This window comes from Stomoxys calcitrans, chromosome 2 (assembly GCF_963082655.1).
Source record: "Stomoxys calcitrans chromosome 2, idStoCalc2.1, whole genome shotgun sequence".
In the NCBI taxonomy this organism is placed as follows: Eukaryota; Metazoa; Arthropoda; class Insecta; order Diptera; family Muscidae; genus Stomoxys; species Stomoxys calcitrans.
The window spans coordinates 123334789-123437813 of NC_081553.1; the positions used below are offsets into that span (position 1 = coordinate 123334789).

General features: G+C 38.3%; 4 protein-coding genes across 4 annotated transcripts; 2 read left to right on the forward strand and 2 right to left on the reverse strand.

Annotated features, from left to right (window-relative positions):
* The first annotated feature begins 8298 nt into the window (after window positions 1–8298).
* LOC106087054 (serine protease easter) lies at window positions 8299–32942 on the forward strand. The gene is made up of 5 exons (XM_013251939.2): window positions 8299–8802; window positions 27672–27868; window positions 27929–28118; window positions 31994–32594; window positions 32658–32942. The coding sequence occupies exons 1-5, from the start codon at window positions 8721–8723 to the stop codon at window positions 32788–32790; spliced, it is 1203 nt and encodes a 400-aa protein (XP_013107393.1). The 5' UTR covers window positions 8299–8720; the 3' UTR covers window positions 32791–32942.
* A 747-nt stretch (window positions 32943–33689) lies between these two features.
* LOC106091542 (synaptotagmin-14) lies at window positions 33690–82618 on the forward strand. Its single transcript, XM_059362246.1, has 9 exons — window positions 33690–33757; window positions 48919–48966; window positions 69039–69200; window positions 69260–69601; window positions 69663–69889; window positions 69955–70101; window positions 76081–76395; window positions 79425–79730; window positions 81608–82618. Exons 1-9 carry the CDS (start codon window positions 33715–33717, stop codon window positions 81806–81808), a joined length of 1791 nt encoding a protein of 596 aa, XP_059218229.1. The 5' UTR covers window positions 33690–33714; the 3' UTR covers window positions 81809–82618.
* On the reverse strand, window positions 35714–36742 carry LOC106087039 (large ribosomal subunit protein bL9m). The gene is made up of 3 exons (XM_013251917.2): window positions 36591–36742; window positions 36204–36530; window positions 35714–36137 (listed from the first exon to the last, which is right to left on the reverse strand). Exons 1-3 carry the CDS (start codon window positions 36660–36662, stop codon window positions 35781–35783), a joined length of 756 nt encoding a protein of 251 aa, XP_013107371.2. The 5' UTR covers window positions 36663–36742; the 3' UTR covers window positions 35714–35780.
* Window positions 40776–42688, reverse strand: LOC106087037 (39 kDa FK506-binding nuclear protein). The gene is made up of 2 exons (XM_013251915.2): window positions 42461–42688; window positions 40776–42318 (listed from the first exon to the last, which is right to left on the reverse strand). Exons 1-2 carry the CDS (start codon window positions 42468–42470, stop codon window positions 41177–41179), a joined length of 1152 nt encoding a protein of 383 aa, XP_013107369.2. The 5' UTR covers window positions 42471–42688; the 3' UTR covers window positions 40776–41176.
* Window positions 82619–103025: the final 20407 nt, after the last annotated feature.

Sequence of the window (103025 nt, forward strand, 5' to 3'; positions counted from 1 at the left end):
GCAAATGTTGACCGAGACTGCTCTTTAAATGGTCCATCCGCTTAGTCCAATGTTGGCATACTCTTTTCAACATATCGGCCGGTATCTTACGAATAAATGCTTCAATGTTCTCTTCAAATGCGTTAATTGAAGCGGGCTTGTCTGTATAGACAAGAGCTTTAACATAGCCCCACACAAAACAGTCTAAAGGCGTTAAATTACACGATCTAGGCGGCCAATTGACCGGTCCCGAACGTAAAATAAAATGTTCACCGAACTTGCCTCTCAACAAGTCCATTGTTACGCGTACTGTGTGACTTGTGGCACCGTCTTGTTGAAACCACATGTCATGCAAGTCAAGCTCTTGCATTTTGGGTAAAAAAAAGTTGAATATCATCTAACGGTAGCACTAACCATTCACAGTAATGTTACGATTTGCAGCATCTTTGAAGAAGTAGGGTTCAATGATGCCACCAACTCATAAACCGCACCAAACTGTGACGTTTTCTGAATGCATTGGTAGCTCTTGCAACGCCTCTGGCTGATCTTCATTCCAAACTCGACAATTCTGCTTATCGACGTACCCATTGAGCCAAAAATGAGATTCGTCGTAAAATGGAAGAAGCGCGCTATGGACTTTCTTAACAGAACACGCATTTTGATAATAAAATTCAACTTGTTCGTTTGTAAGACGATTCATGGTTCAATAATAGACCAAAGTGAAAACGTTTGACATTGAAACAAAACACGAAACGTGCGTGAGCTGTTCAAACCAGTGTTGCCAAAAAGATAATATCTACAAATCACCCCTTACATAGTTCCCAAATATGACCCACCCGACTTTGAACTATAAGTGCATAGTCATCACACTCTCATACGAATTTGCATGTTATTTGCTATGGATTATTTCATAACCCATCTGAACACCTCCGACGAATTCGATAAAAATCGGTTCAAATTAAAATATAGTGTGCATATAATGATATTGCTCAATTTACACTAAGTGTGTATTATAAAGTCAGCACCGCTTACTTGGCCTTCCCTTTCTTGTCTGGTATAAATATACGAAAAAATCGCTGAACTATGTACAATATACTGGGCAACAGTTTTGAGGAATAGATAAAATATTTCATAACTAGTAAATGCATGCTAAGTTCAGCCGAGCCGAATCTTATATACCCTTTACCACGGATTGCATTTGTCGAATTCTTTGCCCGGTATCTCTTTATAGGCAAACAAAGGATAACGGATAAGAATTGCAATGCTTTTGGAACTATATAAGGTTATGAACTGATTCGGGCCATACCTGGATTTGATTTTGGAGACCAAAGTAGATGCTATTGTTCAAAACTTCAACCAAATCCGCCAAGAAATGGACACTCTAGGGGCTCAAGAAGATCAAGTTGTGGGAGACACCTCGAAACTTGGTGTCAGAGATTTTAGAATGAGCGCAGAAGATCGAGGCGCTTGGAACGCTATTCTACGTTCGGCTAGTGGAAGAAATATTCTGTCATAGCCAATTAAAGTAAAGTAAGGGGCTCAAGAAGAATAATCAGCAGATCGGTTTTTATGGGAGCTATATCAGGTTTTAGACAGATTCGAACCATTCTTCTGTTAAATGTCATAAAAAAACGTCATAGTACAAAATATCAGCCAAATTTAATAAAAATTGCGCTCTCTAGTGGCTCAAGAAGTACCCCACACTAATAGGAACTGTGCAAAATTTCAAGCGCCTAGCATAGACCAATGTTTCGTTATGTTACAAACGGAATGACGATGTTAGTATACCCCATCCTATGGCGGAGAATATAAAAAGTATAGGTTTTAAAAAAGTAGAGAACGAATTTGATATCCATATTGAAGGCTATATGTCTGAAGGCCAAAAGGAACTCCTCATTAGCCTAATGTTCAAAAAGGCCAGATCTCGAAAAGTAGGGGTGCGATTAAAGCCAACATTTTTTTCAATTTTGTAGTAGGTTAGGTTAGGTTGAAAGTAGGGTGCGAATATTTATCTGCCCCATGCCACTATAGACATACCTAAGCCAGTAATCGGCTTGTTGTGAGTTCTAAATACAAAAAAAAAGTTTACTCGAAAAAGAAAATCTAAGTTAGGAATTCCGTGCCACCTAAATGCCGGCAATGACATAGGAAATGCTCCAACGTCTCATCATCTTCCTCGCATGCCCTACACATGGTACCACTTGCAGCACCTATTTATATAAGTGAGCTCGTAGTCCAATGTGTCCCCATATGATTCCTTTCAGTTATAGCCTCGTCTTCTCACGACCTGGATCTCCCCATAGGATTTTCGCCGTCCTACCGACCGTTTCGCTGTTCCACATGTTTACATGCACGCTCGTCGCCCATGCCCTCAACTCAGACTGCGTCGACCCGAAAAGCTCCGGGTTAACCAAATTTATTGGTTTTATAGTAACCTAAAAACAAAAAATTGGTATCCATTGTTTTGGTGAGGTGTTTAGGCTCCCCAACCTCCAAAAACCGCCAAAAGGATATATAGATTAATCTCGACAAAATGGGATTCAAATGAAAAATATAAGAGTAAACAAGTAAAATGGCATTAAGTTCACCCGGGCCGAACTTTGGATAGCCACCACCTCGGGTATATAAGTTAACCACCTTTCGTCATAATCTGGTGAGGAATGCATCATTTATGAGTCCATATCAGCTATATCTATTGGTCTTTATGGCAGATATATATGTATATATATATACACCGATCTACACCATATATGGCACACATATCGAAAAGTCTAACATAGGTCACTATGGCGAATTCCTGCGAAAACGGATAATAAATGTACCTTTTATGGACTCAAGGCTTTAATTCTGGAGATCGGTCTCTATAGCAGCTATATCTGATATGGACCGATTAAGGCGATTTTTAACGTGGTTGTCAAAGAACCTATCATAGCTCACTGTGCAACATTTCGGCGAAATCGGGTAATAAGGGCTGTTTTTATGGGCCTAAGGACAATAATCGGTAGATCGGTATATATGGCAGCTATATCCAAATATAAACCGATCGGAACCATATAGAGCACGGATATCGGGAAGCCTAACATAGGTGACTGTGCCAAATTTCATCGGGACATCGAAATCGGATAACTTATGCGCAGTTTATGGATCCCAAGACCTTTAATGGGGAGATCGGTCAATGTGGCAGCCAGGGACCTATCCAGGGGGTGCCGTTTAAGATCGAGCCCTCCAAAGCCATTTTTTGGGTTTAACTTTTTATTTTTTTCTCTCCTAAAATTAGCACAAATTAAGACTTACAAAGACAAGATGATAAATATGGGCATCCATAAAAAAAAGGATTTCGGTCGATTTCGTCATTTAAGAAGAAGGAGGCCACTGTAGAGTAGATGTTAGCATGTCCGTCTACTACACTGAAGGCCTGGGTTCGAATCCTGGCGAGAATATCGAAAAAAATATATTCTGCGGTGGCTATCACCTCCTAATGCTAGCAACTTTTGTGAGGTTATTTGCCACGTAGAAACTTCTCCCCAAAGAGGTGTCGCTCTATAGCAAGCCGTTCGGATTCGGTCAAAATTTATTTTCTTAAAATATCTATGGATAGCATTAGCTTAATGTTTGCGTAGTATTTTGTCGAAATAATTAGCATTTAAAACCGATTGTCGAAATCGGGAAAATATACTGCTGAAATCATATAACCATTTTGAGACAAATTAAAATTAGCTCAAAGTGTAAGTTTTTGCATAAGTACGGGGTCCGCCAGAAAAACTTACTTATTTGAAAAAAAAAAACTCCTGGGCCGTGAGTTGGGTCGAGAGGGGTCGCATCTGGAGTGAGTGTCAGTTGTGCGTTCTCCCAGACGATCGGCTTACAAACATATAGCTGCTAAGGGAATTTCTGACACCACTGTTCGGCGAATTCTCCTTCAAGGCCTTTATTTGCATCCATTGCTTCTATAAATTGGCTGTTGTGCAAGAAGTAACTGAACGCGATTTTTTTGCTCTTCAAAATATATGCGAAGTGCTGACTGAGAACCTGCCCGAAGACGCGGTAGTTTTTTCCATTCTTTTCATTTCTCCATTTCACAGTTTCAGAAGGTTTTGAGAATTTTTCGAATTTGAAATACAAAATCGAATACAAATATGGCCCGATTTCGACCATAATCGGTACGAATATCGAGGAACATAACGCAAAAAATTGTGCCAAATTCCAGCAAAATCGAATAATAAGTGTGGCTTTAATGGGCCTAAGATCTTAAATTGGTAGATCGGTCTATACGGGAGCTATATCAAGATATAGTCCAATATAGCCCATCTTCGAACTTAACCTTCCTATGGACAAAAAAAGAATCAGTGCAAAGTTTCAGCTTAATATCTCTATTTTTAAAGACTGTAGCCTGATTTCAACAGACAGGCAGACGGACGGACATGGCTTAATTTACCTCTATCCTGCGGTGGTGGGTATAAAAACGAATCTGATAATATTCGATGGTCTTCAAAATCTCAAATAGATTTGTATTGTATTCCCATTAGAAGCTGTATCAAGTTGCGGACAAAATTAGGGCAAACATGGCACAAATGTTAAGTCATAAAAATTGGGTTAAAAAATGAGTCCTCTATGTCACGCCAATTTGGCCGTACCGATTTTTGCATACCCTCCACCATGGATAAATCTATTATCCTATTGTTTCCATACGGGCCGATTTGGATCACATATGACTTAGGTGCTCAGAAATCTTGTACAAGCCCTAGTGGTTATTTTTATGGGCTTTAGACCCTAAATTGACAGATTGGTCTATATGACAGCTATATCTAAATAGAGTCCGATCTGAGCCATATTCGGTTCGGATATCTGAAGGCTCAATACAACTCACTGTTTCAAATTTCTGGCAATACGGGTAATAAATGCGCTTCTTATTGATTTAGGACCCTATATCAGGAGATCGGTCTGTATGGAAACTATATCTAAATAGGAGTAAAGTCCGATCGGGACCATATTTGACTAGTATTTAAGCGGTTTAGAAGAAGTCACCGTTTGGTAATTTCAGCAAAATCGGATAATAAATGCGCCTTTAACTGGCTCAAGAACCTAAATCGGGACATCGGTCTACATTTATCCAAATATGATAGGATTTTTTCCCAGTTCCAGACTTAACCTATGTATGAAAAAATGTGGATTTGTGCCAAATTTCAGTTCAATATTTTAATTCTTAAAGGCAGACAGACACACTTACATCGTGAAATTGTTTTAGAATTTTACGACTATTATAAATATATCAATTGCTACGGTCGGCTATTGATAGTTCGATGTGTTGCAAATCTAATGATGATAAAAATTCATCTATATACACTTCATTTCAATAATTCAATGCACTTTCATTATTCTGTTAGTATACCCCCTAATTTTGGTGGACATTCCAAGCAAAAAAAAATCTATTGCAAAAACGTTTAATCAAAGCCATTGCTTAGTGGACTTTACACGTCAGAAATCGAATATTCATAATAAAATCAGTAAAGAGGGGCAAAAGTGGGGCGGAGCCGACTATATAACAAAAAAAAATCTATTGCAAAAACGTTTAATCAAAGCCATTGCTTAGTGGACTTTACACGTCAGAAATCGAATATTCATAATAAAATCAGTAAAGAGGGGCAAAAGTGGGGCGGAGCCGACTATATAATACCATACACCTACTCTACAATTATAAATTCGGCCAATATATAAATATATATGTATATAAGAGCTATATCTAAATCTGAACCGACTTTTAGATAGATCGTTTGAAAATGTTACTAAGGCCGTATAAATTTGAGAAATTTGAACCGATTTTGATGAAATTTCGCAGATGTGTTAAGATTAGTAAAAAAAGCAATCCTTGCTAAATTTTGTGCAGATCGGTTACAAATTGTGTTTATTACAGCCTTATAAGTGTAAATCGGGCGATACATATATATGGGAGCTATATCCAAATCTGAACCGATTTTGGCGAAATCTCGCAAATGTGTTAAGATCAGTAGCAAAAAAATTGTAGCTACTACGGCCATTTAAGTGCAAATCGGGCGATACATATATATGGGAGCAATATCTAAATCTGAACCGCTTTTGATGAATCTTGTAGATATGTTAAGATCAGTAACAAAACAATCCGTGCCAAATTTTGTGAAGATCGGTTCAAAATTGTAGCTACTACGGCCATTTAAGTGCAAATCGGGCGATACATATATATGGGAGCTATATCTAAATCTGAACCGATTTATATGAAATCTTGCATATATGTTAAGATCAGCAACAATAAAGTCCGTGCCAAATTTTGTGCAGATCGGTTGAAAATGTCAGCTACTGCGGCCAATTTAGTCAAAATCGGGCGATACATATATATGGGAGCTATATCTTAATCTGAACTGATTTCAATGAAATATTGCACACATATTGGTACGTCAAAAAAAAAAAATAAACACTTTGTGCCAAATTTTGTAAGGATCGGACCAAAATTGTGGCTTCTACAGCTTTAAAAAGGCACATCGGATGAAAGATGTATATGGGAGCTATATGTATCTAAATCTGGACCGATTTCAATGGCGTTCGTCATTGGGCCAGAAAAGAGACTTATGCAAAATTTTGTGAAAATCGTACAACAAATGCGACCTGTACCTTGATTACAAGAATACATGGACAGACAGACAGACGGACATAGCTAAATCGAATCAGGAAGTAATTCTAAGTCGATCCGTATACTTATCGATCGGGTCTAACTCTTCTCCTTCTTAGCGTTGCAAACAAATGCACAAATCTATAATACCCTGTATACCTTGGTGTAGGGTATATAAAGTCGCAAACCCTTTTTTTCTGTAAAAAATCAAATTTTTCTGTAAAAAATCTATTTGTTCTGCAAAAGATTCGATTTTTTGATCATTAAAAAATGGCGAAAAGTAGTGTTTATTAAAATCAAAAAAAGTCGTAAAATCAAAATTATTGTAAAAAGTCCACTTTTCAATTTCACTTGAGATCCCTTCTTTGCCATGATGAAAATGTCGAATTTACTGAATAAATTGACGGTGATTGTTCGATGATTAGTGTAACAGTGCGTTCACAAATAAGATTCAAAGTTGTCAAGTCCCTATTGGAAAACCCTTTATAACGAACGATTGTCCTATAAAGCCTTAAGTCCCGACATAGCCTCCAAATAGATGCATATACATATTATATTTACAATTTGATAACTAGTTTTAATCGATTAAAATTTTTAATCGGCTATTTTTATCCGATTACATTTTTGTTTTTCTTCAGAAACAAATAAATGAATGCAAAGAGATTGCCTTCTCTTTAACAAATACAGAGAAAAATCCCCCCTCCGAAGTATAGCCCAAACAAAAGAGCAAAATTGTATTGAATACTCTTCGAATAACTCAGCTGACACCACACTCAAAAAAAAGTGTCCCAATGGTTGAGTTAAAATAACCTACTTTCGAATAAAGTTGAACTTCATATAGCGCTAAAGACAATTTTATGTGAACAAATCGATGGGGTAAATGCCAAACACAACAAATTGGAGGACGTTGTAGAATCTAAACATGATAAAGGGTGATTTTTTTGAGGTTAGGATTTTCATGCATTAGTATTTGACAGATCACGTGGGATTTCAGACATGGTGTCAAAGAGAAAGATGCTCAGTATGCTTTGACATTTCATCATGAATAGACTTACTAACGAGCAACGCTTGCAAATCATTGAATTTTATTACCAAAATCAGTGTTCGGTTCGAAATGTGTTCAAATTTTGACAAATTTTGTTCAGCGATGAGGCTCATTTCTGGTTGAATGGCTACGTAAATAAGCAAAATTGCCGCATTTGGAGTGAAGAGCAACCAGAAGCCGTTCAAGAACTGCCCATGCATCCCGAAAAATGCACTGTTTGGTGTGGTTTGTACGCTGGTGGAATCATTGGACCGTATTTTTTCAAAGATGCTGTTGGACGCAACGTTACGGTGAATGAGCACATTTCGAACCGAACACTGATTTTGGTAATAAAATTCAATGATTTGCAAGCGTTGCTCGTTAGTAAGTCTATTCATGATGAAATGTCAAAGCATACTGAGCATCTTTCTCTTTGACACCATGTCTGAAATCCCACGTGATCTGTCAAATACTAATGCATGAAAATCCTAACCTCAAAAAAATCACCCTTTATTTTTTATAAATACATGTTAATAACTTAGCTAACTTATTTGGAATAAGTATTTTACATTATTTTATGCGCACCATTTTTCTGAGTGCAAGCGATGTCAAAAAGTAAACAAATCAGTTTAACGCCGCTCAGTTTGCAAACTAAGCTTCAACGGTTAAAACGTTCATGCCGGTTTACGGAGAACACTCGACCAAGTGGTGTAAAGAAAAAACACAAAACAAAATTAAAAAACTAAAACGGGATATTTATTAAAATCGTGTTCTAGTCATCATACTAAGAAAGATAGTGACGACAACAACAATCAATAACAAACAAAGAGAGAAAAGCAGCAAAAATTATTTAAAAAAATCCAATTTCTATAAATTTCAAGCGAATTAATAAAACTAACAAATTAATTGCGGAATCAATAAACATAATTTGTACCTGTCCTGCAACTCTTCTCGGGAACGATACCAATGAGTAGTATTTTAATGGCCTGTTCTTGCTGTGCCTTGTTCTTGTGAAGTAATCTTACCTGTGAACTGAATACTAAATTAACTTATCTACCATCCGCCAGCAGTAGCAGTATGGCAATCCCGCATTTAATTAATAGTACTTCTATGATTCTAATGCTATTTGTATTTTTACAAATATCTACAACATTAGCACGTAAGTATATGTGTAGTGCAATGTGGGAATAGAGTAAGAATCACTCCCAGTTATTGGCACTCTGTTAGTTAACATTTCTTAAGAACTCATTGATAGTGCATTTAAAACCCGTGTAAATGCCATGATTATTACATGATTCGAATGGATGAAGCAGACAGATTAAGTATAATGAAATGACGAATATAGTTTTGTTTCAATAAACACTTTTATAAAGAGGTGTGAAAACGGAAGTTAAAATCAAATAAACACAGCCATTTTTACCGCATTTTGGCAAAATAGAACCAATAAAAAATTATTGTCCGAAGAATTCTAATATTTGAAGCGCAGGCCCCTTACACTAATTTTCAAAAATTCCCAGAGCTCGGAGATGGATGGGGCGATTTAAATGATTTTTTATATGAATCCTTTCTGTTATCCGAAAACACAAATGTGACAAACACAATTGGTCCCGCCCCAAAAACACCCCAAACGGATGTAACAGCACAATATGGGTGTCAAATTAAAGGTATTACTAATCTGTGAGTACCTATCTGATAGAGTACCAATCTGATAGAGTACCAATCTGATATCCTCTTTGGGTGTTAAGTGTTTGGGGGGGTCGCCCCACCCTCAAACATATTGTTCAACTATGCCAATATGGGAGGGTATTGGGAAATAGCGATCGAAACAGATATCTAATTTCCCGCCGTTCTTCCTCCAAATGGATAAATTTTCCGACCACAGCTATATGAGGTTCAAATGAAGAATATTTGGGAGTAGACCACGAATCTTTTTATACAAGGGAAAATTTAGTTCGTTATATTGTAAAAGAAGGCACAGCGGAACGGCTCCGGTTTAGCTATCCCAATTTATATAAAAGGGCCTCGTGAGTGACCTATTGAGACACGCCCAGCCCAAACGGCCAAAGATAGAAACATGAAATTTGGTACGAATTTTGGCCTTTACCCACAAGCACGAGATTTAGTAATAATTCGAACGTTTAGGTAATAAAAAGTACCAAAAGGTACAAAATGGTGAATGTTTGCCCAAAGTGAACGGAAAGGGCTAGAATTGCAATTGGGCTTAAAAAAAGGATCGCCTTGAAAAATATATTTGGAGAAAAAAATTTTGCAAATTCATGCCGGAAGTCCAAAAAGTATTACGATTAGTACCGCAAATGGTACTATTTGGCACTTTCTTTGTAAATTGAGGTAGAGCTATGAATTTCATAACTTAGCTACACTATAGCAACCTAAATTGGGTGAGTAAATGAGTTTTTTGGCTTTTGAACATTTAGGTAGTAAAAAGTACCAACAATGTACACAATAGGCGAACTTTGCAAGGGCAAACTGGTCGAGGGAGTACTTCGAAATTTGGCGTAAATGATACTGTTGTGTAAAAATTAGAGTGGAAGGAAAAATTTTGGAATTTTAGAATTTCAGCAAAATATAGAGTGACTAGAAGGTTTTTCTGAAATTTTTATATTAAGGTACTCAAATGAGTTCTGATATTTGGGAAACGGGATAACCTTGATAGTATATATTGGTCGATTAGAAGATTTTTTTGAAATTTTTACATATAGGTACCCAAAATTCCAGTACAGTTAAACGATGTAGTTTTCAAAACATTGCTTTTGAAACTTGTAGACTTAGACCATTACAAAACAACCAAGGGGATATCCTAGTTAATCTATAAAAATTAAAATGTGTTTGTTTGCGTGCCGTATATAGTAATAAAAAATGGCTGCAACGATTTTCTTGAAATTTTCACAGTTGGTGCTGAATGGTGCAGTGGGTATTTTTTTGTCCACGCCAGAAATGGTTAAAAAATTCACAAAATGGATTTGGATGACCGTCGATTAGAAGTTCGTGGAATAGCTGAGGTCACAGGCATTTCAAACAGCTGTACATCGGAGGCCACCGTAGCGCAGAGGTTAGCATGTCCGCCTATGACGCGGAAGGCCTGGGTTCAAATCCTGCCGAGACAAGCATAAAATTTTCAGCGGTGGTTATCCTCATAATGCTGGCGACATTTGTGAGACTTCTCAAAAGAGGAGAAAAAGGAGGTCCCTTATCATTGAGCTTAAACTTGACATGTGAGAAGTTTGCGCCTGTACTTTAATGGAATGCTCATGGGCAAATTTGCATTTGGATTGCATTGTACATCGCATATTGATGAAAAAATTGATGATGAGAAAGCCGTGCTCAAGATGGATGCTGTGTTTGCTCTCCCTGTTTTGGTTCATTAATACGACCACTGCCTAGCCGTTAATATTAAAACCGTTTCGAGAGATTTTAATGCAAGAATATGGAATGAAATATCTATGGTTCAATAGTCCGAAAATTTTGTCTACGAAAGGAAACTTCCGATAATGGATTGAGACAAATAAACTTCGCCGCTACAAAGAACATGGCAACACCAGATTCCAACATTGAAGGATTCAGAGGGTCACATGGCTATAGCCCGATCAAAACACGAGAAGGAAGGCATTCAACCAGCGTGTTAGACATGCTGTCGATTCGAGGAATGAACATTGATTCGGATCGTAGCGATAAACGTACGATCTGACACTCCATGGAAATCCGTTCTTGGTTAGGTGATGAAGAGGGAAAGAGAAGAGAAGAAGGAAATGGAAAAACGTGAGGGTGAGGGAATAGAGATGTTCAGAACCCAGAATGAAGTTCGAAAATTCTACCAAAAAGTTAAACATCAAACGCATGGTTTTGAAACAGGCACATCTTTCTGGAGAGACAAAGAAGCAAATGTGGTACCAGATATAGATAGTGTGCTAAGGATATGGAAAGAATACTTTTCCCTTAATGGTGTAGAATGTCTAGTCATGAGGAGAACCGTGTAGCAAAAACCAGGGTGAAAAACAATAAGGCAGCAGGCGGTAATGGATTACCAACTGAATTATTTAATACCAGAGTGATCACCCTGATAAGGCATATGCATCAGCTCGTCTGCGATATATAGCTAGAAGAATGCATAACCGACGATTGGAACAACCACATACTAAGTTATTCCTCTGTAGTATGTGCAAAATATAGAGGAATAAGTCTCCTCCCGATCGTATACAATGTACTATCGAGCATACTGTGTGAAAGATTTATATCTAAAATCAACGAAGGACAAATGAACACCTGCCCATCTATTCGTCGACAGCCGCTTTCGACAACGCTATACGTTCAAAGGTTTTCCAAGCCATGTTTGAGTTTGACATACCTGCTAAATTGATAAGACTTTACAGATGGACGTTCACCAATTAAAATAGTACCAAACGTATTTTGGGACAGGGAGACAACATATTGTGTGATCTTTTTAATATTCTGCTGGAGAAGATTATACCGAGATGGAGTTTTGAATAGGCATGGCAAATGTTTCGGACAGGGAGACAACATATCGTGTGATCTCTTTAATATTCTGCTGGAAAAAATTATACCAAGATGCAGGTGTGAATAGACATGGCAAATGCAAATTTGAACATTCCATTAAGGAACAGTGGCAAACTTCTCACCTATCAATGAGTGCTTTCCGATTCAAGTTTAAACTCAATGATACGAGTAAGGGGCCTCCTTGCTATAGCTGAGACCGAAAGGTGTGCCGAAGTACCGCACAAATATCGCCAGTATAAGGAGGGGATAGCTACACTGAAAAAAAGTTTCAGGTGTTCTCTTCGAACTCAGGCGTTCAGCGTCATAGGTGGACATGATAACCTCTGCGCTACGGTGCACAGTGTTCCGTCTTCATACATTCTTTGGACAAAAATCATGGTTGGTGTGGTGTATCTTCTGTGGCTTTCATTTTTCCATTTTATCGACTTTTGATCACTAACCTCATATCGAAAAAAAATTAACACAAAAATATTTACAGTTTACTTAGAGCTCTAAAATTTTGCACATATGTATATTTGAATATATTACATAAAAAAGTGTAATATGGTCCAATTCAGTCTACATATATCCTGATAAAGCAACGATCTCCCAATTTGACTTTGCATGGTGATCTCTGTTATGAGTATCAACAGCTACCATAAGTATGGTCCAATTCGGTCTATAACTTAATATAGCTCCCATATAAACCGATCTCCGAGGAGGTCACCGTAGCGCAGAGGTTAGTATGTCCACCTATAACGCTGAACGCCTGGGTTCGAATTCTGGCTTTACGCTCCTAATGCTGGCAACATTTGTGAGGTGTAGCACTGCAGCATGCCGTTCGGACTCGGCTATAAAAATGAGGCCCTTGTCATTGAGCTTAAACTTGAATCGGACTGCACTCATTGATAGGTGAGAAGTTTGCCTCTGTTCCTTAGTGGAATGTTCATGGGCAAAATTTGTAATTTGCATAAACCGATCTCCCAATTTAACATCTTGAGCCTCCAGAGGGTGATATTATTGGCGGATTTGGCTGAAATTTTGCACAATGACTTCTGCGAATCGGTATATAACCTGATATAGCTTCGATATAAATCAATCTCTTGATTTGAGTTCTTAAGGGGTTTCTCGCCGATTCTCTGGAAACTAGTGATAAACAATATCCTGTAGGATCTCAACAGTGATGGCGTAAAATTATCGCATATGTGGACAAAATTGTCACATATGATACGAGACAAATTTCTGTCGACGATCAGCTTTATGGAAAGGTCGAAGACGAGATGGGCTACGAAATATGGATTGAGAAAGAAACCGGGAAAGATAGAGCTGGTCCTGTTCAATCGTAGATACAAGTTGCAGGTGTTTATACTCCCGTCTTCGGACGATCTTCGCAGATGGCTCCAAGATGGAGTCAGGAAATGGATTGGGGGTTTACTCCGAGGCACACAACATCGGTATGTCGGTGAGCCTGCCATGTGGGTGTACATTTTTCCATGCAAAAGTCTATGTCATAACCATAGCCGCAATAAAATGCTGGGAAAAGATTTGCAGTCTGCGAAACTGAGGATTTATGTGGACAGTTGCCGACCCTTGAGACCTTAGGACAGACTCCCCTGTAATTTCTTCTTTTTTCACATACATATTTTTCACCTTTCCTTTAGGTTCACACTTTTTTTCTCACTATGGACCAGACTTGGCTCCGAGTGAACTCACCTTTTCATGGTGAACAATCCATTCAACCTAAACCTAAACCATTAACAATAAATTGCAACAAATTTCACATAGAAATCATAGAAGAGGACAAGCAGTTTTCTAAATACACATTTTTGGATTTTAAATTTGTTCAAACTTCAAATTTTACCAACTGACACGAAAACGGAACGTAAAACTTTACTGTATTCTTTTCGGTCACTGTCAACAGACATTCGGTAATCGTTTCCATGATAAAACAAAACAGCTGACATGTTTCCTATATTTACGGTATGTTTACGAAACCAGGGCTTAAGTTTTGGGTTTTGTTGTATTCAGGTGACTATAGCCAAACCGCCAAACATTTTTATAGAATATTTGGCGATCCCAGAATCCCATTTTAAAGAAGTTTTTAACCCTCTCTCTAAAAGGGACCGAAGAAGACATTTTTTCAAAATGCATAATCCAAATACAAATGGTGCAAGTTCGTGCAACTGAAATTAAGATTTTTTTATTTAGCACATTTCACTGAAGAACACTGAAAAAGAATCAGTGTGGCCCAAGACAGACTTTTTTAGATCTACTCTGTTAAAAATGTCAATTTTGACAATTATTACTTAATTTTGCCTCTTACTTAGAAGTAACGGTACTGTTACGGTACGGTTAACGGCACCTGTCCATGTCTATGACACTTTACGTTGATAAAAGTGCTTATATGTCCTCTTTGAGGACATTTTTCTAGTTTGATACCACAATAAAGAAACCCATTTTGTTATATGCACCACCGAAGGATGGAGGTATATTCATTTTGTCATTCCGTTTGCAGCACATGGAAATATCCATTTCTGACCCTATAAAGTATATATATTCTTGGCAGGGTAAAAATCTCAGACGACTAGACATGTCTGTCCGTCTGTCTGTTGAAATTACGCTCCAGCCTTTAAGATAGAGAAATTGAACTGAAACTTTGCACAGATTCTCTTTTTGTCCATGAGCATGTTAAGTTCGAAGATGGGCTATATCGGACTAATACTTGATATAGTCCCCTTATAGAGCGATCCACCGATTTAGGGTCTCAGGCCCATAAAAGCTACATTTATTATCCGATTTTGATGAAATTTGGAACAGTGAGTTGTGTTTGGCCACCCCACATTCTTCTTCAATTTGGCCCAGATCGCACCAGATTTGGATATAGCTGCCATATAGAGCGATCTCTCGATTTAAGGCTTTGAGCCCATAAAAGGTGCATTTATTGTCCGATGTCGCCAAAATTTGGTGTGTTAAGTTGAGCCCCTCGACATACTTCACAGATCGGTATAGATTTGGATATATCTTCCATATAGACCGACCTCTCGATTTAAGGTTTTGAGCCCATAAAAGGCGCATTTTTTTGCCCGATTTAACCAAAATTTGGGACAGTGAGTTGTGTTGGGTCCTTCGACATTCTTCTTCAATTTGGCTTAGATCGGGCCAGATTTAGATATAGCTGCCATATAGACCGATCTCTCGATTTAAGGCTTTGAGCCCATAAATGGCGCATTTATTGTCCGATGTAGCTAAAATTTGGTACAATGTGTTAAGTTAAGCCCCTCGACATACTTCTCAGATCGGTCTAGATTTGGATATAGCTGCCATATAGACCGACCTTTCGATTTAAGGTTTTGAGCCCATAAAAACGCATTTATTGTCCGATATCGCCGAAATTTGACACAGTGAGTTGTGTTGGGTCCTTTGACATTCTTCTTTAATTTGGCTTGGATCGAGCCAGATTTGGATATAGCTGCCATATAGACCGATCTCTCGATTTACGGCTTTGGGGCCATAAAAGGCGCAAATCGGATAATAGACTTCGCCGAAATTTGGGACAGTGAGTTGTGTTAGGCTCTTCGACTTGGCCCAAATCGGTCCGGATTTGGATATAGCTTATAGACCGATATTTCCATTTAAAGTCTTGGCCCCATAAAAAGCGCATTTATAATCCGATTTCACTGAAATTTGACACAGTGACTTATGTTGGCTTTTCGACATCCGTGTCGTATAGAGTTCAGATCGGTTTATTTTTAGATATAGCTACTAAAGAGATCAATATTTTGTTATACACAATTGATATAGCTGCTATGGGGCATAAGGTATGCATTTTTCTGCCGGATTTTGACGAAAGGTGGTTTAAATATATACCCGAGGTGGTGGGTATCCAAAGTTCGACCCGGCCGTATACTTATGGTGCCATACCTTAAAGTAATTGCGGATTTTCCACATAGTCGGCGTTGACAAATTTTTTCACAGCTTTTGACTCTGTTATTACATTCTTTCTTCTGTCAGTTATCAGCTGTTACTTTTAGCTTGCTTTAGAAAAAAAGTGTAAATATGTATATTTGATTAAAGTTCATTCTAAGCTTTATTAAAAATGCATTTACTTTCTTTTAAAAAATCCGCAATTACTTTTTGGGCAACCCAATATATGTTAACCTATCCTTATGATATTTTGCACGAAGGTTTTTCTTATTCTTATATAGATATTGCTTCCATATACGTGTATTTGCATTGGCCGATTTTTAATTTGGGAATCTTTACAAGGGTATTTGTCTTGTCTTTGGTCTTCTCAAAATTTTGCACAATTCCCACAATATGTAGAGATTTTTGGTTGAAATTCTTCATTGAAAGGGAATTAACTTTTCCATTTAAGTTAAAGCAAATATTAATTTCTGTGACTTTGTCTGTATATACAAAGTGATTTAAAGTGGTTTTGCCTGACTTTAGCCCATTCTTAATTTTTTTGGACTAAATAGGTTTAAAAGGTGGCGTCACACACAATAAATGACAGAGTGCTTAAGGTACTTTCCCCTAACATGTTTTAAACGACTTTAAAGCTTAGCTTTAACAGCATAACCAAAATTTGTGTGCTTATATGCGATTCGATTGATAGCATTTGGGTTTTTTTTTTGATCAAGATTCTTGGATACCATATTAATTTATTAAAAACAATAAAATTACTCAACTTAATGAAATAAACCATATCCACGTTATTTACAATGAATTTTCAAAGAACAACATGCACTCTACTAGGAATACCCCTCGAGCAGATTCTTAAAGGGGTTCATCGACCCTCTCTTGGCAAATGACACGTAATTGGAAAAATTTATGTACAAATATTTAAAAAATACGGTGCTAGTAGCACTCATTCTCCAACGTGGAATTGAGAAAAATAACACTGCTCTTGCATGCAGCCTAAAAATAAATATTACTGTATCTTTGTGTTATTTCTTTATTATCAATTCATGACAAGGTTATCTTTGTCAATTTCATAACAAAAATTTTAAACTCGTTTTATCGTCTTCGATTTAGTCAACAAAGTAACTAAATAGCAAAACAAGTAAAGCACCAAAGTGTCTTTTATAATGCAGAAATTAATCGTTGTGCTCACATATATGTTGGTAGGTAGGTATTCAACAAATCAAATAATATTAAAATCATTGCTCCATAAACATAGTGAAAGATTTGCTATGACACCATTTACATCTTTTTGTCATCTCTCATAAGACCCTCAAGTCATTAATCCAACTACTTTGGTCAGATAATTATGGGAAAGACTGTAAATAGCCTTTGATCAAGTGCATTGTTTGGAAACGCCGCACAGTGGGAGAAAATCGAAAACATCTTTTTCATCTGTTTGGCTTTTAACAGCCGGTCATGCGAGTCAATTTTTGTTTCATTGTTTTTCAAGTCGAGCTTAATGACAAAGCGAATGCAACATCAAGCTCGACTCGAAAAACAATGAAACACATGGAACAAATTTTAAAAAACAGGACGTGTGAAAACGGGTTGAGATATCTGTTTGAAATTTGGAATGGTTAGAGCCGAGGTGTTAACGAGATGGTGTGCAATAACCCTATGTGGTCCGGTCACCTCTTGGCAGGGTCCTATAGTTGGCCACCTCGGCATTTCGAAAAATTGTTCGGGCTGTCAAATCTTCATTTGTGGTCCGGTTTCCAAAAATCCTTACAACAAGTAAAAAGGCATTAAGTTCTGCCGGGCCGAACTTTGGATACCCACCACCTCGGATAACCACCTTTCGTCAAAATCCGATGAATAATGCATACCTTATGCCCCATAGCAGCTATATCGAAATATGTTCCAATTTGGACCAAATACTAATAAGTACATGTCATGGTTCAATTGTGTATAACAAAATATTGATCTTTTTAGTAGCTATATCTAAAAATAAACCGATCTGGACCATATACGACACGGATGTGGAAAGCCTAACGTAAGTCACTGTGTCGAATTTCACTGAAATCGGATTATAAATGTGCCTTTTATGGGGCCAAGACTTTAAATCGAGATATCGGTCTATATGGCGGCTATATCCAAATCTGGACCGATTTGGGCCAAGTTGCAGAAAAATGTTGAAGAGTCTAACACAACTCACTGTCCCAATAAATGCGCCTTTTATGGCCTCAAAACCTTAAATCGAGATACCGGTCTATATGACAGCTATATCCACTGCCCCAAATTTTAGCAAAATCGGTTAATAAATGTGGCTTTTATGGGCCTAAGACCCTAAATCGGCGGATCGGTCTATATGGGGGCTATATTAAGATATAGTCCGATACAGTCCATCTTCGAACTTAACCAGCTTATGGATAAAAAATAATCTCTGAAAAGTTTTAGCTCAATATCTCTATTTTTCAAGACTGTAGCGTGATTTCAATAGACAAACAGACGGACGGACAGACAGGCAGACGGACATTGCTAGATCGTCTTCGATTTTTACGCAAATCAAGAACATATATACTTTATAGGGTCGGAAATGGATATTACGATGGTTGCAAACGGTATGACAAAATGAATATACCCTCATCCTTCGGTGGTGGGTATAAAAAGTCAGTTTGAGGTCTACAATATCTCGTCTTGTTTCGCAGATATTCGACATTAATTTTTTTTTTTGCAATTTTGCTTTGTATTTTGTTATTTACGAAGGCTTTTGTGGTTCGATTTTCATTTTATTTATTATTTTTATGCATAGCTCGGAATGGTGACAAAATATAAAACCTCTTTGCTGCAAAAAATGTCCCCATCTGATTATTCAGTTAAAAGTTGTACAGTTTGGAAGTCAAAAAATGTAAAAAAGTATATTTTTGCATTTACAAAGGTATATTTTTGCGTTTCATTGCCCAAAAGGGGTATTTTGGGGATTTTTGTAAAAAAATTAGGGCTGAATTATTTTTGGTTTTTTAAGAACACTTTTTCTTGCAAAACTCAAAAAGAGGTATTAATATATCTTTATTCGTTTTTTTCTTTGAATTTTTGTTTTCAGAAAAATAAATTTTTCCTATTTTTCAGAGGCACGAGTGTGGAAAAGGAATATGTGCAAAAACAACAAATACTGGAAAACTGCAATTTTCTGACGCAGATTGAACAATGTATAAGAAAAAAAAACAATAAAGATATCTTAACACTCTTTCTCTACCCGTTCTCACACGGCATATTGGAACGGTGGAACAGGATCAAAATGTTTCAATGGTAGTACACTTTTTTTAGTTCTGCGAAAGTGGAGGAGACTGAGCCTTTCTTTTGAGTCGTATACAGTTTAATTTGTCAGAATCGTCCTTATTTTGAAAAAAAATCTAAAAATCGACCGCTCTTCGTGTTATTTTTTCTTCCATCTTTATGCATTAGCTAGCTTGCGAGCTTACGCAGTGTGCTTGTTACACTCTAAAACGGTCTGAAAAAGTATTTCTCTTTAATGTAATGAAGCTCGTGCCACAGTATCCAGACTTTCAGGATCATCCGTACTTCTCGGAAATAGTATTATTTATTGTGTTTGTCATGTACTTTCAAATATATGTCTTATTTAACCATATCCGATAAAATATCTTTTAAGTCCCAATGGTCCATTCTGAACCAATCTATTCGCATTCAAAGTCTCTTCTCAATTGGAGTCTATATTGTTCCGATCGGCCTGCATGTTTTTATAAGGGGTTTTTGGTTTTTCGTTTACAAGCCACCAAAAACATTTGCTTCCGAGTTTATTTTAAAAGAAAAGTTAATCGTGATAGAGTTCACGCGTAATAGTGTGATTTTTTTATATTTGGCTATTGTTTGCGATCTCAAACACCTCAAAGTAAACAGAATGTTTATATATATTGTAGCATCATAAATCGTTACGATGCTGGTAGTCAAATTATATGATGGTGTTTTAAACAAAACACAACAACATCTCAAATGGTTCGGCGAGTGAAGTATCGAATTCGGCAAAATCCACGCCGTAGTTTCAATCAAAAGTCTAAAGATCTGAGAATATTCTGCGAAAGGATGCAACATATTTGAAAAACGAGCTTAAGGTAAAATCTTACAAGTTCCTTACAAGTTCCAAAAACAAACAAATGGGTGGTTTTATTTACCAATCTAGCGGATTCGTTATCTTATGGAAAAATAAAACGCTCTTCTCGCTAAAAGCTTGGTATCCAAACGTTGGCAAGTTTTTTTAATTCTAAATAAATGTTTCTCGGAGTTCATAAATGTGATTTTATTAAAATCCTAATTGTACCATGCGCTATATGTTTTAATAAACGGCGATAATGGGTAAATAGATTAGGTTAGGTTCGAAACAGAGTGCGGATGTTAATCCGCGCCATGCCACTATGGACATAAACCTAAGCCAGTAATCGTCTTGTTGTGCGCTCTAAATACTAAAAAAAAGTTATCTCCCACCTAAGTACCGACGTCTGTAGGTATGTATGTATAATGGGTAAACAATACTAAAATTTTCTTTAAACTAGCGTTGCACAGTGGTCGGACTTGTATGGAAAGAGCGGCAAAAAATACATAATAGGAGAATTTATTACTCGATTTCGAGGAAATTTGAAACAATGAATTGTAATATGCATACCAATGTCCGAGCCGAATATGATCCAAATCGGACTATATTTCGAAATTGCTGCCATATAGGCCGATCGGTCTGTTTTGAGTCTTAGGCATATAATTACCGCATTTATTACCCGATTTTGCTGAAATTTGGAGCGGCGAGTTGCATGAGGCTCCCCAATATCTGAGTTGAAAATGGTTCATATCGGACCATATTTAAATTTGACCTTTTGAGCACCTGGAGGTCGCAATTTTTATACGATTCGGCTGCATCTTTGTATATAGAGTTTTGTTATGAGCTCAGACGTACATGGGAAGTGTGACCCAACATCTTCTCTATTTTCGACGTATTCTTTAAGAGTACGGTAAAAATTAATTATTCACACACTCAACCAAATTTGTTATTCAAATCAGCAAAAATGTTTGCTCAAACAGCAGTTTTTGTCTACTGAAAATGGGAAAGCAGACATTACTGCTGTTTCAACAAATATAGGGCTGCTGTATTAGCAAACATTTCTTACTGCCATTTCAACTAATAAAATCAGCGTACACAAGTCTGCTGAAAAAAATGTGTATGCTACTTTTTATGATTGCCTATTACTTGTTTTAATTACTTTGGACATTTTTTTAGAAATTTTGTTGGAAGAGATGTTTTTAATTAGTGAAACACATTACTGTAAAGATGCTACCTGATCAACAGATTCCTAGTACACATGACATTGCATCTATTGGTATACATTTCGAAATGTGGCTGACCTCGCTCGAAATGTGGCTGATCCTTTTGTTTCTAAATGTAAAGAAAAAATATTATGGAAATTATACATTTACATTTGCATTTTAATTTTTCTTCTAACGTCCCCTTCATAATTAAGCAGCAGACATTTTCAGCAAACAACAGACTTTTCAACAGTCAGCCTGGTACTCCGAAATCGCAGAACTACTGTTATAACAGCAGCAAAATTAAATACCAATATTCAGCAGACAGTGTTTGCTGTGTTTCAGCAAACTTTTTTCTATGAGTGTAGATTAATCGAATCAGAAGGTGATTCTGGGTCGATCGTTATACTTAGCAATGGGTCTATCTCTCTTGCTTCTGGGTGTTACAAACAAATGCACTAAGTTACAATGCCCTGTACCATAGTGGTGGTTTGCATGGAATGTAAACAGCCACTGAGGTACACATCATCATTTGCATACTGGCAAAAACTTCCATAAATCTGGCTGTGCCAATCTTTTTTTGGTCTACCTACGTATGTGTGCAATGCATGAGAAGTATTGTCCCTTCTTGCTATCCGCTTCTGCGAGGAAACCTATTTGTTTGGTTTTTTGATATTTTGCTTTATCCATTACTCGTGAGTAGTAAAGTAGAACAGCAACAGTGTAAACGAATTTTAAACAGGGAAATGCCGCATAAGTGCTTCATACCTAAATACTTGATGACGCATGTGTGCTGTGTATTGCTAACAATAACGATGATCCTTTTTACTATGTCATAAAACGCATAATTTTACAAACAACAACAAAAGGTTATTCTTTTGTGTACAGAGTGAGGGTGTGACCGCAAACTTTTTTTCCTCATTTTCTTACCAAAAATCTTCTCATTCTTACCGAAATCTTCTCTTTCTCATAAACTAGAAAGCAGTTATTTTCAGCAAACAACAGACTTTTCAGCATTAAGCCAGCTGTTCTGAAATTGCAGAACTACTGCCGTAATATCAGAACTTCTGCTGCAATAGCAACAAAACTAATTACGAACAGTGTTTGCTATTTTCAGCCGTCTTTTTAAATGAGTTAAACTAAAGGGTGATTTTTTTGAGGTTAGGATTTTCATGCATTAGTATTTGACAGATCACGTGGGATTTCAGACATGGTGTCAAAGAGAAAGATGCTCAGTATGCTTTGACATTTCATCATGAATAGACTTACTAACGAGCAACGCTTGCAAATCATTGAATTTTATTACCAAAATCAGTGTTCGGTTCGAAATGTGTTCAAATTTTGACAAATTTTGTTCAGCGATGAGGCTCATTTCTGGTTGAATGGCTACGTAAATAAGCAAAATTGCCGCATTTGGAGTGAAGAGCAACCAGAAGCCGTTCAAGAACTGCCCATGCATCCCGAAAAATGCACTGTTTGGTGTGGTTTGTACGCTGGTGGAATCATTGGACCGTATTTTTTCAAAGATGCTGTTGGACGCAACGTTACGGTGAATGAACACATTTCAAACCGAACACTGATTTTGGTAATAAAATTCAATGATTTGCAAGCGTTGCTCGTTAGTAAGTCTATTCATGATGAAATGTCAAAGCATACTGAGCATCTTTCTCTTTGACACCATGTCTGAAATCCCACGTGATCTGTCAAATACTAATGCATGAAAATCCTAACCTTAAAAAAATCACCCTTTATTATGCCTAAAGTTGCACAAAACGTATGCTAATTTAAAACAAATGCTTCAAGAACCTTAAGGCAGCCAACAATATTGGAAACCGTTTTCTTCTAAACCTTACATATAAAATTGAATTTGTGTTTGTTTGTTTGTTTGTCGGTTTGTTTATTTGTTCCGTATAGACTCAAAACGGCTGAACCGATTACCTTGAAATTTTCACACATTGTGTAGGTTGCTCCGGAAAGAAACATAGGTTATATAATTTTTCGATATCGGAAGGGGAGCAGACCCTTCCCCTTAGAATATGGACCTCAAATGAAAGGTATTCAGGAGTAGAGTACGAATTTCATATTAAAAATTGGGTCCAACTAACTGGCGGGCCACCCCAACCCCAAAACACCCTAAAATCGGTTTTTGGACTATCATGACAATATGGGACTCAAATGAAAGGTATTCGGGAGTAGATTGCGAATATGGTCAGGAAGGAGAAATAGGCTTTATAATTTGTTGATTTCGGAAGGCGGCGGATTCTCACAAATATGGCATAAAAAATTAGGTTCAATTAATAGGAGGTCGCCCCACCCCCAAGTACCCCCAAATGGGCATCTTAGCCGACCATGTCTATGTGGGACTCAAATAAAAGGTATTTGGTAGTAGATTACGAATATGATATTAAAATTTGTTTTTTTTATGAGCTTAAGACCCTTAACTGGCATAACGGTCTATATGACAGCTATATCTAAAATCAGTCCTATTTTTACCATATTTGGGTCGGATGGCGGGTGGCCTAAAACTACTCACTGTTTCAAATTTCAGTGAAATTGGATAAAAAATAAAGCTTTTATGGGCTTCAGACCCTTTATCGCAGATCGGTCTATATGGCAGCTATATCTAAATATAGTCCGATCTGAACCAAATGTGGGTCAGATATTGGCAGGCCTAAAACTACTAACTGTTTTAAATTTCAGCGAAATCGGATAAAAAATAAAGCTTTTATGGGCTTCTGACCCTTTATCGGCAGATCGGTCTATTTGGCAGCTATATCTAAATATAGTTCGATCTGAACCATATTTAGGTTCGAAGTTGAGAGGCCGAAAACTACTCACTGTTTCAAATTTCAGCGAAATCGGTTGAAAAATAAAGCTTTTATGGGCTTCAGGCCCTTTATCGGCAGATCGGTCTATTTGGCAGCTATATCTAAATATAGTTCGATCTGAACCATATTTAGGTTCGAAGTTGAGAGGCCGAAAACTACTCACTGTTTCAAATTTCAGCGAAATCGGTTGAAAAATAAAGCTTTTATGGGCTTCAGGCCCTTTATCGGCAGATCGGTCTATATGGCAGCTATATCTAAATATGGTCCGACCTGAACCATATTTAGGTCAGATGTCGGGAGGCCTAAAACTACTCACTTTTTAAAATTTCAGCACAATCGGATGAAAAACTAAGTTTTTAATGAGCATTAGACCCTTTATCGGAAAATCGGTCTATATAGCAACTATATCCAAATATGGTCCAATTTGGTCCCTTCAAGAATTTAACCAGCGTGCATCAAAAAGACGCATTTGTGTCAAATTTCAGCTAAATATCTCAATTTTTGAAGCCTGTAGAGTTATTACAACAGACGGACAGACACACGGACATCGTTAAGTCGTCTAAGAATTTCACGACGATCCGAAATATATATACTTTGTAGGGTCGGAAATTGATTTTCGATGTGCTGCAAACTGAATGACTAAATGAATATACCCCTTATCCTACGGTGGTGGGTATAAAAACGAGTTTGATATTCAATTGAAAAGCCATGTGTTTAGGGAACTGCCCCACCCGAAAACACCTCCCTATTATATTGTATAAAAGCTATTTGATGTTTAAATTGATTGATTTTAGGGAAATTAATACTCATTTTCGGGACAAAGTCCCTGGGGTCCATCCCACCCTCAAACAGAACTTATTTACCGATCATGCCATTATGGGACTCATATAATTTTTTACATGATAATGAATGGCAAGTGTCGCCAGCATTAAGAGGGGGTCACCACCGCTTTAAATTTTGTCCGATGTTATCGCCAGGATTTGAACGCAGGTGTTCAGCTTTATAGGCGAATATAGGCTAAAGTGGCATGAATTCGGTATACACATTTAGGCGAAGTGTCCCAACCTTAAAAGATATTATGAGTTTAAGAAGGCGCAGCGGAGCGGGTCCGGTTCGGCTAGTTTTCAATAAATTTTAATGCCAGCCTACAGTGTTTGCTGATAACAGAAAATTTATTTCTCTGGCTGTAAGCACTTGCAACTTATTTATTATTATTCAGGGCAGGGTTGGGCCTAGTTAAATAATATGCTAGTAAGCATGGTCCAAACACTAATAAATTCATAATACCAATCTTATTAGGTAAGATCTATTATCAACTTTAGCCAAGTTTGACCCAGTTCAAAGAAAACACATAAAACCGGCATCAAATAAATGGTGGATTACTAACCTGTTTTATTCTAGAACATATTTGGAATATTTTATTTCTTTTAATATTTCATGTTTGATATATGCTTTATATGAGCTCATTCTGGGAACAGAATACTCGGTTAACTACAATAAAAACATTGAGACATTCTTAAAATATTGCAAACTATTGGAGCCATGTAAACTTTTCTGTTGAATAATTTTAAGACACTGACATGAACAAATCTTTCCCTAATTTGTAGGCAATCGAATATCTTTCTATTCACTACAATCTCTCATCGAGCTTTCTAATTAAGGGGGTTTTGGTATAAACATTTGTTCCCCATTAAAAATGTTAAATAATATTGGGTTGCCCAAAAAGTAATTGCGGATTTTTTAAAAGAAAGTAAATGCATTTTTAATAAAACTTAGAATGAACTTTAATCAAATATACTTTTTTTACACTTTTTTTTCTAAAGCAAGCTAAAAGTAACAGCTGATAACTGACAGAAGAAAGAATGTAATTACAGAGTCACAAGCTGTGAAAAAATTTGTCAACGCCGACTATATGAAAAATCCGCAATTACTTTTTGGGCAACCCAATTTAAAAATTTAAAATCTCTTTGCAGATAAATTTTTATTTTAAAATTTCTAATTAAAAATAAACACCCGAAGAAAAAAGTTTGATGTTATCAGCTAACACTGTCTGAAGATTTGACATTCATTTTAAATTAAATAAACGTCAGCCCTGAGATATCAACAATAATTAACGCAACGTGGGCACCAATGATATAAAAAAATCTTATTTATGAAATTTAGATCTTAATATATACTAAACCGATCAAGAAATAAGAACACTGTCTGCTGACATTCATTTTTTGTTTCTTTGCAAAAAAAAGTTTTTAAGTTTTGAGTGCTAAAAGGTTATAAAGACATTTGCCATATATTTGTAAGTGTTTACAATGGTTAAAAAATGCTCATATTGCAAATAAATTCAAAAAATATAATGCAATTTGCGCTTTTATGCAAAAAACGAGTTTAGATACAGAATTTATGAAATTTTAAGGCTACAATCTTGTTTTGCCATGTGCAACGCCATTAGAAAATGTTTGTTATTTTAGCAAAATTACTGTTATCACTATTCCGGCACATTTGTTTTACAAATGCATATTTTGCCCACGAACATTACACATTAAAGATCGGGGGCAAGCTTTTCACATTTCAATGAGTGATGTACGGTTCAAATGTACGAACGGCGTTCCGCAAGGCGACACCTCTTTGGGGTGGAATTTTTACATGGCTTTTATACTGAACCACCAGGCCACCGTAGCACAGAGGTTAACATGTCCGCCTATGACACTGAAAGCCTGGGTTCGAATCCTAGCGAGACCATCAGAAAGAATTTTAAGCGGTGGTTTTCCCATCCCAATGCTGGCAACATTTGTGAGGTACTAAGCCATGTAAAACTTCTCTCCAAAGAGGTGTCGCACTGCCGCACGCCGTTCGGACTCGACTATAAAAAGGAGGCCCCTTATCATTGAGCTTAAAAACTTGAATTGAACTACACTCATTAATATGTGACAAGTTTGCCACTGTTGCTTAGTGGAATGTTCATGGGCAAAATTTGCAATTTACAAATTTACACGCAACCAAATTTGTTATTCAAAACAAAAAAATTTTTGCTTAAACAGCAGTGCAGTGGGAAAGCAGACATCACTGCTGTTTCACCAAACATAGGGCTGCTGTATTAGCAAAAATTAAGTCACCTAAAACAGCAAACAAAGTACAAAGTATTGTTTTAAGTACAAAAATCGGCTTAAAAAGTGTCCATGTTATTATACCCTCCACTACAGGATGAGGGTATACTAATTTCGCCATTCTGTTTGTAACTCCTCGAAATATTTGTCTAAGACCCCATAAAGCATATATATTCTTGATCATCATGTCAATTTAAGTCGATCTAGCCATGTCCGTCCGTCCGACTGTCTGTCGAAAGCACGCTAACTTCCAAGGGGTAAAGCTAGACGCTTAAAATTTTGCACATAACTTCAATTCCCGAAGAAATTTTTAAGTTCAATATTTGTTGTGAAGTATAAATTTATTTTTAATTTTATTAAATTGTTTTTTTCAGAAATTAACTTCCCAAATGAACTGGCTGATGTGCCAAATTTTGGACGTTGCATAACACCGAATCGTGAAAGGGCACTTTGTATCATTTTAGAAGATTGTAAATATCTGTACAACGTGTTGGTGACGGCGCCCTTAAGAGATGCCGATCGTTTGTATTTAAGTAGAAGTCAATGTGGCTATCAAAATGGAAAAGTTTTGGTAAGTAAGAATGAGAAATTAAATTTATACACTGGGCTAATAATATGACTTATAATATAGATATGTTGCCCAGACCGTTACCGTCAGGTGCAACCGCCTACGCCACCACCAACACCTCCATCGGCGTATATTAGCACGCTTTTGCCTCAACCAGGACAATGTGGAAATGTTATATCCAATCGCATCTATGGTGGCTATAAAACAAAAATAGACGAATTCCCTTGGATGGCATTAATTGAGTATACAAAGGGTAAGAATTTCATAAATTTTGTTAGTTCAACATTTTTAGACGATTTAAACCGTGCTGGTCCATTAGCTCAATGTAAAGATATATGTAAGCTGAAACAGTAAAAATGTTTGCTGAAACAGCAAAATGTCTGCTAAAAATGGGTTAACGGCTATTTTTCGTTCAAATACACTACAACAACAGTTTTTGTCTTCTGAAAACGTGCAAAGGAGACATTACTGTTGATTCATCAAACATAGGATTGAAATATTAAAGACGTAACAGCAAAATGTCTGCTAAAAATGGGTTAACGGCTATTTTTCGTTCAAATACACTACAACAACAGTTTTTGTCTTCTGAAAACGTGCAAAGGAGACATTACTGTTGATTCATCAAACATAGGATTGAAATATTGCTGAACTGACAAACAACTTGCAAATGTTCACATCATATGCCATTCTAGGTCTGACAACTGCAGTATATACACAGTGCAAGATAATCGGTTCAAACTCCCAACTTTTGCCGATGGCTCTCTTGCAGGTGTTTAGGGCAAGAGTTGCATTTCTTGCCCTTTCCAAAATTTTTGTTTTGAAGTTCAATTTTCAGTTCAGCAAAACACCCAGGTATTTTGCGCTTTCAGTTAATGGAACATTCTCTCCTCCCAAGGTGATAGGTGCCACTGTAGGTAACTTGTATCTCCTGCTGAAAAAAAGAATCTCCGTCTAAGACGGATTTACTCCTAGACCACTTTTTGTAGCTCACTTCGCACGTAGAGCTTCCTTTATCTATCTCTAAGAGCGCTTGGAAACTTTCCGTAACCTCGATTGCCACGTAATCAGTATATTCTACCAATTTTACACCCAGAAAAATTAGTCTGCTGATATTAAAACTGAAATTTTGAACTTTTTAATAAATCAATTTAAAATTTTGGTACTTCTTAACATCAAATAAGGCATTTGCTATATAAAGGGTGATTTTTTAGCTATTATCTTTTTGGCAACACGGATTTAAACAGCTCAGTCACGTTTCGTGTTTTGTTTCACTGTTAAATTTAGTCTATAATTTAACCATGAATCGTCTTACAAACAAACAACGCTTGCAAATTATTGTAATTTGTTATCAAAATGCATGCTCTCTTAAGAAAGATTATCGCGTTGAAATTGTGTTCAGCGACGAAGCTCATTTTTGACTCATGGGTACGTAAATAAGCAGAAATGTTGGGAATTGTTGTTTGAAGTGAAGATCAGCCATAAGAATTGCAAGAGCTACCAATACATTCAGAAAAAGTCACAGTTTGGTGCGGTTTATGGGCTGGTGGCATCATAGGACCGTACTTCTTCAAAGATGATGCGAATCGTAACGTAACTTGGAGTGTAAGACGGAAATTAATGCATTTTCTGAGCATACCACCGTCCGCATCATTTGGGTGCCGGGCCATAGCGGAGTCAGGGCAATGAAAGGGAGGACGACATGGCCAGACAACTGCCAAACTTGTTGTATGCGAAGTAGTAGGAAGGAGGTTAGGGTGGCTTTCGGTATCATTACGGAACCCATGAGACTACGGGCGGACTTATGCAGACCATTTACATTTCTAGGTTCCCAAGAAGTCCATCGAACATACATTTACTTGGGAGCTATATCCTAATATGGACAAACCTATATTTTATAATCCTACAACCAAAGTTTAGAGGAAGAGAGATGTAAATAATTCTAAGAGCATAGATCAGAAAAGAAGGTAGCAAGTGCAAGAGTATCAAGATTACATACACTAGCGTAAATGAACGTTGCCGGGTGAACATTGGGTTCTAGCCATACACATCTTCTACCAATAGCTATACTGACCTCCTTCTTGCTTCCTATCAGTAATAGCCTCGTCTACTTACGATCTGGATCCCCCCATAGGATTTTTGCCGTCCTACTGACCGTTTCACTGTTACACAATGTTGCATGCGCATTCGTCGCCCACTCCCTTAACTCGGACTGCGTCGACCCGAAAGGCATCGGGTTAACAAAATTTATTGACGGCAGTCCTCTAGCCTTCGCCGCCAAAACGTCTGCCCTTTCATTTCCCCTTACTCAGTTATGGCCCGGCACCCAAACGATGCGGATTTGCCATCCTCAGAGAAGGCGTTAATCTCCTTTTTACACTGGAAGACTGTTCGTGACTTTACAGTCCTGGTTGTTATTGCCCTTGTGGCAATTTTACTGTCGGTAAAGATGTTCAGACTCGACGTCCTCGCGTTAGCACCACACCAATTCAAGCATTCTGTGATCGCCCGGATCTCCGCCTCCGGGATCGTATTATGGTCAGGCAGTCTAAAACAGATCTCAGTTCCTGGGTTCTCAATGTAAACCCCCAGGCCTACCCATCCTCTAACTTTGATCCATCCGTGTAACATGATCTTCCATATGGCAATACTAGGGTTCTGTCAATCCAAGACTGTGCCTCTGGCAGCAGTGCCTCGCACTCGACTTCCAGGTTCATCTCAGGTATCCGATCGGAATCCTCTTCCCCTCCTTCCAGGTTTCCTATCGTTGCCTCTATTATACCGCGATGGTATGAGCTGCTCCCATCCTCAATCGCATCGCCTAAGTCTAATAGCCGTAGAGGCTGTCTCACACTTAATCAGTATGTCAATGGGTCGGATATCTAGAATATTCTCCAGTGCCCTAGAGGGACATGTTCTACGAACCTGTTGTATGGTCCTTATGTTGCACTTTTTCTCCAGAGCAGTCCACCAAACTACTGAGGCGTAAGTTATTATTGGTTTAATCACGCTCCTGTAGAATCAGTGGACTATCCTAGGATTCAAGCCCCATTTCGACCCTACGGCCTACATAGCCCCCAACATCTGTGAGCCTTCTCAGTACGCTCCTGAATGTGACACTTCCAATTCAGTTTCCTGTCCAAGATCACACCTAAGTATTTGAACTTGTTAGATATCGAAATTGTCTTATTGAGGAAATGTGGTGCGTTAAATTGGCCCACCTTCGTCTTCCTCGTGAACAGGCATATTTCAGTATTCTCTGGGTTAACATTGAGACCTTTGGGTCTAGCCCAATCACATGCCGTATGCAAGACCCTTTCGGTCCTTCTGCATAGCTCGTTCGGATCCTTACCCCTTAAAAGTATTGTAACATCTTTTGCGTAGCAGACGGGTTCAAATCCCTCCTCAGTCAGCATCCGTAATAGGTCATTAATGGTGATCACCCATGGGAGTGGCGATAAAATGATCCATTTTTTCATCGAACTTAGACGGAATATAGTAGTTAAGAAAGGTGGTTGGTGTCGACCTATTTTGCTTAGGTTTTTTTCCAGGAGCCAGAATAGATGGTGTATTTACTAGGTCTGAGGCTACGTTGTTGAGGCCCACGTATCTCCGTGACATTAATCTCTCTCACAATACGTTTTTAAATATTAATAGGTAAAGGAGAGGCCACCGTGGCGCAGAGGTTAACCTATGATGCCGAACGCCTGGGTTCAAATCCCGTTGTGAGCATAAGAAAAAGTTTTTCAGCGGTGGTTATTCCCTTACAAATGCTGGCGATATTTGTAAGATATACAGCCATGTTAAAACTTCTCTAACAAGTGGTGTCGCTAAGCGTCACCCCGTTCGGACTCGACATAAAATAGAATGTCCCTTATTATTGAGCTAAACCTTGAATAGGACTAAGCTCTTTGATAGGAGATAAAGCCACCCTGTTCCTTAATGGAATGTTCATGGGAAAAATTGTATGTAAAGAAGAGTAATTCTTATATAGCGGATGCAGGATTCTTAATGCCTTCTTGTGCTCTGGGCACAGTATATTGAGTTTCGTATCATTCAACTTAAAATAAACATATAGCTTTTACTTTTACAATTTACCACACTCGCAATACATTCGTAAATTATTTTCAGCCAATAATGCCAAAGGACATCATTGCGGAGGATCGCTTATCAACAATCGTTACATTGTAACAGCATCGCATTGCGTCAATGGAAAAGCTATACCTTCTGACTGGCGCCTAACAGGTGTTCGTTTGGGCGAATGGGATCTTAGAACAAATCCCGATTGTGAAGTGGATGTGCGTGGTGAAAGAGATTGTGCACCTGCCCATATTGATGTACGAGTTGAACGTACTATACCACATCCACTGTACAATCCAAACTCGAAAAATCAAGCCAACGACATTGCACTCTTGCGTTTGGAACGCAATATTGTTTATACGGACTTTGTAAGACCCATTTGCCTGCCCATTAGTCCAAATTTGAGAGCAGCTACCTTTGATGGTATTGTCATGGATGTTGCAGGCTGGGGTAAGACGGAGAACTCATCTGTTTCGGATTTGAAGCTAAAGGCATCTGTTTCCGGCCATACTTTGTATGAATGTAGCTCCGTTTACATGCGTCAGAATATCAACTTGGAAGAGTCGCAAATATGCGCTGGTGGTCAAGAAGGAGTCGATTCATGTCGTGGTGACTCTGGTGGTCCTTTAATAAGTTTGGACACCACAAATAGGTACGTTATGTAGTTTGCAAGTGAATGGTTTAATAAACAACTAAATTCGATATATTTTTACAGAGTTCGAGCATATTATTTCTTAGCCGGTGTTGTATCCTTTGGACCCTCACCTTGCGGTCTAGAAGGATGGCCGGGCGTTTACACAAGAGTGGGAAGTTTCATTGATTGGATTACTCAAACTATTCAACCTTAAAGTGGTGTTCATGGTCGACGCATTGATCTTTAACTGTATGATTTTCTATGCATGTATTGTAAATAATGTGATTTATTTAATATGATAAATTTTGTTTTGAAAACACTTTGTTAAAAAAAATAAAATTTGGACATTCCTTTTATTCAAGGAAATTGATTTTTTGTTTATTTTTCTATCAGAGTAAAAATGTAAAAAATTTAAAATGTTAAAACTTGAGACATTTAAAGTTAGGGTGGATACATTATTCATATTTATTGGCACGTGGAATCGATTGTACATTCAATAATGGGTCTAGCAGTAAAGGGAGATAAGACGAAATGGATGGTTTCAACTCCCAAAACGCCTTATACAACCGAGAAGATAAAGAAAATGGAGAAAGTTGGGAACCCCAACTTTGAGATAGTCAGTAAATGTATCTACCTCGGCACCGCCGTAACCGAAACGAATGACACCAGTTTTGAGATAAAGCGAAGAATAATACTGGCAAACATATGCTACTTTGGACTAAGAAATCAGTTTAGAAACAAGGCCGCCTCTCGACAGACGAAGATGTCACTATACAAGACATTGACACTACCCGTGTTGTTATATGGTTCTGAAGCATGGGTACTTGTGAAAGTAGATGAGGCAGTGCTTGGAGTATTTGAGAGAAAGATTCTTCTTAAAGTATATGGACCAGTTTGCTTTAATGGAGAATATAGGTGACGTATGAACCACGAACTGTATGAGCTGTATGATGACGATAGCACAGTTACACGCATCAAAATACAACGGCAGCGTTGGCTAGGTCATGTTGTCAGAATGGATGAAGAAGCTCCAGCAAAGAAGTCTTTTGAAGGCAAACACAGTTTGAAGACAAACCAAAAGCCCGATGGGAACATCAAGTGGTGGGAGACACCTCGAAACTTGGTGTCAGATTTTAGAATGAGTGCAGAAATCGAGGCGCTTGGAATGCTTTCTACGTTCGGTTAGTGGAACAAATGCAAATTTGCCCATGAATATTACATTAAGGAACAGCGGCAAACTTCTCACATATCTATGAGTGCTGTTTAAGCTCAATGATAAGGGGACTCCTTTTTATAGTCGAGTTCGCAGTACCACACCTTTTTTGGGAGAAGTTTTTACATGGCCTAGAGTCCCACAAATAGCGGCAGCATTAAGAGGGAAAAACCACTGTTGAAAATTTTTTCTGATATTCTCGCCAGGACTCAAATGCTGGCGTTTAGCGTCATAGGCGAACATGGCAACCTCTGCGCTACGGTGGCCTCCTACTATTATAGGAGTAGTAGGTATACAATTTAATATCTTCTAAGATAATTCTGTAGTCTTTAAAATGTAGCTCCAGGAGCGTCATCTGTCCTCTATTCACTATTTAAGCGGTCTATAGTGAATCTACATATAATATGCATGTAGATAATTAGTGTTAAGGGGTCCTGTCCCTTCACGGAATAGCCGTGAGCACCAAACATGCTGGTACATTGAGGTCTAGGCGAGTTATTGGCGCCTTTAAATAACCAAAAGCCAACCTGTTCCCGCGGCGATCGGTTCTTTGGACCAGAACGAGCTTGGCGAGAATTGATAACTTCACATGGTCGTCATTCCGTTTGTAACAAGCTAAGCACACAAACTTCCGAAGGGATAAAACTAGGAGCTTGAAATTTTGCACGAATACTTCCTATTAGTGTGAGTCGGTTGGGATTGTTGTTGTAGCAGTGTGTTATACACAGAGGCGGCAGCCCTTGCCGATGAAGAACTCCATCGTGTCAATCCTGTATTGTACATACAGGATTGACCCGGCTTGGGATTGTAAATGGGCTAAAGCGGCCGATCCTGGATCTTGACTTATTGAACCGCTAGAGGGCGCAATTCTTATCCGTATTGCTGAGATTTTGCACCAATAGTTTTGTTTTGACTTCCAACAATTGTGCCAAGTATGGTCCAAATCGGTTCATAACCTGATATAGCTCCCATATAAAAGCATTTCGGCTCTTGACTTTTTGAGCCGCTAGAGGACACATTTATCATCCGTTTTGGATGACATTTTGCATGTTTTGCAAAATTGTGCCAAGTATGGTCTAAATCGGTTCACAACCTGCTATAGCTCCTATATAAACCGATTATTCCTTTTTGAGCCTCTAGAGGGAGCCACTCTTATACGATTTGAGGGGAATTTTGGAAATCGACTTCTTTTATGACCATTTACATTCTTGTTAAATATGGTCTGAATCGGGTTATAACGTGATATATATCTTCCATATAAACAGATCTCCCGATTTTATTTCTTGCCCCACCGATAGGGTGGGACCGATAGGGCGCTTTTCCTAACCGATTTAGATGAAATTTTGCACAATATAAAAATTTATCTGTTTGCACAATTCATCGATGCCCTAGCCAGATTGTCATAAGCATATGATATGATATTTAGGGAGATCAGAAATAATGACGTCTTTAAAGAGAGTGAGGTAGTGGACTTATCGAAAGCCTTTAACAGGTTAAGTGGCATAAAAACAGACCGTTTACAGGTTATTTTTCCATTCAAACCCGCAACGACACACCAGGAATTTGCCAGGTATAGCAGCCGCCACACACAAGTATGCGTTATGACTTTCTTTGCCTTCGGTTTCGCTATGTGAACACATATGGACATATCTGGCTTTAGATGCTTAGCCAGCATTTCATCTATTAGAGAACTGCAGATAAGGTGTTCAAGTTGCCGGCTGACTGAGAATCGTTTCTGGACTTTGCTAAGTAAAATACGAGCACAAAACTTTCTGTGGTACCGAAGTACAATTTAGCGAAATACCTATCTCCCCCAAGAAAAATTAACGAAATACCTATCTCCCCCTGCTAACAATTGCTGTCCGATCTATCCGAATTAATTCCAGAAATGTTATAGGGCTGACAATTCAAATAGCAAAACTGGTTTCAATTTAATTTTTTTTTATTTTAACGAGTCTTTCATTGTTCGTTATAAGACTCACACATTTTATTTATTTTTTAACTTCTTCGCTGCTAGGCTCCGCTGAACCAAACAAAGGCTCCGAAGGCAGTTTCCAATGCTCGAAAACATAAGGTAAACGCTCACTGGGATCTGTACTCCAGTGATGAATACGACACTTTACACGTGCCTTTTCCAAGTTATTAATTGTGACTGTGCAATAGAATTCTTTGCCTTCCTTATTTAGATCAGGTCCTTCGATAGGTTCTTTGGGAATAGTAATACATTCTTCCTTGCAAATGTAACCAGCTTTGCGCAGAGAAGCCTTGATATGCCAGGGCTCAATTACCCATGGATGATCTTTGTTCATAACCACAGCAAGATTAAGACGTTCCAGCATATTTACGGTCTATAAGCAAGACAAAAAAAAAATACACATATAGAATATTGTAGGAGAGCTGAGGACATCACTTACCCTTTGTGCAAATGGAGAACTATGTTCAACTTGGGATTTATCAGCTTCCGTTGGGGCATATTTGGCAATATTTTCTTCTGTCTTGTATACTGCCAAGCCGGGCAACAATAACTTGTTGTAGGCTAAATTTGGTTTCACCGAAATTACTTCGCCCTTCTTTCCCACACCCTCGACGAATGTTTTTAGGACAACCTCGATATTATTGGCTTTTGTTGTTGTTGTATCTTCAACCAGCTCATAGATGTGATGTCTACCCCTCAACTTCTCGGGTTTTTGATTTATTTTATGTAGAGGTGGTTCGTATTTACGCTTGAGGATGAATGTTGTCTGAACAGGAAATAGGGAACGTTATTTTTCCATATGTACATTTAACCCTGTATTACTTACTCGGACTTGTTGTTGTAAACTTGCACAAGTTTTCAAAAGGTTGATTTGTTGTTTACATAAATTTTTTAACATTTTTTTTATTGAAAAATTAACGTTTTAATAAAATTGCCGTACTCGTAACAACACAAATGAGGTTGAAAACATCTGTTTTTGACTTTTGATTATGCAAGACGTCAACGAGCTGCCTTGCCACCTAGTGATATCAAATAATGTGACGGGACGGGATAATTTAATCGCAGACATGGGAATAATGGATATCGTCTATTCCTTCAGAATAACGAACTATATTTGGAATTTTGAAATAGTGCATTTTTTGTTGGCGAAAACCACAATGTCACCCGAGGATTCTCACATCTATCAGCAAGACTGAGTAAGAAAAATACAATGATAAAATTTAGCAAGTCCGTGGAAGTTAAATTCGAGAACTGCAGGCGTCAAAATATTGGGTTGCCCAAAAAATAATTGCGGATTTTTTAAAAGAAGGTAAATGCATTTTTAATAAAACTTAGAATGAACTTTAATCAAATATACTTTTTTTACACTTTTTTTCTAAAGTGAGCTAAAATTAACAGCTGATAACTGACAGAAGAAAGAATGCAATTACAGAGTCACAAGCTGTGAAAAAATTTGTCAACGCCGACTATATGAAAAATCCGCAATTACTTTTTGGGCAACCCAATATCATAGCCTCTCCTATTACGGTAGGGTATAGGTATTTATAATTCAGATAATGTATGGACAATGCCTAGCGAGAAAACACTAGTACTACTCTTGGATACCGAAAAGTCTCTCATGAACAGCGTGGAGCCAGAGCCAAGCCTTGATACTGTATCACCGGTTGAATGGAGGCCACCGTGGTGGAGAGGTTAGCACGTCCGTCTATGAAGCCAAGCGCCTGGGTTCAAATCCCGGAGCAAAAATCAGAAAAGTTTTCAGCAGTGGTTATCCCCTTGCTTACGTTAGGTTAGGTAAGAGTGGCAGTCCTTTACAGACTCTCTTAGACAATTTTAAATCCACTGTGATACCACAGTAGCGACAGACCAAGGCTTCTGGCGGAAATCTAACCCACGACCCCTGCACTGGTAAACCAAGCATGCTACCTACTCGGCTATCGGGGCGCCTATCTCCTTACTTATGCTGGCTACATTTTTGAGGTATCCTGCCGTGTTAAAACTTCTCTACAAAGTCGTGTCGATATGCGGCAAGCCTTTGGGACTCGGTATAAAAAAGAAGGCCCCTTATCATTGAATTTAATCATTAATCGAACTGCTTTCATTGTTATAAGGAAGTATTCCTGTTCCTAATGGAATGTTCAAACGAAATTTAGTAGTTGAATAACAGCACGTTTACTAGGGCAATGGAGACTAGATATCTGGTCAATAGAGATACAAATTATGTATAAGACGCTGGGAGAACGGATAGAGGATATAAGCATGTCATACCATCCCGGAATATTCGAGGCGTTGAAAGGAAACATGGATGGAATGGGGGAGATATGGGATACCTGAGATGACATTTGAGGTAGAATGAGAAGCACTGCTGACAGCGCCAAGGTCATGGATTGAGGGAACTCTGGAATTGCCATCTGGAAATTCATGCTGCATGGATTGATCAAAGCTAGAAGACAAAGTGGGTCTAATTTGAACATCCAGGAACTCAAATCTGTTTCCTACTGCCTGATCATAATAAGGTCCTACAATCGGAGATGCGCGCTATCACGAAGTGCACGAGGTTGTATGGTCTTAACGCGAGGATGTCGAGAGTGAACATCTTTACGGAAAGTAAACTGACCATCAGGGCTATAACTGTCAGGACGGTAAGGTCACGAACAGTCTTGGAGTGTACGAAGGAGAACGCATTCTGGGGAAAGCACGATCCGCATCTGCAGAACGAAAGGTCAGACGAATTAGATGTAGGGGACAGAGCACTGCCATCACTAAATTTGGGGCGACGAAGTCTGAGTGGAAAAGTGAAATGGCCGGCAGGACGACCAAAACTCTATGGGTGGCTGTTACTGAAAGAAGTAAGTCTCGAAGGACTACGGGCGCACTAATGCAATAAGGGCACAGCAGGTGACAGCGAGTTTAGAATATGTGGGGAAGACGATAAGATGTTGGAACATTTCCTATGTCAATGCCTGGCTTTCGAAGCTAAAAGAATCCGGCAATTGTGTGCGGATACAATACCAGGCTTGAATCAGCTTAGGGGAATAGAATTAAAAACGAATAATGACTTTGTGAGCAGCATGGATTTCCAGACATAGAGACCTTCGAGGTTGTTTTCGGCTTGAGAGCACACAGCAAGCCGTTTACAAGCTTAGGTGTAAGTCCGTACTTGCAATGGGCGGATTGGTGTCCTCAATCTCTTTTTAAACTCACCCAACTTAATTCGATTTAAGCGGAGGCACCTATGGCCTAGGGAGAAAAGCAAAAAAAGCAAAAGCGGTCTTGTTGTTGTAGCAGTTTGTTGTGTTCAATGTGTTGTTGTTATAGCCGAATTTGCATGTAGAGGTGACTATTCTCGCCAAGCTTTTATTGACGAGCAAGCTCGTTCCGTTCTATGCGGCCAATCGCCGCGGGAATGTCATGGCCATTGGTTATTTAAAGGCGCCAATATCTGGCCTTTTTCGTATCGAGCATCATAGGCACTCAGTATTTAAGCAAGAGTCGGTACCACCCGGCCTCTCACTGAGACTCTTTACTCGATACCGTTGATTGTCAGCGACTGCAGCTACTCCGTATGGAGCATTCCACTATCCGCAACCTGTGACGCCAGGTAGCTCCCAGCTAAACTTTTTATGATAACAAAGAACACCACACAGATTGCAGCTCAAAGTTCATAGTTATCCCGTGCCGGGAGGCGACTTGGTCGTAAACGGTTGCTTCAGTGGACTTGCCCTTGCTACATATATGTATGCAGTTGCCGAGATAGGTGATCTCCAGGGATCTTTGCCCTAAGATTTCTATTAACCTTTCTACATTCTTCAGCATAAAGGATGATTGGACTGGAACTGGACTGGAAGAGAGGACGAAAATCGTTCGCCTTTGTGTGGTACGGTTTTCGGAATGAAAATGACCTTTGTATCCCTACATCCTACAGGTATGTACGACATGATAAAACAAGCAGAGTTTATCTCCCTAAGATAACGAGGCGGTCTATCGGACACAGTTTTAAATTAACCGGTGATACATCATCGAGGATAATGGAGCTCCTTTTGCCGCAAGGCGACATCTCATCTCTTTGGGGAGAAGTTTTTACATGGCTGCTATTATGTATACATTACAAATACCTCACAAATGGCACGAGCATTACGAGGCTGTTGTTGCACCATAGTCCATAGCCATTGGATATTTAAAGGCGCCAATAACTCACATTGTCACATCGAGAATCAAAGGCCCTTAGTATTTAAGCAAGAGCTGCCGCCACCCGATCTCTCACTAATAACGCTGATTGTCCGCGACTGCAGTTGCAGCTACTCCGTATATGGAGCATCCCACTATCCGCAATCTGTGGACGTGCCCGGTAGCTCTCGTAATGACGACAAGCATCACACAAATTGGAGCTGAGAGTTCCAACATGTATGGTGCTCATAGTCATCCCGTGCCGGGAGCATTTGGTCATAACCCCAGCTGAAACGTTTTCTGATGTTCTCGCCAGGATTCTGACCCAAACGTTTAGCGTCATCGGCGGACCTTCAAAAAATGCAGAAAGCCGTTCCAACACTGCAATATAAAAACAAATTGCAGTGAAGAGTTATGTATAAATAATCAGAATGTGATAAGAGTATACTTAAAAACAAAAATATAAATACACATCAATGATTTCCAAAAGTATGCTTGCATAATCCTTAAACATCTGTTTCTAAGAAGTAGATTTCCTAAATTGTTTGGCATATTGGTATACAATATGTACTATTTAGTTTTTCACAATTTTCCACTTCCAATCCTCTTAAAGTAGGTAGAAAATCTTTACCAAAGACATCTGCTCTGTAAATCTCTTTTACACACAAAGGTATTACAAATTATGATCCAATCCCATGGCAGCCGGTTGTACGTACCGGATTGACCCGATGAAGTCCTTCATAGGCAAGGGCTGCCGCCTCAGTGTACAACACACTGCTACAACAACAACAACAACAACAACAACAAATTATGATTAAATTTTTTTTTGTAAATCTAGAATTTATTTTTGAAAACGGGTTCATTTTTTGAAGAAATGAATAACTAAGATAACTCAGAATAGAACAAAAACAAAAATTATTTGCAGACGTAGTTAAGGAAAAATGTAACAAAATTATTATAAAAAAGAAAAAACGTGGCTTCTCTTTTGTTTGCATAAAATTGAGAGAAGAATTAAAGTTGTGAGAATTATTTTGGATTTTTTTAAATTAATGTTGGGCTTTTGAAGTTATGTTGGAAAATATTTCCTTTCTTTATAAAGACATGATTCTACTTAAAAATTGTAAAACATGTAAGTAGGATATAGCTGAACTGGATTGGTATTTAAGGCTACATTAAAAACTGCAATATATGTGTGTGTATGGTTGTGGTAAGATATAAAAAAGGTATATGGAATTACTTATAAAATTAATTAACGCCTCTAAGCTCGACTTCGAATACCAATGTGCTGTTAGGTGGTATGGTTGGTGGAGAACCGCGTGAACCATATGCCATATGTGGAGGACAAGTTATGCGACGTTTTCCACCGACATTCATGCCGACGACACCGACATCCAAGCCTTTGATAACTTCACCGCGCCCCAACCGGAATTTGAAGCCAGTGCCTTTTTTCACGCTATCGAATACCTTATTGTTGGAAAGCAAGCGACCTTCGTAGTAGACCTGAGGACTTTTACCGGGTTTAGCTTCTGGTCCATTGCCCACACGAATGTCTACAACTTTTACGCCGCCAGAAAGGGAGCGTTCACCACCAGCTTTTTGTTGCTTATCTTGTTTATTTTGCTGTTGCTGCTGCTGTTGTTGTTGCTCCTTTTGTTTCTGTTCTTTCTTTTCTTTTTTCGATTTCTTCTCAGTTGGGGGTTGCTCCTTTTGTTTGGCTACGCCGTTTTGTTGTTTCTCGGGCTTATCCAATTTAGGTTGTTTGGCTTTGGGTTGTTGTACCTCTTCATCCTCCGACTCATCTTCATCCTCCTCCTCGTCGTCGTCATCATCATCATCATCATCGTCGTCCTCATCTTCGTCGTCGTCCTCGTCATCATCCTCGGCGTCATCGTCTTCCGCTCCGGGATTTTCTGCATCAAAATCGCTGTCATCCTCGTCATCATCATCTTCTTCTTCATTTGCAGCTACTGCTTTAGGCTTTGCTTTCTCTGCCTTCTTGTTTTTCTGTGCTTTCTTGGCGTTCAAAGCCTGACGAAGATCCTGCTCAACTTCTTCATCATCGGAGTCAACTTCCTCATCTTCCTCTTCGTCGCCATTCATAAAATCATCACTCATATCGTCCTCAATGACGTAGCCAGACAACGCCACATTTCCATTGCCAATGCTTTGGAAACAAATCTCATTGCCGGCAGCGAAATTTAAATCAAGCATTACCTGTTCACATACTTCCTTGCGCAATGTGCATATAAGGAACCTTTGATTTTCGCTGCTGATCCATATTTGTGTGGGCCCCCCTTGCGAAGATTCAGAATCTAAAGCAGCTTGTGAAATGTGGAAGGATTTTTCAGTGGTTTGTGAGTATTTGCGATTTGGTTTTAAATTTAGACCTTGAAGTAAAGAAACATTAAATAATTTAGATATGCAATACATCAGATATATAGATTTCACAAGATATGTCTAACACGTGGTATTGGCATTCTCGCATTCCAAAAGAGGAAAACGACCAACATTTCACACAACCAAACTCACCCCAAAACATTATTATAACTTTGAATTATTCTCTGTTTCACAATAACACAAGTAAAGTCTTAATTTTTGTTATCCAGATAAGCAGAAAACTCCAAAAGCACTTCTCTCCTTACGTTGCAAAGTGATATAAAATGCCGGCACGTTAAGTTCTTCCCTGCATAAACGAGTGTACAACAAATAATGAGAAGTCCAAAGAAGAGAGAGACAAAAGATGAAACGGCGTGTTGACGGTTTGCATTCGCTTTTGACAGCGCGCACTACTGTACTGTGATAACGTATCAAGCAAACGAAAAAATAATGCTGCTATTGCACGATAGGACATGTCATATGAGTTGTTACTTTCTATATTCATAAAGACCTAAACCAGGAATCCAGGATTCACCAATAGAAGGTTAGGTCACATTCGAAAACATAAAGTGAATAGGCCCCATAACATCATTGAGGATGTCAAATGTGCCAATTGGAAATGTCATCAAATGTCAGTAGATTTTTGTTTTCTTTCATTCTCTCCTTCTTTCTCTGAAAAAAAACTATCTGTTTTGTTATTTGCTGTTTGTTAAACATTTTATGGCATATGAGTTTTCTGCTGACAAAGGCGTAGATGTATTCAATTCAAAAACATGTTTCTTGAAGCCGCAGTCTTGGAAAAGAAAAGTTCTAAATGGTCATGAATGTAAGAGGTCCTGTTTGTTAAACATTTTATGGCATATGATTTTTCTGCTGGCAAAGGCGTATACGTATTCAATTCAAAAACTATGTTTCTTGAAGCCGCAGTCTTGGAAAAGAAAAAGTTCTAAATGGTCATGAATGCAGGATTCACTAATAGAAGGTTAGGTCACATGCAAAAACACAAAGTGGATAGGCCCCATAAACATCATTAAGGATGTCAAATCTGACGATTGAAAATGTCATCATATAGGAGAAAACGTAAACAAAGAATGAATGTAAAAAGAGAACAAGTTGACATCCTCAATGCCAAGTACTGCCAAATATTACAAAAAAAGTATATCGGCTGATCGCTTGGCTTAACCTTATTCAGTGAATCCTGTCATGAATGTAAGAGGTCAGGATTCACTAATAGAAGGTTAGGTCACATGCAAAAACATAAAGTGGATAGGCCCCATAAACATCATTAAGGATGTCAAATCTGACGATTGAAAATGTCATCATATAGGAGAAAACGTAAACAAAGAATGAATGTAAAAAGAGAACAAGTTGACATCCTCAATGCCAAGTACTGTCAAATATTAAAAAAAAAGTATATCGGCTGATCGCTTGGCTTAACCTTATTCAGTGAATCCTGGTAAGAGGTCTTGTAACCAACACAAATATTCTTTTAATAAAACGCGAAATTTTTTGTAGTTTTTCAAATCTTTTATTTCGAAAATTTCAAACGTTTCAAAATTCAAATTTAAATAAATGACATATGCAAACCATCAACGAATGTGAGAATGTAAGCAAAGAGCAAGTTGACATCCTCAATGCCGACTACTGTCAAAAATTCAAAAAATTGTATGTCGGCTGATTGCTTGGCCTAACCTTATTCAGTGAATCCTGCCAGGAATCACTGATAGAAGGTTAGGTCACTTGCGAAAACATAAAGGATGAACATCATTAAGGATGTCAAATGTGCCGATTGAAAATATCATCAAAGCGCAAACAAAAAATATATGTAAAACGATGATATGAGCAGATTCCATCCTCAATCCATTTTCCCATCGCCTTAAGTCTTATAGCCGCGGTGGCTGCCTCACACTTATGGTGATTTCGATTCTGAAAAAAAATGTTACACTAATGTTGCACTTATACGGGACAACATTTTGGGAATGCTGCCTTATCCCTCTCATAGTTTTACACTTTTTACATTTTCAATCGAACATGTTAATATGCCCGTATATTGTAATTTCAACCAAATAATGCTGTAAAATGTAGCAATGCATCTAATATGCCGTTAGCTAAATAAAACGCGATTACTTTTTCCTTTTTTTATGTATTTATTTTTAATATTTTGCCAAACATTCTACAAATTGTTTTCTTCTTCTTCTTTTCAACCAAAATTTGCTTGAACGGTGGCATGCACATGAGATGATAGCAGCTGATTTAAAGTGCGGCATTCTCCATCCTAGCCTAGCCACGGTGTAGAAAATGCAGCATTTTTTCACTTTCAGTGGGCAACACCATTACAAACGAACATTTACCCGGTGGTGGGGTTACACTTTTTTGGAGAATCGAACACAAAATTTCGATCTCAGTGCAACATGTCGAAAAAATGCCGCACTTTTTTTCACAATCGAAATCACCATTAATCTGTATGTCAATGGGTCGGATATCTACAATAGAATAGTCTCCAGTGCCCTAGTGGGCGTGGTCCTCATCACTCCGCCTATGCCAAGACAACATGTTATCTGAACCTGTTGTATGGTCCTTATGTTGCACTTTTTCTCCATAGCAGTCCACCAAACTACTGAGGCGTAAGTAAGTATTGTTCTAATCACGCTCCTGTATAGCCAGTGGACTATCCTCGGATTCATTTCGAACCTACGGCCCGTCTATATAGTGTCCAACATCTGAGCCTTCTCAGCATGCTCCTGAATGTGACACTTCCAATTCAGTTTCTTGTCCAAGATCACACCTAAGTATTTGGCAATTCTGCATAGCTCGTTCGGATCTTTACCCCTTAGAAGTATTATAACATCGTCTTCGTAACAGAGCAGTTCGCTGGATGTCCTACTCTTTATCATTGTGTCCACAATACGTTCCATGGTTTTGAGGAGAAAGGACGTAAGGCTTTTGAGACTGTAGGCCTTTGGTGTCCCATCACTTGCCTTGTCGAGCTTAGGTATAAACACCACATACCTGCATAGCTCGTTCGGATCCTTACCCCTTAGAAGTATTATAACATCGTCTTCGTAACAGAGCAGTTCGCTGGATGTCCTACTCTTTATCGTTGTGTCCACATACGTTCCATGGTTTTGAGTAGAAAGGACGTAAGGCTTTTGAGTTTGTAGGCCTTTGGTGTCGCATCACTTGCCTTGTCGGGCTTAGGTATAAACACCACCCTTGCCTCCTGCCAGGCTTTCGGAGTATATGCAAGTCCAGCCACGCTGTGAAAATATTGGCCAGATAAGGCGCTAGAAAGTCTGCCTCTTTCTGTAGTAGCGTAGTAGAAATATTCCATCAGGTCCGGGTGACTTCAGGATTCACTATTAGTGAATCCTGGGGTGACTTAAATGGTTTGAAGCTCCTCAAGAATTCCTTCACCATAAATTCCGTAATAATAAACCTTCGATCAACATCATTATTCCAAGATTCCGGTGTCTCCGTGAGTCCCATCGTATCCTGTGGAAAATGGGTTTTCATCGAAAGCCTCAACATGTCCACCGTTGTCTCTGCTCTCACTCCCATTTCCCATAAAGAAGGCATACGTTAAACATATTTTTAATTATACGAATTAAATTGTTATTTCATAATACAAATTGTGAGTATCTATTTCTACGTTCTGTTGTGTCCTCTTTCACATATGCATACATATGTAATGCGAAGAAGTGCGAATGAGCCAAATATATGTATGTTTAATTTCTATCATATACAGACACTGGGTAAATAAAAAAACACCAAGAAAAATAGAAGATGTGGTTTTTTATCTCTTAATAAAATAAAATAATATCTCTTAATAAATCAAATAATAATTGTTAAGTAAAAAGAAAATATTTTAAAAAGTTTTAGGCTGAAATAGTGTGAAGCAGAAAATTGCATGTGAACAAATGAAAAAATACATTGCGAACGAAATAAAAAGGTAGACGCGGTATTTATTAATATTATTATACTCTCCATAGGATGGGGGCATATTAATTTCTTCATTCTGTTTGTAACTCCTCGAAATATTCGTCTTAGACCTCATTAAGTCGATCGTGACATTTTAAGTCGATCTAGCCATATTCGTCCGTCTGTCTGTCGAAAGCACGCTAGGTTTCGAAGGAGTAAACCTAGCCGCTTGAAATTTTGCACAAATACTTCTTATTAGTGTTCTATTAGGTCGGTTGGGATTGAAAATGGGCTATATCGGTCCATGCTGCCATATAAACTTATACTTATGGATCTTAACTTCCTTATCCACTAGAGGGCGCAATTCTTACCCGATTTGGCTGAAACCAAACGAATCGAACCTTCGAGAATTTAGCACGCTATTACTTGTCTTCTCGTATTGTTTTGACAGGTTGACAAATGACGTTACAACCTCATGGCAAACAAACAGACTTGCACTGGAAACTTTTTTTGCGTTTTATTTTTGCTCGCCATGGCTTATCTATCCCAAGGCGGATTTAATAAGGTGGTCTCACACGAGCTGCTGTTAATAGCCGGCCAGGTTTGACAGTATAAAGATGTCAGATTTTTGTTTGCATTCTCTTTGTTGTTATCTTCTCTCTTGCATCTTCTCTGCTCATGTACGCACACGTATACATACACGCACACAAATTTATTTGCGTGTGTTGGCAAAACGACGATCAGCTTGATGGCGGATTGCACCATATGAATTGTGGTTGTTGTATGACATAATTACCAGGCAGTGTACCGTAAACAGCTGAGTACAATTTTTTCTCGCTGAGTACACTATCTGTCAACGAGTTTTGGTTGTGTGTGTGTATTATAGTGAAGAACTATAATACAACAAACAACGACAGAATGGCGCAAACTACACAAAATCGGAGTTGCACTAATCACAGATAGTGCACTCAATATTTTGTTGTTGGGCAACTGCCACTACTTGTAAATGAATATATTTGGGTTGTTGTACAAATGAGACCACCTTTTATTGTTTCGCCATGTATCTATCCAGCCCTAAAATAAAACACAGCAAATATTAAAGTACAGTTTGGTTTTAGATTTATTGACAAACACGTATGTATTGCTTTTATTACCTAACTGATGGAGCCTGTAGTAACAAAGAGGGATTGGCTGAACAATTTAAACTTCACCTGTACTGGATGCCGGGAATTGTAGAGCAGACGAGCTTGCCAGACTAGCAACTAGGAAAACGACAGTTTGGTGTGGTTATTGTTTTTCAAAGAACCCCTACGAATAGAACCGGAGCCCCGGACAAAATTTGCACGAAGTTAATTTCAAAAAGTTTATGAGAAATATCAATTTTCGATTCCAATAAAGATGTTGAATATATGACTCAAATTAAAAAAAACAACGCCTTAAAAATCACCCATTTCATCTATGTACTCACTTTGCTCATTACATAAAAACAAAGTTTTTAAATGCGATTTTATTTTCTTTAATATTGCTGTGGCGGAATCCTTCCCTATTTACTTCCTTTGGAATGTTAACAAACTTTCACTTTCTGTAAAGGCAAACGCACTAACAGCAGGAGAGGGTGAGAGAGAGAGAACATATGGTTGTACCAGTGACTGAGAGAATTTCACTTTCGTTCCAATGATGTGTTTGCCCTCAACTACATTACAACAAAACAGCACCAACAACGGGGGCAAATCAACAGTTGGTCCATATGAATTGTGTCAATATTTGACATTACTTTCACACACAGAGACGACGACCAAGCTTTCTCGGTTGAGCTTTTTCATGATGAATAGAAAAGAACTAAAAGGATTCGAGTGCTAGTAATTGAGTCACACGTAGATACTTTATTCAAGTGAAAGGTTCGGAACAAGAAAAAAATTTGCTGATACACAAACGAAAGGGAAAATAAAACCTTTTTGACTAGTCCAAAATAGTTTTAGTGTAACCAAATAGTGTAAAATTTTTGTTTTAGTTCGTCAAGAGCATAGTTTTCCTTTCCTTTTCAAAAATATCACAAATGTTACGTGAAAAGTGTAAAAGTTTCAAGCATTTACAACCCGACTAAGTTGTATGTAATTGAAGAAGAAGTAGCAAGTTTTAACAGTGCCATCTCGAGGAAGAATACATGCATACAGATTTTCTCCAACAAGAAATTATGTAAATTTTCCAAACAAAGAAAATCAAAGTAAATCCGCGGTACCATTAGTTTCTCTTTTTTGCTTGTGTTTTGAATAAGAAAAAGCCTTTGAGTGAAGTGTGACAAGAAAAAGGTAAAAAAATATGAATTTTAAACAACATTAAATATTCCTCTTGAAAAATGTGTGAAAAATCGATTTTTTTCTCCTTTGTCCCCATACCATTCGTCCTCTTTGTCCTTTCTTGGGATTTCCCTTGCTTCATCAGAAAGTTTTTGAGAAAAGCTTATTTTGTAGTATATTTTGCTTTCACATCCGTGTTGTGATTTGTTTTGCTATGATTTTTTGTAAACACCGGTGGCATTACGCATTGTTGTTGTTGTTGTTCTTGCTGTTGCCTTCCATGTTAAGTTGTAATTTGGATTTTATTTTGAGTCTGTTTTTCTTTGCACACAAGAAATTGATCATTTGGAAAGTTTTCCATTGTTTTGTAATTCGTGATTAACGTTTCAATTTCAGATTCGGAAATGATAGTTACTTCGAATGTGGATAATTACGCATTAAATGGTGAGTAATTATTATGCTTAATAAAAGTAATGGGGAAAACCCCAACGGAATGAAAATAAAATCGTTGCTTTAAACTCTGGGATGATCAAATAAATTTTTAAACAAAACGATTCACTTATCGTATCACACTTAAAACAGAGCAAGTGAAACGCGCCGAGTTCCTTCTATTACCCACCATTACAGATTTTGGTATAAATGTACACAAAATAACCTAGCCCATGTCTGGGTTCTCTTTTTAAAGGAATAAACTTGGGAAATGAATGGGTCTTTGAGTGGCTCAATACGTCAATATGGGATACCGGTGTACTTTGAGTGTTACATACCAATTACACTGTGAAGCACAAATCTGGGCATGGGAAATTCCAAATGGGTAAGAAAGTTCTAGGTCAGATGAGCAATAGTCTTAAAGGGGTTCTAGTTCTCAGACCAAGCTTTTTTGAGCCTTTTAACATGGATGAAGCGTCCCTATCCTTTGCGGTATATCAAAGTTATATCAGAAATCGGTGGACCAATTATGCGAATTTTTGTCTTTACCTTAATACAGGCCAGCGCCGAATCCGATAAGCTTCCGGAATAAGTTGAAAACCAACTGGACAAAATTCGGACGGCTACTCAGATAAAGACTTGAGCAAGATAATTTAGATTGTCCAAGCATAGAAGACATTGACGAAAATGTCAACAGGATTACGACTGCACTGGTGGGGTCCTTCGAAGAGAGTTGTCCTCTTTAAGAAAGGAAATCTTAATTTCAGTCTTCTCTGGGTTATTCCGAATGCCTGGCAGGAGGCAAGGGTGGTGTTTATACCCAAGCCCGGCAAGGCAAGTTATGCGACACCAAAGGCCTACAGACCCATAAGCCTTACGTCCTTTCTACTCAAAACCATGGAACGCATTGTAGACACCATGATAAAGAGTATGACATCCAGCGAACTGCTCAAATACAAACAGCATGCCTATATCAAGGGAAGGTCGCTGTTGTGCATAAAATAGAAGATTCCTCCGAAGCCGAAACGTACACCACGGGCGGTATGCATTGACATCGAGGGGGCTTTTAACAATGTGCGGACCGACACATTAATCCTATACTTAGATCAGTACCGAGAGGACCTGGTCTTAGCGACTGGATAAAACATATGCAAAGGAATAGGAATATAAGGGAACAAGTTGCACAAGGGACGCCACAGAGGCGCATTTTATCGCCACTCCTATGGGTGACCACCATAAATGACCTTTTACGGATGCTGACTGAGGAGGGATTTGAAACCATCTGCTACGCAGACGATGTTATAATACTCCTAAGGGGTAAGGATCCGAACGAGCTATGCAGAAGGGCCGAAAAGGTCTTGCTTACGGCATATGACTTGGCTAAACCCAGAGGTTTCAATGTTAACCCAGAGAAGACTGAAATATGCCTGTCCACGAGGAAGACGAAGGTGGGTTGACAAGGTCAAATACTTAGGTGTGATCTTGGACAGGAAACTGAATTGGAAGTGTCACATTTAGGAGCGTATTGAGAAGGATGACAGATGTTGGGCACTATGTAGACGGGCCGTTGACTCGAAATGGGGCCTGAATCCTAGGATAGTCCACTGGCTCTACAGGAGCGTGATTAGACCAATACTTACTTACGCCTCAGTTGTTTGGTGGACTGCTATGGAGATAAAGTGCAACGTTAGGACCATACAACAAGTTCAGAGAACATGTTGTCCTGCAGGCGGAGATCCAGGCGATCACGGAATGTGTGAAGTGGTGTAGTGCTAACGCAAGGACGTCGAGTGTAAACATCTTTACCGACAGTAAAATTGCAATAAGGGCAATAGCAACCAGGACGGTAAGGCCACGAACAGTCTTGCAGTGTAGAAGGAGATTAACGCTTTCTCTGAGGATGGTAAAATCCGCATCGTTTGGGTGCCGGACTACGGAGTAAGGGGAAATGAAAGGGCAGACGATTTGGCGGTTAAGGCCAGAGGACTACCGTTAATAAACTTGAATAACCCGAAGCCTTTCGGGTCAACGCAGTCCGAGTTAAGGAAGTGGGTGACGAATGCGCATGCAACATTGTGGAACAGCGAAACGGTCGGTAGGACGGCGAAAATCCTATGGGGGGATCCAGATCTTGAGAAGACGAGGCTATTACTGAAAGTAAGCAAGAAGGAGGTCAGTATAGCTTTTGGAATCATAATGGGACACATAGGACTACGAGCTCACTTATCTAAATTCGGTACGGCAAGTGATAGCATGTGTAGGGTATGCGGGGAAGATGATGAAACGTTGGAGCATTTCCTTTGTGATTGCCCGGCTTTCGCGTCTAACAGATACCTGCACTTAGGTGGAGACACAATACCAGACATGAACCAACATAGGGGAGAGGTATTGAAAACAATTAGGGATTTTGTAAGCAGCATGGAATTCTTAACTTTTTTTTTTCTTTTTAGAGGTTACTTTATAGTTTTTAGAGCGCACAACTGGCCGATTACTGGCTTAGAAGTATGTCCATAATGGCATGGGGCGGATTAATATCTGCACCCTTTTTTCAACCTTAACTAACCTAATCTAATACAGGATTTTTTATTTTAGGCAGTACTTGGCATTGAAGATGTCAACTTATACTCTTTTTACATTCACTCTTTGTTTACATTTTCTCCTATTTGATGATTTATTCAATCGGCAGATTTGACATCCTTAATGATATTCATGGTGCCTATCCGCTTTTTTCTGTCAGTCAACACGCAGGGGATGTCCCCTATGAATGCAGTGCATTGCGTTGGCGAGAGGAAATTAGGAATTGGAGGGGGAGAAAAAGATGTAGTGCTTATTGACATTTGTCTTAAATATTTTGATGTCAAAGTGGGTGGGAAAAACATTAGCCGGAATTCGATTCCACATACGAACGGTTCGGGCGAAATAAGAATTCTCTCTGTAATGCATTGTGCGGTCCGCTGGACAATCAATTATAAACGGGTGTGAGTTCCTGAAATGTTTAGTATCCCTGACATACATCAGGAATAAGAAGACGAATATCAGACGAACACACATCATAAAAGTACCGATAGAACAGCGCCAAGCAACCCACATTGCGACGATGATGAAGGGAGGCAATAGAGTTGGATACCCCACTGTCCCCAATCAACGTTATCGCTCTCCTCTGTACACGGTCCAGTAGCTCCAGGGATGATTTGAAACTCCAGTCTATACATGTGAGTTGTACTCCATTTTCGGCCTTATGAAAGTGATGTAGATGTTAAGAAGATCAGACTGAGTGAAGTAATTCTTACACCGTTTAAGTAAGCCTAAACACTTGAATACTTCTTTCGACACTTGAAATTCATGTTTAGCCCAATGGACATCACTTTTATTTTCATACCCAGAACATCAAGAGCTTCTGATTGCTCAACATCTATACCGTTGATAGACAAACATGATCGTAATGGGTCAGCGAATCGTTTGTGTGACAACAAGCTGCATTGAGTCTTCCGTGCATTAAAATCTACTCAATTCATTCGACCCCACTCAGAAATGGCTAGCAAATCCTGGCAGAATGAATGACAGAGATTACTGTCATCCGCAAATGAGTAGATCGGATTCGATGTCTGACCCAACAGATTCGTTGATGAAAATTAGAAAAAGAGAAGGAGAAAGAAAGAGCCCTGGGGTACGCCTGCGGTCAATTTGTGCTCATTGGATGAGAACCCATCTATAACGACTCGAATAGTGCGATCTCTGAGAAAGCTCGAAATAAATTGAACGAAGCCATTACCGATACCAAATGCGACAAGCTTTGATAGTAGTGCACCGTGCCAGACCCTATTAAATGCCTAGGAGATATCCAGAGTCACAACCTTACTCTCACCAAACAGGTGAATTGAGCGAATCCAACGTTCCGACAGAAGTGCCATGAGGTCGCCCGTAGAGCGATTACTGCGGAACCAATACTGTTGGTCGCTAAGAAGGCCATTAGACTCTAAATACCTCACAAGATGGTGATTAACCATGCTCTCCATGACCTAGGAGAGAGCGGAGCATAACTATTAGTGAATCCTGACGTTAATAGTAACCCAAAAACGTTAATCACACATTTAAATTTAAGTCTGGGGCCAAGTGTCAGTAGGGTCCCCAAGGGTTTTGGGTTCTCAGTATATCCGATATATATCAGATATGTGTGGACCGATTTATGCGAATTGTTGTTTTTACCTTAATAGTAACCCAAAATGACAAATCACATATTTCAATTTAGGGTTAACAACCTAGGGTGGCACTCCCCGCTCCAATAGGGGTTTGAATTTTCAGTAAAAACCTTTTTAAGGCCCTCTTACTACGGTCTAAAAAGAGGATGATGCGTCCCTATATTTTGCGGTATATCTGAAATACATCAGGGATGGGTGGACCTATTTATGCAATTTTTTTGTTTTCATCTCACGGACGCAAAAACTTGTCCCACCTAAATTTTATATCCTTATTATAAATATGTGATTTGTGTTTTTGGGTTACTATTAAGGTAAAAACAAAAATTTACAAAAATCGGTGCATTCAATTAATTATTAAGGGTTTGAGGGTTCAACTTATATGAACTATAAATATGTTTCAATAGATGGACGGCGCTCAAGAAGTTAAATAGTGAGATCGGTTTATATGGGAGTTATATCAGGTTATGAACCGATTCATACCATATTTTGTACATATATTAAAGGTCATAGCAGAAGTCGTTGTACAAAACTTCAGCAAAATCAGATAACAATTTCCCCATATAAACGGGATATCGGTTTATATGGGAGCTGTATCAGGTTATGAACCGATTAAGACCATACTTGTCATAGTTATTGAAGTCAAAACAAAAATGCTTCATGACAAATTTTCCAAATCGGATAATAATTTCGCCCACTAGAGGCTCAAGAAGCCAAGATTCGAGATCGGTTTATAAGGAAGCTATGTCCGGTTATGAACCGATTTACACTATACTTAGCATAGTTCTTGGAAGTCCAAGCGAAACACTTTACGCAAAATTTCAGCGAAATCGGATAAGAATTGCGCTCTCTAGGAGCTCAAGAAGTGAAGAACCAAGATCGGTTTATATGGCAGCTACATCAAAACATGGGACGATATGGCCCATTTGCAATCCCAACCGACCTACACTAATAGTAAGTATTTGTACAAAAGTGCCTAGCTGTATTGTTCCAAAAGTTTGCGTGCTTTCGACAGACGGACGGACATGGATAAATCGTTGGGTCACAGATCGATATTTCGATGCGTTACAAACGGTGGAGGGTATAAAGAGAAAAAAAATAGAAAAAATAAATCAAAAAAGTTTGCGTATACAACGCACTTCTTACTTTAATTTTACTTTAATTGGTCATGACAGAACATTTGTTCCACTAGCCAAATGTAGGATAACGTTCCAAGTGCCTCGATCTTCTGCGCTCATTCTAAAATCTATGACACCAAGTTTCGTGGTATCTCCCAGCACTTGATCTTTCCATCGGGCTTTTGATCGTCCCAGTTTGCGTGTACTACCGTATTTGCTTTCAAAAGACTTCTTTGCTGGAGCTTCTTCATCCATTATGGCAACTTGACCTAGCCAACGCAGCCGTTGTATTTTGATACGTGTAACTATGCCATTGTCGTCATACAGCTCGTGGTTCATACGTCGCCTATATTCTCCATTAACGCAAACTGCCCTCCACTGCCTCGCCTGCTTTCACAAGTACCCATGCCTCAGAACCATATAACAACAGGGGTAGTATCAGTGTCTTGTATAGTGTAATCTTCGTCTGTCAAGAGGTGGCCTTGTTTCTAAACTGCTTACTTAATCCAAAGTAGAATCTGTTTGCCAGCATTATTCTTCGTTTTATTTCAAAACTGGTGTCATTCGCTTGGTTGCCGAGGTGGATAAAGTTGCTGATTATCTCTCTTTCCCCATTTTCTTTATCTAATCGGTTGTACAAGGCGTTTTGGTAGTTGAAACTAACCATTTCGTTTTATCTCCATTTACTGCGAGACCCATTATCACTGACTTTCATCCGATTCTTTCAAAGGCTGCAGTTACTACTTCCGGTGACCGACCTATGATATCGATGTCGTCGGCGCTGGTGAGTAGCAGGGGTTCTCTTGTGACTAATCCCAAGTGTGCCACATCTATTCATATCTGCATCTCGTATAATCTTCTCCAGCAGAATATTAAAGAAATCACACGATGGACTGTCTCCTTGTCTGAAACCTCGTTTGGAATTAAATGGTTCGGAGAGATTATTTACTTTCTTACTGAGGAACGTGTATCAGCCATCAAGTGCCATCCTCTAGAGTCTTATTAATTTTGCAGGGATACTAAACTCAGATATGGCTTGAAATACCTTTGAACGTATAGGGGTATCCAAAGCGGCTTTATAGTCAACAAAGAGCTGGTAGGTCTTTTCCAGGATTTGACGCAGTGTGAATATCTGGTCTAGGGCCGTCTAAAGCCGCATTGATAGAGCCCAATTATATCATTAACTTTTGGTTTTAATCTTTTACTGTACGCTCGAGAGTATTTTATATGCGAGGGGGAGGAGACTTATTCCTCTGTAGTTGAAACATTCCGTCTTGTCTCCTTTCTTGTGTACGAGACTTAGTATGCTGAGGTTCCAATCATCGGGTATGCGTTCTTCTAGCCAGATGTGGCAGACAAGCTGATGCATACGCCTTATCAGCGGGTCGCCTCCGCTTTTTAATAGTTCAGCGTGTAACCCGTCAGCTCCTGCTGCCTTGTTGTTCTTCAGTCGGGTCACTGCTACTTGGACCTCATTCTGACTAGGAGGTAAGCATTCTATACCATCATCAGGGATTTGTTTTGCGATATCCACTTCGCCGCCATCGTCTGTCACAAGCAATTAAGTAAAATGTTCTTTCCATATCTCTACCATGCTATCTATGTCAGTTACCATATTTCCTTCTTTGTCTCTGCAGGGAATGTGCCTGCACCAAAGCCATCGGCTTTATGTTTTTCTTTATGTCATTCCGATTCCCGTACATCTCAAGTCGGTCACACTCACTTCTTTCCATTTCCCTTTTCTTTTTGCGGTATAGACGTTTCTTCTCTCTCCTTTTCTCCCGACACCTTTCTTTCAGTTGGCGCGTTGCGGCATATAGAGCAGGGTTGCTCTATATGCCGCATTATTGGCTTTAGTAGCATCTCGACAACCTTGGTCGTACCATTGGTTTCTTGGAGGTGGCTTCCGGTACACAAGTGCGGATTTCGCGGCATTTTCCATGGAGTGGGCAATGGTTTGCCACTGCTCCATTATACCATCGGAACTAGGAGTGCTTTCGTCAAGTAGTTTGGTCAGTCGAGTGGAGTATGCCGTTGTCATCTGTTGGGTTTGTAGCTTTTCAATGTCCAGCTTCCGTGCAGTGTCAGATCGTACTATACTCGCCATGTTCAAAAGGGTGCGTACCTTTGCTGCAGCAAGGTAATGATCCGATCCGCTGGATGAATGCCTTCCATCTATCACAGCGTGATCTTCCTATCTTCGCATTAAAATCTCCCAGAACGATTTTAATGTCGTCGGGGAATGGACACTAATAAGGCTGATGTTGAAGAATTTGGCTTTTATGCGGATTTTGGCTAGCCAAATTTATGCCTTGTGTTATGACAGCTAAAGGATAGTTCGTCACCGTTTGGTCGCACTTCCTGTAAGGCGGTAATATCTGCATTGTACTACTCCAATACATCCGCCAGCGTGTATACTGCATCTTCTCTATAAAGAGTGCGGACATTCCAGGTGCAGATACGCAAATCATGGTCCTTTTTTCTTTTGCGTAGGTCGTCAACGATAGGGGGGGTCCGTTTTTACTATTCCTTTGTTTCTCATAGTAGTTCTCAGTTTTCCGTGGGCGGGTTACTGGCCCAGCGCCCCAACCGAATGAGCCGCTTGCTCAAGCCGCTTGCTCAAGCCGCTTGCTCCAAGATTCGACGCTCGCCTCCAGCCGCCCCTAACTTGGGAACAGACGCTGGTGTTGGCCATTGGTTATTTGAAGGCGCCAATAACTCGCCTTGTCATCTCGAGTATCATTGGCACTCAGCATTTATTTAAGAGCCAGTGCCACCTGACTCCTCACTGAGACTCTCCTCTCGAAAATCGCTGACTGCCCGCGGCCGCATTTGCAGCTACTCCGCATAAAAACAGAGCTTTACACCATCCGCAACCTGTGGACGATGGATACTACACAAGTCGGAGCTCAAAGTTCCAGCCTGTGTGGTGCTCAAAGTTATCCCGTGTGGGCCTGCAAATGGTCAATAGCTTCTGGTAAACCCCATGCCACAGTAAATATTACGCGCGTTTGAATACTTGTAGCTTAATAAAAAAAATTAATGAAAGCAAGTAAAACATGTGGCCGTAATTGGAAATTTCCATTCATGTTAACATCAATGATTCATGCGCCATATGGTCACAATAGTTGGTCAATGTTGGTTTCACAGTTCTGTGCATGTTAATGAGGCGGCGATCCATCTCACAGTAAGCAAAGAAGAGTTTTGAAAAGTTCCAAAGGCAACAAACTAAAAATATATATTCATTATAATAATACGTTATAAAAGATAATTTCAAACAAATGCTTACTCGAATGAAGTTATTAACAAAATGTGCGTGTAGGTTGTACATAATTGTTGCAAACCATTTGCGGGCAGTAAAAATATGTTAACATATTGCTGTGATACAGCAATTAAAAGAACTTTCATATTTTAGGTTAGGTTTAAGTGGCAGTCTGCCATCAGACTCACTTAGACGTTTTCGTCCATTGTGATACCACAGGAACAGAAGAAGGAAGATGCCTTCTAGTTCCTACCGTTGAACCATCCAGATCGCTTTAAAAAGCCCAATAACTTGCGAATTTTCACATCCGTTAAATCAGACAGGTTCTCGAAGAAATGAGAACCTAAAGTGGAACTCCTTCTGACTTCCAGAGCGGGGTACACACACGGAAGTTGTTTTATAGTCTCCTCTTCCTCGATGTCCTTACAGCTTCTGCACAAATCGTTACTGGCAATCTTCAGTCTGTCAGCATGTTTTCTGATTACACAGTGACCTGTCATGATGGACACAAAGACACTAAGGACACAAAGCCTGTTCTAACCAGTGATAGCAAAGCGGTAGACCTCTTTAAGTCTAGATTAGGCCATATAATTTTGGAATTCTCACAGCCTCCTCTTTGTGACCTTCTATCATTCGTTGCCCTTCGGTCCCGGTCCCGAAAACTTAACTTTCATGTCGGTAGAAGCATACCCACAGAATCCCTGAATTGTGTAAGGTAGTTCCTAGTCTCTCAAGCTCTTCTGCATTAGATTTCACTGGGATATCCTTGTGGCCCGGCACTCAAAACAGGTGAACTTTGAACTGTTCAGCCATCTCGTTGAGAGATCTGCGACAGTCGAGGGCGGTTTTTGTGTTCAAAAATGCGTTCTCCAGGGATTACATGGCCGCCTGGCTGTCCGAGAAGATATTTATGCCAATCGTCGTAATGACATTATATCTTTGCCATTCCACCACTTCCTTAATTGCAAGGATCTCCTCTTAATGCACACTGCAGTGGTCGGGTAACCTTTTCGATATGACCTGTTCTAGATCTATAGAGTACACTCCAACGCCTTTCTGGTCGTCTATTTTGAAACTATTCGTATAGAAGTCAATCGGTTCTATCAGGAATAGTGGTACAGTACTTTTTGTCAGTAAGCGGCTTAGGCAGGTTGTAATCCACACTACCAGGAACACCGGGCATTGTATCAAGGACCACATAGTGCCCGTAGCCGCCACATGACCAAAGAGAAAGCTCCCTTAGCTTCACGCGATTTGTCTTGTCACAATGTCCAGGAGGAGGCCACCGTAGCGCAGAGGTTAACATGTCCGCCTATGACGCTGAACGCCTGGGTTCGAATCCTGGCGAGACCATCAGAAAACAAATTTTTCAGCGGTGGTTTTCCCCTCCTAATGCTGGCAACATCTGTGAGGTACTAAGCCATGTAAAACTTCACTCCAAAGAGGTGTCGCACTGCGGTACGCCGTTCGGACTCCTTAGTGGAATGTTCATGGGCAAAATTTGCAAATTTGCAATTTACAATGTCCAGGGGCATTAGATGTAGCATTAAATTCAGTGCATCTGATCGTGTCGTCCTCAGTGCGGCGTGACGCACAAACAAGCCATCTTTTGGATCCGGTTGACTATGGAACAGTAGGTGGTTTTTTGAAGCGCCCTCCACTAAACCACAACACCATATGGCATTATACGTCTGACAACTGCAGTATACACCCAGTGAGGTCTAAACCACCAACTTTTGCCAATGGCTCTCTTGCAGGTTCCTATACACCTGCAATGTTGGATTTAAACTTCAATTTTCTGTCTAGCAAAACACCCAGGTATTTCGCACTTTCTGTAAGTAATATTCTCTCCACCCAAGGAGACAGGTTCCGCTGTAAATAACTTGTATCTCCTGCTGAAAAGTACTATTTCTGTCTTGCACGGATTTATACCCAGACCACTTTCGGTAGCCAACTTTGCTGTTGCACGTAGAGCTTCCTGAAGTATATCTCTTAGAGTGCTGGGGAAACTTTCCCCTAACCGCAATTGCCACGTCATCAGCATACGCGACCAATTTTACAGCTTTTTCTTTCAGAGACAATAATATATTGTTAATGGCTACATTCCAAAGTAGAGGAGACAGTACACCCCCTTGAGGTGTTCCTCTGCTGACCAATCTGTTTAGACCCACAGATGCCAAGCCTGCCGTAATGCATCTTTTAGGTAGTAAGTTATTAATAAATTTTCTTACGGTAGAGTTGATGCCTAAAAACTCCAACTGCTTCACGATTGACGTCGGTTTTACATTGTTGAAAGCACTTTCAGTGTCAAAAAATGCTACCATTGTATATTTCTTGAAAGCGAGAGATGTAGCCGACTAGGTCGTGAAGGGCTGTTTCAGAGTATTTGCCTTTACTATTTGCATGCTGCTGCCGCGACAGGCGATCTCCTGAGATCATTGCGCTAAGATATGTTTCTATCAACCTCTAAAGAGTCTTCAGCATAAAGGATGACAGACTAATAGGACGAAAATCTTTCGCCTTCGTGTGGTAGGGTTTTCCTGCTTTCAGAATGCAAATGATCTTTGTGCCCCTCCATATCACAGCTATATATGACATGCTGATACAAGCACAATATATCTCCTTAAGCCAAGGAATCAGTATGTTAGCACAGCTTGTACAAATGCACAATTCTTCATAACATATTAAGCCAATATTTTTCTTTGCAGTAAAAATATAAGAAATATTTTGTACCTTTTTATAAAATTTTTAATTTTTTTTTTGTTAAAAGAAAGTTAAAAATGCTCTAAAAAATTAATATATAAAATGTCATCCAAATCCGACACGGTATTCGAGGGTTAGACGTTATGGTTCCGATTTTAAAGTAAATGAAATCGATCTAGCTTCTTCCTTTTCTTCATTATCTGGTTTGTTCTGGGATTCACTATTCCATTCAACGCTTGAAACAACTTATTATTATCAGGCGGCGAATGAAGTGTCAACAAATATGCATCATAAGATTTCTTCAACAGAACCAAAGAAATTTTTCACCACAAGGAATAAACTTTGGCTTTTTGTTTACGTGATAATTTCAATTAGTTCTCAAGGGAAAAGTGAAACGTATATCTCTTTGGCGGCAATGTATCGACATTCGGCATAAAGGTGCCATATGGCGTATGATAATTGCATTGCAAACATTGATAATACGTAACGGAGTATGTGAAAGCCAAGAGTGCGAACAGAGCCATGATGCCGAGCAGAGTCGAGCTTAATTAGTGCTTCATGCAAGAAGAAAATTTATCTATAGCACAGTGAATGCGAGAATGAGCGGTGAAATGAGAGGAAAATTTATTTCACTTATTATTTAATAGACATGCACGACTGCACGCTAAAAAGTAAACATCAACAATGCATACAACGTGAAAAACGCTCTGCTAGGCGTTCACTATGGTATACACCAGCTTATTTGCATTGACTTGTATGTAACCAGTTTTATCGCACTGACAATCTCGGTTCCTCCACTTAAATGAGTTTTCCGTCATAATAATCACCCTTACACATCTTTCGTTTGAACACCCTCTTGTCTAGATTAAAATTGATGCCCACTCGGAAGGGACTTAAGGATAAATGAGCACCCCACCTGCGCTTTGATCGAAAAGGTCAACCTTAGATTTGTTTCTGGTTTAAATGAATGCAAAAATTCCTAGTTTCGTTTTAAGTCCCTTTCAAATCCCCAAGTCAAAAATTTCGTCCCAATTTACGAAAAAATTCTAATTTGGGGAAAAAGTTCTAATACTGAAAACACTACACAAAACCAAATATATGGTGCACAAAATATTCGCAATGCTAATTAAGCAACTACATGAAAATAACAGTCTAGCCACTGCCGGGTGGTCCAAAATTGAAATATTTTGGTTCACAAATATGGTTCTTATAAAATTTTTGTTTTAACGGTGTATTTCGTTAGAACGTTTCATATATTTGCAAATATGCAATATTTAACAAGACATACATATTTTGCTTTAAACGAATTAACGAAGCCAATGGCCACTTTGTCAAGGTTTTAAAATGGCTATAAAAAACCTATTACATTTAATGAGCAATTGTATTAAGTAGCTGAGGAAGTTATAACCCAATTTCAAACGCATTGCCAATAAGAACAATCCACAAACGGTATCCTATGGTTTGTTTAATAGTTACAATATTATGTAGTACTCGCCTATACATTTTTTTATTTACTATGACTCATTACGGAATATCCTTTTAGCATCTGCTGTAGAATAGGATGGTTATGAAATAACTTATTACATAAAAAATCAAAGTGTTTCTGTTTACCTTTAGGTTTTTATACCCTCCACCATAGGATGGGGGGTAAAGTATATATATTCTTGATCGTCGCGACATTTTATGTCGATCTAGCCATGTCCATCCGTCCGTCCGTCTGTCTGTCGAAAGCACGCTAACTTCCGAAGGAGTAAAGCTAGCCGCTTGAAATTTTGCACAAAATACTTCTTATTAGTGTAGGTCGGTTGGTATTGTAAATGGGCTATATCGGTCCATGTTTTGATAAAGCTGCCATATAAACCGATCTTGGATCTTGACTTCTTGAGCCTCTAGAGTGCGCAATTCTTATCCGATTGGAATGAAATTTTGCACGACGTGTTTTGTTATGATATTTAACAACTGTGCCGAGTATGGTTTAAATCGGTCCATAACCTGATATAGCTGCCATATAAACCGATCTTGGGTCTTGACTTCTTGAGCCTCTAGAGTGCGCAATTCTTATCCGATTGGGATGAAATTTTGCACGACGTGTTTTGTTATGACATTCAACAACTGTGCCGAGTATGGTTTAAATCGGTTCATAACCTGATATAGCTGTCATATAAACCGATCTTGGGTGTTGACTTCTTGAGCTTCTAGAGGGCGCAATTCGTATCCGATTTGAATGCATTTTTGCACGAAGTATTATATTATGATATCCAACAACTGTGCCAAGTATAGTTCATAACCTGATATAGCTGTCATATAAACCGATCTTGGATCTTGACTTCTTGAGCCTCTAGAGTGCGCAATTCTTATCCGATTGGAATGAAATTTTGCACGACGTGTTTTGGTATGATATTCAATAAATGTGCCGAGTATGGTTTAAATCGGTCCATAACCTGATATAGCTGCCATATAAACCGATCTTGGGTCTTGACTTCTTGAGCCTCTAGAGTGCGCAATTCTTATCCGATTGGAGTAAAATTTTGCACGACGTGTTTTGTTATGATATTTAACAACTGTGCCGAGTATGGTTTAAATCGGTTCATAACCTGATATAGCTGCCATATAAACCGATCTTGGGTCTTGACTTCTTGAGCCTCTAGAGGGCGCAATTCTTATCCGATTGGAATGAAATTTTGCACGACGTGTTTTGTTATGACATTCAACAACTGTGCCGAGTATGGTTTAAATCGGTTCATAACCTGATATAGCTGTCATATAAACCGATCTTGGGTGTTGACTTCTTGAGCTTCTAGAGGGCGCAATTCGTATCCGATTTGAATGCATTTTTGCACGAAGTATTATATTATGATATCCAACAACTGTGCCAAGTATAGTTCATAACCTGATATAGCTGTCATATAAACCGATCTGGGATCTTGACTTCTTGAGCCTCTAGAGGTCGCAATTATTATCCGATTTGCCTGAAATTGTGTGCGACGGATCCTCTCATGACCATCACCATACATATTTATTATACTCTAAATCGGTATATAGCCTGATACAGCTCCCATATAAATCGATCTCTCTATTTTTCTTCTTGAGCCCCCCAAGGGCGCAATTCTTATTTTCTTCTTGAGCCTCCAAAGGGCGCAATTCTTATTCGAATTAGCTTACATTTTACACAGGTCTCCAACATATAATTTAATTGTGGTCCAAGCCAGACCATATCTTGATATCGCTCTAATAGCAGAGGAAATCTTTTCTTGTATCCTTTTTTGCCTAAGAAGAGATGCCGGGAAAAGAACTCGACAAATGCGATCCATGGTGGAGGGTATATAAGATTCGGCCCGGCCGAACTTTGCACGCTTTTACTTGTTTTTTGTATATTCCGTACAGACTAGAAAACGGCTGAATCAGTTTTCGTAACATTTTCACAGTTTGTTTTGCATTTTTTAGAAGAAACTAGTAAAAAGGCGTTAAGTTCGGCCGGGCCGAACTTTGGATACCCACCACCTCGGGTATATATGTAATCCACCGATCGTCAAAATTCGGTGAAAAATGCATACCTTCTGCCCCATAGCAGCTATATCGAAATATGTTCCGATGTGGACCAAAAACTAATAAGACAAGTCATTGTTCACTTGTGTATAACAAACTATTGGTCTTTTTAGTAGCTATACCTAAAAAAACCCCATCTGAACCATAAACGACATGGATGTCGAAAAAACCTAATATAAGTCACCTTGCCAAATTTCAGTGAAATCGGATTATAAATGCGCCTTTTATTTGGCCAAGACAAGAAATTGGTCTATATGGTAGCTATATCCAAATCTAGACTGATATGGGCCAAGTTTCAGAAAAATGTCGAAGAGCCTAATACAACTCACTGTCCCAAATTTCAGCAAAATTGAACAATAAATGCGCCTTTTATTTATTTAAATCGAGAGATCGGTCTATATGGCAGCTATATCCAAATCTGACCCGATCTGAGCCAAATTGAAGAAGGGTGTCGAAGGCCCTAATACAACTCACTGTTTAAAATTTCAGCAAAATCGGATAATAAATGTGTCTTTTATGGGACTAAGACCCAAAATCGAAGGATCGGTCTATATGGCAGCTATATCCAAACCTGGACTGATCTGGGCCAAATTGAAGAAGGATGTCGAAGAGCCCAACACAACTCACTGTCCCAAATTTCAGCAAAATCGGATAATAAATGAGGCTTTTATGGGCCCAAGACCCTAAATCGGCGGATCGGTCTATATGGGGGCTATATGCAGATATAGTCCGATATAGCCCATCTACGAACTTAACCTGCTTATGGATAAAAAAAGAATCTGTGCTCAGTTTCAGCTCAATATCTCTGTTTTTAAAGACTGTAGCGTGATTTCAACAGACAGACGGACCGACGGACTGGCATGGCTAGATCGTCTTATATTTTTAAGCTGATCAAGAATATATATACTTTATAGGGTCGGATATGGATATTTCGATGTGTTGCAAACGGAATGATAAAATGAATAAACCCCCATCCTTCGGTAGTGGGTATAAAAATAGGCTATTTAATTTTTTTTTTAATATCAGGAGGGGTGGATATTTTCCTTTACCCAAAAAATACCACCTAAGCTGATGGGTTCGATATTGGACTCTAATAAAAGGTGAATTTGGGAATACAATGCGAAACTTATTTCAATATTTGAAGTAAAATCTCAGGATGGGGCGGCTCCAAAAATCCTTAAAACGGAAATGGAGACTGGTCGGTACAACATGGGTTCCAAATGAAAGGTATTTAGGGGTAGAATACGAATCTGCTATTAAAATTGCTGTCAAGTCTCGGGAGAGCCTCCCCTTCCTACAAGAAACCCCCAAACGGAAAAGTAAACAAATAGGAACGATGGAGGCCGGTTGGTAACAGCTCTTGCTTAAATACTGAGTGCCTGTGATAAGATAAGGCAAGTCAAGTTTTTGGCGCCTATAAATAATCAATGGCCATAGTTCCGGCGGTAATCGGTCCATGGACCGGAACGTGCGTGTGCTATATGAACCGCAATTATGGTTGTACTACAACAACAACAACATATGGGAATTCCAAAATAGAATGTCTAATACCCACCTAAAACTCTCCTCCATCAAAAGGAAAAGTAGTCCGATCGGGGTAGTAAGGGACTCAATTGAAAGGTAATCGGGACAATGCTAGGGCGTATCGCTCCATCCCTAAATAAGACCCCAAAAAAACATTTAGCCCGATCTAAACAATATAAAAATTCACTGGGAGTAGAGTAGTACGAATCTATCTAGTATTAATATTTACCACCAATTGTCTGGGAGGCCGCCTGACACAGAACAAATAAGTAAAGGCTTGCTAAGGGCTCTCTAACACAGTTGAAATTAGTAAATTGTGTTTGTATGAGTGGCAGTAAAAGCCGACCGGTCAACCAAGTGAAATAACTATGTAAAATAATAACAATGCGTCGACCGAACGAAGTTACACGAAACTGCTTACGCTGTACGTGTGCGTTTGTACTATTCGGGCATAAGAATTCAAATACTTTTGTGTGTTGTTGCCCATCTATGTGCAAAATTTCTGTTTAAGAATTGCGCCCTCCAGTGGCTCAAGAAGTCTATTCGGGAGTTATCTCTGGTTATGGACTAATTTCCACCATACTTGGCACAGTTGTTGGAAGTCATACCAAAACAATATATGCAAATTTTAGCCAAATCAGACAAGAATAGCGCCCTCTGGAAGCTCAAAAAGTCAAATCGGGAGATCGGTTTATAAACAGCTACAACAAAAAATGGACCGATTGACAATCTCAACTGAGCAACACAAATAAGAAATATTTATGCAAAATTTCAATCGCCTAGCTTTACTTCTTCAAAAGTAAGCGTGTTTTCAACAGACAGACGGAGAGACGGACGGACATGGCTAGATCGACTAAATGAAATAAATGAAATGAAAATGAATGGACTTTAGGAGTAGTGTACGAATCATACATTCTAATTGGACCTTAAAACTATTGTATCCCCTAATTTATAGAACTATGATAGAATCTGTTAGCTGTAATTTTTCTTTTCCTAACCAACCTGGAGGAAATGTCCCCTTTATTTGCAGTGCATTGCGTTGGTATTTGGAAAATTAAGGGCTGGAGGGTCGTTAGAGAGAGTAGTGTCTATTAATATTCGTTTCAAATTTCTGAACGCCAATGTAAGTGGGAAAGGGATTAGCTGGAAGTCGATTCCACATCATGTTTCGGGCCAAAAAGGAAACGGGTTTGAGATTCTGACAAGTTTTGTATTCCTGGTGAGTATACTAACATCAGGAATAAGAAGAGAAGGAGAAGAAGGCGGATATCCTAGGAGCAAATGCCATGAAAGTAACGATATAATCGGGCAACGTTACCCACATTCTTGACACTGTGTTACATTTCAGCGAAATCGAGCAATAAATGCAGCTTCTCCTTTAACTACGAGATCGGTCTATAAGATTCCTATATTAAGATAAAGACCGATTTAGACTATATACAGAACAAATGTCGCGGATCTTAATACAAATCATTGTGCCAAATTTCAGCTTAATCGCATAATAAATGCGACTTTTATGGATTTAAGACCTTAAATGGAGAGGTTGGAGGCTATATAAAGATATGTGATTTCAACAGACAGACTGACACACAGATAGACAGACAGGCGAACAATAGACTCACCATCTTTGGGTGGCGGGTATAAAAGGAGAGGGGGAAAGGATAGAGCCTTGTGGCACACCTACGGTGAATTTGTATTCATCGGTGAGAAAGCTTGACATAAATTGAACGAAGTTATTTCCGACACCAAAGCGACCAGCTTTGATAAAAATGAAACGTGCCAGGCCTTATCAAATACCTTAGAGATATCCAGCGCCAAAACCTTACTCTCACCAAACTAGTGGAAAAAGCGACTTCCACGATCCGACAGAAGTGCCATTAGATCTCCTGTAGAGTGATTTCTGCTGAACTTATACTTTCAATCAATAAGTAGGCCATTGGATTCTAAGTACCTCACAAGATGGTTATTAACCTTGCTCTCCATAACCTTTTTGTCCATAACCTTTTTGTCCATAACTTTTCGTGTCTTAGTATTTTGTCTTAAAAAGTTCTTGCCTGTTCGCTTAGCATTTCAGTATTGGTATTCTTGTTCAGACGCCAAATCCTAAATGCATTCTATTTTGATTTGACAGTATCTCTGGATGGCCGTTTAAATCTCAACGTGATCTTCCGTATACCAAAACTGACCGCTACGGGGCTGGGGAAGACGCGGCGCCAAAATCAATCTACGAAAAGTTTGCTAAAATGATGCTGTGCTCGGAATTACCAAGAGGTGCAAGGACATTCATTTCATATATCGTAGGATGCGAAGTTAAGAAAACGTCAAGAGTGTTACTTTGGTGCCATTCCAGACATGTGTCGGTTCATTCAAAAATCTCGGCGTTTTGGCCCTCCGAAGTTGTATGGCTCGAAAAGGAAAGCCAGGAAGAGTTGTGGACATTGAAATCACCACCAACGACGATTTCCCTGTCAGGGTTATCCTCCGAAAGCTTAATATCAGTGGGATTGAATTTAGTACAATTTAGCCCGTTTCGTTTGTTTTATATTTATTTTGTTTAACTTGAAAAGTTCACAAATCCATTTACTCACGTCCAAAAGACAGAGACATAAGCTTTTTTTACGTAGATTGCAATTTTGACAACCGCTGTGTGTGTTGTTTTTGGTCCACATAAATTGACCTACTCAAATGTAGTCCGATTGGGACAAATGGGGTCACAAATAAAAAGCTTCTGGGAGTACGAATCTCAAAAAAAAATTTGGTGCCAAGTGTCTAAGGAGATGCAAGTAGATCGATTGGGAAAATAAGGGTATTAAAAGAATTGCATTGGGGGTAGAACCTCCACCCCACAACCAAAAAAAACATGTAGACCCTTCTCAAAATATCGGTATTAAATGAAAGGTCATTGGGGTCCCTGTACGAATTTAATTTTAATATTAGAGACAAAATATAATTGAAGAAGGATGTCTTGGAGCCTAACACAACTCACTGTGCCAAATTTTGGCAAAATTGGACAATATATTCGCTTTTTATGGGCCTAAGTCCCTAAATCGGCAGATCGGTTGAATAAGGATGTCTAGTGGCTTAACACAACTCATTGTCCCAAATTTCCGCAAAATTGGATTATAAATGTGGCTTTTATGGCCCTAAGACCCTAAATCGGCGGATCAAGATATATAGTCCGATATAGCCCATCTTCGAACTTATCCTGCTTATGAACAAAAAAAAAGAATCTATGCATAGATTCAGCTCAATACATCCATTTTTAAAGACTGTAGCGTGATTTCAACAGACAGACGGACGGACATGGCTAGATCGTCTTAGATTTTTACATCGACCAAACATATATATACTTTATAGGGCGGAACTTCGATGTTTTGCAACCGGAATGACAAAATGAATATACCCCATCCATCCGTGGTGGGTATAATAATATTGAATTAAATGCATTTTATTTCTTCTTTTAGCAGTCAGTTTGCTTTTATAGAATCGCAAAAATGTTGCCATAACAGCAGAACTATTGTGGAAACGGGTTCAAAATAAACTACGAACAGTCAGCAGACATTTTTGTATGAGTGTACCTCTATACCCTTAATATACCAAGATAGGCCTTTTGAATTAGGTTTGGTCCTTTTTTAATTGGGCTTTTTCTGGTGTTGCTTTTAAACTACATGAGGATGCTTGGATTTTACGTTTGAAGAGGGCCATGTGTTAATTAAACTTGATGTTTTTCGATTTCAGGAACCGTCGAAATTACCACTGTACTATCAGCTGTATTTGGCGTGATAGCGTTAATGCTATTATTTTTCCTGTATGTAAATCGCAAATGGTGTTTTCATGCCCGCCGAGGACTGCATTGTTGTGATGAAAAACATTTGGCCTCAAAATGTGTACAAAAACTATGTAAGTTTAGAGAAACTATTTGAAAATTTCATAGAAGCTAACATTTGAAAATTTTGCAGCACGAAAACGACGCTATGACAACACTAGCTCCGATTCGGAGGAAGATATCCTCAGGAGATTACGTTTGCAACAGGCCCGCATTGCTTCATCGGCCAGTGGGAGTGGATCGTTTACCAATTATGGCATAAATCAACTTAATCCATTGTCTCAGAATTTCAATTACTTTAATAGTGACCTGCAGCGGGTGACTGTCACCCCTAGAGATTCTAATAAGGATCCTTTGGCAATAGCAGAACGTGGTAAAGTTGGAATACCTTCTTCACATAGTGAATGTAGTTCCAATGATTCGGTGGAGGCATCAATAGATAGTCACACTGGAATTTTAAGTGGTGAAAAGAAAGGTAATTAAAAAAAAATCCTTTACTTATCTTATACCCAATCTAATGTTGTCCGTGTTTTTAGAACGCCATCCATCAATCAGTAAAACTTCCGATATATCAAATAGTGCTTCGCTAAAAGAGTCTCGCATCGATCTTAGTGGAGAATCGACGAAAACAGCCAAATATCAAAAGATCTCAAACAGTTCAAATGCCACAACACCACCACGCCAAGAAAGTTTAGACGATGTGCCCAATATCCAATGCAGCAACAATGCCCAAACAACCACCACCAATAACAATAATGAAGATGTGAGTTGTACAACGAAGCCTTGAAAATGGCAACTTCTAGATGAATTTTCTTTTTATCATTTCAGGAACCTTTATTTGATACCAGCGATTTAAGATCCATTAAATCTGATGATATATCCCTGCAGACTCAATGCTATGGTAAATCCGGTAGCATTGAAATTTCACTCTTGTATGATGCACCCATGCGTAAGATGACCGTACATGTGCTACAGGTTAGTTAATTCAACATCGAACAAAGGATTGGCTATACCCCACACCATTGTGGTGGTGGCATATTTCAATTTTTGTTTCTAATTCCTTCGGATTAGAAATTTTCGATACTATATCTAGTACTTACATTGGTACATCTTTATCGTTTGTGGATCCGCAGAGTCAAGGATCGGTTGAAAAAGTCCACCATATATAAAGAATCTTCCCATAATATTGTTAATGCTTCGTGTATTAAACTTTTTTAGGTGGTTAGATTTTAGAACATAAATTTACGACAACCTTAAATTCTTTTATGAGCGGCCTAGTAAAATGGGAATAGATGTGATGCTAAACCTCTGGCTTTCAACAAAAAATTTTAAGAATTGAACCACTAATAGGCCAAACAGGCCTAAAAATACGTTGAATGCCAAGGAGTTCAACTTTAAGGTCCCACCAACACGACCCTCAGCATATCAAAAAAAAAAAAAAAATCGAGACTATTAATCACTCAAACCACTTCAGAAACATTTTTTGAACATATTTTCCAAACGCAACAAATAGGTGGGAAGTGGACTGTACAGGGAAGCTGACGCGAAGTGTTACCAATAAAAGAAACACTTTTTTCTATGAAAAGGTTTTTTATCGCTTCAAAAGACAAAAATGTGTGGAAGTAATCTGAATTTCAGAATCTACACCAAACCATTTTTTTTTGCCAACCAAATGTTGATGGTTCCACATGGGTCACTACAGTTCGGTAGTGACAACCAATGTTGAAATTGAAATCCGTTATGAGGTGAGGCGTCCCCCCAACACTTGGTTCGTTTTCTAATCTTAAATAACTTTCATTGGAGCCACATATTGCCATGGTCAGTAAATTTGTACTCTCTGTGGGGTGTTTTGGGGAAGGGGCGGTGTCCCAAATACATGTCCCACATTTGGATATCTGATTCGCATTCTACTCCAAAATACGTTTATTTAAGCCCCATATTGCGATGGTCAGCAAATAATTGCTGCTCTACTCCTCAATACCTTTCATTTGAGCCCCATACTAACCAGTTCGGTAAATATGTCCGAGTTAGGTGTGTTTTGGGGAGTGGGGGACCAACCCACCCACAAACACTTAGCATGGAAAATAAATCAGCATCGTGCTCTAATTTATTTGAACCCCATATTGCCATTGGCCTCAAAATTGGATAATATTGTACATTCGTTTTCAAAACTCTAATACCTTTTATAAAAATCCCTTATTGCAAAAGTCAGCAAATATGTCCGGTTTGGGGTATGGGTCCTAAAAACTGTAAATATCGAGCTGGAGGCCACCGTAGCGCAGAGGTTGGCATGTCCGCCTATGACCATCAGAAAAAAATTTCAGCGGTGGTTCTCCCCTCCTAATGCTGGCAGCATTTGTGAAGTACTATGCCATGTAAAACTTCTCTCCAAAGAGGTGTCGCAATGCGGCACGCCGTTCGAACTCGGCTATAAAAGGGAGGCCCCTTATCATTGAACTTAAACTGGAATCGGACTGCACTCATTTATATGTGAGAAGTTTGCCCCTGTTCCTTAGTGGAATGTTCATGGGTAAAATTTGCAATTTGCAAATTGAGCTCAACTCTCTTTAAGGCCCAAATTGTCATGAAGAGCAGATTCAGATTCAGATTCATGTTCTACTCTTAAATACCTCTTAATTGAGTCCTATTTTGCAATTGTCAGCAAATACGTCCTATTTAGGTGGTGTTATGGGGTTGGGGTGGCCCCATAGACACTTTTTCCTGAATATTGATCTCAGATTCCTACTTTACTCCTAAAAACCTTTCATTTGAAACCCATATTACTATGGTCGTAAATTTGTCCTGTTTGGGGGTTCTTTCGGGAGAAGAGCCCACATTTGGATTACACATTCGTATTCTACTCTCAAATACTTTTCATTTGAGTTCCATATTGCTATGGTCGGGGGTTGAGGTGGTCACCCAAACACTTGGTCCGACAATTGGATATCAGATATGTTTTCTAATCTTAAATACCTTTCATTTAGGTGAGGTCGAAAAGAGGATTCAGATTTTAATTCGTCCCATGCCACTTTGGAAATACACCTAAGTAATCGGCTTGTTGTGCGCTCTAAAAAATTAGAAAGTAACCTCTAAAAAGAAAATTTTAATTTAGGAATTCCGTGCTACTTACAAAATCCTTAATTGTTTCATTACCACTCCCCTAAGTTGGTTCATGTCTGATATTGTGTCTCCACCTAAGTACTGGTATCTATTGAACGCGAAAGCCAGGCAATGACAAAGGAAATGCTCCAACGTCTCATCATCTTTGCCGCATGCTCTACACATGATATCATTTGCCGCACCGATTTTTCATAAGTGAGCTCGTAGACCTATGTGTCCCGTTATGAGACCAATAGCTATACTAACCTCATTTTTACTTCCTTTCAGTAATAGCCTCGTCTTCTCACGATCTGGATCCCCCCAAAGGATTTTCGCAGTCCTACCGACTGTTTCGCTGTTCCACAATGTTGCATGCGCATTCGCCCACTCCCTTAACTCGGACGGCGTCGATCCGAAAGGCTTCGGATTAACCAAGTTTATTGACGGTAGCCTCTGGCCTTCACCGCCAAATCGTCTGCCCTTTCATTTCCCCATACTTCGTTATGGCCCGGCACCCAAACTATGCGGATTTCCTATCCTCAGAGAAGGCGTTAATCTCCTTCTTACACCGCAAGACTGTTCGTGACCTTACCGTCCTGGTTGTTATTGCCCTAGTGGCAATTTTACTGTCGGTAAAGATGTTCACACTCGACGTCCTCGCGTTAGCACCACACCACTTCACGCATTCCGTGATCGCCCGGATCTCCGCCTGTAGGACCATATTATGGTCAGGCAGCATAAAACAGATCTCAGTCCCTGGGTTCTCAATGTAAACCCCCAGGACCACTCTGTCATCTAGCTTTGATCCATCCGTGTAACATGATCTTCCAGATGGCAATACTAGGGTTCCGTCAATTCAAGACTGTGCCAATGGCAGCAGTGTCTCGCACTCGACTTAAGGTTCATCTCAGGTATCCGATCGGAAAATCTTCCCATCCTTCCAGGTTTCCTATCGTCGCCTCGATTATACCGCGGTGGAATGAGTTGCATCCTCATCCTCAATCCATTCTACCATCGCCTTAAGTCTCATAGCCGTAGTGGCTGCCTCACACTTAATTTATATGTCAAAGGGTCGGATATCTATAATAGTCTACAGTGACCTAGTGGGCGTGGTCCTCATCGCTCCGCCTATGCCAAGACAACATGTTCTCTGAACTTTTTGTATGGTCCTAACGTTGCACTTTTTCTCCATAGCAGTGCAACGTTAGGCGTAAGTATGTATTGGTCTAATCACGCTCCTGTAAAGCCAGTGGACTTTCCTAGGATTCAGGCCCCATTTCGAGCCAACGGCCCGTCTACATAGTGCCCAACATCTGTGAGCCTTCTCAGTACGCTCCTAAATGTGACACTTCCAATTCAGTTGCCTGTCCAAGATCACACCTAAGTATTTGACCTTGTCAGATATCGAAATCGTCTTATTGATGAAACGTTTTACGTTAAATTGGCCCACCTTCGTCTTCCACGTGAACAGGCATATTTCAGTCTTCTCTGGGTTAACATATGACTGGCATATGACTGTGCTAGACCCAGAGTTCTTAACCAGTCATATGCCATATGCAAGACCCTTTCGGCCCTTCTGCATAGCTCGTTCGGATCCTTACCCCTTAGAAGTATTATAACATCGTCTGCGTAGCAGACGAGTTCAAATCCCTCCTCAGTCAGCATCCGTAATATGTCATTTATGGTGGTCACCCATAGGAGTGGCGTGTTTTGTGCCACTTTCTCCCTTATATTTATTCCATGGGACATACAATTTATCCACCTGTTCTTTAGCATATACTTTATCCAGTCGCTAAGGACGGGGTCCACCCGTCCACTGATCCCATCTAAGGATGGGATCAGTGTGTCGGTCCGCACATTGTTAAAAGCCACCTCGATGTCAATGCATACCGCCAGTGTGTACGTTTTGGCATCGAAGGATTCTTCTATTTTATGCACAACCACGTTTGTATTTGAGCAGTTCACTGGATATCAAACTCTTTATCATGGTGTCCACAATACGTTCCATGGTTTTGAGTAGAAAGGATGTAAGGCTTATGGGTCTGTGGGCCTTTGGTGTCGCATAACTTGCCTTGCCGGGCTTAAGTATAAACTTGTCTCCTGCCAGGCTTTCGGAGTATATGAAAGTCCTAAGCACGCTGTGAAAATTTGGCCAGACGAAGCGCCACATAGTCTACCCCTTTCTGTAGTAACGCCGGAAATATTCCATCAGGTCCGGATGACTAAAATGGTTTGAAGCTCCTCAAGGATTCCTTCACCATAAATTCCGTTATAATAACCCTTCGATCACCGTCATTATTCCAAGATTCCGGTGTCTGCGTGAGTCCCTTCGTATCCTGTGGAAAATGGGTTTTCATCAAAAGCCTCAACATGTCCTCCGTTGTCACTGCTCTCATTTCCATGTCGTCTACTAAACTTTCAGTTTGGACATGTGTTTTTAAGAGAAACTTTTTCATCTTTGCCCATATCTTTATCCCATATTGTAGTGATTGGTATTTATATATATTTGGTAGTTTTTGGGGTGGGGCGGCCCACTAGGTACCCCATCCGAAATTTAGATAAACAATTTTTGTTTTTAGGTTACTATGAGACGGCACACAAAATTTCGCTTAAATCGCACCACCCATCTCCGAGATCTGTTGGTTTGGAAAACTAGGGTAAGGGGGAGGGTCCGCCCCCATTCGGATATCAAAAAATGTAGTACCCTATTTTTACCATGCACCATCTGTGAAAATTTCAAGAAAATCGGTTCAGCCGTTTTTGAGTCTATACGGAACAGACAAACAAATGAACCAACAAACAAACACAAATTAATTTTTATATATAAGAAGAAAGGTGTGAAAGTGGTTTCATCCCATTGAATACAATGCCATCTATGCGCTCATTTATCGCTTATTATCCTTAATCGACTTTTGCAAATGGCGTACCTTATAGTATTCTAGATCTTTGGTAAAGACAATTTGTAAAGATACAGTATTTCAATTGCGCCTTTTGGATGCGAGATGGTGTTAGTAAAAATATACACCATCTTTCAGTTATATATATGTAACAATTAGTGGTCAAGAGGTGTATCTTAACGTATTGTATTTGTAGTTATTTTACCTGTTTTTTACCATCACCATTGCGGTTGGCTACATTACCCATGTCATTACAGCGAACCTCAAAGTGACGTTTTGTTCTCATCCATCTTGCACTACACCGTTCTACATGCTTTCTATCTACGGCGAATACTAAGGTCGATAGCAATCGATATGGAAGTGGGACCTTTTAATATCCATATTAAGCAAAGAGATGTTTTGCAGTATGAAATACTCATAAATGTTGCTCGCTTTAGTGAGAGAAAAGCCTCAGTAATGTTTTTAATGTTCTCACAATCCTAATCCGTGCATTGGTCGCAGAAGTATGTCTTCCATGCATACTAGTGGCTCACACAATGAGCCCAGACCGATCAGAATTACACTGATCGAAGAATTTGTCGGACCACAAGTCGAACAAAAACGTAAGCATTCCCATACAAAAATGAGTGTAGGTATATCGAAACAGTTGCCAAAACTGTAAAACAAATTTCAAAACCAGTCACTTGATAATTAGTTTTTGAGATAGATTTTTTTAGCAAACACTTATAGCCACCACGAATTTTATAACAAAAATAAGGTCAAAGGTTGTCTATAACAAATTTACGGACCTCTCACTTAAGCGTACTTCGACAAATTTAGACACAAATTACAGTTTCCAGGATTTTCAAAAGTAGAATCGGAAGTTCTAGTTTAACCGATACCTAAAACATTGTATCTCTGTACGTCGAGGTAGTTGTTAAATTTTCTAAATTTTAACTTGTTTTGGTTTTATTTTTAGGCACGTGGTGTACCTACCTTGGGCAACGGCCAGCAGTGTCACACACAAGTGCGCCTTCTTATGTTGCCGAACAAGAAACAAAAACACAAGACCAAAATTCGCTCCGGCGAAAATCCGCAGTATGTGGAAAGTTTTCTATTGCATCGTGTTACACCTGAAGAGGTGAATAACATGGGTCTGCGTGTTCGCCTGTATGGCTGCGAACGTCTACGCAAAGAACGACTGATTGGCGAAGCGTATGTGAGCTTTGCTACGATAGATTTAGAATTGGAAACAAATCTTTGGTTACCCTTGGAGCCAAGAAATACATCATCGGTAAGTGAAGAATCTCTTAAGAAAAAAATATTGCAAGTATTTTTCAAATTTATTTAATCAACAACATTATATACAAATTAAGTGTTAAAGTACGTTTACATTGCAAATTAAATGATCTCGATTTAACTAAATCGAACAACAAATCTAGACCGCAACAAATCCAAACGCAATGTAAGGTTTGAGGTAATTTATGTGACATACACAAACGTTCATGCGTATACATGAACATTAGAGCGGTTTGATTTGTATGGATGAAAAAAAAAAATTAAAAATCATATAGCAAAAACGTGAACTACATACTGTTCTAGGAAGTTTCTCCAAAAAAACTTTGTATCTAAAATAAAATCCTAACTGCTCCTCTCGACTTCAAAATGCTTTTCCTGTTCTTTCGATATTCTTTTGATTAAGGTCGCATTTGTTGTTAGATTATCGTAAAATTTTGCACAAGTCACTTTTTTGGTGCAAGGACCAACGCTATTGATTTTAAACAAAATCCGTTCAGTTTTAGATATATCTCCCATCTATATCTTTAATCCGATATGACATTCTTAGGCTCTAGCAGTCATAATTTTGGTCCGATCTTCACAAAATTTAGCACAAGACGTTTTATTTGAGTTCCAAAATGTGTGCATAATCTGATCAAAATTGATCCATCGGTTACATATAGCTCCTATAAATATATTTTAGCCCTCATGAACAATTCATTCATTTATCGAAGGGATAATTCTTCTGTTTACAAAGTTGGTTTTCGTTCGTTCTAGTAAGAGTGTGAGAGCAAACATTTGGAGAGATATGAAAGGTTGCAAGTTACTGCTGGAGTATTTTTCCTCAGCAGAAATTTCTTATTTTACTGGCAAGAAGTAACTAGAAAAATTCGCAAACAAACCTATTATTTCGCATCGCCGCAATTGGTAAACAAAAAACCGTTAATTGTATACATGACATAATTACCAGGTAGTGCACCGTAAACAGCTGAGTACAATTTTTTCTCGCGAGTGTACCATCTGTCAACAAGTTTTGGCTGTGTGTGAGTATTATAGTTAAGAACGATAAACCACATAAGCAACGAAAAATGGCGCGAACTAGTAACATAGACAAAATCAGGGTTGCACTAATCACTGATTTTGTTGTTGGGCAACTGCCACTACCTGTAAATGAATATTTCTTGACTGTATATTACCATTTGTTTCAATTTGTCGGGTCGATAAGTCACTAATACGCACCCATCTACCGGTTAAAGTTAATCGATAGTGTAAGCATTAAGCATATAAATGGTGTTTTTGTATCTATTATCTTTTTGGCAACACTGTTTTAAACAGTTCACGCACGTTTCGTGTTTTGTTCCACTGTCAAACATCTTCAGTTTGGTCTATATTTTAACCATACATTTACATTTAACTATATTCTTACAAACGAACAACGCTTGCAAATTATTGAATTTTATTATCAAAATGCGTGCTCTGTTAAAAGGTTCATCCCGCGCTTCTTCCATTGAGAGACGAAGCTTATTTTTGGTTAATGGGTACGTTAAAAAGCAGAATTGTCGGTTTTGGGGTGAAGAGAAGCCAGAAACATTGCAAGAGCTACCAATGCATCCAGAAAAGTCACATTTTGGTGCGGTTTATAGTCTGTTGCCATCATTGGAACGTACTTCTTCAAATCTGATGTGAATCTTTACGTAACTGTGAATGGTGAGCGCTACCGTCAGATATCCAATTTTTTTCCAAAATACAAGAGCTTGACTTGTATGTCATAAGGTTTCAACAAGACGGCGCCACATGCCAGACAACACGCATGAGATTGGACTTATTGAGAGGCGAGTTCGGTGAACATTTTATTTCACGTTCGGGACTGGACAATTGGCCACCTAGATCGTGCGATTTAACGCCTTTAGACTATTTTTTGTGGGGCTATGTTAAAGCTCATGTCTATACAGACAAGCTCGCTTCAATTAACGTATTGTAAGACAACATTGAACCATTTATTCGTGAGATACCGCCCGATGTGTTGGAAAGAGTATGCTAAATTTGGACTAAGCGGATGGACCATTTGAGGCCCAGTTACGGTCAACATTTGCATGAAATAACGGTCAAATAAAGATTTCATGCATTTTTCTTAATTTTATGTATTATTTTGGAAATTTTTCCTATAGCTCTTAAAAATCACCCTTTGTCACGGAAAATAGATTCCTATACATGAATTTTCCTTCTCTCAAAAAAATTCTAACCACGAACAACGGAGAGGAGAAAAGGGAATAGGGGGAACAAAAAAACTGTAGACAAATACAAGTAAATTAACAAGAAGTAAAAGCGTGCTAAGTTCGGCCGGGCCGAATCTTATATACCCTCCACCATAGATCGCATTTGTCGAGTTATTTTCCCGATATCTCTTTTCAGGCAAACAAAGGATAAAAGAAAAGAATTGCTATGATATTGGAGTTATATAGATCGGCTTAAAATGTCGTGACGATTAAGAATATATATAGTTTATGGAGTCATAGACGAATATTTCGAGGAGTTACAAAGAGAATGACGAAATTAGTATACCCCATCCTTTGGTGGAGGGTATAAAAAGAAGCTAACAAGAAAAAACGTGTTTGTAAAACTAATTATAAGTTTGCAAGCAAAAAAATGTCCACAATCAATAGAAAACAAGTTAAGAAAAATATTCGTTGTTTATACACAGTTCTCTTGAAATTCTTTCTTCACTCTCTCTGTCGATGATTTATCTATATCCATTTACTGTCTGTAACATATATTCAGAAAAACAAATTCCGTTAACAACAAGAATATCGAAACGATAAATTATAACCGGAGAATAAGAAACCGTCTCTTATGGCAATATTTAAAGACGTACGGCTATATCTAAAGAGTATTGAACAATTTTCTTCATAATGTGTATGTTTACAGACACAATTTACAATAAAAGTCAAAGTGCAAAGTTTTTTGCTAGAAAAATTTCTTGAGTTTAGTCTTTCCTATAACCATTTTACTATAATATTTTACTTTCAATTCAACTTCTTTTTACAGATTTTGGGATCATCCAGTGATCTATTAAGTTTAGCCCGTTCCGATAGTGCCGGCTCGACCACTTCAATGCAACATGGAGGTGTACCCGAGCTACTTCTAGGTTTAGGTTATAATGGTACCACAGGGCGTTTAACCGTTGAAATTGTCAAAGGCAGTCACTTCCGTACACTGTCCATAAACAAGGCGCCAGATACATATGTTAAGCTGTGTTTAGTTAGTAGTATAGGACAAGAGATATCCAGAGCGAAAACATCAACGAGACGTGGTCAGCCAAATCCTCTGTTTAAAGAGACATTTGTATTCCAGGTGAGTTGTAAATAAATATTAAGAGATATTTTTGATGAAGGCCTTAAATGTGTTTAAAGTTTGTCCAAGCAAAAACGTGCTAAGTTTGGACGGGCAGATTCTTGGAAACCCACGGATGCTGCTAAAAATGTACACAAAATAAACTTATTTCAAATGCATATGTGTACCTTGTGTATCAAAATTCTAACAAATCAGGCTAAAATTTAAGTTTCTAGGGGCCCTAGAAGGATCATCAGAAGATCGGTATATATTGGAGTTATATCAGGTTATAGACGGATTTGGACAATACTTACTACGGATATTGAAAATTGAAATAATCAAAAATGTGCAAAATTTCAGCCGATTTGGTTAACGATTGCGACTTTAAGTGAGCTCTGATTATGAGGTTATAGACCAATTTGATCCGTACTTGCCACGGTTGTTAAGTAGTAACAATAGTAACAGAACCCTACGTGCGAAATTTCATCCAAATCGGATAACAGTTGCGCCTTTCAAGGGCTCAAGTAGCAAAATCGGTAGATCGGTTTATATGGGAGCTATATCAGGTTATACACCTATTTGAACACTACGTACGAAATTTCAGCCAAACGGGATGACAATATATATACCAGGTTAAAGACCGATTTGGATCGCGGATGCAAAAATTGAGCATTCTATGGGCTCAAGTCTAGGGATTGGCTTATGTGGGGCCTGTATTCAAATTAAAACCTATAATACAGAAAACACTCTGTGAAAATTTTCACACAAGCCGGACAAAAATTGAGGATTCTAGTGGCTCAAGTAGTAAAGTTTAGGGTTCGGTTAATGTGGGGGCCGGGGATGTAGCCAATTTTTTTCTTTTTTTTTTGGGGGTGGGGGGTCCCACATTTTTTTTGTTACTGCGAAATTGGTAATGATACCTAATTTTTTTTTTTAATTGTGGTAGCTGTTGGGAGCAGGTCCTGATACATCGGCGGTGACATTTGGTCACAAAGTCAGAGCTGAATTTCATTGTTAGATATCGATAATTTTGTATACCTTGAAGTACAATTCTGTAAAGTAATTTTATTTACAACCATGTAGCTTAATTATTATGGTAGTAGTCAAGCAGTTCAAGTTGAGAGTTTACGTAAAAGAGTCGAAGCACAACAACGAAGTGAATTACATCATCTTTTATTTTATTCCTTATTATATTTAATAAACACTGTGAATATAAACGCCCTGAGACTTTCATTCTGGCAGGAGTAAAACGAGTGTTTCTAGCATTACACTGATTGATAATACAGTGCAAATATCTTTTGGAAGTAGTATTAATGGCTTCATACGCTAGACAATGGCATCGTCTCTTGCTCCGTGTGCCCAGATTCGCATTAAAGACGAAAATTTAGGGTACTATATAAGAGCACACACAATTTCGCTTAAATCGCACCACTCATCTCCGAGATCTGGCGTTTCTGAAAATAAGGGTAAGGGGGAGGGTCCACCCCCTTCAAATATCAAAAAATGTAGTACTCTATTTTCACCACGGGGTCATTATGCACCATCTGTGAAAATTTCAAGAAAATCGGTGCAGCCGTTTCTGTGTCTATAAGGAACACACAAACATACATACAAACAAACAAACCTACAAACAAACACAAATTGATTTTTATATAAAAGATATACTTTATGGGGTCGCTGATCAATATTTCGCTACAAACGGAATGATTAGACTAGTATACTCCCCATCCTATGATGATTGGTATAAAAAACTCTTAACGCAATTGCTTAATTTTATAAACATTTTTTTAACCAAGTTCTGAGCTGGAACCGTTTCCTTCTTTAATTTAATCAATAATGTTTCTGTAATTTCTATTTACTCAACTATATAACTTATTATTTTCCCCCCATTTTCACAGGTGGCCTTGTTTCAATTGAACGATGTTACGTTAATGGTTTCCGTTTACGCCAAGCGTAATATGAAGAAAAATGAAATGGTCGGTTGGTTTAGTCTCGGCCTAAACTCATCTGGACCAGAGGAGGTGGCCCATTGGGTGGATATGCGTGATATGGCCAAGGGTGAGCTGTTGGCGCGGTGGCATGTCCTGGTGGATTCCTGATTTGAACAGTTGGGGCAGTCTTCACGCCGTGGTAGTGCTTTGGGTCTCCTGACCTCATTCACCACAACGAAAGATAAGTCCAAAAGCAAAAAGCCCAAGGATGAGGAGGGCTCAGCAAAGCCCGATGTGGTTGCTGTCGACATAGAGACTGGCCTTGAATTGGATTTTGTTTAGAAGACGCAAGTGTGCCTCCCTCCAAGCCCCGCCTCCCATAAATATGTATGCATGCCTCCGTCGTAATCAAAATCTAATTCTATCATTTTTTTTCTAAAAAAACAATTTTTTGTGGATAAATCATAAGCGTTGAAAGATGCAATGTTTATGGGGAAATTTGTCAGTATGAACGTTTGTGTGCGAATTGGTCGCATGCTCACACATACAAAAACATTTGTATTTGTAATTTTTACAAAATATAACATTTTTTTTAATATAAAACAAGAAAATAAAAAAATCAAAAACATTTTCTAAATTAGCTTTCTCCTCTACCGCGGGCGGCCAATGCCTGTTCGCTTGCTGGTTCGGGGGATAATTTAAGTAAAACTTTGGCAAACAAAAAGTAACGATTTTGTATGAGAAACTATGAAGAAAAAAAAATGAACAACAACAACAATTTAGCTTATAACTAATTAATTAAATCTTTGTCACTTTAACAAATTAATTCTACGCGCACATATTATTAATAATAATAAAACAAAATTTAAATAACAATACAAAAACTAAAAAAACATAAAATACTTTTTTGGTAACCAAAAACTTAAATAAGAAACAACAGCAACAAAAATAACATAAACACAAGAATACCTTAATTAAGATTAAATTTTTATATTTGAAACTTAAATTTATAACAAACAACAACAAAAAAAAACAAAATCAATAAGAGATGAAAAAATAGAATTAACACTTAAGTCCATAACATTTTTTATACTTTACACTTAATATTAACCTAAATATACATACATTATTAAATAATACGCCGAAAGTATAAACTTTCGTTAAAATTAACCAAAAATGTGAATTAAAAAGATATATTGAACTATTCATACACTAAGTTTGGTCAGACATTATGCTGCATGTTTATAATTTTTGGAAAAAAAATCTTTTAAAAAACATTTTTTTTTAAATTTGTTCTATGCATTCTCTCTGCAAAGTACTTAAACCAATGCTAGTCGCATATAAACTTTCTAAGAAATTGGCATAAATTGCTGTTTTTACACAAAAATTAAGTTTGCACACTGGAAGCAATTGTAGATGTACGTAAAATATTCCATAAGATTGAAAAATAACTGCTAGTTTGACAAAAGTTCAATGTAACTTCTGCCTACACAGCCTAGACACTTAAAATGGCCGTTAAGACGGTTAACCATCATTGGCGTAGCTAAACCTCTTTCCTGGGGGGTGCTGAAGCCCAACAAAAATAAAAAAAACAACTGCCAAAAATTAAAACAAGTAAAAACGCTTAATGCTCGGCTATATATAAACATCATTTCGTTAAAATCCGGTACGGGGTGACTATGAGCATGAAAAGCCGGGCGGCACCAGCTTGAAGACTCAGTGCCTGTCATACTTAATAAAAGAAGTCAAGTTATCGGCGTCTTTAAACGACCAATGGGTATAAACTTCCCACGGCGATCGAATCGGAACGTGCTTTTGAGCTTGACGAGGATCGCTGACTCCACATTCAATTTCGGAAATTCCACCATTATGAATCTTCATCAACTATTTGATCCGAATTGCACCCAAGTCGCCACAAATCTCACTTCAAAATTTCAACAAAATCGGGTTCTTATATGGATTCAATGCCGTAAATCGGAGGATCTATATATATGACAGCTATATCCATAAGTGATCCGATCAGCATCACAATCGGGAAGAGTATTTAGGGGTTTAACATAGCATAAGGTACTTAATTTCAGCAAAAAAAAGCAGATCGATCTTTATTGGTACTATACTAAAAATGGTCCGACCTAAACCATAGCCGGTATGGACCCTAACACAGCTCACCGTGCTAAATTTCAGTGACATCAGGCAGTTAATGCGGCTTTTATGGTCTATTTGGACCATATACAGCATAGATATCAGGGTTCTTAACACAAATCATTGTGCCAAATTCCAACCAAATCGGGTAATAAATAGATCTTTTAGGATCCTTATGCGCTAAATCGGGAGATCGGCCTATGTTAGAGCTCTATCAAGATATAGTCCGATGTAGTCATAGTCGTACTTAATCTGTCTATGGACATAAAAATAATCTGTGCAAAAGTTTCAACTTAATATCTTACTATTTAAAAACTGTAGCGTGCTTTTTGAAGGCAGACGGACGTACAAGGGTTTACAGGAGAAGGGTTTACCCATAATAAATAAATTTGATAAAGTTGGCAACTATAATATTGAGATAGTTAGCAACTTTATTTACCTTGGGAAAGGAAACAAATGACACCAGTTTTGAAATAAAACGAAAGAAAATATTGGCTAACAGATGCTACTTTAGATTGAGCAAGCAGTTGAGGAGCAAAGCAACCTCTCTACAGAAAAAAATCATACTATACAAGACACTGATGATGCTGCTGTATGGCATCGAAGCATGGGTACTTGCGAAAGCAGATGAGGTAGTACTTGGAGTGTTTGAGAGAAAAGACCTTCGTTAAATATATGAAGCTGTATGCGTTAATGAACTACGCACAGTGGGAAAAATCGAAAGAACTAGTAAAAAATATGACGCGTGAGAACGAGCAAATCTCGATTAAAATTGCACGAATATCTCCGAAACCAGTGGAGGTATTTTAGACCTCAAGCGGACTTGTTTGTAGGGTTTTTTGAGCACTATCCGGTAAAATTTGAAAATCTGACTATAAATGACGAAAAATTTTTCCAAATACCGAGGAGACCATCTTTAGGGGCCTTCCAAAGGGCGCTCGGACAACCGATCACGATCTTGTTAACACCTCAGCTCTAACCATTGTAAATTTCAAAGTGATATCAATACTCGTTCTCAAAAGGCATATTTTTACTAGTTTTTTTCGATTTTCTCCCACTGTGCCACTTATAAACCACTATCGGTATGTGGACGATAGCATAGTTAAACGCATCAAAATACAACGGTTGCGTTAGCTAGGTCATGTTGTCAGAATGAATGAAAAGAAAATACGCGAAAGCGGAAGACCAAATCTCCGATGAAGAGACAAAGTGGAAAAGACATCTCGACACTAAGTGTCAGAGATTGGAGAAGGAGCGCAGAAGATCGAGAGACTTGTAAAGGTTTGTCTATGTCTTTACGGGGCATAACGTTTTAATTATAAGTGCTTAAACGTTGAGTTGGTAGGGAGCCCGGATTGCCAATGCTGGAGCCGTGAGTTCAATGTTCACCAGAGGCTGGACAAAATTTGTCAATATGAGTCATATTTTAGACTGTTATAGTTAACATTAATCTTATAAAGGTTTGGTAAGGAGGGAGACGCCCCGGTAGACGAGTTGGTAGCTAGCTCGGATTGCTAGTGCGGGGATAGTGGGTTCGAGGCCCCTCAGAGGTCTTGGTGTGTCGCTACTGTGGTATCATCATGGACTTAAAATTGTCAAAGTCGGTGAAGGATTGCCACTCTTACCTAACCCAACCCAATAAGGAAAGGCAAAACTCGGGCGTAGCCAACTATATAATACCCTACGCCACCGAGTCTACCTACTATTATTAATACATAGAATCAATATCTAAATCTAACCTAACAAGATTTTCTTACGATTGGAACTAAATTGTACCTACTGCAATCTTAAAATCGTATATTGGTTAAAAGATCTGCACAGATTATGATGAAATTTGGCACGCATATTAAGGCGGAACACCTCACACTAAATTTTGTGAAGATTGTGCCCGCTGCAACATGAAAAGGCGATTTCGAATAATTTTGATTTTTATGAAATTTTGGCGCATGTATTGGGGCGTCAAATACAACATCTAGTGCAAAAGTTTGTAAAGATCGAATCAAAATTGTGCCTTCTACTGCCTTAAAGGGCCATATCGGCTAAAAGATATCGTATATACGGAAGCTATATCTAAATTTTTACCAATTTGGATGAAATTTCGCAGACAAATTGGGACGTCAAATGAAGCACCTACTGCAAAATTTTGTAAAGAGCGGATCGAAATTGAGCCTACTATAGCCTTAAAAGGCGATATCGGATGAAAGATATATGTGGAAGCTATATCTAAATCTGGACCATGTTTTCCAAAATCAATAGCGCTTGTCCTTGGGCCAAAGAAAAAAACATGTCCAAAATTTGATGGTATTCGACAACAAATGCTACATGTACCTCGATAACAAGAATACGTGGACAGAAAGACGGACATAGCTAAGCCGACTCAGGAAATAATTCTAAGCCGATCGGTATACTTAAAAATGGGTCTTGCTCGATTCTTTCGTAGCATTGGAAACAAATGCACAAAGTTATAATACCCTGTACCACAGTTGTGGTGTAGGGTACAAATACACTTGAAATATATTTTATAGCGACAAGGGGAATTATCTTGGGGTGGTCGGGAATATACTGCCAGAAACAGATGTGCGTATGGATTGTTGTCTGTAACCGATTCATTTATTCTGGAAATAATTCTTATGTAATGAAAAACAACATTCTGTTTTAGAGAAAATCATTTTAATGGGCACATTTGTTTGACACTTTCCCCTTCAAAGGTTAAGGACATTAGGGTTGATTTAGAAAAACTTTGGACTCGATGTTAAGGTTATGAAGTGTTAGAACTGCACCATCCGAGGAAATTAAACCAGATTTGTTAAAAAAATCTGCACCACTGCACCATCCGAGGAAATTAAACCATAATAATTTTCTAGCAGATTAAAAGTTTTGGTAAAAAAATCTATTATCTATGCAGTATCTAATAGAACTTTTTAATGAGAAATGTATGGAAATTTTGTATCAACAGTTTGGAATTGGAATCTAGGGATAAGAGTTATTCCCTAAGAAAATATTTTTCCAATATAATTTGACGATGTTATGAATGTAAGTGTAATGTCTGTGCACCAGCTAAAATACATATACATATATGCCTAACAATGTTTTTTTCTCTATGTATTTTGTGATAAAGTCTATTAAACATATTCATTAGAAGCTTTCCCATAAAGACGAAAGTATTAGAGACTAGTTCAAATAAAGTCAGTGATCATAGAGAATATCCAATCTAAAATTTGTTCCCATACTTTATTCAAGACAAAGAAATAATCATCCAGTGATTTTTGCCCCATAAAACAATTCTGGATGTATTGGATTTATGTTACTCTGTTCGCAAACAACATATTCATGGCCTAGTAAGAAGATGGGTAGACCTTTACTTCTATATAAAGGGCCACTCATTTGGCCCTAAATTTGGATGCCATATTCGTCCGTTACTCCCAATTATCTTTGATTTGAATGTTATATGGCCTGATCGTAGGCAAGACCACTTCATTGGTTTTGTGAGTTGGTTGCTAACCTACACAGATAAAAATTATTTTGAAAAACAACAACTTTGGTCGAAAAAACAACTACGAAAGTTGTTAATTTCCCTGCAACAATTTATTTTGAATCTCAATGACCCAAAGTACAAATTTGTTGTTGAAAGGCACTCTTTGCAAGCCAACATATAACAACAACAATATATATCCATAAGCAAGGCAAAAAAACATCTAACCAGCCAACACATGTGCTTTGCTTCTGGTGGTGGTGTTTTTGTTTTCTTTGTTCGGCTCGCGTTGCTTTGTCTCGTTCGTTTTACTGCTGCTCTAGGGTTATCCTCTGTCACTCTCTACTATTACCCCTAAAAACAAATTTTAATAATTTTGTTGCCGCAGAGTATTGAACTCATTATCTCATTTTTGGTAGTCTTACACGCATCCTCTAACTTAGCAACATCATCTTCTTAACGATGAAATAAATCAATAAGTACTGCTGCACAGTAATAAGTGGCTCAATAAGTTACATTTAAAAAACGGTAAAAAACGCTTTAAAAATTTTTATTCTGAATATGAAATTCCTATTTTTTATGATAAAATTTCTAAAATAAGTTTATGACAAAAATAAAAAATAAAAATTTTGGCCGACCGGGGGACTTGAACCTGGGTTTGCAAGTCATGAATAGCATGGGAGTTTTGTGCTCTACGCCTATTTTCACAACTACCTCAACTAAAGAATTTATTGAAAGTCAACAAAATTTCAATAATTTTGTCTGTGTAGTCTCTTGTAGAGACTTATTTACGTACTTCAACAAATAATGTCTTCGAGTCAATGCTAAAATTCGTTGAATTTCACATACAAATTTGGTGGTTGTTTTTTTTTCTAAGAGTTATTTTGTTCTGTGTAGATACGATTGCAAAATACTCTTCATTTCAGTTCCATATTGTCCCCATCGTTCCATATGTGACTAAATACAAAAATATTTTTATACCCTCCACCATAGGATGGGGGTGTACTAATTTCATCATTCTGTTTGTAACACCTCGAAATATGCGTCTGAGACCCCATAAAGTACATATGTTCTTGATCGTCATGTCATTTTAAGTCGATCTAGCCATATTCGTCCGTCTGTCTGTCCGTCTGTCTGTCGAAAGCACGCTAACTTCCGAAGAAGTAACGCTAGCCACTTGAAATTTTACACAAATACCTTTTATTAGTGTATTGTAAATGGGCCAAATCGGTCCATGTTTTGATATAGCTGCCATATATACCGATCTTGGGTCTTGATTTCTTTAGTCTCTAGAGGGCACAATTTTCGTCCGATTTGACTGAAATTTTTCACGTGGTGTTTTGGTATCACTTCCAATAACTGCGCTAAGAATGGTTCAAATCGTCCCATGTTTTGATATAGCTGCCATATAAACCGATCTTGGGCCTTGACTTCTTGAGCCTCTAGAAGGCGCAATTATCTTCCGATTTGACTGAAATTTTGTATGTATTATTTTGGTATTGCTTCCAACAACTGTGCTAAGTATGATTCAAATCGGTTCATAATCAGTTATAGCTGTCATATAAACCGATCTAGGATTTTGACTTCTTGAGCCTCTAGAGGGCGCAATTCTCAATCGATTTCACTGAAATTTTGCATGAGGTATTTTGTTATGACTTCCAATAACTGTGCTAAGTATGGCGTAAATCGGTATAGAACCTGATACAGCTGCCATAGAAACCGATCTGGGATCTTGACTTCTTGAGTCTCTAGAGGGCGCAATTTTCATCCGATTTGGCAGAAATTTTGTACAACGGCTTCTCTCATGAGCTTCAGTATATGTGTCTTATATGGTATGAATCGATCAATAACTTGATACAGCTCCCATATAAACCTTTCTCCCGATTTTGCTTCTTGAGTCCCTGCAAGGCGCAATTCTTATCCGAATGAACTGAAATATTACACAATGACTTCTACAATGTTCGGCATTCATATATGGTCCGAATCGGACTATAACTTGATATAGCTCCAATAGCATAACAGTTCTTATTCAATATTCTTTGTTTGCCTAAAAAGAGATACCGCGCATAGAACTCGACAAATGCGATCCATGGTGGAGGGTATATAAGATTCGGCCCGGCCGAATTCAGCACGCTCTTACTTGTTTTTAATTATCACACTAATAATTTCGTTTGGAGCTCAAGATTCTAATGAATATGTTTAAAAATAGCTTGAAAATCGATTTTAATTAGGACTATGCCCGATGCAAGTCGTGCACATTTAACTATTTTACTCTTTTGTGTGAAATAAAAAAAATAATAAAACAGAAGCCCTAAAAACATAGATGCTTCTAAGCCAAACATATAGCAACATACACAAATAATCCCCTCATAAATGACACAATTATGCGAATGAAAAAAAAAAACTAAAGAAAACATAAAAAAATACAATCGGGTTAAACTCCATACAAAAGTTTAGAGAACAACCTTGGTTTGGAAACGATATTCATTACTCGAAAATTACTACTTACGATACGTTAGTTAGAGCATGGAATATTAAGAATGTAAGGAATAAAACTTTTTAAGAGAAATTGTTTGGAAAGCTTGTATTGGTGGCTACCGCTAATATGTGGTCCGCTTGAACTTACATAGAGATATACATACCTACATTAATATATTCATACATACTCTCGCTCATACCTACATACATACATACAAACAAACGTATAGAAAATGTTTACTACAACAAATATAAAATGTTATTGCAACGTAGTACCTATCAGTGACATTTTTATGAATGAACTCTTAAGAAAAATTACAATATTATGCAACTTCTTATACGCACAATTTAAAGAAGAACAGAAGAAACAGAAAAAGAAAATATCAAACAAAATGCAAGGCGAACGGAATATGACGATGTTATTTTAGACGCCAAGCGAGACGAACATTTTGGAATGAATTTTGAATATCTAACATATTTTTACATCAAAAAGAAAGTACATTTTACAAAATCAAATCATATTGTATGTCTATATTTTTTTATTCAACTTTTTGTATTAGAATACAAAATTTGCTATTAACTATCCATGGAATACAAATGAAAGATTGTATAATTTAAAAGAAAATATATTTACGATTAAATTGATATAATTTATAAAGTGGAAGAGAAAGTTTAAAGAGAGATTTTCGCGAGATCAAGCCTTTTTTTAATGAAAAATTCAATGAAAATTAAATTTTTTTTGAAACCAAAGAAAGTTTCTTCCCTCTAGGCAAATTCAACGTTTATGCGAAATTCCTCCTTTGTGGAACTCAATTGAGTGCTTTCCGATACAAGTTTAAGCTCAAAGCTAAGGGACCTCTTTTTTATTGCCGAGTCCATACGGCTTGCGACACCGCTTTATAGAGAAGTTTACATGTCTGATAACCTAAGGTAAATACAAGCCCAGTAAATACTGCATAGACAACATACAGGGTAGCTGCAACGAAGTGTTTCCAACTCAAGCGATCACATTTTGAAAAGCCAAAGTGTGGACAAATTGAAGTGCGAAACATGATTTTTTGCTTTTTTTGGATCACAAGTGCTTTAGGTCAGTTGCCGAGTCTTATTGGTACGTCCATGGTCTATGACGGAAGTGTTTGCGTATCCACGGCTCCAAAGCAGCTTCCAAAATGTTTTCCCAATAATAAGTCATATTTACTTTGACTCTAGGCCACAGCTGCCCATACCATCACTTGAGATAGCCGTTCCGTTCGGGGGGTCGTTCGTTGGCTTATCGTAGGTGCGCTCGGTTAAGTAAACAAGATCATTTTGCGAGCTTACGAATTTCTCTTTTGGGGAAGTTTCCTCCTCAGAGAATACGACGTTTGGCAGCTTACAACTCGTTTTTTGATAGACTCAGAGCAATTGTCAAGGCAAAAGTGGTCATATCGAGCAGAAGGGAATGGATTTTCGTAGTTGAGCTCGATGGAATAATCACGATCATTTTGGCAGTTTACGAATTGCTCATTTAGGGAAGTATGCTCCTCACGAAACACAACGTTCGTGCAGCTAACAATTCGTTTTTTGATCGACACAGAGCAATTTCCAAGGCAAATGGTGGATTCTGTAACTTAAGTTTATTTCCACACTTTTGGTCGGTTACGCCATCAACACTCACCTACCTACGTACTTTCGCTATTCACATAGTGCATAACTAGGCTGAAGATTTGGTGGCAGATGTCATAAGCATTAAGATCGATGACGCACAGTGGGAGAAAATCGAAAAAAAACTAATGAAAAGGAAGCCGTGTGAGAACGGGTAGGGATATCTTTTTGAAATTTAGAATGGTTACAGCTGAGGTGTGTAAGCGAATAGAGATATCTCAAGATGGTTTCAAAATCGGCATTTTTTAGTAATTTTACTGTGCGGGGTTCCAAATATTGTAAGGTGCAAAACATTCTTTGCATGGGGACAAAGATCTCCCAAAATGGGAGATCTGGGCTTTGGAATTTGAGAACTCGAGGGGTTTTTTTAATTTTTTATTAAAAAATTGCCTATTTTGAAGCACATATAGCACCCGTTTAAGTTGCCATATCTCTTGTTCAAATTTTACTTTAACGCATCTACAATATGTCATTTTCACGAAAAAAAAAATTAAGGTATTTAAACAAGATTGTTCAATAAAGACAAATCAATGAAAATACTTTTTTGACCAAAAATTTAAAAAAATCCATTTTTCACTTTTTTTAACTTCCAATCTGCATAACTTTTAACTGAATAATCAAATCATGCATAGAACAGAACCAAAAATGCAAATAAAAAAATTTAAATTTTAATATCCCCGAATCAAGATGAGTTATTGTAGCTTCAGGCGGAATTTTGTGTGAGAATTTTTGAGTACCATCCAGCAAAAAATTTGGAAATCGGACGATAAACGAAGATTTGGCAAACCCAACATTTTTTCAAAATACCGAGGTGATTAACGCCTTGAAATTGTGTACCCGATCTCGCTAACACTTCAGCTTTAATCATTCCAAATTTCAAAGAAATATCTCTACCCGTTCTCATACGGCGTAGTTTTTACTAGTTTTTTTTCGATTTTCTCCTACTGTGCGACGTTTAACCTTTGACAGATGTCATTCACTTGAGCGTTTGAAGCCAAGATCGTTTAATAGTCCGTCTATGATACGACATCGATGCCGTGCAGAGGGTGCTGAATAGCAAATAGTTAGAGGAAATAATGGAGACCTGGCTGGAGGGGCGTGTTGGTGGTTTCCTCAAAAATCGTGGCATATCAATCCGTACACCCAGCGAAATAAGTTTGCTGATATCAGCAGAACCCTGCCTGCTTAGCGTATCAAAAGCCTTCGATGAGTCAAGAGCCATGTGGATCGATCTAAGGCACTTCTTGACCTGGGTCACAAGCATCGAGTGCAGGCGAATAGAGCCTATACAGCATGAAATAAAACCAGGCCCTTACCTCCAACTAATGTGCCATTCTTACCAAGCACATTGTAGCCGTGACTACAAGCTCAGGTCCTTCCTGCTTATGAAGACATATTTTTGTCAATTTTCCCTCGCAGACCGTAACCTTTATATTCCAGGAAGGATTCGTTTTATGGCACCGGCAAGGAATATTTGGGGTTAGGTGTTGCTGTTGCACATAATGGCGTAAGGAAGAAGTCGAAGGGTTCCATCGAAGAACTTCCTTTCCCTTGTGACCCACTGCTGACTCCATTGGCACACCCCTTGCAACGTGTCATCATGAGAATGCACCGATTACACCTCGTTGGCACCGACCCATGATGGGTACGATACAAAATGGAACCAAATTATGAACCGGTGTTGTTCATAATAATCCCACCACGGACCAGAAATATACCGGGATATGCTCTTTCAAGACACAAAAAATAATACGGACCCCCTGGCCAATAAGGATTCCATCAGTTCAATCCTGTGCATAGAACAGACTCCCATAGTATTGACCCCCACTGGGTCAATATAGTTTTAGATGTTACTTGATCAGAGTAAAGATATTTAATGTCACTGCAAATGAAGCAAAATATGGCCTAGGTTAGGTTAACTTGAAAAGAGGTTGTGGATATTAATCCGCCCCATGCCACTGTGGACATACACCTAAGTTTGCTGTGCGCTATAAAAACTAAAAAGTAACCTCAAAAAGAAAATTTTAAGTTTGGAATTGTTTTCTATACCACTCGCTCAAGTTGGTTCATGTCTGGTATCATGTACCCACCTAAGTACCGGTGTCTTTTAGCCGTGAAAGCTCGGGCAAAGACACAGGTAATGCTCCAACGTAAGGTCACGAACAGTCTTGCAGTGTAAGAAAGAGATTAACGCCTTTTCTGAAGATGGCAAAATCCTCATCGTTTGGGTGCCGAGCTATAACGGAGTGAGGGGAAATAAAAGGGCAGACGATTTGGCGTGGAAGGCCAGAGGACTGCCGTCAATAAACTTGGTTAACCCGAAGACTTCGAGTTCGACGCAGTCCGAGTGGGCAACGAATGCGCATGCATCATTGTAGAACAGCGAAACGGTCGATAGGACGGCGAAAATCCTGTGGGGGGATCCAGATCGTGAGAAGACGAGGCTATTACTGAAAGGAAGTAAGAAGGAGGTCAGTATAGCTATTGGTATCATGACGGGACACATAGGACTATGAGCTCATTTATGTAAAATCGATGCGACAAGTGATAGCATGTGTAGGGCATGCGGGGAAGATGATGAGACGTTGGAGCATTTCCTTTGTCATTGCCCGGCTTTCGTGTCTAACAGATACTGGCACTTAGGTGGGGACACAATACCAGACTTGAACCAACTTAGGGGAGTGGTATTGAAAACAATTAAGGATTTTGTAAGTAGCATGGAATTCCTAACTTAAAAATTTTCCTTGAAGAGGTTACTTTATAGTTTTTAGAGCGCACAGCAAGCCGATTACTAGCTTAGGTGTATGTCCATAGTGGTATGGGGCGGATTAATATCTGCAGCCTCTTTTCAACCTAACCTACCGACTGTTTCGCTGTTCCACAGCGTTCGTCACCCATGCCCTTTACTCGGACTGCGTCGACCCGAAAGGCTTCGGGTTAACCAAGATTATTGACGGTAGTCCTCGTCTGCTTCTTCATTCCCCCTTATTCCGTTATGGCCCGGCACCCTAACGATGCGGATTGTGCCATCCCCTGAGAAGGCGTTAATCCCCTTCTTACACTGCAATACCATACAAATACCCTCCTGGTTGTTGTTGCCATTCTTTGATCTTCACACTCGACGTCCTCGCGTTAGCACCACACCACCTCACGCATTCCGTGATCGCCCAAATACCCGCGTGCAGGACCATATTATGGATCCTAAATGTAGACCCCCAGGCCCACTCTGTCATCTAGATTTGATCCATTCGTGTAACATGATCTTCCAGATGGCAATGCTAGGGTTCCGTCAGTCCAAGATTGTGCCGCTGGCAGAAGTGCCTCGCACTCGACCTCAAGTGTCGTCTAAGGTATCCTATCAGAAACCTCTTCCATCCTTCCATTCTTTCCATGTTTCCTATCGTCGCTTCGATTACATCGCGATGGTATGAGCTGCCCCCATCCTCAATCCATTATCCATTCATGTTCCCTGAACCTGTTGTGTGTTCATTATGTTTCACTTTTCATAGCAGTCTGCCAAACTATGGTGGTATATTTCTAAGTACGGTGCATAAAGACATTGAGGACTGAATTACCATCGAATTACCATCCCTAGTATGGCCATCCTGTAGATGTATGACTTTGCCTTCGACCTGGGAGGTTTGTTATAGCTTTTTATCAGCTAATTGCTCTTTCAGCATTCCGTATGTACAGATAATGCCATCCCTAGTATGGCCATCCTGTAGATGTATGACTTTGCCTTCGACCTGAGAGGTTTGTTATAGCTTTTTATCAGCTAAATGCTCTTTCAGCATTCCGAATGTAACTTTACGCTGAGCTTGCTCCCTTCCCCCAAGTTCGATTATAGCCACAGCCATTAAGTTTTTCCTAAAGACCTTTCTAGATAAGGCTTCAACCGAATTGTCAGACCCATATATGGGTCCTGGGACACAAATAGTTATAGAATACAGGTATAATTTTCAGTTGACAAGAAAGACAGAAGGACATTACTTATTTCAACTTCAAAATCTGTTGATTTACTTTCTCACACTTTCAACATTACATAAAATATATTTTATTAAAGAGAAGGATATATAGAATTTCCGAATATAATCCATAGATAAATAATTACGATTATACAAAATTTAATTAAACTCATGCAAACATACTAACAAATGTAGCTGAACTAAACGCAAATACATACAATATTGTAACCAGTCAGTATTTTAAAGGAACATGTTCAAATGGTTAAAATACATATATTATAGAATTATGAAAACGATGATACGCATAAAGTCTAGCCTAGAATTAGTAGTGAAAACGTGCATAAAAGCCAGAGACATACCTACTCACATACATACGTACTATGTACAAACATAAGGATGTTATTAAACGATAATCATTGAAGTTGAATGGATACTGTCCGACAAAAGTTATTTGGGTGCAGGCCTAAGAGAATCTAATGCATACTCACTACAAAAATTGTATTCATTACAAATTTGCTTTGTTTGTTTTCTGTCCACCTAGTGGTATACGTATTATTATTATTAATGGTACGTATACGCATGGGTGGACATTCAGCACATTAAAGCGTTGCGTGTAAAAATTGTCACTTATAAAAAGTGAAAAAATAAATAAATAAAAAATAAAATAAATTGACGGGAATCACTTTTTAAAAATAAAAGATATTCGTTTTTTTTTAAAACAAATATCTTTTTCGCTAGAGAATGTAATACTGTCATAATATTGATCGAATTCATTGGTTAGGTCTATTGTGCCACTAGCATTGCAAGTGACAAAACTATGTCTTTACCACAAACAATTCCAGAAAGTTGTCCTCATTCATCACGTGTACCTTATTGGAGTAAACAAAATATATTTGTCCAAAAAATTCTTTTTAGACTAGTTCTTGAATTTCGGACAACGAAGAAAAAATTAGGAAGACTCAAAATATCACTGAACTTTTTTAGATAATTTACTTCTTATCATATTTCTTTAATGTGCTATTGATTTTAGGCCTGCCTTTGTCGGACGGCTAGAGATAATAGTGTTTTTGTTAGAAAAGAAAGAATGTTATGCATGCTACCCAAAAACTGATGATGGACGTTTGCATATAAGCTGTAAGACTTTATGTTTACTTATATAATCACAGCAGTATTCATAAAGAATTAAAATAGGTACATTTGAAAATAGATAAATTGTGGCATTTTGTATTCATAAACAAATTATAACCATTTATCCATTCTTAACAATGGAAGACAATCGAAGGCGATTTTTGTGTTTAGAAATATGTTCCCCATAGATTTGATGGGTGCCTGAGAAGATATTTATGGCAATCGTCGTTATGACATTATGGGTCTCTTTAAGTAAGCTGAGTGACAAGAGAAAGATTGGTAGATCAAAAAAAGTTGGCCCAAAAATTAAAATTTTTTTCTTATTCGTAGGATATTAGCAATTAAAACGAGCCAAAGAAACTAACTTTAAAATAAAGATGCTATCTTTAAATTTAATTTCCTATTTTTAAATGGGCATGACCATACGTTCCAAATTTTGATCGCTGATTGGTTCTTATTTTACTTCATTTTATTATTTTTTGAATTTTTTTAAACCATTTGTAAGGCTACTTTACGTGTTTAACTATGGTTTACTGTTGTATTGTCCCAAGGACAATTTCATAACTTTCAACTTCTAAATTTTAGAAGTTGACCTTCATTTTAGGGTTTTGTCTTTAATAACAAGACGCAAAGTTAAGAATTTATTCACCTACCATTTAAAATAAAAAATGGTAAGGGGGAAATATTTTCCACCAAAGAGAATGTTCCCTTAAAAAGTTGGAAAATTGATAATCTTTTAATTAAGTTTGCTAATCTTTGGCTCAAATCTTTAAAATTAGGACAACAATTTGTTCAGTGTAGTAACTCACTCTCTTAGTGAGTATGAATTTCACCAGCTACAATAGTATATAATTATGCGTATGGGCTTACATTTTGTAAGTGAGAGGAAAAAAACCCGATCTACAGTTTGAAAAAAAAGTACATTTGGCGCAAAAAATTGCTAAAGCACTTAAAAAGACAGAAGTCTTCACTAATCGAAGCAGTTGGCACAACATGTCAAAAAAATAAACAAATAAAACGCGCACTGTTCCTTCACTTTTAGCCATGCAAATGTGTATTTATTTCCTTTATTACAAATCACCAAAATGTTACTAACAATGAAACTCAATCAGAACTTCCCGACAATGGTGATTTCTTTTAGCCACACTGAGGCTCTTTTCCCTGCTGAAGTGGTTTCAACCAGCAACGTAAGGTTCGAAGGCGGCATCTCTGAATCGTGTGCCATATGTAGGGAAGCCAGCAAGTAGGGGCTGATTACTATTGAATCTTTAGTGCTTAGCGACGGAAGAATAAAACATTTAAGTCTACGAACCACTCCTCCACACGCCCATGGTTTCTGGATAAAAATAACGTTAAATACATCAAAAGGACCTTTATTGATCAAGTAAAGGCCGCCTACTATTGAATCTTTAGTACTTAGCGACGGAAGAATAAAACACACGCCCATGGTTTCTGGATAAAAATAACGTTAAATACATCAAAAGGACCTTTATTGATCAAGTAAAGGCCGCCTACTATTGAATCTTTAGTACTTAGCGACGGAAGAATAAAACATTTAAGACTACTCTTTGTAGGTATACACGCCCATGATTCCTGGATAAAAATAACGTTAAATACATCAGAAGCACCTTTAGTGTCGCCAAAGTGGCTTTACAATAATGTAGATTTATCTCCAGGAAAAACAATTTAGTCGGGATTCAGATTTTGACCACTGTGAAACTCAATCAGAACGTTAGCTTCGTCGTTTGAGTCCGCCAGGAGTTCATTCTCACAAGATTCGTTCGATCTTGTCATGATGGGTTTCCTTACGCATCCCGGCGAAATTGAGAAAGCAGTGGAAATACTTAAGGGCGCTGGACACATGCGTTATAAACGATTCCTCCTAAGATGTTCCATCAGCTGAACCAAGTACTGTTGAAGTACCTGCTATGTTTCTTCCTTTTTCGCTGGCGCAATACCGGATGACTCGCCCACATAGGTAATTTCGGGTACCACTTTGACGCTCTCGATTCGGATATTAGGTCTCGTGCTATTCGCTAGACTTAAGAGATTTGGTTGATAGTTCCTCATATAGTGAGTGGTCTCTTGATTACCTAACATAAGATTCCCCTCAAAATGTTACAACAAAGTTACCATCTTAAAATCGAGGTTGTTAGTTCCTCATATAATGAGTAGTCTCCTGATTACCTAACATAAGATTCCCCTCAAAATGTTACAACAAAGTTACCATCTTAAAATCGAGGATATATTAATCGAAATAGCTTTAGATAGGTTCAAAGTATGGACATAACATATTTTCTAGCTGGTGATTACATAACAAACATTTATACCGGTATTCACTAAACCTAATGTTGGTCAGGTTAGGTTGGAAAGAAGGTGCGGATATTAATCCACCCCATGCGACTATAGATGTACACCTAAGCCATTAATAGGCTTGTTATGCGCTCTAAGTAATAAAAACGAACTAAATCTTAATGTCACTTTGAAACATGTAGGTTTATTTTACAGATTTCTATTACAGAACTGTCAAATAAACCTATTTTAAGGCTTCGTTAAGTTTTGTGAATACGCCCGTAAGGTTTGCTTTATATTTCTTGAAAGGTTTTTCTAAATAGTTTTATAACTAGAAAATATGACGAAAAATTCAAAATTTTCAGTGTGCTTAAATTGGTCCTTTAAGAACTTTTTTTTTGGAATCTATTCTTTAGCCACTTAATAACTTAAAGAAATGGAATTCGATGTCAGAACTATAATGCAATTTGTTACTAACTTTTTGGAATATGTAGATCTGTTGAATCCGAAAACTCGGTCTATTTTGATCTCAAGCTAAATTTTTATCATAAGGCAAATGGCCACTAAATTCAGTGTTATTGTGGTTATCAGAGAAATATATGCAAACGTTCACATCATTTTTTCTAATGTAGTATTAAAAAGGTCGTTAACGAATTACAAGTAGTAAATGGAGTTAGTACACTTTACCCCGCCCTATCCCTTTAAGGTATACTTAACCCGAGCAGAATATTTTACTAAATTTTGTCATTGAAATATAAAAGCTTTAACATTAAAAAACAAAATGAAAGAAATAAAAACATTTCAAAAAACTTAGTCGATGTTTAATGGTTTTTTTTTATATAATAAAAGAAAATTAAACAAAATTAATTAAATTAAATTAAATTTAAATAAATGAAGTAAATTATTTTTCTACCTTTTTAAATGTTTTTTATGTACAACATACCCTTACAACTTAACAAAGCATAAGAAAAATTGCATATTTTTTTAAATGAATTGATTTAAAACAAAATTAATCTACATATACTATGTACGAGTATTCATTTTTATGGTACCTAATACTCATTGGAAACAAGTACTCACTCAACAAAAGAAAACAACAAAAACTAAACAAATGTGTTCTACAAGCAAAGAGAAACATTTTTGAGATGAAAAAAAAATTGGAAACAACAGCAACATATATCTAACTTGGTCTATTTTTTGTAATGCTTTATCAAACCAAAAACAAAAAAACTACAACAAAAACTAATTTTTAAAACTCCCAAAATTGGCAAGAAACGAAGAAAAAAAAACAAACAACAAAAATCTTAACCCTTTGCTAGGTAGCCCTTAAAATATCATAATCATTATTTTGTAATCGGTAAAGCCACACTAATTAACAACAAATGTGTTATTGAGACTGTCTTTATAAATGAAATTGGTAACGAATATTAAACCTTAATCTATTTAAGCAACCTTAACCTTATCCTAAAGTTAAGTACAACAATTATGAAATACTTTTTATTTTAAAACTTTTTAAAATTGGACCTTACCTTAGTATTAAAAAACAAAAATATAAAAATAACCCCTAAAAAACAACAAAATTTTATTTATTTGTAGTTACATGAAAGTTAGCTAATTACTCAACTAATTGTTTACTATATAAACTATTATTAATGTATAAGTTTAAATTGTAAAAAGCAACTATCCTAACTTTTCATATTGAAGTTCCAAAACCCCTTATTTGGGTGAAGCCAGGTGTGAGTAGGTAATGCGATTAATGCAATCTGTAATCATGCTTTAACAATGTTTATACCCACCGCCGATAGATGGTGGTATATTCATTTCGTCATTCCGTTGGCAACACATTGAAATATCCATTTCCAACCCTATAAATCATATTTTTTCTTGATCGCCGTAAAAATCTAAGACGATCTAGCCATCCGTCTGTCTGTTGAAAACACGCTACAGTCTTAAAAATAGAGATATTAGGGTGAAACTTTGCACAGATTCTTTTCTGGTCTATAAACAGGTACGAAGATGGGCTATATCGGACTACCTTATATATAAAATTCAATTTGTGTTTGTTTGTCAGTTTGTTTGTTTGTTCCGTATAGACTCAAAAATGGCATAATCGATTTCCTTGAAATTTTCACAGATTGTGTACGTTGGTCTGGAAGGAAACATAGGCTATATAATTTTTTGATATCGGGAGGGGGCGGACCCTTACCCCAAAAGTACTACTCAAAAATAAAAGTGGACCGATCGGGACAAAATGGGATTCAAATGAAAGGTATTCAAGAGTAGACAACGAATTTCATAACAAAAGTTGGATCCAAGTACATGGGGACCGCCCCAGCCCCAAAACCCCATAAAATAGTTTTATTTAACGATCATGACAGTATGGGACTCAAATGAAAGGTATTCGGGAGTAGATTTCGAATCAACAAACAAATACAAATTTTGCCCATGAACATTCCACTAAGGAACAGGGGCAAACTTCTCACCTATCAATGAGTACAGTCCGTTTCGAGTTAAATCTCAATGATAAGGGACCTCCTTTTTATAGCCGAGTCCGACCGGCATGCCGCAGTGCGACACCAATTTGGAGAGAAGTTTTACATGGCAAATTACCTCACAAATGTTGCCAGCATTAGGAGGGAAAAGCCAGCGCTGAAAATTTTTTCTGATGGTCTCGCCATGATTCGAACCCAGGCGTTCAGCGTCATGGGCGGACAAGCTTACCACTGCGCTACGGTGGTCTCCGTAGATTTCGAATCTGGTATACAAAATCAGATCGAAGTATAGGGGGTCATACCACCCCTCATTAGACCCTTTATAACTATATGATACTTGGCTCAACCGATTTTCTTAAAATGTTCATTTATTGTGTACGTTTGTCTGGAAAGAAACATAGGCTATAAAATTTTTAGATATCGGGTGGAGGCGGACCCTCCCCTTTACCCCAAAAACACCACCCATATTCGAAAGTGGTACGATGGGCACAATAAGGGTATCAAATGAAAGGTATTGGAGACCAGAACAAGAATATGGTATTAAAATTTGGGTTCAAGTACCCAGTAGGGAGTAGATTACGAATATGACATTAAAATTTACGTTCAAGTCTAGGGGGTGTTTTTCTTCCTAAAAATACGTCTAATGGGTTATTTGACCCATTATGACAATATGGGACTCAAATAAAAGGTGTTTGAGACTAGAAAACGAATTTTTATATCCAATTTTGGAGCCATCCCCAAAACACCCTCCAAACGGTTCATATTTACCGGTCATGGCAATATGGGGCTGAAATTAAAGGGATTTGGAAGCGCAGCACGAATTTGATATCCATATTTGAGTCGAAATGTCTGAGGTGCCATCCCTCCCCTAATGAGAACATTACCTAAGGAAGAAAATTACCACCAGGAACCGAAAAGGAGCAAATTCTTACACATCAATGAGTGATTTCCGATTCAAGTTTAAACTCAATAATATAGCCGAGTCCGAACGGCGTCCCGCAATGCGACACCCCTTTGCGAATTTTTTTTTTTTAAGTAATCGTGCATGGCATTTTACCATTGATAAACACCGCTTTGTCCGATGTTTTCGCCAGGATTCGAACGCATTCAGCGTCATAGGCTACAAAGGCACGAATTCGATATCCGCATTCAGGGCGAAGTGTCCCCACCCTAAAAAGATATTAGATAGTTAAAGAAGGCGCAGCGGAGCGGGCCCGGTTCGGCTAGTCAGCTATGTAAAAGTGTCGAAAGGGACTTGGAGTTGGTATACGACTGGATTCGACCTAGTGGTCTCAATGTTAACACCAGACAAGACTGAAATCTGCCTTCCACCTCATTCTGGAGACCAGAATATGGTATTACAATTTGGGTCCGATCTCTCGATTTAAAGTTTTGGCCCCATAAAACGCGCATTTATAATCCGATTTCGCTGAAATTTGATACAATGACTTATGCTAGGCTCGGATCGGTCTATATTTGGATATAGCTACCAAAAAGGCCAATATTTTGTTCTACAAAATTTAACAATGACTTGTACTAATCAGACCAATCAATATCCGTGCAGTATTTGGTTCAAATCGGATTATATTTCGATATAGCTGCCATGGGGGCATAAATTATGCATTTTTCAGCGGCTTATGACGAAAGGTGGTTCACATTTATATCCGAGGTGGTGGGTATCCAAAGTCCGGCAGAACTTAACACCACCATAGGAGGGGGATATACTAATCTAGTCAACCCGTGTAACATCTTGAAATATTCGTCAAACACCG

Excerpts from the sequence above, each read along its gene's own strand:
- LOC106087054 (XM_013251939.2), top strand. The coding sequence starts at position 8,721 with ATGGCAATCCCGCATTTAATTAATAGTACTTCTATGATTCTAATGCTA. Across the intron at positions 27,869-27,928 it reads ATCAAAATGGAAAAGTTTTG|ATATGTTGCCCAGACCGTTA; the intron begins GTAAGTAAGAAT and ends CTTATAATATAG. Across the intron at positions 28,119-31,993 it reads ATTAATTGAGTATACAAAGG|CCAATAATGCCAAAGGACAT; the intron begins GTAAGAATTTCA and ends AATTATTTTCAG.
- LOC106091542 (XM_059362246.1), top strand. The coding sequence starts at position 33,715 with ATGAGTGCAGAAATCGAGGCGCTTGGAATGCTTTCTACGTTCG. Across the intron at positions 69,890-69,954 it reads CCAATAACAATAATGAAGAT|GAACCTTTATTTGATACCAG; the intron begins GTGAGTTGTACA and ends TTATCATTTCAG. Across the intron at positions 79,731-81,607 it reads AAGAGACATTTGTATTCCAG|GTGGCCTTGTTTCAATTGAA; the intron begins GTGAGTTGTAAA and ends CCATTTTCACAG.
- LOC106087039 (XM_013251917.2), bottom strand. The coding sequence starts at position 36,662 with ATGTTAAAAAATTTATGTAAACAACAAATCAACCTTTTGAAAACTTGT. Across the intron at positions 36,531-36,590 it reads GTTTACAACAACAAGTCCGA|ACAACATTCATCCTCAAGCG; the intron begins GTAAGTAATACA and ends TTTCCTGTTCAG. Across the intron at positions 36,138-36,203 it reads GTTCTCCATTTGCACAAAGG|ACCGTAAATATGCTGGAACG; the intron begins GTAAGTGATGTC and ends TCTTGCTTATAG.